The sequence below is a fragment of the Cervus elaphus genome, chromosome 12 (genome assembly GCF_910594005.1).
Source record: "Cervus elaphus chromosome 12, mCerEla1.1, whole genome shotgun sequence".
NCBI classification, from domain to species: domain Eukaryota; kingdom Metazoa; phylum Chordata; class Mammalia; order Artiodactyla; family Cervidae; genus Cervus; species Cervus elaphus.
Window position 1 is genome coordinate 94,695,823 of NC_057826.1, and position 144,179 is coordinate 94,840,001.

The following is a 144,179-nucleotide window of genomic DNA, read 5'->3' on the forward strand; positions in this document are numbered from 1 at the left end:
CATATTGTTCTTTACAGCACTGGACTTTACTTTCACCACCAGACACATCCACAGCTGGGCATTGTTTTCTCTTTGGCTCCATCTTTTTGTTGTTTCTGGAGTTATTTCTCCACTGATCTCCAGTAGCATATTGGGCACCTACTAACCTGAGGAGTTCATCTTTCAGTGTCCTATCTTTTTGCCTTTTCATACTGTTTATGGGGTTCTCAAGGCAAGAATGCAGAAGTGGTTTGCCATTCCCTTATCCAGTGGATCATGTTTTGTCAGAAATCTCCACCGTGACCTGTTCATCTTGGCTGACCCTACACGGTATGACTCAAATAGTTTCATTAAGTTAGACAAGGCTGTGATCCATGTGATCGGTTTAGTTTCCTGTGACTGTGGTTTCCATCCTGCCTGCCCTCTGAGAGATGAGGATAAGAGGCCTGTGGAAGTTTCCTGATGGGAGGGACTAGCTGGGAGTAAAACAGGGTCTTGCTCTGGTTGGCAAGGTAAACACTCCTACCATGGCCCATTTCAAATCAAAGTTTTGCCAATGAATGCATATTTGGGAAGAGATGCATGCAAGCTCTCCTCTCTGGAGCTAGTAGGAGCCAGCTCCAGCACACCACTGTGTCTCCCTGAGGTTAAACAGGGACAATGTCAAAGAACCATTTCAGCTGCAGAGCTTCTTGGGGCCAGCTGAGTGCCTGGTCTGTCTGCATTGCAGTCCACCCTCTCCCTCCAGCTAATCCTGCTTTCTTCCCACCCCATTCTAGGTGCCGAACTCAAGAACCTTTCTTAACCAACTTCTTGCGTGCTAACTGAAGATCAGATGCTACTTCCTGGGGAACCTAAGTTGCAGCAGGGATTCTTTTTTCTTCCAATTTATTTTTTTATTGAAGGATAGGTACACATATATCCCCTCCCTTTTGAACCTCCCTCCCATCTCCCTCCCCACCCCACCGCTCTAGGTTGATACAGAGCCCCTGTTTGAGTTTCCTGAGCCAGACAGCAAATTCCTGTTGGCTGTCTATTTTACGTATGGTAATGTAAGTTTCCATGGTACTCTTTCCATACATCTCGCCCTTGCAGCAGGAATTCTAATTGGACAAATTTCCAAGATTATTATTCAGTGATTACATCAGGTACTTGAAGACAATTCTGATGGTAATGATGATGGTAGTGAAGGTCATGGTGATAGGAAGACAAAGGAAAGGAAAAGTTCTTATCCGAAAGATTCTTGAATTTTATTTGAACAAGGTTCAGGATATTTGTCAGGTGGGACCAAAAAAATAAAAATGATAGCCATACATGAAAACAAAGTATGCTACTATCTAGGAAACCCAGAGGATCTTTCATAACCACGCCAATTTTACTTTCATATTCCCCTTAGCATGTGGCGCATGATGTCTATCACCTTCACCCAATCTGCATTTATCCAGCATCTTCTGTGTGCCAGGCTCTGTGCTAAGGATCTACTATCCAACAAGCACAGTCTTCCTGATAAGGAAGTTACAAACTGATGTAACTAATGTGAGGTCTAATAAAAGAGAACGCAAAGCAAAAAGGTGCCAGAATTGATGTGAGCATGGGCCAGGGTAGATGCTTTGAATACACAACGATAGCCACCACTTATCAAGCTACTCTTATTGGGTTCCCAGCACTGTTTTGAATGCTTGGTGAGCATTGTTTCATTAAAACCAACAACAACCCTGCTGGCAGGTCCGCTCTCACCGATGAGGAAACTCACAATGAGTGGCTTTCTGGCAGTGACTCAGTGAGCTTCAGGTGGAGCCAGGATTTGGACCACACGTGCTAACTCAAGACCTGGGACTCCCAACCTTGGTCCTGGTGAGAGGTGGAGAACGACTGCATCTAACAAGGAGTATGCAAGTGGGCTGAAGACAGAAACTCTGTGATGAAAGAACAATAAAAGGACCACAAAAGAGACTGGGAAAAAATGGAGAGGAAGGAGGGGGAAAGAAACGAGGGCAGAGATGGTTTCAAAAAGCAGACCAGAGCCAGCAGAGTCAAATACAGGTCCCTGGGCTTTAACCACAGTGCGGTTCTTGGGGGTCTTGCCCAGGAAAGTTTTGGCTGACTAGGGGGAAGGCAGAGCTGATAACAGATAGCAGCAGTTGAGAAATGAGTAAATAAATAACCAAGAAATAGCCGAAGCATTGAAGATTATTGTTAGAAGCTCAGTCTTGGCAAAATGGGGAGGGGTAAATAGGATGAAAGAGAGACTTCTCTGTAACAGGTTTTTGCTTTGGTTTTTCTAAGAAGGCAGAGACTTGAGATGGGTAGTGCATAGATGTTGAGTTAACCTGACTCGCTTCCTTTTATCTTTTTTTTGCAACAGCCCTTGGTTTTATCTGAGTCAATCCCCTTCTCCCATTCTATGCTGTTTTGGTGGGGGTGCTACACTGAGTGGGTTCTGACCTACTGTAGGACAGTTCAACACTTTCCCCAGGGATTGACTGACACCAGGACACACAGACACACAGACACACACAAATGCTTAAGAGTTGATTCATCTGCATAGTGATGAGATGTATAGTTCCTGGTTAAAAAACCTATGTGTGACCTTTCAGGCCTGACTATGGGCAATGACTATGGACTGAAGCCATGAAATTAAAAGATGCTTGCTCCTTGGAAGAAAATTTACAACCAACCTAGACAGCATATTAAAAAGAAGAGAAATTACTTTGCCGACAAAGGTCCATCTAGTCAAAGCTATGGTTTTTCCAGTGGACATGTATGGATGTGAGGGTTGGATTATAAAGAAAGCTGAGCGTCGAAGAATTGCTTTTGAACTGTGGTGTTGGAGAAGACTCGAGAGTCCCTTGGCGACAGAGAAGCCTGGCATGCTGCAGTCTATTGGGTCACAAAGAGCTGGACACGACTAAGAAGCTGAACTAAACTGAACTGATGGGCAATTACAAGAGCTCTCCATGGATGCCTCAGGGGAAGGCCTCCCTCCTCGCCTTGGAAGACAGTCAGTTCACTGCAATCTCTGAGGGTGTGGCAGTCAAGGTTTCTCAGGCCCAGTGCTCTGCACACTTGCATTCCTAGCCCCAGGACCTTCTTCAATCCTTATTCTCTTTATCTGAGGCCGTGGGCACTTGTTGTTATTGTTCAGTGCTCAGTCTTGTCCAACTCTTTGCGACCCCATGGACTGCAGCACACCAGGCTTCCCTGTCCTTCACCATCTCCCAGAGCTTGCTCAAACTCATGTCCATTGAGTCGGTGATGTCATCCAACCATCTCATCCTCTGCCGTCCCCTACTCCTCCTGCCCTCAATCTTTTCCAGCATCAGGATCTTTTCCAATGAGTCAGCTCTTCACATCAGGTGGCCAAGGTATTGGAGCTTCAGCTTCAGTATCAGTTCTTCCAATGAATATTCAAGACTGACTTCCTTTAGGATTAACTGGTTGGATCTCCTTGCAGTTCAAGGGACTCTCAAGAATCTTCTCCAACACCACAGTTCAAAAGCATCAGTTCTTCGGTGCTCAGCTTTGTTTATAGTCCAACTCTCACATCCACACATGACTACTGGAAAAACCGTAGCCTTGACTAGATGGACCTTTGCTGGCAAAGTAATGTCTCTGCTTTTTAATATGCTGTCTAGGTTTGTCATAGCTTTCCTTCTAAGGAGCAAGCATCTTTTAATTTCATGGCTGCAGTCACCATCTGCAGTGATTTTGGAGCCCAAGAAAATAGTCTGTCACTATTTCCATTGTTTCCCCATCTATATGCCATGAAGTGATGGGACCAGATGCCATGATCTTAGTTTTCTGAATGTTGAGTTTTAAGCCAGCTTTTTCACTCTCTTCTTTCACCTTCATCAAGAGGTTCTTTAGTTCCACTTTGATTTCTACCATAAGGGTGATGTCATCTGCATATCTGAGGTTATTGATATTTCTCCCGGCAAACCTGATTCCAGCTTGTGCTTCATCCAGCATTTAGGGAATCCTGAAGACACCTTTTGGCTTCTCTTCTTTTCACAGCTATTTGTAAGGCCTCCTCAGACAGCCATTTTGCTTTTTACATTTCTTTTTCTTGGGGGATGGTCTTGATCCCTGTCTCCTGTACAATGTCACAAATATCCGTTCATAGTTCATCAGGCACTCTGTCTATCAGATCTAGTCCTGTAAATCTATTTCTCACTTCCACTGTATAATCAAAAGGGATTTGATTTAGGTCATACCTGAATAATCTAGTGGTTTTCCCTACTTTCTTCAATTTAAGTCTGAATTTGGCAATAAGGAGTTCATGATCTGAGCCACAGTCAGCTCCCAGTCTTGTTTTTGCTGACTGTATAGAGCCTCTCCATCTTTGGCTTCAAAGAATAAAATCAATCTGATTTCAGTGTTGACCATCTGGTGATGTCCACGTGTAGAGTCATCTCTTGTGTTGTTGGAAGAGGGTGTTTGCTATGACCAGTGCGTTCTCTTGGCAGAACTCTATTAGCCTTTGCCCTGCTTCATTCTGTACTCCAAAGCCAAATTTGCCTGTTACTCCAGGTGTTTCTTGACTTCCTACTTCTGCATTCCAGTCCCCTATAATGAAAAGGGCATCTTTTTTGGGTGTTAATTCTAGAAGGTCTTGTAGGTCTTCATAGAACCACTCAACTTCAGCTTCTTCAGCCTTACTGGTCGGGGCATAGACTTGGATTACTGTGATATTGAATGGTTTGCTTTAGAAATGAACAGAGATCAATCTGTCATTTTTGAGATTGCATCCAAGTACTGCATTTTGGACTCTTGTTGACTATGATGGCTACTCCATTTCTTCTAAGGGATTCTTGCCCACAGTAGTCGATCTAATGGTCATCTTAGTTAAATTCACCTTTTCCAGTCCATTTTAGTTCACAGATTCCTAAAATATTGACGTTCACTCTTTTGCCATCTCTTGTTTGATCACTTCTAATTTACCTTGATTCACGGACCTAACATAACTAAAGAGCAATATTGCTCTTTACAGCATCAGACCTTGCTTCCATCACCAGTCACATCCACAACTGGGTGTTATTTTTGCTTTGGCTCCATCCCCTCATTCTTTCTGGAGTTATTTCTCCACTGATCTCCAGTAGCATACTGGGCACCTACTGATCTGGGGAGTTCATCTTTCAGTGTCCTATCTTTTTGCCTTTTCGTACTGTTCATGGGGTTCTCAAGGCAGGAATACTGAAGTGGTTTGCCATTCCCTTCTCCAGTGGACCACATTTTGTCAGAACTCTCCACCATGACCCAAGAAAAATAAATGCAAAAAAGCAAAATGGGTGTCTGAGAAGGCCTTACAAATAGCTGAGAAAAGAAGAGAAGTGAAAGGCAAAGGACAAAAGGAAAAATATTCCCATCTGAATGCAGAGTTACAAAGAATAGCAAGGAGAGATAAGAAAGCCTTCCTCAGTGATCAGTGCAAAAAAAATAGAGGAAAACAATAGAATGGGAAAGACTAGAGATCTCTTCAAGAAAATTAGAGATACAAAGGGAACATTTCATGCAAAAATGGGCTCAATAAAGGACAGAAATGGTAGGGACCTAACAGAAGCAGAAGATATTAAGAAGAGGTGGCAAGAATACACAGAAGAACTGTACAAAAAAGATCTTCATGACCCAGATAATCATGATGTGATCACTCACCTAGAGCCAGACATCCTGGAATGTGAAGACAAGTGGGCCTTAGGAAGTATCACTACAAACAAAGCTAGTGTTTGGAATTCCAATTGAGCTATTTCAAATCCTCAGAGATGATGCTGTGAAAGTGCTGCACTCAATATGCCAGCAAATTTGGAAAACTCAGCAATGGCCACAGGACTGGAAAAGGTCAGTTTTCATTCCAATCCCAAAGAAAGGCAATGCCAAAGAATGCTCAAACTACCCCACAATTGCACTCATCTCACATGCTAGTAAAGTAATGCTCAAAATTCTCCAAGCCAGGCTTCAACAGTATTTGAACCATGAACTTTTAGATGTTCAAGCTGGATTTAGAAAAGGCAGAGGAACCAGAGATCAAATTGCCAACATCCGCTGGATCATAGAAAAAGCAAGAGAGTCCCAGAAAAACATCTGTTTCTGCTTTATTGACTATGCCAAAGCCTTTGACTGTGTGGATCAAAATAAATTGTGGAAAATTCTGAAAGAGATGGGAATACCAGACCACCTGACCTGCCTCTTGAGAAATCTGTATGCAGGTCAGAAAGCAACAGTTAGAACTGGACATGGAGCAACAGACTGGTTCCAAATAGAAAAAAGAGTACGTCAAGGCTGTATATTGTCACACTGCTTATTTAATTTATATGCAGAGTACATCATGAGACACGCTGGGCTGGAGGAAGCACAGGCTGGAATCAAGTTTGCAGGGAGAAATATCAATAACCTTAGATATGCAGATGACACCACCCTTATGGCAGAAAGTGAAGAGGAACTAAAAAGCCTATTGATGAAAGTGAAAGAAGAGAGTGAAAAATTTGGCTAAATGCTCAACATTCAGAAAACTAAGATCATGGCATCCAGTCCCATTACTTCATGGCAAATAGATGGAGAAACAGTGGAAACAGTGGCTGACTTTATTTTGGGGGGCTCCAAAATCACTGCAGGCAGTGACGGCAGCCATGAAATAAAAAGACGCTTACTCCTTGGAAGGAATGTTATGACCAACCTAGACAGCATATTAAGAAGCAGAGAAATTACTTTGCCAGCAAAGGTCCATCTATTCAAGGCTACAGTTTTTCCAGTAGTCATGTATGGATGTGAGAGTTGGACTATAAAGAAACCTGAGTGCCAAAGAATTGATGCTTTTGAACTACACTGTTGGAAAAGGCTCTTGAGAGTCCCTTGGACTGCAAGGAGATCCAACCAGTCCATCCTGAAGGAGATAAGTCCTAGGTGTTCACTGGAAGGACTGATGCTAAAGCAGAAACTCCAATACTTTGGCCACCTGATGGGAAGAGCTGACTCACTGGAAAAGACCCTAATGCTGGGAAAGACTGAAGGCAGGAGAAGGGGATGACGGAGGATGAGATGGCTGGATGGCATCACCGACTCGATGGACATGAGTTTGAGTAAACTCCGGGAGTTGGTGATGGACAGGGAGCCCCAGCATGCTGCAGTCCATGGGTCTGCAAACAATCAGACAGGACTGAGCGACTGAACTGAAGACCTCTCTCCCAACTCTGACTCAGTATCCAGTATTCACCCACTCCTAGTCCTCTCACACCCAATCCCAGGCCTCATAAAACTGCAGGAACCTCGTTCTGGACTTCTGGATGGTAAGATGCCCTCCAATGACTGCCCAGTCCAGCTGACCCTCCACTATGGAGAAAAGAGAACAGGGTACAGGGGGGTGGTGCTTTGCTTGGTTTTAGCCCCTTGCATATTACCATCTCTCTCAGTTAAGTGATTAAAGACTTAACTCTTTCCTTTTTGTCCCCTTAATTGGCTGCTCTAACTCCTGACAACTTAGCTCTTTCTCCCAGCTCAGTAAGCTCCTGACAATTGGTCCTGAGGTCATTGTCCTCTGTGCACTGCTCCCCAGCTCCACAAAGAATCCGCTCTTTCCAAAGTGGGCTCTTATACGTTACCTCACACGTGGTGGATCCTTTTTTGGCTTAAATTAGCCAGACTGTTTGCAGTTCAAAACTGTAACAGATGTAAGCATGTCTATATGCTAATCATGAAAAGCTAACAAAGACTAAGTGTGCAGAGATACAGAAAAGAAAGAGAAATAACAATACAGTGGGGCTCCAGAAGAATCAGGGGAGATGGGATCCAGAGGTCACATCTTTGGCAGGAGAGAAGCTATAGGCATGGAGGCAAGAAAAGAATAGAAATTGCAATGAAGATTTGGGGTAGGGGAGATAGTCAGGATGTCAAAGTTATCTGTGTTGGGAGACCTCTATCCTTTCTAAGAAAGAGAAACATTGCCCAGATGATGCAGAGGTGGTGAGTTTAAATGGCTAAAGCTTAAATGGTTGTCATGGTGAGCAGCTGAGGAGCTTGTTGGACCTGTTCGCGTTGCCATGGGTACATGCAATGGCATCAGTCTGCATAACTGGTACCTTCACCACAGATAGCTTGAGAAAAAGTCAAGATAAACGGAATCACACATTTCTATTTGAAATACTTTCTAAACTTTATGTTTTTGCTAAATGTAGCCTTTGTTTTCAGTTATAACTTTGAAGGAAAAGGTAGCACCAGAATAAAAACGTGGTTACCAAATTGAAAGACTGCCATAGATTTGAAAGCATTAAACTGAAAAATTGCACTAAACTTTGCAGGGTGAAAAACCCAAATCTGTTTCGATAGTGGTGTGTTGGTTTTTGTTCTCTGTGTAAAACTTACAAAGCACATAGGACTGGCCAGCAGAGGGAGCCAAAACCATGCATATAACTTTACAAAGTTTTTTTTAGGAAAGAGGACTATTAAAAACTGCAAAATGCAAATGAACCTCATCTTCCAAGAATATATGCAAAAGTTGTAGAAATCCTATAATTTAATGCTACTCTGATGCCAAGCACATTAGAGAAATTTCAAAGCTAGAAGGATTCTGAATCTCAATTAGTTCAAAAAAGCAGCATCCCTCCCTCCCTCCTATTCCTCCTTTTCTCTCTTCTCTCTCTGGGGCTGGTTTGTAGTAACTCCCCAAAGTTAGGTCATTTGTATTCTATTTCAGTGGAGACATTCTGTGAGCTGTAGCAACACTTTTTTAGCTACTGTTGCAGGGAGCATACTGGTTATAGGTGTGTTGAAAAGAAATAGCAAGAAACAGGTCTGGCTCAGACCTCTTAGCTCAGGCTTCAGATAAAACTTAGGAAAGAGCTGAGAAACGTTTCTGGTGGCAGATTGTGTTTTTAAAAAAACTGCTGCCCCTAAACAGACATGTGTTTCCCTTTTCTGCATCACACCTGCGTGTGTCGGAATACTTATAATCCAACTTTGACATCCTCTGAGCCACCAGGGAAGCCCCTTGACTAACTTAGGAGAATGGAATTGATCGAAAGATACTGGTTTGTACCACCCTTTGAACAGTTTATAACTAAAATTTGGGGAAATATTTATAGTGAAAAATGATGAGTTTATTTTGAACTTATGTTCACAAATATGAAAATTCAGATTTAATGGATAATTCCAAAATTGACATTAGGATAGAATATAACTGTTTTTTTTACAAATGTATGTATTATTAAACACCTTCTTATAAAAACCAACCAACAAACCTCAGATTCAGCGGTTTCACTGGTAAGTTCCAGCAGATATTTAAGGAAACCACAGTCATCTGAAACAAAGTCTCCCAGAGAAGAAAACAGACAGGAATTCACAACTCCTTCCGTGAGATAGGCATTATCTCCACATCACAGACCACAAGGGACTCCCACCTCCAAAAAGATGGGGTGGACAGATATTCTCCCATTTCTCTGAGGAGGCACAGGTGGAAACGTTAAACAAATAAACACAGGATGACTGAAAAATTGAGAGAAAGGCAGACTGGATAGAGACCTTGAATCTGAGGAAGGACACAGTTTAAGTAGCTTGCGTTTTCTACTTCATATGTCTCAGCTTTATGAATTTTTTTCTTACCCACTGTATCCTTAGCACCCAGTAAAGTAGCTGGCAGATAGGAGGTACTCAAATGCACAAATGAATGATCACTAAGTAGTGTATCTATTAAGCATTCAGGGCTATTGAATTCACTATCCAAGGAATAACAATTAAAACCAGTCCCTAATCTCTTTGAATTTATTATATCTGATTTAAGCATCAGCCAACTTTAAAAGAACCATACAAAGCAAGCAGGGAAATTCTGCTGAAACTACAAACCATAAACCCAAAATAAACCACTTGTTAGACATAGATAGTGATGGTAACAGAGTGAAAAAAATTACGGAAAAAGCAAAATTGTAGGAAATGTGTGAATATGAAAAAGAATAATCCAAACCTAGGATTAAAATATAGATTATGAAAAACGAAGTATGAAAACTGGTTTGACCAGATAATGTATTTGGAGTACTGTTCACACTAACCTGAAAACTGTAGTCTGCTGTTAAAAGACACCACACAGAACGAAGGTAAAAGAAACAGTAGCAGGGGGAAAAGCACGATGTAGGGCTATCCTTTTCATTATTTTATACAAGATAAACCCACACATCAAGGGCACCGGCTATAATAGAAGAGCCACTCTGCTGTGCTCCCGGGTGAGTGGTGGCATTATAGTATAGTATAGTATGTATGATAATACAGTATATATAGTACAGTCCCCATGAAAAGCACCGTGTAACAGCCTGCATGGCCAAACACTGCAGTCCTGCCCATGTGTTTACGTTTCCAAGGCATTAGAGAACTACAATCCATGATAGCCACAAAATATCCAAGTTGCATTGTTCACTTTCCACAACAAGTAAATAAATATATAAAGGAGAGCTTCAGTGATTTTTCCGAGAGTTTGCATCCAGGATTCGTATTGCAGGGTAAGGGGAGGTACAGATTCTTTCTCTTACAAATTAACTCAGATAAACTATTATGCAAATTGATGTGATATGCCATTCCACTTGCACTGGAATAAATTTTTGTGTAAAGGAGTACTCAGTGACTTTAAATCCTTCAGTTTATATTTTAAACAACCTATGAAATAGCTTTCCTTACAATTTCTATACATATTCATGAAAACACACCAGTCAACACTGAAAGATCACCAGGAAGAGAAAAAATCCTATTACACTGACAAGACAGTTTCCTTAATCAGATGGTACAGCTCTATTCCTTGTTAATCTGAAATTAGTTCAAATTAACTAAAGAGCTTTGTTCAGCCTGTGATAGAACTAGACACTTACAAAATAAGTTTCTGACAATTCACATCAATTTATTTTTGCAATAATCATTTATTGCAAAAGGCTTTTAAAAAATATATTGTATTGGCATTATATCAAGATGAAATAAACTGCTTTATAAAAAAAGGACTTCATCAAAGATTTTACTAGGCTTCCATAAGAGCAGTATGAGATATCTGTTTAATAAATATGTGCATTTATTTTTTGCTTTACTTGGAAAACCTGCCAACATAATTTGCCAACATGTTTTAAATCAGATTCTCTCATCTAATGTTTAATAGGACAAGAGGAGACAAAAGGGAAAGACAGCTAAATGTCAATTTGCCTGATTATTTTTTAATATGCAAGAGTTTTCACCAGACAAGTTTTCACTGGACAAATTGAACGGGGAGGTTAATATGAACCAGTTCAGTATCTATTTCCCCATTTCAAATCTTTATCATTGAAGAATAGTTTACCCTGTTCATGCTGACTCTAAGTGTTCTAAATTTGAAGTTACCAAATACATGTATATTAATAAAAAGTATTTTTAAAATTATATATATATATATATATAGTAAAGCAATGTTTCTCAGACTCACCTGATCATGAGACCTACTTGGGTAGGTCTACTTGGGTGCTCGTTTTAATGTGTGGATTCCCAAGCCTCCTCCCTGGGGGTCATGATTCCTATATGGTTTGGGGGCACTCAGGAACGCACACTAGTAGAAGCACTGGCGTGAGTTCACTATCAGGCCAATTAGGGACATACGTGATGTCACAGAAACAATGCTGACCTAGTCTTAGGGGGCAAAACACCAAGGTTGCCAGGGCTTCTGTTTGTCCTTAACCGAGTCATTTTAATCTCACTGGGTCTAAATTTCCACAACTGTGGGGAAAAAAACCAGACTGTTTTTAGTCTCTAGACTCCGTGAAGACAGGACCAGCTGAGTTCTATGCACAGCTCCATCCCTGTGCCTCGCACAGAACAGCCTCTTGGTTATAATCTGTTGACAAATCTGTTAGTTAGACAACCTGGAAGATTCCTTTTCGACTTTAAAATTACATTATCCTAAAATAAGTAATGAAACAATTCACTTGGTCAGTCATTTACAAAACAACGATTATTCTCAAAGCAAAACATAATATAAGCCAAAAAAAAGGGGCCCCATTCCTTTTGACTGGTCTCAGGGCTACGTGTTCCTGATGGGCATTTCAAAGGATCTAACTTGGGTGATTTGATTTCTTTCTTCCAGGGCTGTGATGGTTAAAGGCAGTGAAGTGGAAGCATAGAGCACAAAGTTGAGTCTGGAAAACCTAGTAAATTCTGAGAAAGAGAGTCAGTTTTCCTGCTACATGTACAGGAATATTGGCGTCACAGCCTGACTTGCAGGCTTTTTGTTACTTTAGTCCCAAAACGTACTGTTAAGTAACAAGTCCAGAACTATCATGAACCTTCCCCGGCATTGTGCAGTAATAACTACTTTTGAAACTGATTATGCAGGGGAAAAAAACCTCTGAAAACTAACATTTCAGGTCTCCACAGAAGTAGCATCAACCTCACCTGGGGAATGCAAATTCCAGAGCTCTGCCCCAGACCTAGCAAATGCGAAGCTGGGGGTGGGGCAGAAAGCTCTACCCTATACCCAGTCTTCCAGGTGATTCTGATGCACACTGAAGGATGAGAACCACTGAGGCAGTAAACAGGACTCAGAAAAACACATTCAAAGGAAGCTGAGTCCAAGTCTCTATAAACCTCCTACCATGTATCAGAGCTGAAAAAACCCACATCATGTATCTACTCAGTCAGGTATCAACACACTCAATCAGCCAAGATGCTTTCATCAAATAACTCAAGATTTCTCCTTTTGAAAAAATATTCTGAAAATACTGATCCTGAAATGAAAAAACAAGGTAAACTACTGACCTTTAGAATATTCAAGTCCCGCTTCCACGTTACAAGTAAAACACAAATTTTTAACACAAACATTGCCAAGTATTACCAGATTTTGTTTTATTATTATTAAAACAGTAACAACAAAAAATGAGCCTGGGTATGCAGTGTCGCGTCAATCCAAAAAGCAGTGCTATCTAGAACTGGGGATGTGTAAGAGCCTAAGGGTAACTAACGACAGTGAATGTGTGACTCCACGTTGCATGTCAAGACAAGCTCGCAGCTACAGAATTCTGAAAACCCTCACACTCTGTCTCCTAAGGCACCAGCAAAGGGGAAAGGGACTTTTAATCTAGCGCAGAATAGTGATGGAGGTGCTGGTACTCATAACCACCCCGGGGCTCACTCCTGGGTTACCAGGGGAGGAACCGAGATGTCACAGCAGGAAGGTTGGAGAAGGCGGGCCCGTTCCACACAGCTCTGTGGCTTCAGAGAACATGAGTCTTAAGTTACGTTTTTAAACACTGTTTCCCCCAGTCCTAAAATTCACCCAGGAAACACAGGCTGGCTTAACCTTAAGCAAACAAGAGAAAACTGATCACCCCGCAGGGCTGCGTCCTAGTCGGGAATGTCAAACGGCTGCTCGCTGATGACCTCCCCGGCCTCGGTGACGATGGCATCGTAGACCCAGCGGCGGTTGCAGCGGCACTCTGGCCCGCACTTGTTGGAGTTGCACTTGGGGCAGGGGTAGAAGCAGCCCAGGCAGTTCTTCTCCAGACAGTCGCACAGGTCCGCGTCGTTGCAGATGAGCCTGCCGCTTTTGTCATACTTCTTCACGACTCTGCAGAGGCAAAGAATGGCGCTAGCAATCTGCCTAAATGAGCTCCCTTTGTTCTGAAGAAGCAGAACCCTAAAGATGACCCAGGCGCCCTTCAGAACTTTAGAAGGCAGTATGTCCTGGGAAATTCAGCCCATACATTCCCTGACCAATGCAGTCAGGCTGTCACTGAGAGCGATGCGCCATCCTTCCAGCATGCTGGGGGTGTGATAGCCAACCCAAGCCAATTGTGAGGAATAGCTGATTGAAAGCTACTGAAAGATTCCTTCTACAGAATTTCATTTAGAAATATAACCATTCTTAATGGGATTTTTTTCTACTACATTCTTTTTTTTTTTTCTTTCGTAAGAAGCAGCACTCCACATGCCTAAAACTGGCTTCACCTGGTGGCTCAGTGGTGAAGAATCTGCCTGCCAATGCAGGAGACACGGTTCCTTCCCTGATGCGGGAAGATTCCTCGTCATGGAACTAAGATGCTGGCCACTGGTCTTGAGCCTTTGCTCTCGAGCCTGAGAGCTGCAACTACAGAGCCCAAGCACCACAACTAGAGAAAAGCCCACACAGCAACCAAGACCTAATGTAGCCCCAAATAAATAAATACATCAAATAAAAATAGTGGTCAACTGTTAAAAAAAAGGAGGAAGGAACTTCCCTGGTGGTCCAGTAGTTAAGAATCTGCCTGCCGGTGCAGGGGACACAGGTTTGATCCCTGGTCTAGGAACTAAGATCCTACATACTGCGGGGCAACTCAGCCTGCCAGTCACAGCGCCCGAGGCCCGATCACTGCAGCGCCTGCGCTCCCGACGAGAGAAGGCACTGCCCGAGGGGCCCGGCCCTGCGGCGTGCTGTGACGGAGAAAGCCCACGTGCTGCAGCAGAGCCCCGGTGCAGTCGGAGATAAATAGATTTTAGAAAGAGAAAGAACGGAAAAAGCACTGTGTGAGCACAATCACATTTTGAGTGACTCAAACACACGTCAGAACTGCCAGTTACTACACCGACATCACTGAAAGAACAGGCAAACCCAAGCCACCTCTGCTAACCGCCTCCTGAGGCCCCGGCTTCTGTCCCTGTCTCACTGTCTTTCACTCAGTGTGGGGCAGGAAACACGACGAGTGGAGGACACAAGAGATCGACCTCATGCCTCACAGGACCCTTGATGCCTTCAGCCTCTACAGCAAGTCCAGGAAGCAGAAGTCTTCCACCAGAACTCTGCCACCCTCTCAAAACCAAACCGTCTGAAACAAATCCTGCAAACGGAGCTGCTTGAAACCCCGAGAATGACAAAGTCCCCATGTAGGGCCTGCACCCATGATTCCCAGCTGAAGTCAGACAGGCTGTGAAGCTCTGACCTTCCGCACCCAGGGTCCCCAAGCATTACCTCCCCTCCCTGTTAGCGGAGAAGGTGAAGGGGCACTACACATTTGCCTGATCATCTCAATGTAGCAGGACAGCCTTCCAATGAGGACTTACACTGGAAGCATTTCATCTGAGGAATGAGAGCGCCTACACGCAACAGGAAACACAGGTGTCAGTAGCCAAGGAGATGGAAAATCTATTATGGGAACGACAAGGATGGGGAGCCACGCAGCCGGCAGAGCCCAGCTCAGCCTCTGAGCTCCCTGCGCCTTCACCCAAACACTCCCCACCACGACTCAGACGTCAAGACGGGTCTTGGCTTCCTGCCCACTGATGCTATCCGCTCTAAGAGTCTAAGCTATTATATGTACAAAAGATGTACAAGACACATTCATAGATCAATAAAACACACTTTCACGTGCCCACTGCCCAGCTTAATGAAGGGGTGTCACATCTTTGACATCTTCTTTATGCCCCACCTACGGCATCCCTCCACTTAGCTAAAAGGAATCTCATCTCCTTGTTTTACTTTTTGTGATGCCATATGCATCATTCAGATGCAACATTCAGAAAATTAAGATCATGGCATCCGGTCCCATCACTTCATGGCAAATAGATGGGAAACAATGGGAACAGTGAGAGACTTTATTTTTGGGGGGCTCCAAAATCACTGCAGATGGTGACTGCAGCCATGAAATTAAAAGATGCTTGCTCCTTGGAAGAAAAGCTATGACCAACCTAGATGGCATATTAAAAAGTAGAGACACTACTTTGCCAACAAAGGTCCATCTGGTCAAATCTATGGTTTTTCCAGTGGTCATGTATGGATGTGAGAGTTGGACCATAAAGAAAGCTGAGTGCCAAAGAATTGATGCTTTTGAACTGTGGTGTTGGAGAAGACTCTTGAGAGTCCCTGGACTGCAAGGAGATCCAACCAGTCCATCCTAAAGGAGATCAGTCCTGGGTGTTCACTGGAAGGACTGATGCTGAAGCTGAAACTCCAATACTTTGGTCACCTGATGTGAAGAACTGAGTCATTGGAAAAGACCCTGAAGCTGGGAAAGATTGAGGGCAGGAGGAGAAGGGGATGACAGAGGATGAGATGGTTGGATGGCATCACCATCATCAATGGACATGAGCTTGAGCAAGCTCTAGGACTTGGTGATGGACAGGGAGGCCTGGCGTGCTGCGTTCCATGGGCTCGCAAAGGGTCAGACACGACTGAGTGACTGAACTGACTGACTGACTGATGCCATATGTGTATGTATCTCCAAGCACACTGCATTTTCCCTTCTGTAATTTTCTTTTTGAATTCTGTATCATGATTTGAGATTCACCCATGGTAGTGCATGTAGCTATATTCAAATATTTTTACATTTATATGTATTCCACTCTACCAGCTACTTATCTTTTCCATAATGGATAGGCATTTGGATTATTACTGCTTTATTTTCTCTGCTGTTGCAGAGATGAGTTTGTTGAACATGTCTCCTGTTGTACATGTACGGGTTTTTCCAGTATGTACACCCAGGAGTGAAGGTGTTAGGCCATAAGGTGCACAGGCAATGCAAGCTGTTTTCACATAGTGCTTGTCCTATTTTACACTTGTTCATGTCCCATGGCCTCATCAACAGTGATATCAGAAGACGAAACTCTTCACCGATCTGGGCAGTGCAGTACTTCCCACAGAGTACCGATAAGGAAGCTTCAGCATCCTGAGTGTTCACTAGCCTTTGTGTATGTGTGCGTGCCTGTGTGTGTTGCTCGGTCGTGTCTGACTCTCTGTGACCCTATGGGCTGCAGCCCAGCAGTCTCCTCTGGCACGGGAATTCTCCAGGCAAGAACACTGGAGAAGCCTTTCCCTTCTCCAGGGGATCTTCCCAACCCAGGGATCAAACCCAGGTCTCCTGCATCGCAGGCAGATTCTTTACCAGTTGAGCCACCAGGGAAGCCCAAGAATACTGGAGTGGGTAGCCTATCCCTTTTCGAGGGGATCTTCCTGACCCAGGAACCGAACCGGGGTCTCCTGCATTGCAGGCGGATCCTTTACTGGCTGAGCTACCCAGAAAGCCGTTTCTTCTATGAAATAAATACCTATTCACTGGTTCATTTTTCTCTTAGGATGGTTATCTTTTCCTTCAGAAATAACTTCTCCTACCGTGTGATATCTCTCTCGTTATTTTTAGGGTATCTTGCAAAGGGCATTAACTCTTAATTTTAATGTAGTCAAATATATCAACCTTTTTCTTTATGGTCTTCTTAATTTATGCCTCTGATGTGCTAGCAATAATTGAATTTGTGATATTCTGTGCCCTTCTGATACTTGCATTCATTCCTATGGGTATATTATTTCTCCTGATTGAAAGGGACAGATAAAGGGACAAAGCAGGTGATTAAACTGTTAACCTCACTAGAGGACCGTAAGTAAAGAAAGTGTGGAAGACCCCTGTAAGTGAACGATCACTGAATAAAGCAGGCTTGCTTAGCAACACCACCGTCCAACAGCAGCATGAGACATGCCCCCAAGAATGAAACAGGGGCGGCAGGAGGCCCATCCTGCCCAGGGAGCTCGGGAAGTTAACGACCCCTAGGACGTGCCCTCTGGATACATAAAAACAGTCATTGTTGGAAAGAGGACATTTCCAAATGAAAGGCCCTCACTGCACTGAGGCCTGAAATAACTCTTCCATGGTGCCATGACAGTCCTGGCTTGACCAAGTAGGGACAAGAAGACCCCCTGCCCGGCCTGGCGGAGGAGCTGATGAGACAGCTGAGAACGAGGAAGAAGGCGGTCTTTCCCTCCTCCCCACTTTTCCTTTCTGGGCCTGGCACCCTCTCGCCTGCCCACAGCCCTTCCAAGCATCCTGTTCTAATGAATCACTTCTGATCCATCACTTTGCCTCTCACTGAACTCTTCCTGCACTGAGACACAAAGGACCAGAGCTCCCGGGAGCCCCTGAGCGCCACCTAGAGGTTACAGAGCGACACGTGCCCGCTAAGTCCCTTCAGTCACGTCCAGCTCTCTGTAGCCCTGTAGGCTGCAGCCCACCAGGCTCCTCTGTCCACAGGGTTCTCCAGGCGAGAACACTGGACTGGGCTGCCACACCCTCCTCCAGGGGATCTTCCTGACTCAGGGACTGAACCCGTGTCTCTTATGACTCCTGCACTGGCAGGCAGATTCTCTACCAACAGAGCTACCTGGGAAGCCCTTCATAATTATATACCTTTCTTCATTTTAATTATCTTTCATACCACAGCTGATACTCCAGTGCAAGGAATTCTGAAGCATATTTTTAAAAAATTGATCCCTTATTGGGGATTACAATCTATTTCTTGAAATTGCTAACTTCCAGACATATGGGGTGATATTGTACTTTAGAAAATACATTTTTAGTATACGTGCTACTGAAGCAAGCACAGAAAATACATTTTTAAATCATAAAAAAGAGGCAACCTTTAATTACTTTGTCAAGGAGAACTCATGCATTTTATAATCCCACAGATCAAATATAATAAATCTTGATCTTACTTGGAGTTTACAGAAAAATACTCATTCATCTGTGACATTCGTGCTTTCTTTTTTTGCTGCCTTGTTTCAGGATTAAAGTCAGCTACCTGTGGTCCAGGATTTTGAAATGCCAAGCATTTTAACTGCCGCTCTATCTGTTGCTATGAAACAAATAAAATGTGTTAGTAGTAAGAATCTGATAATTTTCTGTTTTACATTGCATCAGGATGAAGTTTCTGTAACTTTTACCACAATGGCATGACGGTTCAGCTCTTTACCTAGAGAAATCAACAGTTTAATCTGATTAGTTTCAAAAGATGATGTAAAATTTTTCATATGAGGTCATTCTTTCTGAATAAACAAATACATAGTGTAAAACTACATATAATTAAAAAATGAAAAACAAGGGGGAACAGAAGAATTTCCTTTAAACCTGGAAAACACCTCTTGGCTTCACAAAACTGGTGGGGATGAAGTAAAAGCCCTTCCCCCAGGCAAAGTATCTCAGAACATAGTGAGGACACAGCACACAGAGCCCTCCACTCCCAAGCTCCAGCACAGGGGTACCCAACCTCTGGGATCTCACACCTGATGATCTGAAGTGAAGCTGATGTAATTAACAATAGGAGCACACAATAAATGTAATGCACTTGAATCATCCTGTAACCATCCCCCCCCTCCCCCCTCAGTCCATGGATAAATTGTCTTCCATGAAATGAGTCCCGAGTCCCGAAAGGGTTGGGGACTGCTGCTCTAGGGATGTCTCCAAGCTCACTGCCCTGGGGGTGTGGACCCCACCAGGGTATCGATGCAGAATACAGCCACCTGAGGGATCCTCTCTCAGTCAAAGCCAGACTGCAGGAAGAAAACTCTTGCTTGAAAGACTTTCTAGCGTGTTAGTGGAAATTTTCAAAATATCTGTTTGGGGATATTTATAATCTGAATTGGAGAAGGAAATGGCAACCCACCCTGGTATTCTTGCCTGGGAAACCCCAAGGACAGAGGAGCCTGGCGGGTTACAGTGCATGGGTCACAACAGTCAGGCACGACTGAGTGACTAACACAGACACGTAATTTGAAACTGAGGCTTCCCTGGTGGGCTCAGCGGGAACAGAATCTGCCTGCAACAAGGAAACGTGGGCTTAGTCCCTGGGTTGGCAAGATCCCCTGGAGAAGGGGACAGATACCTATTCCAGTATTCTTGCCTGCAGAATCCCATGGACAGAGGAGCCTGGTGGGCTACAGTCCATAGATCGAAGTCAGATACGACTTACCGACTAAACAACAACAAACTGGAAAGGCAAGTAATAAAGATGCTTCAGTCAATCCTGAGAACTAATTTTGATCATGCAGCACACATATCAGGAGGGAAGACAATGAATGCTCTTTCAAAAGTTGCTAGAACAAAGTAATCTGAGTTGCCCCAAAAAACTCAGGTTAAGGCATATGTGAAATAGGACATTTCTAACCAAAGGGAAACTTTCAATGTAACAAATTAGTAACAGAACCTCAGGCTTTTTTTATAAACAGTCTAGTCACTCTATTTTTTTTTGTTTGTTTGTTTTTGTTTTTTGTTAGTCACTCTAAAAGAATATGCGTATGTTTCTTTAAATTTCATTCTGGTTGGTGTGTATGGCTCTGTTTTACAGACAACCTGAGGAAGCAATTCTGTATTTAGGTATTGGTGTGCAATAAACACAGCTCAGCATCATCTACTATTCTCTGCAGCGCAGCGAGGGACTAGGTGTCTCTGCTCAAACCCTGGCTCCACCACTCTTGCTGGGGCGCTTTAAGCACATTCCTACTTCTAAGACTCAGTTTCTCCCTTTGCAAAATGGATTAACAGTAGTAACTCGTGTTAAGGGTTAGATGTGTTAACATGGGCCAAGTTTTAGAGCCAGGATTAGTGTATCATGGGGGGAAAACACAATGATTTGTTAAATGAAAATACTTGACCATATTCTTTACAATTATTCTATTCCAAGGGTAGGCCTTTATTGCACAGGACATTGGGAACTGAGAGGCACAGAGCAGACAGGTGAGATGAGACCACCCTGGCAGTGAGCAGGGTGTAGATGAGGGAGCAGAGATCTTTCCCATGGAATCCTGATGCAGCCACCTTCCCACCCAAATCCAAAGCAACTCAGAGACTCCTCAATTGAGAACTCCCCAAATACCACAGAATCATAGTATCCATGTACCATACCAGTTGCTTCTGTCCGATCTGGCCAGTTTTCTCAGGAGAATTTTGACCTGCAGGTCTCTCTTGCATGGAATTGTTTTTTCCTGATTGTTCACTCATTTCTGATCACTAAAGAGAAGTAATTGAAAAAAATAAATACACATTAAATCATACATTCTGAGTAACTTAACCCTGTGACTTTCCTGCTCTCTCCCTACATCTTACTCTTTCAACGCCAGACTTGCTGGAAAAACCATTGCTTTCCTGGCTCTTACTTTTTCTTTACCACTATCCTGCCTCTGACTTCTCCAGAATGCTTTACTGACGTCTTCTCGGCCTGATGTTCAATGAGCAAATCAACTGTACCTGTGACAGTTCTTAGCACTGCAGACCTCTCTGGAGCAGGTAGCCCTGGGGCCATCCACTCCTGCTCAAGAGGACTAGAAACTCTTAGACCTGGGTTCTTCCCCACTTACATTTACTTCCTTGAAAAACAGTAAGACGTGTTAATATACACACATCCTCAATAACTTTGTGAACATCTCTGCTCCCATGGTTTCATTATCACATCTTCCGAAATCATTGCCCAGGTTGCCTCCAAAAGCCCCAACTTCCTCACTCAAGTTTTGTGACAAATTTCTAACACAACTTGTGCTAAATGGAAGCAATCAGTTTTCCATACAACTCAGCTGCTTACATGCCTGTAATTTACTTTGAAATACTTTAATATACATACAAGACGTCTCGGCAGGCACGTGTGTGTGTGTGTGTGCACGCGCTCTTCTTAGGTGAAGCTAACACGCGGTGCCAATGATAAACGCACACTCTGAGCTTCTCTGCAGTGTTCTGCCAGAAAGGACCACGCTCCAGAGACGGTACCGCCGCCCTGCTGGCTGCCGCCTCTCTCATCAACCACCCATGCTGGGAGCCGGGCGCTGTTTCCAACACAGGACCTGAGGGTTACGCTCAGTTATGACCAGTCCATCCGCACCCCCGCTCTGCCTGCCAACCGGAAGCTCCAACCCCACCGCCGCCTCTGCACGCTCCCCTGTCTGGGGCCTCTAGAGTGGGCTGCCCGCTCTTCTGCGCCCTCTCCAGGTCCCCAAGCAGGTCAGAAGTCACGCTGACTTTTCTTTCGTCGCATCCCTGACACTGACTCTTCCTTCCACTCTCTATCAGGTAGTTGGTGTTGCTGTTTAGTCGCCAGTTCGTGTCTGACTCTTTGCAACCCCATGGACTGCAGCATGCCAGGTTTCCCTGTCCCTCACCATCTCCTGGAGTTTGCCCAAGTTCGTGCCCATCAAATCAGTGATGCCATCCAACCATCTCATCCTCTGAGCCCTCTTCTTCCGCCTTCAATTCTTGCCCAGCATCAGGGTGTTTTCCAATGAGTCAGGCAGAACCTACCCCAAAGACAGCAGTAATAGTAGTAATAGCAGTACTGACCCAGATAAGCGTAATGTTCACCTCAGTCTGACTAAACTTCCGCCTTCTCTGACTCTGTGCCTTGACCTCCCTTTTCTTACATCCTTTCTTCAGAAAATGTGTCACTGTGAATTCTTTCTCTGCTCCACTGAGATGTAAATCTCCTCCCAGCCTCCTAAGGCTAGTTTTACAAGCCCAGAAGGTCTTTCTCAAGGACTATGAACTATCCCTTTGAAATGTTATCAGCCAGAAAGACCAGGAACCCATTCGTCAGTCTCTGAGAGAAGGTAGATGCCTAACTCGATCATTGGTGGAGTGGTGAGCGCCTGTTAGTAAACACAGGTGGCCTAATCACAGAAAAGAGTATTTGCAAGCTTTGGAATTACTCAATATGCTCAACACATCCCATGGATCTCCCCCCTAAAATCCTCTAATATTTCACTCCCACCTTTATTTCAGTGGAGTTGAGTTCAGACCGAGTTCTGGCTTTCCTTCTCTATGATAGCATGGTATAAAATCTACTTGGCCTGTTTCATTTGGTCGGGTGCAGTTTTTGCTCTGACACTACCCTATGCAATTTCACATCTCATCAGCCAGACATTCCTCAGGAGCATTTCCCCAGCCATCTGGAGATAAAACCACACGGAACTATTTAAAAATGATCAATTCCTTGTCAGATGCCAGCCCTACTGGGGTGACCACTTGTGGAGGAAAATTGTGATGATCTGCAATAATTAGTAAGTTCCCCAGATGAATCCTTATCCTTAGGAAATTACAGGCGATGTTAGGAGAGGTATAATTTTCTCCACTCAGTTTTGAGTCTTATCCTAAAACGACTGCCCACAATTTCTTCCTACCCTGAATTTACCCAGAACATTGTGGTCATGCTGATATTCTTAAGTCAGAAATGTCTTTAATCTGATTCCTATGAAGACTTCAGTGACTCCCCTCTGCCAATAACATCCCACATCCCTGGCATATCAATGAAGGTCCATCGAAATGAACTCTGGTGACCTATCTAGGCTCACCTCCCCACATTCCTTTCCTTGCACCAAAGCTAGTGAGCTACCCACTCCTGTTACCACCCCTCCCATCTCTTATCTAATTCTAGCCTTCCCCTTTGAACTCTGGTTTATCTCTTTACTCCAAGAAGCCTCCCCATCACTCTCATCCTCAAAGAATCCTTTCTTTCTTGGGCTCAGTTTGAAGCTTCCTCTAGAAAATTGCCCCCAGAGGGATTCTAAACCTTCTAGCTTCTTCATGTAACAAATTTTCTTCTACATGGGAATAGACATGACTTAATGATCATCTTTGCAAGTGAGAACATCTTTTGAAAGAGCATTCATTTAACTGCATTGGGAGAAACAAATATATTATGCAAATCCTCGACCCAACATGCCTTCAAGTCCTTCATGAAATGCAGGTCTCCACAAATAGATTAGCTTAGGGGTAAAACTTACTTCTTCCTACTCTGAATAAAGCAAACGTAATTTTTAGTAGAATTCCACCAGGTCCTAAAACTGTAACTGGATTTTATTAGGAGTCCAAAATATCTGTCCCAGGAAAAATAATAAAATGGTTCAGAACTCCATGTATTCCCCTGCTTGGCATTTCCCATGCAGGGGTTCCTAACCAGAGAAAGAAAGCAGGGGGCCCTTGAACTTGGATGAATAAAGAATACCTATTTATTTTTACTCATCTTTAACTGAAATTCTGATATTTCCTTTTATTATAAGGCAACCAACAAACCACAATAGTGTTAGTCATACTTTTGACAGAAGTTTTTTATTACTCATTATAGTCGAGGATATGTCAAAATGCTATTGAGACTCATCATCTCTTCAAAATGATGGTAGATCTGATTTGATGCATTAATAATAAAACTTATGCATGATAAGTCACCTGAGTCTTGTCCAATTCTTTGCAACCCTATGGACTGTAGCCCACCAGGTTCCTCTGTCCACGGGATTCTCCAGGCAAGAATACTGGAGTGGGTTGCCATGCCCTCCTCCTGGGGATCTTTCCAAACCAGAGATCGAACCTATGTCTCCTGCATTGCCAGGAGGGTTCTTTACCACTAGCACCACCTGGGTAGCCCCAATAGAACATATATTACCAACATAAATTGTTTTTTAACATTTTGGCAAGTGTATTTCAATATAATTGGTTTTCTTTATAACCTTATAGATTTTTTTCTGTATGATTAAAAACATCATTCTGGACAAAAAAAAAAGCAAGAAACAAAAAACATTCTGAGAAATAGTCCATAGATACAACAGCTGGCCAAAGGCATCCACGACACAAATAAGATTAATATTAAGAATACTGGAGTGGGTTGCTATTTTCTTTTTCAGGGGATCTTCCTGACTCAGGGATTGAACCCACGTCTTCTGCATCTTTAATGAAAGGCAGATTCTTTACCACTTAGCCACCTGGGAAGCCCAGTACACAGCTAGCACTCAATAAATATTTCACAAATATCATGCTAATAATGCTAATTATTAGGCTCCTACTATGTGCCAAGCACTTTGTTAACCAGCATTCTACATATATTATTTCATTTAATTCCACTACTGCACTCTGAACTAGATACTGCTATCCCTGTTTTACAGATGAGGAAACTAAGGCCCAGAAAGACCATGTCGGCCACATGGGTTTAACATCCAGGTTTGTCCGACCCCCTAAACTAAGCCCTTTTCAGGAAGTTACACTGCTTCAGGCTTTGTTTTTATGATGACCACAGTGTATCCGTTTAGGGATGGGATATAATCAACCTGAGTCACATGGAGACTTTTCAATGAAAGCTGGACTAGGAACAGGGGAAGATGCATTTAGATCAACTCAAGTCCGCCTCCTCCTCCCTCTCTGTCCCAGCACACACCTCCAAGATGTGCTGGAAAAGGGTTCCCATCTCAGACACATGAGCCATAACTGACCTCAGGATTGGATTCAGAAGTCAGCTGAAAAGAAGAAAGTTACATACAGGCAAGATTACTCTTAAAAATCCTTTCAGAAAATGCTGACTGGGAAGAGCCCCGGACAGACAGGCTTTTCTCCAGTTTCTCAGGTTAGGAATCAGATGAAGTATTAATAGTTGACTTATACACACAGGTGGCACCAGTGGTAAAGAATCTGCCTGCCAATGCAGGAACAACAGACCTGGGTCTGATCCCTGGGTCAGGAAGAACCCCTGAGGAGGAAATGGCAACCCACTCCAGTATTCTTTCCTGGGGAATCCCATGGACAGAGGAGCCTGGTGGGCTACAGTCCATGGGGTCGCAGAGCCGGACACGACTGAGCATACACACACTACTACTACTATACGTACATAGGAGCCAGCATGACAGTTATGTTTACCTTTAAACTCCAGATCCATACACCCTGGCAAGGTCCTCACTCTGGAGGCCTCCAGAACTAGGTCACCCTAGAAACAGCATTGGGCCCTGAGCCCGCATTTCTGCTCACTCTCAGGCAGCCGTCATCGAGGGCAACGCAGTGAAATGACTCACACCACAAGCACTTAACTCTCCCTTTGGGTTGCCCCCAGCACGGTGTGGCTGAAGTCAGCTGATGGTATCTTGCACAAGGTAAAGTGCTTTTAACACTTTTATCCCTGAGTATATTTTCAAATTTTCAAGGGAGGAAAAGTCTTCAGTTTAAGCTCTAGCTCAAAAGTTGGTCTCCACTTTTATTCAGTAGCAAATAAAGGGGTTTATTCAGAGACGCGCTCAGTAGACACCCCTCAGAAAGCATTTAGAAAACACACACACACTTTCATTCAATGCCCTTGAAGAAGAGAGTCAAGTTATCTTAATCTCATTCTGTCTCTAGCCTCAAGTTCCCATTCTTGGTGAAAATGACAGATCTCTGAGATAACTGACAGGTGAACAAATCCCACCAGGGACACATTTGGGAAAAGAAACAACTTCGGTGCTGATGATCCATTCAGGCCATTCCCTTACTGCTCCCTCCTGGCTGAGTCATTGCATTCAAAGCCACAAAATCGCTCGATATCTCCAACAAAATCTCCATCGCCCTTTGTCCATAAGAATTAAAAGTTTTGATCCAAGTTTTTGACAGCGTTTTTAGGTAAACAATGTTAATGCTTTAGAACATCTTTATGTGCAATGTATAAAGATTCCTAGGAACATTTTTATTGCTAGATTTGCCACACACACACATGCAAAATGGCCCAGCATAAACAATGTGAAAACAGCTAACATAAAATAATTTGAAATGCACTCAGAAGAGAATTTGATAAGCTGGGCGACCATACTGTTGCTTTTATTCTGTTTTTTGTTAGTGCCAGGAAGGCTGCATTCTGTGGCCAGTGAATGAAACCAAAGCCCCTGAAGGGCTCACACCTCACTCATTATCTGGATCTCGAGTTATACATTTAAATTCCTCCTTAGATTTTAAGGATTATGGAAAAAAAAGAAAAAAAGACATCTGCCTGATGACTCTGCCCCATCAATGGAAAGCAAAGAAAGAAGAAAACTGGTTTATGAGACCAGTAGCCTGGGCCATTTCAGCCTGATGCTGCTAAATATACATTCAAATGTGTCCTGGTAAATATACTCCAGAACCACTCATCCCAAATTTCAAGTGTGGAGGTCCTTTTCCTAAGGCCCTTGTACACTCATTTCTTAGTTTTCATTTTTGTTTTACGACACTCTGCAACAAAAGCACCCCGATTTTCTTCTGCTCTTACCTACACGACATTGACTATGGGAATATCGATTCAAAACCGACATCCTGTGGCTTGCTTTTGCCTCTCCTCTCTCTGCCAGCCTCAGAGGGACTCAAGAGCATCATTTTAAAGGGAGGGTCTTTCCAGTGATGATTTCCACAATGTTGTGAGTGCCTACTTCTCAATGAGAGTTGCCTTGCCAAGCTGAAGCAGTGGGAAAGAAAAAGCACACATACCTTTATGCCTGGATGATAAAGAAGAGAAGAAGAACAGACAAAGAGAACTGGGCTGCCCTGTCTCCTTTGTTTTGCTGAGAAACCACAGAACCCTCTGGGGGAAAAGTCAGAAGGCCCCTAAGGTACTCCTACAATTTAACGCTTTGTCAGAGTGGCTGAGAGGAGGAGAGGTGGAAAAACGGAACAGGTGGAGGGTGGGTCTAATTGTTACCTATCTCTTCCACCAGGAGTCTATCTAAAATCATGTAAAATCAGGCAATGATCATTTCATTTGCTCATCCATCTTCAATCCGCAATAAGCAATGAATCTAGAATTCACAATTAATAACTCTACTGCTCAATGTTATATCTCGACTTCAGATATTCAACTAATGTTAACAGTAAATTGGTTCCTAGCTATTTTTATATTTCAGTGTAAACAGCCCAATATATATATTATAGATACATATATGTGGTAAAGGCTTCCCTGATGGCTCAGACCATCAAAGAATCTGCCTGCAATGCAGGAGACCCAGGTTCCATTCCTGGGTGGGGAAGATCCCCTGGAGAAGGAAATGGCTACCCACACCAGTATTCTTGCCTGGAGAACTCCATGGACAGGGGAGCCTGGTGGGCTACAGTCCATGGGATTGCAGAGTTGGAGTATGACTGAGTGACTAACACACAACACACACACACAGTAATCTTGCAAAGAACAAAGAAAGGCAACAAAACTGTCAGTTACAAGAGCTTCCAACCCATCTGGCAGGGATACAAGACGTAAAGGTGGTGCCAGAATTAAGTGTATTTGACCTGAAATTTTATATCCATAAGTAACTGAGTATTCTTGAGATTACACAGTAAGTATTGCATATAAACATATATATGTATATATACATGTTTAAGCTAAAAACCATTGAGAAAAAGCTTGTTGTCTCAGAGGAAAACTAAACCACATTTCTAAGCTGTGCCTAAGACATACATTAACCTCTAAATTACAGTCCTCTAATCATTCTGTCACCAGGACTCAGATGTTGTGATTTGAGTCATTAAACCACTTTCCAGAGAGATTAACACCCGCCTCATTCATTTCTGAATTATATGGTAAAAACCATCATTTCACTCCTAATAACTTTTGTCACAAAAACAAGGAAAAAGGAAACAAAATCTTAGTTATAAGAGCTTGCAATCCCTTTGTCAGTGATGTAAAACCTTAGGGAAGTACCAGAATTAAGTATGTTTGACCTGAATTTTATAACCACAAGGCAAAGGCTGTATTTTTGAGATTACATAGTAAATTTTGCCCATAAAAAATACATCATCTTGTCATGTAAGAACTGCCAATTCCATCTTGCCAGTTAAGGATTAACAATCCTCAAATCAGGTAAAAATCGTACCAGATTTTTTCACAGACAATAACACATTACAAAAATGCATCTTTGGCCAATGTTTGGCTTTGTTCTTATATGCATGACAGGAGAATGTACTCTTCAATGATCTGACCACACAAGATGCTACAGAAAAAACAAACATACATCAAGGGCCAGATACAAGGGATTATCCTCTAAATCTGAAGGAAAATCCTCTAAAGGATACGGATTATAATCAACCAAGAAAAGTCCCAACTGAAAATCTTTTTTAAAAATTTAAGTGCTAAGAAATGTATGTCACAAGTTCAAAAGTTACTGCTTTCTCTTATTTCTTCAATTTGAAAAAGAATATAAATTATACAAAATAATTTTCCTGTATTATTTTCAAGGTTCTCAAGCAAAATCTAATGATTTTTTTAATAGCAGAGGGAACTATATATCTTACAATAGCTTATAATGAAAACGAATCTGAAAAAGAATATATATTTATGTGCATAACTGAGTCACTGTGCACTTGAATTAACACTGTAAATTACCCACACCTCAATAAAAAAGGGGGGGGGGGAAGGCCTGCTTAAAAAAATCTAAAGCATTGCAAATTAATCATGTAACTAGCAAAGCTTCACAGGAACTTTACATCATTTTTTAAGAAGATAACAGTATGATTTTTAAAATGGAAGATAGTATTTTGTAAAGTTAATTATACCTTGTTAAAGTTCCTAGTCCTGAATATATTGCACTTTGACATGACTTTGACTAAGAAAATAATTTTCTCTCTTCAGATGTTCTCAGGTTTTTTAGAGCTTCAGTGGAGGTAATTTAAAATTGGCTGCTTTTTTAAAATTAAGAATTCACACTGTAAAACATTCCTCAGTTACCTGTTAATTCCGGGAGTGTAAAATCCTTTATATTCATTTGTCAGTGTGTAGCTATCTGAATACGAACTTGTGACATAAACTGTATAGTTAACCCTTGAACAATATGGGTTTGAACTGCACAGGTCTACTTATACAGGAATTTTTTTTCCAATGCCATAATACTACATGATCCATGGACTTCCCAGGTGACGCTAGTGGTAAAGAACCTGCCTGCCAATGCAGCAGATTTAAGAAATGAGGGTTCAATCCCTAGGTTGGGAAGATCCTCTGAAGAAGGGCACGGCAACCCACTCCAGTATTCTTGCCTGGAGAATCCCATGGACAAAGGAGTCTGATGGGCTTCAGCTCATAGGGTCACAATGAGTCAGACACAACTGAAGTGACTTAGAACACAGGCACACACATGATTCATGGATAGCTAAATCAGCTGAAGGTTGAATCCATGGATTCTGAGAAACCTTGGACACAGAGGAATTCTGGATATGCAAGTCTGGCTACAAGCTTTGATCAGAACTTTGCCATTGTAGAGGGTCAGCAGTTCAACCCCCACATTGTTCAAGAGTTCAACTGTTACTTTAAAAATAACACCACTCATAAACTTATTTACTGTAGTATTTCTTAAGCTGGGAAATATTGGAATGCCCATACATACAGGAGTGGTTGAACAAAGTATGATGTAGCCACACGTACTATAAACATAGATGACTATGCAGCTGTGAAAAATAATGAGGAAGATTTTTATGACATAATTTCCAAAATATTCTATTAATTGAAAATAACATAGCACAAATGAGTATTTACCCTTCATGTAAGAAAGTATACTACCTTCATGTGAGAAAGAAGGGGATATTAAGAAAATTTGTTACTTGCAGCCAATTAATTTTAATAAACCCAATGTGATGTAGCATGTGGCTTATAAAGTAATTAAACAGTCACTGATTTTGAGAGTCAGGAGCATTGAGGAAGGGGCTGCAGTAGGAAACTCTCTCGTTTAACTTCCTAAATGCATTAGAATCCTTCTCAGCAGCTACGGAACAGGCTTTCAGTGGGTTTATCTAAGCCTCTACTAGAAGGATCCCAGTGAGATGAATCCTTACTGTCTGGTACTATTATTGCAGGTTATTGTTTGATTAAGATACTGTTCCGTTGTGAAACTCTTAGGAGTCGTACTTTTGAAAGGACAGACTTCCCAGTGGGAATCACCATGAAGGTTCAGACGTGAATGAAGCTGATAACCTGAACTAGGACCAGTGGCTTGATCACTGGAGGAGCTCACTGGAATCTATTATGACTCCTCTTTGAATCATTCACTTAGCAAGCATTGATTAAATACCTTACTGGCGAGGCACCCTGTGAAAGATAAAAAGACAAATAAGACATGATTCATCTCTTTAAAAGAGTCCTATCTCTGATTTGATCTCTCATTTCAAAGAGGAAAGTTTCCAAACTTTTTTTTTTATTCCATGGAGAAATTTGTTCATGTTTTCTTCTTCTGTATGGTGTATTTGTTCTGCTGTGTATTCTTCACCAGTTATTTGGTTTTTTTCCCAGTGCCTTTGCAGAGGTCCCACTCTAATCATTTCTGATTATCTCTGCTCATAGCATGGAGGCCATTCTTTCTGGCTTCGCATGTGCTCTTGGCTTGCAATTCCTCCGACTTGGAATGTCCCTGGTCCTTTTACTGATCCAGACCAGTAACTGCATGGCTGACTGCCACCCTGTCTCCCCATCCTGCCACTCCAACAGCAACCATCGCTTCCATGCGTCTCCACACTCTGCCCTATCTTCCTGGTCACTCAGGCGCCAAGGACGTACTGGAAGTCTGTGGAAGGGAAGGGCTTCCAGCTTCCCCCAGGGTCTGCTACTTGGTATCGGAAGGCTCTGCATACTGTCAAGGCTCCATGGGTGCTGCGTGCTCAGTCGCTTCAGTCATGTCTGACTTTGTGCTCCTGTGGACTGCAGCCCTCCAGGCTCCTCTGTTCATGGAGTTCTCCAGGCAAGAATACTGGAGTGGGTTGCCATTTCCTTCTCCAGGGGATCTTGCTGACCCAGGGATCGAACCCAGGTCTCCTGCACTGCAGGCGAATTCTTTACTCCTGAGCCACTGGGGAAGCCAGATCCACAGAACCATATATTTGCCCTCATATTTCTTTCACAACTGGGTCCAAAGTTTATTTAGCAGTAATTAGTCACGGGGTGTGATTTTTCACTTTGCTCTGATTCCTAAGTTCATTGAATAAGGCATTCTCATCTCTGTTTCATACTCCACACAGTTACCAGGCCAGCTTGGGGCCCTAGCCTGGTTTTTCTGCCTTCAATCCTTCCTGATATCTCCACACATGACTACCATGGTCATCCTCCTAAAATCGCCTTACACTGTGTCACCTTCCTTCTCCAACACGACGGTGGAATTTTGTGATCCTCAGCCTTTGTTACATGACCTAAGTCTGCTTTCCCAGCCTCACGGTCACTGCATCCTTCCGTTAACCTGTTACTAGATGTCACTGATTCTTTCTGCAGTTCTGTTGCGCAATTAGAGTCAGCACCCTGCTTCTATATTTCCAAGCTTGTGTTGTAGTTACTGTTTGTTGCTAAGTTGAGTTCAACTCTTTGTGACCCCATGGACTACAACTTGCCAGGTTCCTCTGTCCATGGGATTCTCCAGGCAAGAATACTGGAGTGGGTTGCCATCTCCTTAGGGAATCTTCCAGATCCAAGGATAGAACCTGGGTCTTCTGCACTGGCAGGCAGATTCATTATCACTGAGCTACCAAGGAAGCCCTGTGTTATAGTTAGTTGTCTATATACTGGTCTTTGGTACTGGACTTATTTCAAAGCAACAGATTTCTTCATTTATTGTCCTTTTTAACACACTGACAAATTTAATTAAAAAAACCAAACTCTATTGTATCTGCTAGCATAATATTCTAAATTATATATCAAAAAGACTAAAAAAAGAATAAACAAAAATACATGGAAACATTCAAACAAAAAACATAGAGTTGGTAATCTTAATTTCAAACTTCAAGATGAAAAGAATTAGGAAGGACAAGAGAGCATCATTTTTTATATTTATAAAAGATATATAGCCCCAATATAGCTATGATGATAACGGAGCCTTATGTAAATAAATAACATAATACTGACATAACACAAAGGCTGTTGGGAGCGAGGAGAGAAGGAGACGTCTCCAGCTCTGTAGCATGTGTCACAGCCACGCGCACACGGGGCTCAGTGCCTGATCGCTGACAGAAGGGAGGAGGCCCACCCTGGACCAGTAACCCAGGGAGCTGCTTCCCGGGAATCCAAGCAGTAAGACGCTCTCCCCAGGGTCTGACCCACACCCCACCTGGACCGCCTCCCACACTGCCAGGTAAGTTCGAAGGTAAGAAGATCCCTGTGTCGCGTAACTTGCACAGCAAACCTTAAGGTTCACATAAAACAGAACCCAAGAGCACTCCCACCCCGTGAATCTCATATCTGCAAAGTGCCTTCTCCTTTTACTACAGCCGCAACCCAAATGAGCAGAGTATGGATCTCAAACTTAATTTGTTTCTTATTTAAAACAGAAACAGACTCACAGACATAGAAAAACTTATGGTTACCAAAGGGGAAGTGGGAGGGATAATTTGGGAATGTAGGATTAACAGATACATACTACTGTACAGAAAACAAGATGAACACATACCCACTGTAGAACACAGAGAACTATTTCAGAAGCTTGTGATGACCTGTAATGGAAAGGAATCTGAAAAACAATAATATGTGTGTGTATATGTATATGAACTAACAGAGCACTGTAAACCTACTATACTTCAATAAAAACAAAACCCCTGAAAACACAAATCAAACCTAATCATGACATATTCACGTGTTGTGTGTCTTTAGTCGTGTCCAACTCTTTGTGACTCCATGGACTGTAGCCCATCTAAGCTCCTCTGTCCATGGAATTTTCCCGGTAAGAATACTAGAGCTGGAGTGGGTTGCCATTTCCTACTCCAGGAACATATTCTTATGTGTATTAAAAAAAAAAAAAAAAAGCTAGATATTAGTAGTAGTTATCTCTGGATCTTTGTTTTATGCTAGATTATTTCCTACACTTATCCATTTCCTGTAATAAACATGCCTTTTACAATTTTTTAAAGTATTAATAAAGATTTCAAAAAACACTTCTGAGAATAAATGTTCTCTTGTAGCGTGGCAAAATATGTCCAGCAGATGGCGCAAAACCTTAATCCAGAATTAAAAGAGATTAATAAAAAATGATAACCCTACTGCTTCGGGAATGCGCATGTGGAGGGGATGTTTCTTGGTGACCACAAATCAGTCACCGTGCACACTGGCTCTAGAAGTTTTGTGTTCCTCGAATGGAATCTGTTTGACCTCTTCTACAGCCAAAGGTGAGTCATTTCAGAGGAGAGACGACTATAGATGGGGCGTATGGAACTTCCAGAGGCTGCAACACAACATGATTTATAGAGTGTCAATGTGATGTCACACCTGCAAAGGGTTTTGCAGGTTGTAGAGCCCATCAGTTTTCACACATTGTTTTTTAGATTCTTCTCAGAGTAAGGAAATGGCAACCCACTCCAGAATTCTTGCCTGGAAAATCCCATGGACTGAGGGTCCATGGGGTCGCAAAGAGTCGGACACAACTGAGCAACTTCACTTCTCAGAGTAAACCCCAATATATTGAGCCAATAAAACTCCAGCTATTCTAGCTGAAGTGGGGGTTAGGGACAAGAGCCATCCTGAGCCTACTCTTTGTCCAAGTCTCCCCACCCCTGTACCCATAGCTGGCACAATCAAGAATTGGCCATACTAATCAACAGCTATACAGTCCATAAAATACTTCTAAGAAGCCCTAGAGAAACCCCCTAAGAGCAGTGCAATACTTTCACTTTACTACTCTCCTCCTCCTCAGAGGAGAGTTTCCAATTTGAAATGGAAACATGCATAAAAACCAAAAAAAGTCACTCATTGCTTTTAAAAGAAAAAATCAGTAAGGACATTCAAAATGCATCAATAAATTCAATACTCATACATTCCACACATTTGACATCTGCAATTAAAATTTATGTTGAATTAAATTAACTTTGGATTCACTTAAATCCTTTTTATGATTTATGATTTAAAATCCTTTTCAATCCTTTCCATGGTTTATGCAGACTATAGGAAGTCAGCATTTCAGCTATAGCAAGCTTTTGTGAGAAATATAACCATATTCTTGGATAAGCACATTCATTTGTATCAATAAAGTTTACTTGTATCAATATTCTTCAACTGTACTCTCTGTACCATCTATATTGCAAAATGCAATTATAAACCATAATAAATAATGATATAACAGCAAGAAACTAGTTTTTTTTTTTTTTTAGAACTCTTGGAATTCCATAAAAATCTGACTAGATAATGTTTACAAAGTAGAAGTAACAACCTATTTAAATGCATTCTCCTAAAGTTTCAACACAAGTCCAAATTTAGCTTTAAGAAATTATTTTTAGAAAGTTTTCCTTTGTTTTGAACAACGTATCTACCTGAAGCACTGCCTGTTATTTCTAAGAGTTGCCTGGCTGGTTAGCTGGACTTAGTCGCTCAAACTTATCCTCTTTGTGACCCCATAGTCTGTAGTCCACCAGGCTCCTCTCTGTCCATGGGGATTTTCCAGGCAAGAACACTGGAGTGGGTTGTCATTCCCTCCTCCAGGGGATCTTCCCAACCCAGGTCTCCCGCACTGCAGGTGGATTCTTGACCACCTGAGCCAAGCTGTCTGGTTTATGGCAAGATTGTGGATTAGGGCTTCCCAGGTTGCACTAGTGGTCAAGAACTCCCATGCCAATGCAGGAGACATAAGAGGCACAGGTTTGACACCTGGTTAGGGAAGACCCCTTGGAGGGTGGCATGGATTAAAAGGTTTCACCTGTGGCTTCTCAGCATATTAACCATGTTCCAAGCAGACAGTCGGGGGTTTCCCCGATACCTCAGCTGGTTAAGAATCCGCCCACGATGCGGGAGACCTGGGTTCGATCCCTGGGTTGAGAAGATGCCTTGGAGAAGGGAAAGGCTACCCATTCCAGAATTCTGGCCTGGAGAAGTCCATGGACTCGGGTCACAGAGTCGGACACGACTCAGCGACTTTCACTTTCAAGCGGACGGTCAAAACAAAAATACCGAAGTAAACAGGGTTTGGCAGTAAATGAGCTGGTCTTAAATTCTCACTTCTGGGGAGGGCAGCTTCGCTGACAGAAAGGGCAGCCACAGCGTCGGCCAGTCTGGAGTGGTCAGGAAAGAAAGGCCGAGGCTTCCCCTCAGAATCGGCAGATAATGTCAGGGCCAGTTCCGGTGTGGCCCGGGACGCCGGTGGGGCCTTAAAAAAAAAAAAACAAAAAACTAAACCGACTTCTGCTCTCAGTGGCACAGGTGGTAAAGAACCCGCGTTCCCAACGCAGGAGACACGGAAGAGCCGCGAGTTCGATCCCTGGGTCGGGAAGGGAATGACTACCCACTCCAGGGTTCTTGCCTGGAGAGTCCCAGGGACAGAGGGAGCCTGGCGGCCGGCAGTCCATGGGGTCGCAGAGAGTCTAAGACACGACTGAAGAGTTTAGTCTCAGAGTTCAGACTGAAGAGTCTAAGACACGGCTTAGGCGACTGAGCACACACGCCGCCTCTCCCAGCACTGCGCCTTAAGCCTCTGTTTCCCCAGGTGTTAACACCAGAATAGTTAGACTGACCTGAGTGGGGGATTAAGCGGTTATCTCTCAGCTGCAAATCCCGCCTTGTTCCCCTCCGCGGTATGCGGTGTGACATTAGGACCGCTGTTCTGCAGCCCACAGTTTGACTCTGCCGACAGGGGGCGCCGGCGGGCGACAGAAGGCTGGCGGAGAGAGCGCGCATGCGCCTCTGGCTGTTTCCTGTTTCTGCGCAACGCATCCCCCTCACCGCAAGGGCTGTTGGGCTCCCGTTCTCAGGACCCCGCACCCCACCCTCCGCCCCCGAGACCCAGCCTAACGTGTCCCCGCAGAGCTACCAGCACCAGCTGCCCCAAGCCCCGCCCCTGCAACTGACCCCTGAGAAGTGAAGTCAAGTCAAGTCGCTCAGTCGTGTCCGATTCTTTGCGACCCCATGGACTGTAGCCTACCAGGCTCCTCGGTCCATGGGATTTTCCAGGCAAGAGTACTGGAGTGGGTTGCCATTTCCTTCTCCAGGGGACCTTCCCGACCCAGGGATCAAACCTGGGTCTCCCGCACTGTAGGCAGACGCTTTACCGTCTGAGCTATTAAGGGGAAGACCCATGAGAAGGCAGTCCCAACTGCAGGGGTTCTCCCCGAGGCTGAGGAGCCAAACCCCACTCTGGCCTTGTCAGCCAGGGGAAGAGAAGCCCCCGGGAAACGCGTCTTTGAAGGCCAGTGGGGGGCTTACTTTCAGGAGGGCCGGACGGCCGTGGGTCACAGACTCCACTCAAAGGGCACAAACAGAATCTCGCACTCTCGGGGACCCAGGACAGAGACGGTAATGGGAAAGCAGCCTGGGCCAGACCCACTTACTGACCTCGGGAGACGCTCTTGGAGAGGCAGGAGGCAGTTGGGACTCACCCCGGGGACACAGGTACTGTCGGCAGCCACTTGTGGGAGCTCCCCTGCCCCTCACGAGAATGCTGGAGGTGGTAAACACCGTTTCAGAGTCCTGCCTTCCGCTTATATTAGTGTGGGTCCAGGCCCCACCCACCAACCGGTTTGCACTGGATCTGACCGCCTGGGGCCGAGCAGCAGGCTGGGAAGGGACATAGCCCCACCCATTAGCACGCAGGCTAATGGGGGGTCACCGCAAGGTCAGGACAGCCCCGCCCACCACAGGGCTGGCACTAGCCACCGCTACCTCAGGGCACCGCAGCCAGCGGCCCCCACCCGCCAAATGTGTCCATGGGTGGACTGGCCCTGGCCCTGGCCTCTCCCTTTTCTAATTAGTAAAAACGTTAATTAGAAAAGATACATGCTCCCTATGTGTGCTGTGCTTAGCGGCTCAGTCATGTCCGATTCTTTGTGACCCCATGAACTCTTGCCCGCCAGGCTCCTCTGTCCATGGGGGTTCTCCAGGCAAGAATACTGGAGTGGGTTACCATGCCCTCCTCCAGGGGATCTTCCCAACCCAGGGATCGAACTGGGGGTATCCTGAATTGCAGGCGGATTCTTTACCAGCTGAGCTACCCTTATAGCCACATTATTTACAATAGCTAAAATACGGAAGCAACTGCGCAGTGGTAAAGAATCTGCCTGCCAATGCAGGAGATTCAATTCCTGGGTAGGGAAGAGCCCCTGGAGTAGAAAATAGCAACCCAATCTGTTATTCTTGCCTGGAAAATCCCATGGAGGAGCCTCGCAGGCTACAGTTCATGGGGTCACAGAGAGTGGGGCACGACTGAGCGTGCACACACGCGCGTGCACGCACACACACACAAGTGCCCATTATTGAATGAATGGATAAAGAATATGTGGTGTATATACATATAATGGAATATTACTCAGCTACAAAAAATTAAATCTCTCATTTTGCAACAACACAGATGTACCCAGAGGGTATTATGCTAAGAGAAATAAGTCAGAGAAAAATAATGTATGATTTCGCTTAAATTGAGAATCTAAAAAACAAGACAAATGAACCCACGTAAGGAAACAGAAACAAGGTCACTGGTACAGAGAACAAACAGGTCGTCCTTGCCAGAGGGAAGGAAATACTGGAGAGGAGAATAATAGGTAAGGGGGATGAAGAGGTACAAGCTACCAGCTTGTAAATAAATGTCACAGGTAGGAAGTGCACAGCGCGGGGAATATCGTCAATAATTCTATAATATCTTCATATGGTGACATCATAACTGGACTTACTGTAGTGGCCATTTTGTAATATACAGAAATATAAAATCACTGTGTTGTGAACCAGGAACTTTCATAGTGTTATTAGTCAATTATACCTTAAAAACATGAGCTTCCCCTGGTAGCTCAGCTGGTAAAGAATCTCCCTGCATTGCAGGAGACCCTGGTTCGATTCCTGGGGCAGGAAGATCCCCTGGAGCGGGGATAGGCTACCCACCCCAGTATTCATGGGCTTCCCTGGTGGCTCAGATGGTAAAGAATCTGCCCGCAGTGCGGGAGACCTGGATTCTATCCCTGGGTTGGGAAGATCCCCTGGAGGAGGGCATGGCAACCCACTCCAGTATTCTTGCCTGGAGAACCCCCATGGACAGAAGAGCCTGGCGGGCTGCAGTCGTGGGGTCGAAAAGTGTCCGACTCAACTGAGAGAGTAAACTGCCGCTGCTGCTGCTAAGTCGCTTCAGTCGTGTCTGACTCTGTGCGACCCCACAGACGGCAGCCCACCAGGCTTCCCCGTCCCTGGGATTCTCCAGGCAAGAGCACTGGAGTGGGTTGCCATTTCCTTCTCTAATGCGTGCAAGTGAAAAGTGAAAGTGAAGTCACTCAGTCGTGTCCGACTCTTCGCGTCCCCATGGTCTGCAGCCCACCAGGCTCCTCGTCCATGGGATTTTCCAGGCAAGAGTACTGGAGTGGGGTGCCATTGCCTTCTCCAAGCAACTATGCATACACTTCAAAAACAAACTAACCAACTCCCAGAAAAGAGATCAGATTTTTATGATTACCAAAGGTAGGGGTGGGGGGGCGGGTGGCGTGGATGGAGGGGTTACCTGAAGGTATTCAAAAGATAAGATTAAAAGATATATTATCTTGACTTTCAGAGATAATAAATACTAGGGCTGTAATGTATAATATGATAAATATAATTAACACTGCTTTATATGTATTATATATGAAAGTTAAGAGAGTAAATGGAGAATTCTCACCACAAGAAAAAAATTTTTTTTCTCTCTTTAATTTTGTGTCTGTGTGAGATCATGTATGTTTACAACCCCATGGACTGTAGCCTGCCAGGTTCCTCTGTCCATGGAATTCCCCAGGCAAGAATACTGGAGTCGGTTGCCAGGCCCCCCTCCAGGGGATCTTCCCAACCCAGGGATCAAACCTGCATCTCTTATATCTCCTGCATTGGCAGGTGGGTTCTTTACCACTAGCGCCACCTGGGAAGCCATATGTGTAAATCTATCCATTTACTGAGAACTCTGAGAACTGCTAATAATACCTTCAATTTCAATCCAACAACAAAGGGTTCATTCTAGTTTTTCCCTTTGCATATCTGCAACTCCCTTCTCCAGCAGTGAGAAATCTGGATCCTATTGTCATTTTGTAAATTGTCTTATTTGATCCATACCCCAGTGGTAACCATGCTTCCATCTCTGCCTCTCCGCCATCCCATAGAATGCCTTCCTCTTTCTCCTCAGGCACTGGTAACTTATGCTGAACGTCCTCTCCACCCCACGATGGGACTCCCCCACTCTCACCCTGTGTGGGCTCTGACGGTCTGTGTCATAAGCTAGCTCCTTGCCCTGTGTGACTGCTCTACTCACCCTTCAAGCTGCTCCCTGCTGGCTGGACTCCTTCTTCACCTACTCAAGCTGTTACACCCTATTCCAGCTGCCCCTCAATTCGCACTCAGGACTGACCTGTTTATGAAAGGAAGGGGAAAGGAAGAGTCCAAATAACTTTTCAACACATGTGCAGTGAAGAACGTCTTTGCTGAATGTTGTGTAATTGGACAGAAGATCGAGCTGGAGGCAATATATGTGTAGTTTCTAATGCTGCTGACTATGCTACATAATTCGTTCATACAAAGGAGCAGTTATATTTATTTTTAAGCCTCTCTTAAAGCTTGGGATGATCCTGCTAGAATCTGGATGGAAAAAAAGATAGCATTTACTGGAGTAAACAGGAAAAGTAATCAAGCAGAGCTTTTAAAAGCTCATTTTGCTTCTTCCTTCTTCAGAATAAATTGCCGTACAAACTGGCCCCAGAGCTCTAAGTTACAGAGCATCCAGAGTCCTCAAGACTAAGGCATTTGTTCTTTCACTTAAGGTCAACAACGGAAAGTCACCAAATGGGTCTGAGGAGCCAAAAAGGATAAGATTGTAAGGAAAACTTTAATTTCTGGTTGTCAACTTGAAAAAAATCATGAATACATTGTGTATCTTATGAACCTGTTTTAGGATGAACAGTGTAAAGCAAACTGGATGGGTCAAAAAATTGTGTTACAGTTGTGCTAGTAGATAAGCTGGTTGATTGGTCATTAAAGTATTTCTATCATTTAGACATATCTGCCACAGTGTCACTGCCTGACTTAACTGCTATCATAGTAATCAATAATTACTTCTTTTTATACTAAATATAAGGTATGATTTAATAATAAAATGCTTATCTGGAATAACTGGCTTCATCCAAGTACAAGAAAGTGTATATTGTTCAAAACTCTTGTTCATATTTAGAGGAGGGACTATCAGCAAAATATTTGGGCACTGGGTTTGAATAAACACTTTCAGTGCTATATAATGACTACAGAAGCTATGGTATAATAGGACTTGGTCCGCAGATGGTCTGAAGCACCCAGGGTGCTCCTCTGGTAGGATCAGGGCTTGGCATCACCTGCTAACAGGCATCAGCGCCCACTCAAACCCCCAAGCACCAGCGTCCGCCTGGTGGAGTGAGAGCACAGTAGGGGAGGAAGGCCAAGGAGAGGGGCCGTGGACAACCAGGGGGAGGGCGGCCGAGGGGACTGGGAAGGGAGGAGGAGGACAGGGGACCCACGGGGAGAGGGTGGGGGGAGGTGGAGGAAAGGAAGGGAGGAGGAGGACAGGGGACCCAGGGGGAGAGAGGGGGGGAGGTGGAGGAGAGGAAGGGAGGAGGAGAGCAGTGGAGTGGATATGTGACTCAGTGATGGAAAGATGAGACGGATGATTGGAAGAAACACAGGAAATATAGATTGCACATTTTAAAAAGACACAGGGAGATATTGCACAGTAATAATTTGAAGCCATGGAGGCAGTTTATTGCTACATTTTAAATTGCTGAATTTAAGAACACTCTCTTGGACCCACAATCCATGATCAAGTCTGCACAGACGGCTTTGGTTTGTTCTCACGTCCCATAGTTTCCCACTCCCTCCCAGGGAGAATCTTCTTGGAAAGTGAATATGAAAGTGAGCTTTTGTCTTGCACATTAATTTCTGACTGTGTTAACTTAAAGAAGAAACAGGAAAAAAACAACCCTTAGATCACATTGCCTTGAGCTTATATGACATATTTAAAGGCTTTTTTCTAAAGGGCAGCTGCTATATGACTCAAGGAGCTCAGCCCGGTGCTCTGGGATGACCTAGAAGGATGGGATGGGAGGGGTGGGAGGGTGGCTCAAGAGAGATGAGGCATAAGCATACACACAGCGGATTCATGTTGTGGCCCAGCAGAAACTAACACAACATTGTAAAGCAATTATATTCCAATTGTTTTTTAAATTTAAAAAATAGAGGCTTTTCATTGACATAATCCTTAATCTTTACAGCATCACTCTGAGGTAGATAGGAGATCTGTAGTTTTACCCCCATTCTGTAAAAACAAAATCAAAATTAAATGAGAATTAAAACAGTAGACACACAAAGTCTAGAGTAGGGTGATTTGCCTTAGCGGTCCTGATTAAATCAGAGGTAACAAAACTGAGCTAATTCTGTACACTGGGACTGATGACAATGTTTAAAGTTGTCCAGACTACAAACAGGTTCAATTTGGCCAATCAAAACCACATTTCAAACTTAATCCCCATGAGTGCAAAGTTGTAAAGATGATGCTCTGGTTAATCCTTTAGTTCTATTTCTCTTTATTTGACCATTTTCCTTTGCACTAGAGATGAGCCCATAATTGCTATTTGTCTGTTGACATCACTATTTTTGCGGCTGAAAGACAGTCCATCCCACAGGTGAAGTATATAGTCCAGAGCTTCAGCAGAGCCTTGGTCTCCATCTGGTCTCCACAACAGCGATCCTACGGGGACTTCCTGGGTGCTATGATCCCAGTCTCTCTGTGACACCAGGAGGTTCGGTAGCCAGTAAAGTGCGGGACAATGCAGCACACACTGGGGAGAGAGACAGGGGCAGGAGGAGACTTGTTTCTTGCCTCTGGGGCACTTAACGTGGCTCATAAAATTGTTCTTTTTAAAATTTGCATTTCTTTGGCTTTTCTGTCTGCCAGTGAATACTATTTTTCTGGTTTCTGTTTCATTACACTGTTGTGTCATTTGCTTATTACTCTTCTCAGTATTGAACTAAATAAACCCTGGAGTTATTGCAAATTTGTGTTTCCCTCAGAAAAGAATGCCCTCATTTAGCTAATGATGTAATATTCCACTGGCCTTCACAACAGAATAAACGAAATTTTGCAAGGTAAATTTGTTTTTCCAAGGCATTTAAAGTAAATTATGTGGTTTGTAGCCTGACATGAAGCAAAATCTTCCCCAGAAATGCAGCATGGTTGGCCAAATCCCCAACAGTCACTGAGCCACGGGGCCAAATGTGACGACGTGGGAGGAACAGGACTCTGAGCAGCAAATGTGACTGAAATACAAACAACAAAACGTGTGGTTTTCCAGACTCAGAGAATCCTGGAAGACAAAACTGTGAGCACATTATAATATGCAAGTCAAAGGCTGAAAGTCACCACTAAATTATGTGTTTTTCCGTAGCCACGCCACTATCCTGGCACTTCGCTCTTTGTTTTTCAGATTTTCGTTCTTTATTGTCTGTAATTTGGCCTGAACTGTGAGTCTCTGGTGCTCCTCCAACATGTTACTGCAAAACTGCTGCAGCTGAAAGAACAAATAGATGGTCAGTCCATCAGTGTAACTGAACTTCTCACTCAGACACAGTAAGCCACAGTTCATGTTAGGTAGTAGCGTGATCTCGCAAATGGATGAATGGCCGTTGGAATGAGTAGAAATGTGTGTTCCTGAGTAGATTGTGACTGAGAAAATGTGACGAAGAATACACCTGTCCTGAAGAAGCCGATGTAGAGAGGAAGGTCCAGGAAGTAGAAAATCTGTCTGCTCTATATGCTGCTCTATTCCCCCTGCAGCACAGAGTAGGTGTTCAACAAAGATTTCCTGATTCCTGTTGGATATTAGACCAGACTTGGGGACAGAGATACAGGAGACCCTCCCTCTTCTCAAAAATAACATAATTTCCAGAGCTCAAACCCAGCATACAGCATCTGTTTCTTTACAGATGTTATCCTTAAGAGTATTGATAGTAGATCATCCATTGGCTAAACTCCTTCACTGAGTCAGGTCAAGCATTCAGTTATAAGAACATTTGTTCCAATATTACATACAAGCCAGACCCCAAGTGGTGGATAAGATATATTTCAAAAGTCTATTTCTGTGTCACTGGATAAGAACTCAGAACATACATTACCATAAAATGATAGCGTACCCTGTTGTTTCTCCTCCTGGCGGGAGGAGAAGGGGACAGAGGATGAGATGATTGGATGGCATTGCTGACTCAATGGACATGAGTTTGAGCAAGCTCTGGGAGTTGGTGATGGACAGGGAAGCCCGGCGTGCTGCAGTCCACGAGGTCGCACAGAGTCAGACACGACTGAGCGACTGAACTAAATTGCCCCTGTTTTTTAGTCGCTAAGTCTTATTTGACTCTTGCGACCCCATGGACTCAAGTCCATCAGGCTCCTCTGTCCATGGGATTCTCCAGGCAAGAATACTGGAGTGGGTTGCCATTTCCTTCTTCAGGGGATCTTCCTGACCCAGGAATCAAACCCCAGTCTCCTGCATTGGCAGGTAGATTCTTTACCACAGAGCCAACAAACTTCACAAAAGGTCACTTAAACTTTTAATATATTTGAAATTAAGTAACAATAGGGTTGTCATGCCTAACTGCATTGCAGAAGAAAAGTAAGGTTCTAGGAAAAAGTAGATTAAGGGAACAAGAGCAAACCTCTCTCTCTCCACCCCCTACACCTGGGCATTCCTGGCAGGCAGCGGGAGCCGCGTGCCAGCAGCACTGCCCAACACTGGGTGTCTGCAGGGGGCAGGAGGGGAGTGTGGGGCTGTGGACAGTGGACGGGGCTTCATAGGTGCTTGAGAGCATGAGAGAGGCCAGGCTCCAGCAGGGTAGAGTAGAAAGACCAGGTCAAGAGATGTGAGAGTGGATTAAAAACTGCTGGTATGGAGGGAAAAGCACTCATGTGACTTTCATTTTCCTTTTTTAGCAATTATTTTCGATATTACCATGTGAACTGATTCAAACAGGACTGTTGAGTGTTAACCGGTTTTTGATAAGGATATTCATGGGAGCTAACTTACTTGTTTTCAAAATTGCAATAACTGAACCACTACTAAATCCATTTTTGCATTTTGAGAGAAATGGACCATCAGTGATTGTAGAGTTTTAGAACTTTGGGGAGTGCTAAAGTTACACAAACTTCACTCACTCATTCAATAACAACAGCAACACTGGGTTCTGTAGACACAAAGTTGAACTGAGGCACTTTTGAAGAGATCAACACAACTCAGTTTTGCTTCTAGGAGTTGTCATTTCAGCATTTTTGGGTGTGCCCCTCACTCTCTCGTCTGGGGAATCCCTGATAAATTATGTCCTGACAGCTCAGCCTCAGGCAGGCCAAAACTCAAGCAAAGATCATTCCTCCAGGAACTATCAGTTCTTCCTCTCTCACAGTAACAACGACATAGGATGATTTGCGTGCATGAAGGAGAGGGTGTCAATCAGTTAATTAAAAATGTCCTAGAGTTTGTGTTTGGAGCAGGGTCTAAAAGGATGATTAGGAATTATCCAGCCAAAGACAGGCATGAGGAGGCTATGAGACAGAAGGTACAGTGCTTCTGAAATCTAGGAAATGTGCAATGACATGATAATTTAAGAAAATTTCTAAGTGGAACAGTGTAACTAAAGGAAATGTGTGCAGAGGTGCCTATGTTTCTTATTCTCTGAAACGGTTCGTGAAGAGGGCAAAAATTAAGATGGCGAGTAAGGCAGCCAGATTATGAACGGTCTTGTGTGCTAATGAAAAGACTTCTAAATTTTTTGTGAGAACTATGATGAGCTACTGAAGCTTTGTGAGCAGGGCAATGAGCGGCAATACTATGATGGATGGGATGGAGGGAAGATAGGACCAGGGTGCGGAGGCCACAATCTATTGGATTGATGCAGATGAGAAATGGTGAAATCCAACCCTCCATGAATAAGAATGGCCTCTATTTCAGGAGCAAGGCAGAATTAAAATACATTTCCTGCACAGTGATAATAGCATCAATAGAGCACAGAAGGTAATAGTTCAGATAAGCTTATTATTTTTAATTTTAGCAACTCCAAACTACATAAAAATGGCTTCTACATTGTCATAATTCACAATATCTATACTACTTACCTCTAAGATCTGTGAATCTGTACTTATGGTTCTCCCGATTACATATAGTAGGGTAACCAATGATTGCGTTCCATACCTACAGAGCAACAACACGCTAATCAGGAGAGGAAAACGTTTTGTAAGACAAAGCTGTACAGCAGGTAAATGCTGAGCACACAGTCCCTATGAATCCCTGTCTCCCAGATCTAAGCAAAACCATATACAAAGTAGTTTAGCTTCATCTTTTAATAGAAAGTCCATGCTGTAGAAAAGTCTATTACCACAAAGAAGTAATTATAAATACTGATTTATGTAACACATGGTTTTTAAAAGTTTCATTTAAATATAAAAAGCTCTTCTTAAAATCAGTAATAGCAACTGCTTTTCTCTTTTAAAATGAAGGGGTTAGAATAGATGTCACACATCCAAAATTAAGAAAATTTAAAAGAGAACAAGGAAATATTCAAAGTACCTTCCTTAAAAATGTAGTTAATGTAGAATCGGTTTCAGAAGCTCTGACTAAAATGCCCTGAAAGCTTACTGAAGCTTCTGTATTTGTGCTTTTTGGAAAGAGGAGCCGCATCTTCAGAGATTCTGGAAATGCTGGGGCTCCCCGACGGTCAGTGCTCTGGGTCTCCCCGAGCCCCCTCGACAGGCCTGGCCACTGAAACTCCCCTTTTAGTTTAGCGACCCTGAACTCCTGACAAGAACTGCCTGACAAACAGCCACGAAGCACTGCTATGGAAAGACAGTGACACATACCTGCTCGGAGTGCTGCTGTGGTTAAAAAAGTAAAGAAAGACTTTTGGATGCGTTAAAAAAGAAAGAAAATTAAAATAGGTTAATACAATGGAATGGACAAGAAAGGGTTGAATTGCCTTTGTCCTATTCATAGTTGATTCACAAAACTGACTTACTCCCAAAATGTATACTTGAAACTAAAATTTCTGAGAGTTAACACTGGCGTCTGGATGACAAAGGTGGAAGAGAACACTGCTTTCATCCTTTTGCAAGTTCCCAGCTGTAAGGTAAACTAAATCTACTTCAAAAAACAAGAGACAGTCTACATATAATTCAGGCAAGCAAACCTGTTTCTATGGGGAAAGAGGAAATGTTTCTTAGCTCTTCATTTTTGTTGACCAAGTATAAAAAGCCTGTGAAATGACTCAAGAAATTTGACAAAATTTGCAAAGAAACTGAGTTCCAAAAAAAAAAAAAAAAAGGGTAGGAAATAGAAGAAAACTACTTGCATTTCTAAATGTGTCATTTTTCTACCAAATAAAGAGAAAAGCTATGCTAAAAGCTGAGTTGGGTTTGAAGACACCTTGGGACAACTTATAAATTGTCAAAATGTGGAATCACATATAGTTAAAAGCATTGGTGTGAAGATTAAATGCGACGATGTGTGTTGAAGCACCTATCAGGGTACGAGGCACTCTTCATTCCTTCCTATTCTTGAAAGTTTCAAGAGGAGATATTTTTGAGACAGATGATTTCTCACTCCTGTTGAGAGAGTAATCTCTCTGAAATAGAACTCAACAAGAAAATATATGTTACAAATAGTTTATCCTGCCAGTAGTCAAGCGTATTAACATGAAGGCAGGAGCCAGTGTTTGTCAGTATAGCTGCCCCTTCAAAAAACTTAGAACATTCAGTGCTAGCCAGGGTGATGGGGAACGTTAGTCCGTCTCACCTTCCACACCTTCCGCCTCCCTCCTTTCTCGCGTCCGTCCTCCCCTCCCATCCCTTCTCCTGCCACATCTGGCTTCCTGCAACAAGCATGGAGGCACCCAGGCATCTAGCCTCACCCGGTGACAGGCGATGGGAATGGGCCCTCCAGCGCCTCAGCACACCACTCTGATAACATCTTAATTCTCTAGGTTGTTCCAATCTAACCCTTTCAGCTCCATGTTCCCCATCATGAAACACAACAGAGTAAACGGAAAATGAGTGTAAGTTTTTAAGCTTAAGACTTCAGCCAGTATAACATATTTGGAGAGAATTCCCCACTGGTCCAGTGGTTAGGTCTCCACGCTCCCACTGCAAAGGATACAGGTTCGATCCCTGGTGGGGGAACAAAGATCCTGCATGCTGTGTGGCTCAGCCAACATATGTATATAATTTATATTGTTATAATTCATCTATTATTATTATACATATTTATTATATATAATATGTAATGAATAATAAATTTAAAGAAATAAACTGGAGCAATCAAAAAAAGAAAGAGAAAAGTGCTGCCAATTAAAATGGCACAAAAAAATTGAATAAGTAAATAAAATGGCACAAAGTTTTGGGAAGATAGAAAACTTATCTGGAGAAGAAATTAAGCATTTGGGGAAGAAGAGGGTAAGGTTTATTCAGTTTGAAACAGATGATACTTTATATTTTATATTCAAGTAAAACTAGGATTTTCCAATAGGCCACAAAGTCTACATTGTTTTATAAAATTCAAAAGCAAGGTAACAAGGATAATACAAATAACCTCTCTACCGCATCCGATAAAACATCACAAAAAGTCGTGTTGCTTTACGTCTATTTACACATTCTTCCATAGGGTCTATCCACAGCTGCAGGTATATGGTGACTTCTCTGTAACCTGAAAGATGTCTTTATGGTTAATGGAAGCTCCTTCACTGGGATCAGGATCCAAAAGATCGCTCATCTAACAATGAACTAAATGCCCCACGGCTGCCGGAGCAGAGCCCTGAACAGGGGAGTGAGAAGCCAAGAGGAAACCGTTTTACTCAGGCAAATGGTCCTGCATACATTTTCAGATCCGGCTCCCTGGGAAGAGCTTTGGGCTCAGTTGCAAACAGATGTCCCTGGACTGCTACGGGCAGTGTCTCCACTGTTTCGCTTGACCAGCCCTATCTCCTCCTTTCCAGGGCCTGACGCTCCAGCCAGTTATGAGGCCCGTCCCAAGTCAGACTCTCAGCCCTGCCCTCCCGGCATTTACTGGTGTCTTCCCCTCCTCACAGAAGGTGATTTCTTCCAACTCAAGCCCCCTTCTTCTCTCAATCCCCTTTCCATCTGTCCTCGGTAACATTTATCAGACACCATGTCTTCATCACTTTACAACCCCTACAACAGCTTGAGCTAACTGTGCCTGGCATAGAAAAACTAGAACATTTATTACCAGAAAGAACCTTAGAGTAGATCACATACAACATCTTCCATTTTATACAACTTTTAACCAAGGCCTAAAAGTTAACTAGTGGGCCATCAATAAATAAATGTTGGTCTAGTTTCAGTTCCAGATGAGAGGGTTAGAAAATTTACTTTCTCATCTGTCTTTGTTTTGGAACAACTGATCTACTGGCAGAATGACAGGTTATGTTAGCACAGACAGTGCAAAGCAGGATCACAGTGACAAGACCCTGGGCTAGATGCTAGATTTCCTTCTGCCGGGCTTCTCGGAGCTTTATGATGCTAGCATACACTGGGAATTTGAGGGAGTTAAAATAGTTTCCAAACTGATTGGGCTACTGCCTCCCTTGTTTGCAGAAGGCTTGTCAGTATCTTCCATGAACAATGCTCAGTGAAACACTCTGGAGAAACACAAGTTTCAAAGCTAACTCACAAGTGATTAGTCACATTTTAGCAAATTCAGAATAAATCCTTTTCACTTAAATAAGATAAATGCAAAATTTGTCATAGCATTTGTTTACTTGTCTCATGTCATTTTATGAAGACTGGTGACATACAACTATTCATGTCAAATATAACTGTTTAATAAGTGATAAGTAAATATTCTGATATACAAAGAATAAGGTAAGCATCCTGGTGCCATTTCAATGTAGAAAACATTTGACTATTAATTTGAACTTTTATGTCCTCTTACAATCCATATACATTCAAAATCATTTTCAAAATTCAGCAAGACTGGTGACTATATATTGAATCCTAAAAATAAATCTTTTAGATGTAGAAGGCAAATTTACTTGAGTCTCAAAGACGTTTTGTAGCAGAATGGGCAAGAGGAGTGAACTGAGATTAATTTATCATAAATAGAAAAGAAAAACATCTATTTTATGAACATAGCATTTTGTTAAAAGATAAAAAAATTTAAGCCATGGTTAAAAGTGAATGCATTTATAATTCTAAGAACTTCTCAGGGATGATGAAATATCCATTTAGAGTTGTTCTTTTTTTTAAAAAAGGAAGTCCTTCTATACTCGTTATTACAGTTAGATCATTTAAATAAATTACTAGACAATGGACTTTTTAGAGTATTGCAAACATGTTTCTGCTCTCCAAATGCAGAAAAAATTCTTCTGAGGGATAAAAATTAAAACACATTTAAATTAAGAGCAATCTTTCCCATAGGTTGCTCAGAGCCATTTGCAAGAGCATACATTTGCTTTGTATGGTATAGAAAGAGAGGGAAAATGAATCGAGGGGCTGTTTTACCCCATAGAGCAGGGCTGTGCAGTCAAATTCTCTCCAGGATGGAAATGCTCTCTGGTCTGTCTATTTCGGTAGCTACTGGCCACACTGAGCACTTAAAACAAGGCTGGTACAAGTCGGGAACTGAATTTTAAATTTATTTAATTGCAGCTAATTTAAATTTAAATAGCCATATGTTAGCTAGTAGCCAGTGTATTGAGCAATGCAGCCTTAGTTAATTTTTTAATCTGGTGCCAGTCAGTTCCTTGTTAAACTACACCGGGGTCACTCAGGGGATTAATGAAAGCTACAGATTTTGCACCCTATTCCGACAGATTCTGATTTTCAAGGAGTAGGTGGGCTTGGAAGCCTTTAGATGTATCAGCCACTCCAGGTAATTACAAAGCTCTGCCTCCCAGGGGGGTCAGTGGTAAAGAATCTGCCTGCCAATGCAGGAGATACAAGAGACCTGGGTTTGACCTGTGGGTTGGGAAGATCCCCTGGAGGAGGAAACGGCAACCCACTCTAGTGTTCTTGCCTGGAAAATTCCACGGACAGAGGATCCTGGTGGGCTACAGTCCCTGGGGTTGCAAAGAGTCAGAGAAGACTAAGTACAAAATATTAGAAAGTGTCAGGCTCGTGCTTATGCTCACCTGTCTGAGTGTGGATGTGACCCTGGACTGACAGGCACCATGTGAAAAGTCCTCAACACTTACAAATACACACAAGTGCCAGGCACTAGGAAGCACTGAGCCTGGGAAGTAATGTGAAGCTGTGTCTTAATTCTGGGCTTTTAAGAAGGCATGGTTAAGGCTTTCAGTGACTATGAAGCTGGGGAGGTTCCAGCCAGCAGAAGGATGTTGGACCTCATTGTCTCCCTGCCCTTTGACTGTCTGCCGAAGACCATCAGTAAAATAGCTTGATTCCCTCCCCCTCCCAAAAAAGAATGTATGGTTAAGTCATGTTCTAGAAAGAACAATTATTAAAGGTAAGTTATTTGACTTGTGCATTTCAATGTCTATTTTACCTGACAGGCTTATTTAATCTTAAAGGTGAAAGACATAAAACGTTCAATAATATGGAACCCAAATATATAAAGGGAATCTGACAAAAGACACAAGCTCAGCATCCAAGCATATGTAGTAATATGTTGCATATGTTGTTTCTTTAAGATACGGCGATGTACTTCACAAAATGGAAAATGTACACTCATACCAAAAAACAGGACTTAACTCTAATCTGTGTCTCTGAAGACAAGATTCTTAGTGGGCACAATGGGGAAACTGAGGTAGATAGGTATCTCACGCAAAACTACATTCACAAAGAAAGCCAAAATCAAGGATAAGTGACCTTATCTTCCACAAAGCTAGTGTGTGGTAAGACACTAGCAGGAAAAACAACCACTTTTCTAGGCAACGTGAAGGCCTTTAGGGACCTAGCCAGACTAAAGCTGAGCCCCTAGCACCAGACTGATGACCTAAAGAAAAGGGCGGTTTCACATTTCCTCCTCACCTTTCGCTCACAGCTTGCCAATTGTTGATTAAAAAGTCCTTTGCAACATATCGGCCAACTTCAGACGCTGCAACAGCTTCAATGACATTTGTTTCATTAAAAGTGAAAGGAGACACAGTGATGGCATAATCCATATATCTGCAAAAGTGCATTTGGCAGAAAATAAATATGTAAAAATTATTCAACAGAAAGAATACATTTATATAAGTGGAGTTAAAAATCCTGTATGGTTCTAAGTTAGTGGCGCATAAATAATGTTTCATATTAATTCTTACATTAGCTCATGTCTGTTTTTCTCCCTTTAGTTTATTAATTGCATTCCTCCACCAAGAACCTTTTCAAGTTAAGTTACAATAATCACCTGTTAAGTATCCATGGATCTTTACTGCAGCTCATTGCATAAGCAAGTTGAATCCTTTCTTCTTCCTTTGTGTTATTATTGTAGATTTTTAACAAAAAATCCCATTCTTTATCATTTCCCAAGGCAATGCCATAACATAAAATAACGTTTTTAATTGGATTAGGTATTCTGTAAGATATAACATGCAATGATATTTTTCATAGTAGTTAAATTATATGTTAATCTAGGTTGCCACATATTTAGAAGTATAAATCTAGAAAAAATGAAAATCTGTTTTCATTTTCATATTTCATATCTAGAAAATCTCAGATATGAATAGCAAAAGCTGGAATCTAGAAAAGCAACTGTGGAAACTGTCATTCACACTAATATCTTGAGGTCATCAAATTAGTTTAGAAACTAAGGAGATTTGAGGGAGAAACAAATTAGAATAGTACCAACAGTGTATGCTGATAATTCTGTTTGATTTCATATATTATTATCACATTTTCTAAGAGTCCATCTGAGGGCATATATTCACGGTAATATAATAACACCAAAATGACAGAGTATGAGTCTCAGCTGTCAATGAGGCTGAAAACATAGAGATGCGCTGATGCACTTTTATATATATGAATAAATAACCATAAAGAACAACCTAAGTAAGACTTGAAATAAGCACAGGTGCTTATTAGGGGATGCACTGGTAATGAGAGGTCCTGGGTGAGATTTCAGTGTATAAATTCTGATCTATTGTGAATTGTGGTGTTGGAGAAGACTCTTGAGAGTCCCTTGGAGTGCAAGGAGATCCAACCAGTCCATCCTAAAGGAAATCAGTCCTGAATATTCATTGGAAGGACTGATGCTGAAGCTGGAACTCCAATACTTTGGCCACTGATGTGAAGAACTGACTCACTAGAAAAGATCCTGATGCTGGGAAAGATTGAGGGCAGGAGGAGAAGGGGCCGACAGAGGATGAGATGGTTGGATGGCATCACCGACTCGATGGACATAAGTTTGGGTAAACTCCGGGAGTTGGTGATGGACAGGGAGGCCTGGCGTGCTGCGGTCCACAGGGTCGCAAAGAGTCGGACACGACTGAGTGACTGGACTGAACTGATTGTTATGCACAGACCCACATGAGACAATTCTCTGTGTGCGTGTATCTGTTTTTAAAGGATATTTGAAAAAGAATAAAAAGAGAAAGAGATTATGTAAGTAAAAACAAAATGTTCCTTCCCAAAGTAAAGGCATGAAACGTTGAGAGACACTGTTGGTGCTCAAACAGAGCAAAAAGAAGGGCAATTACAATACGACTCTTACTCATTCTCTGGATGGTTCATCCAGTTTCTGAAGAGTTCTCTGGACAGCTGAAGACAGTCCTCAAGACCCAACCAACATGCAGTTCCAAAAACTTTTTCCAGTGATATTCTTGAAGGAAAAGTCAAAGAACATTTATTTTTCATTACTATATTTATTTTTTTCTGCTTCCAAGAATATGTGTTTCATAAAAAGATGGGTATTTTAAAAACATCCTTCCAATAATATCAGGTTTGTTAAAAAACAGCCTTTGTGGATGGCAACTATATTTAAGGCTCAGGGAAATATTTGCTGAGACGCTCTTAGGCACCAAATAAGCTGTCAGGCTGGTAGTTTTTTGAAGGTAAGAAATAAATTACTGCCATCCTTCATCTCCCTCAAACACACACGGGTGTACACATACACCACATCTGTTATCAATTTATTTTTTCTCTCTCATACAACAATTGGCTTACAGATTTAAAAAAAATGACTTTAGAGTATCTGATATAATACACTTAAAAATACGGTTCTTTCTCTACACATGAAAACAGAGGGAATGGTTTATTTCTCTCCTCTGACACTATGCCTTCCCTCACTTCAGCTTCCAGTTTTCTCTCTGCTCCTCCTGGCTATTAATGTCATCCCCAGAAAAGGAACGGAGGTTTCTGTTTTTGTTTTTATAGTTGAGCAGAGGTATGTGTTATGATTGCAAAGAAAGTGGGTTCAAAAGAACACGGAGAGGAACAATGATAAATCCAGATAAGTGTGATGTGTGACTCCTCACACCCTGCAGTTTGGAGCCAGAGGTAAAGGAATTCAGAAGGGTCGGAAGTTTTCCTGAAAATACAAGAGCCAAATCTCCTTTGTCCCACCCTCCCTCCGGTTTGCTCTCTGCCTGGCCTGACCGTCTGATAAGCAGCAGTAGTAAGACCAGGGGTGGAAGCCTTCTGATCACTCACTACACATTCACCCCTCTCTCCACTCTTCCCAAGCTGGCAGCAGCAAGAAGCAATTCTCTGGAAGCACAATCTAACTCCCGAGGTTGGCCCCAGGATGCTACCAAAAACAGGTCGCTTCAGGCCAGTGTAGCAGAGCCAAGGCCACAGCTGGTTAACAAAGGTGCTACCTGGTTGGGCCTTTCTGTTCGCTCAGACAACTTGCCTATCCACTCTCCATTCCAGCTCCTCCCGTGTCTTCCACAACTCTTCACCAATAGTACAACTTACTTGAGATTTCAACCAGTAGCATAATAGTTGAGAATATAAAGCTATAAACAACTGTGTGTACACGTATGTGCTTTGCAGGTAAATTAAGATCCCTAACTACTATTTCCCATTAAGATATATGTAGCTCACCAATCTCAAAGCTACTATTCTCAAATTGCACACAAATCTCTCAGTGAATCGTTAACTATTAGGATCTTATTTTATGAATCTGGAAACCTATCCATTAATATGAATCATTTAATTCAATTGTCATTGTTCAGAAAGTACTTACAGAGCTAAATAGTCCTCCTGCAAGGCTGTCACATTTTCACGAATTATAGTTGAGTAAGTATTCCATATTGAGATAAGTCTCTTCAACAGATACTTCTATAAACAATAAAGAGAATATTAGTTAGTTCTGCTCACAACACTCAATTTGCACTGCTTTTCCCTTTGTCTGAAAAGACATTAACAGAGAGGTGACAGATATTTCTTCAGAAATAAACTTCATTTGTTACTAAATGTTTAACTGATTTTTTTAAACATTTTAGGTTCACTTTCTTCATATGAAAGCAATATGTAGACAATATGATGTGTGTAAGCACAATGCCTGGGACATAGTAGGAGCTTAATCAATATTAGCCACTCTTATCATTTACTATCACCCCAAAATTTCTAGTTGTCTTTAAAATAGAGGGAAAAAAGGGAAAAATATAAGACAAACTTTCTACCTTGAAACTTTCAAACTTTCATGCTTAGTGTATATATATATATGTAATATATGTATAATATATTATACATAATAATATGTATATATTTATATATATATATAAAAATATGAAAACAAGGAACACTGATTTATGCCTTGGACAATGTAAACTCTGGATCCAAAATAAGATTTCTTTAACTGAGCTGCTGGCTGGTAAATAACAGCATTTTAACAGTCATATATTTACCAATACATCCCTCAGAATAGTATTATTCATTGAAATTCTCTAAAAACAAAAGTGAGCTTTTACTTCTTTACTCATGGGCCAAGGATCAGATGTCATCAATGAGCCACCTCAACCCCACAGACATCCAAGCGCCTTCTACTGGTCACTATGCCCACATTCAAGTACGTTCACAACAGCACTTCAGACACTAGATAGAAGAAAGTCTGAAACTCCAAGGTGCTTATGATTTTGCTCTCAGATGGCCCTGGAAACTCACTTGAAATCATCACCTAACACATCTGCTATTTTGTTTGCGGTCCCCAAATCTCCGACAGGCTGCTCCCAAACTTAGGCTTTTCCTATGCCATCTAGCTTATGATCACTGGATCACCATTAAAGACCTAATAATGGAAATTTCCCCTTTTATTGATGCTATTTTCCCCTTTTATAAGGACAAGATGGCACAGTCATTTCTTCATTCATTAACTCTAATTTCTGCATCTCTCTTCCCAACATCAAAAACAGCTTCAAAATATTTACTTTTCTGGAATATAGCTCTCTGGTTTTAAGTGCTGGCCTTATAAATCAGAGTATATAAATTATGGATATAGAACCGTGAAAAGTCACTCTGTTTACCAACAATCTTTTAGGAAAACAGTTGTTAACAGACACTATGCTTTCTTTATAAAAAAAGAGAAGTATACCATTTCCATCCACTTCTGGTTTCTTAAGACACATTGACACCTCAGCAAGAACTCAGCACCTTCTCTCAAATACATCTCCTAGGGCAGTTCTCTGACCAAGGTATTTTCTTCTAAGAATAAGTAACTGTCCCTAAGGAAATGGATATATACAGAACTAACAGTCTCTTATTTTGGGAGAGATGCTATCTAAAATATGGAAGGAAGATGAAACAAAAGAATTATTTGTAAAAACCATCTAACAAAGAAATAATTTACCTTTAACAATGGATATATATCATGGTTGTTCACATCAGAAACAAGATCCCTGGTTACTAGGTTCATCAAAACTGCATGCCACACTATGATTTCATCTTCTTCAGCAAGGTACTTGGTTAAATCAAGTGCTGTTTCAATCTCGATATAATCATTTCTGTTTGGTTTTTAAAAAAACAACAAAGATTCAAAAAAGCCTTTCCTTGCTAAATGATTTGCACACTTTCCATGTTTCCTATATGATTCAGTGTCTGATTTCAAGAAGGTATATGAAATCAAGAAGCTAGAGGACAAACGCCCCATCTCATTGATAAGGTGGAACCCAAGCAATGTTGACAGGCTCTCCATTTCAGCTTGATAGATTAAAGGTCAATGAATACAATAAAGTAGCAAAGAAGAAAAATATAGGCATGTGATGGGAGGGACAGGGAAGGCTTTCTGGAGGAAGAACTTGAAAAAAGAATGAAGGAAGGGTAGGATTGGAATGAGTAGAAAGATAGAGGAAGGCAGTTAGGACAACGCGTGGGTTCATGGCAGACCAAGTTAACCAAGGCAGGGAATTTCTCTCGTGTGTACTGAGAGATGGGGGCCAATAGGTAATCAAAAGTGTGGAGAGGCTTGACTGTCAGGATGAAGAATTTACATTTGGTGGGAAGGTATTTAAACAATCAGGGTAACATCATGAAATTGATGCCTTAAAATTTTGTTTCCATTTGTGCTGCAGAAGACAGGATGGAATTCTAAAGGACTAACAGCTAGAAGCTAATGTGACAGGCCAGACAAAGGGTGACGCAAATTTGACTTAGCAAGGAAGCAATGAAGGTGGTAAGTGAGGTGAGAATCCAAAAGACATTCCCCAGATCCCCAGAATGAATAGATAGGACACAGTGACTTGATGAGAGATGGAGAGAGAGAGGAGAGTCAAGGATATCTCTAAAGTTTCAAGTGGGGGAGATGGGAAGAATGGTAGTAGCTTTGACAAGGAGAGATTGATAGTAGGAGCAATTTAGAGACAGAAATAAAGTTCAGTGAATTTAAATAACCTCAAGATGAGCAGAAGACAGGAGGAGATAAGTAGATACATAGATTTAGAAGTCATCAACATATCCTTTACAAACATTTATTGAATACCTTATATCTGGTGGGCACTGTACATATACATAATAAAATGATCACTGAAACCATAAGAAGGCAAGAATTACTCAGAGGAAAGATAGAAGAAAATAACATAACCATGACTGGTCTTAAAGATGCTCAGGGCAGCTGAAAAAGAAGTCAGATACGGGAGGAGAACCACATTTGCACACTGAAGTCTCAGGAAGTCAAAAAAGAAGTTTGCAGGAGGATGTGGTTAACAATACTAAATTCATGGCAATATCAGAGAAATGTTTCAGTGAAGTAGTGGGTGGGGAAATGTGCTCTACGTCGAGGGGAAAGTAGGAAAAAAGGAGGGATAAAATATGCATTCATTCAAGAAATACAACAGGTGAAGGAAAGAGAGAATACACTGGATAATTTATTATGTGTACTCCTTAGCTTTACTGTCTAAAAATTTAAATTCTGAACATACATTCATTTCCCTGGTTAGAAAATTAGCAGTAGAGTAAATCCACTACCAATGAAATCAATCATTCTGTAATACATTAGAATTTAGGCTCATTAAAAACACATACAGCCATCACTTGTGGGTAACAAAAATTATTTCAAAGTCTTAATTGATAGTCTACTTCTTTCCAGAAACTCTTTATTTTTAATATATCAGTGACTTTATTTCCTTAACTTCCAATATCTTAGAATCATATGAAAATATCTTCCATAATCTTCCTAAATTTATCCATTTGAACATTAACAGTCTTTACAAATGCAAGTCTGAGCTCCATGTATGTTACCTAAGTTTTCACTCTTGATCTAGATTTTAAAATAATGATTCTTATACATTTTGTAATAATCCTATAAATATTTAAACACTATTACCTTTTCCTCCTTACATCGTCTCTACTGCATCCTTCTAAAGATTTTCCTTTAAGGGCTTCCCCCTTTTTCTTTTTTATCATGGAAAGGCGCTTTATTTTATTTTAAATATAGTAGTGTGTACATGTCGATCTCAAACTCCAGTCTATCCTCCCTTCCCCCCAGGACTTCCTTTTAAAACATTAAATTTTCTTCACTGCGCCTTTAAGACCCTTTCAAAATTTCTCCATGATCACTTTAAATCTTATTATACCAAAGTTAATTTAATCAAAAATACATGGGACTTTCATATAATTAACCACCAAATTTTGACTTGACAAAGAACATATATTCCTTCTAGTCAAATTGTTATAAAAAACATTATTTCCTGTGGCTTTCGTTTTTTATTAGTAGTAGATGTTATTGCTCTTTCCTGATGATGACCTTTTCTGAATTGTCTTTTTTTTCTAATTTTTTATTGTTGCAAAATACACAAAACATAAAGTTTGTCTTCCTAACCATTTAAAGTGTACAGTTCCCTGGTATTAATTACATTCATATGTATAAATGGTTTACTTTGCTGCATAGCAGAAACTAACATTGTAAATCAACTGTACTCCAAAAAAATTGTTTTAAAGTAACTTCATAATGTACAACTATCATCACTGGCCATCTAGATAATTCTTTTCATCTTGTGAAACTGAAACTCTGCACCCATTAAACAGTGTCTCCCCATGCCCCTCCCTCCCTCCCGCCCCAGTCCTTGGCAATCACCAATCTTTCTGTCTCCATGATTCTGACTACTCTAAGTAGCTCATATAAGTGGAAACATGCAGTGTTTGTCTTTCTGTGACTGGTTTATTTCACATAACATAATGTCCTCAAGGTTCATCTATGCTGTTGCATATTCCATCAACTTTTTAAAAAGATTTTAAACCTTTTCTTTTGTACTGAGCTATAGCCAGTTAACAACGTTGTAATAGCTCTAAGTGAACAGCAAAGGGACGCTGCCATACACATAACGTGTATCCATTGTCCTCCAAACTCCAGCCCATCCAGGCTGCCACATAGCATTGATCAGAGTTCCATGTGCTATGCAGTAGGACCTTGTTGGTTACCTATTTTAAATATAGCAGTGTGTACGTGTTTGTCCCAAACTCCGTGTCTCTTCCCCTCATCCTTCCCCCGGCAAGCATTAAGTCCTTTCTCTAAGTCGGTGAGTCTCCTTCTGTTTTGTAAGTAAGTTCATTTGTATCATTTCTTTTTAGATTCCACATGTAAGGGATGTAATATGATATTTCTTCTCAGTCTGACTTACTTCACTCAATATTTCACTCTTTAGGTCCATTCATGTTGTCCAGCATCTTTTATATCATAAAATTTCGCAATAACCACAGAATTTCACCCTAATCTTAATAAGTTAGGGCTTGTATAAGCTAAGGAGCCAACTTCATAGGGATGAGGTTATTATTTTTGTAAATTTTTCAAGCTACACTGTTAAATGATGAGAGAAGAAAATATACTCACTTAGACAAGGAAAAGGCATCATCAACCAGCTGAAGTCTATGAATAACAGGAATAGCCTGCAGATGAGATCCAAAAATGCTCAGGAAAAGATGAGAACATTTTTAGTAGAAAAATAACTTTCAAAATAATAACAACATTTCAAGATCATTGCTGCTTACAAAGCACTTTCATGTGCATTATCTCATGTACAGAGAAATGATCATTTCTAAGGATGATTTCCATAATTTATTTATTATACATCTGTTTTTGATAAGCGGTCCCTTTAGACATCAATCATATGGCTTAAATATGGCTGAGAGTTCTGCCAAAATACTATGTGAAAAACAGCATGTTAAAAAATAAAACAGGGAGCCAAGTTTAAAGGGCCTCTCCGAAACAAAAAGTATACATTAATTGTATCACAACGTCCAAATTGTTGTCAGGGTACTTTTTGGCATAGAAAGCCTTAAATAAATATTACTTAGCACTATTTTGGCAATGCTGAGGTCCTCTTTTCAGTGGTATCTCTCTTCTCAAGAGTTTCCCAATTCGACACAGCACCACCAATAGAGCCTTTTGAATCATGAAAAGGAGTCAACGGCCAGCCTAATTTCTCAGGCTTCTGTTTAAGCTCCCCAAGACTGCCAGGCCACAGGACCATCTCAGCTCGTGTCCCAAGGGTCCCAAAGTTTCCGACAGCATTCCTTCAATAGCAATACCCCACCCCCGACCCCCACCAAGCATATTCATATATGTGGTCCCAGAAGATTTATCTTCACAACATCCCTTTGAGCATCTGTACAAGCCAAGCCTAATTCTTTCCTTGGCAGTAGTCACATATCTTTTCTGGCAGTAATAATAGTACTTACATTTTCTAGATTAATATTAATAGTAGAAATGTTTTGTTTGCTCAGCAATTATGTTGTAGGAATAACTGACTTCAGTTTTTCAATAAGTAAAATCTACAAGGGATTCAAGAAATCATTGCTATAATGGCATGACCTAGTGTTTCCATAGCTAAGACTGCCCTTAGAAATGAAAAAAAATTTAGCTACTCTGAAAAAGATTTTTAAATAAAGTAATTACTACAGCTGGTTTTTGTACCTTTATTCAAAAGCCCAGTGATAAATCTTTCAAAATTACTGATCATGTTCTGAATGCCTGAATTGGGTTAGGCTTCTGTTAAACATCATACATACATCATCTTATTTAATCTTCACAAGCTTTTAACATTGGTCCATCATACCCATTATTATACAGGCAAGGAATCCAAGGCATGACTGGCTAAATAAGAGGCCCAAGGTCACGCATCTGGTAAATGATGATCAAAAATACGAACACAAGTTGATCTGACCCAGAACCCAAGCTCTGCCAGTTCTGTGCACTGCCTCTCTTGCCAGAGACTCGCTGGGTGACTCACAGAAATTTTGACGACAGAGACACCTAAGATATCTTTTAGTTCAACACACTAGTTTTACAAACGGAGACTAAATGAACTGCCCCAGATTTCACAGCAGAGCCAACTCTACAGACTTCTAAGCCAGCATCCATCTCCACTAATGGAGATTTGGTTTAATTCAACCAAGTAAAGTCTGACTGATAAGAGCTAGCCAATATTTTAATTTTTATATACTGTATAATAATTTACAGTTATTTGATAACTTTAAAGTGATATTGGATTATCACTGATATCTTGTGAATTAAATTATCTCCTTGGCCAGAAGATTGAAAATACAATTTTTAGAAAATTAACATTTTCTAGCATTTATGTACTGGTACCTATTATGTGTTTAGAAAGGTTTTTGTTTTGACTTTTGCTTTGGCCACACGAGGTAGCATGGGGGAATCTTAATCCCTGACCAGGGATTGAACCTGTGTCTCTTGCATTGGGAGTACAGTGTCTTAACCACTGGACTACTAGGGAAGTCCCTAGACATCTAAAGTATTTGTTGACTTACCTTATCTCTAATTCTCACAAGGAATAAGAAAGATATGGTATTATTCCCATTTTAAAGTGAAGACATTGAAGCAGAACATTTAAGTAACTTGCCTAAGATCACAAAATTAACAGTTAATCAGAAATTATTTTGATTTTTCACTTAGAAAGGTAAAATTATTATGGAAAAGTGAGATTAATGTTCATAAACACAATACATACAACCAAAACCTCTCTTTTCTAAGAAAAAAAATCCAGCATGTCTTGGTATTGAGGGGTGGCAAAGGGGTCAGGTTCCCACCAGTCAGGTTAATAAGGGCTCAGCCTATGAAGTCTAGAGAGTACAGTATTAATGATATTCAGTAAAAGGTATAAAAATAAAACTTACCTTAGGATCTTTTTCAAGCTGTTGATTTAATTTCTTCCAACCTAATTTATCATAGTTAACTCTATAATATCCAGTCACATTCAAATTTAATATCACCCAGTCATGGTCAGAATCTGAAACTTGCATTTCAGGAAATACTTCTACAAAGAAACAAGTGAACAGTTTGAACTGGTACATTTTAAAAATATTTCACTACATGTTTTACTATGCCCTCTTAATTCTAAACAACAAATCCAGCAAAACAAAAAGTAAAGATATTCTAAAATATGTATTGATCTTACCATATAACTATATTTTTTCACATACAATAACTTTTGACTAGAAATGTTTCTTTAAAGCTCTATGTTCAACAAGAATGATCTAATATTTTACTTTTAAATAAGCTATTCAAAAGCTAGACATTTTAACATTTTATTCTCTGCTTTTATATATGTGTGTGTGTATATATATATTTGCATATATATATGAAGGTATTTTAAAAAATTTGTTACTTACTGCTGCTTTTATCTAGCCAGACTAAAGACTGTGTAGTTCCATTTTTTATCCAAAGAATAGGTATAATCCATGTATCACTTTTTGGAAAAAAATGAAAACTTCAGTTATTGTTCACACATAAGAATAAGAGCTTTGAGCCAATATTAAAAAAGATGATAAAAGGACTCAAATTCTTCAGTCATTCCTTGTGGATATACAGGACTTGGTTTTAGAATTATTCACTGTTGTTTCACAAGCCAGGTTTGGCTATTTATTTATTCTCTTGTGCCTCACAGATTTGCTTCTTCTTGCAACTCAGGGTAAGCTTCTAAGGCTCTCCTGTATCTGAAACTTTCAAGGCCTGTTTATATTCAATTATAGCCATCTGGCCTTACTCAGGGGTCATTCAAATGCTGCAGACATACCCAAAGCTATCTGGGCCAAGAAAACTGAATAATCATTTAAGAAGAAAAAGCATGACAAACATTTCAAAATGCTTTTCCACCTCAAGTTTTTTCCCAGTTTGAAAAGTGTTCAACAACAATCAGCCAGATTATTCATATTCGCTGAACGCTGGCCCTCTCCCTGTGCTGGTGGATGTGACCTGGATGAAGTCACTGACCACGAGGAGGACATTAGTCATCTGAAGACACACATTACTCGGAATGTAGACAATATTTCCAATCTTGCTCAAATGCTCGCACGTCTGGCTTCTCAGCCTTTGAACTGAGAGTCTCTGTTCATATGATAGCTAAGGCCACCTCTTCTCAAAAGTCATGAAACATCACAGGGAGAAGGGACCTGCAGGTCCCCTATTTCCCCCCCTGGGGTTTTAGAAAGAGTGGGACAACCTGAAAATGTTGGTGATGGTACATGAAAATAAATTACTCATTCGTGCTTATGCTTAATACAATGTGATCTGAGAATCAAACCCTTTATCAAAAACAGTTGAAAACTAACAAGTTAAGGAAGAAGAGGAAACAGAAGGAGAAGGTGATGACTGCTAAACCACGGTATACTTCCTATCTCATTTCACTTCTACAACAAGCCCCTGCGGTTTGTATCATTACATTTGCTTCACAGATAGGGAAACTGAAACTCAGAGATTTTAAATAAGACTAAGGTTTGAATTTGGGATCTATAACTCTAATATTTTATGTATGGTTACAAAAGCACATACACATGTGTGGGCATACATGCACAGAATTATTCCTCAAGGATATGGTCACCATTCAGCTCCATTTCTAGAGAAGGGAAGATGACCTGGCAACCAGATCCCCTTTTTTCTTAACTAACGTAAGGCCATTCAGATTCAATTTTACTGGCTTTCACACAGAATTCTGAGTAATTCATTACCTCCGTCTGAAGGACAAAAAAGAAATGCCTAACATGCAAAGCTAAGTCCCAGGGGGGGAAGCACCGCAAGAACCCTAAAGGCAGGTCTCCGGCCTCGGTCAGGACCTCAGGGGCTCTGCCCCGCCCGAGCACAGTGTCATCGTGCTCGGAGCACTGTGTCACCATCCCCGTCATCCCATGGAGGGTGTGCATCCAGGGGGAGTTACGCTTCCTCATCCATAGGCTGGTTTCCTTCTGATCAGAGCTCAGCCCCAAGGAAGGTGAAGACAGGAGCAAATCTACCTACTTGTGGCTTAGAAGAGTCTGATTTTTAACCTTGCCAAGATAAAATGGCTCCTGTTTCATGACGCCCGTGGATACATTTAAGGTGATAACTGGAAAACCACTCTGGTGTGTCCAGCTGTCCATGATGCTTTTTACTGTTGCTGGCAAAAGAATTTTACTCTGGTGATCTATGGCCTGTTTTAAAAAAAATCATCACAAAAGCGGTTATTTACCATCCAAGTCTTCTGAGGTAGCCAACTCCTAAAAGGAACCATCAATACGTAGTGATTGTATCTCTCATTTATATAGTAAAACCCAGTGGGGAATTTCTGGATCAAATTTAATTCTGTTCATCTCTGTATATATGAGTGGTTCCTTAGTTCATCCTTTCATTCAATCACTGAACACACTTTTTATGGATCTAATATATGCAGGCTCTATCCTGGGCACTAGAAACACGGTGTGTTAGTAGTCACTCAGCTGTGTTCAAAATGCCATGGGCTGTAGCACCAGGCTCCTCCATCCATGGAATTTTCCAGGCAAGAATACTAGAGTGGATTGCCATTCCCTTCTCCAGGGGACCTTCCCAACCCAGAAATTGAACCCAGGTCTCCTGCACTGCAAGCAGATTCTTTACCGTCTGAGCCACCAGGGAAGCCTGGGAATACAGTGGTGAAGACTAAAGAAGTAACCTCCGACTTAAAACAGTCTCACAGACAAGGGAAGGGGGTTTTCCTGTGGCGTCCGCATACGCACACGGCCCCGAGATCCTACAGCACAACACAGCAAAAACGCGGCAGAGAGTCAGAGAATTACCATTTGAAAATGTCTCCACAGATCATCTTGCTCAGCATTTGAGTAAGAAAAAGTCTCCAAATATGACTGTTAAAATAGAAAAGGTAAGGTTAAAGTGAATAACTTGCCAAAGCAATTCATGTTTACTGTCTTTAGGTAACAACAATTTTGCAAACTCACCTTAAGTGCGCTGATAAATATTTTCTCATTCAAGAAACTAGCTAGCATCCGGGCCAGAGACGCTCCCTAAGACATAAGCAGTTGTCCATTATTTGAATAAAATTCAGTATCTAAATACTGACACATTCCATTTTGGCATACAAGATTTTGGGCTGTGCTCCTCATTGCATTGTATACCTCAACTGAATGTCTGGGTTAACCCAAAATGTGCTAGTAAAATAAACTGTCACTGATTAATAGATAAAAGATGAGAAAATGTCCTACATATAAGAATTCAGGGTACAGAAAACTTTTTAAATTGAGAGACTCACATGACAAGTATAAATAAATAAAGGTTACCTGTCATTCCAGTTCTACAAGGATCAGCAATTAGCTACTGTGGTTGCCTACTGACAATGTCCCGGCGTGGGTGTAGGGGGTGGGCAGGGGAGAATTGAGGATGGAGAAAACTAAGAAGCATTCTTTGTTTTGAATATACTAATCCCAAGATAGTTCAGATACATATCTAAAGAAACTTTTCAATGACCCCAGATTCTTGCATCCTTCCATACACGTGTAAGTATTCATTTGAGATGTCTGTTTCCTGTGACTAGCAGTAGTCTATTTATACCTGACTGGATGTTGTCCCCAGGACCAAAACAAAACCTTCAGCTATACCCTGGCTGCCCCCTTGTCTCTTTGGAAGAGTTTCTCAGAATACTCTGAGAGGCTGTCTCCTGGGCTATAGTCCTCAGTCAGGTTCCTGAACAAAACTTAGCTCACGGCTTTTATGTTGTGTGCCTTTCTTTCAGTGACACAAGAACAAATTTCCACCAGGCAGAAGAGTTCACCTTAAAAGTATCCAGCTGTCTGTCTATATTTAAAAAGGTAGATGGCATTGAGCACCTATTATAGATTAACATTTACTAGATAAGAACTGATTTAACCACGTTTTCTGAGATCCATCTACTGAATAATATTAAGGTCTTTGTACCAAAATTGTGTAGCAGCACATTAGTCTAGAGCCCAAAGAACCCATTTTATGTAGCTTTCTGCAAGACTGCAGCACAAATACAAATGTGGAACTGTTTTACCTTGTTGTAAGTGAATAAGTCAAAGAGCTCATTTATTTCATTGGTTTCTGTGAAACTTTCCACCTTCATGGAGACGGCTCTAGACACCAGGGCGTGATCTTCTCTGAGCACACCATGTAAAATGTTAGAAAAGAAGATCTCATTCTAAAAGGAAAACATTGAGACACACTAACTCCTGAGGCATCACAGAAACAGGAAGCTCAATGCTCCTAAAATATTTTCAGAAACTATCACTGAAGAGGGGAAGAAATCAATAACTGAGAAGTGCTCTTCAGGCTACAATGTGCCAAATAAGTCAGGAGTCCTTGAATAACAAAACTCTGTGATACTTTCCTTCCCATTTGGTCTCCTTTTTTATTTCAATTAAAAAAGTCAATTACAAAAGTTAATATGGTTTCCAAGACAGTCATCTATTGGGTTGGTCAAGAAGTTTGTTTGACTTTTCCATAAGATGGGACAAACTTCTTGGCCAACCCAACACATTCCTTATGTTAGGAGGTCCCTGACCACCCAGACAGGTCCTCCAGGGAACAGCATCTCTAGGTGGTTTTAATCCTCTATAGAGTTTTATTGGCAACTTTATCAGTAATCCCTTAAAATGTATCAGTCTCTTACATGGACATTTATAAGACAAAAACAATGCCAAATTTACAAATTCACAGTGACGATGATGTAGTAATATTAGTTATTAGAAATAAATCAAAACAAACCTACAAACTGTATACTGTAATTTATAGCTCATGCATTAAGAATTTTTTTTACTGTAAAAGTGTTAGTCATTCAGTCATGTCCGACTCTTTGCAACCCCATAGAACTTCAGCCCGCCAGACTCCTCTGTCCATGGAATTCTCCAGGCAAGAATACTGGAGTGGGTAGCCATTCCCTTCTCCAGGGGATCTTCGCTATCCAAGGATCAAACCCCAGTTTCCTGCACTGTAGGCAGATTCTTTACCCTCTGAGCCACCAGAGCAACTGGCAGTTATTGAAACTTTAATAAGGTCTAGAACTCTCCAAAAGATTAGATCTCTCTTAGACATGTGACCAGGGCCATTTCTTTCTGAAGGAAAGCTAGAAGGAAAACCAAAGAAGAGTTAAGAGGTGCATGCAAAGACAGAGCCAAAGAGAGGGCAGGGGCGGCCGAGGCACACTCTGGTGAGCACCTGGAAACCACGGGAAGTCTCAGCTCCCAGGGGACTCTCTCTGCGGTCCCACATTGACTCCCTCACCCCTCAACAGTTGACTCCCTCAACCCCTCCAAACTCTGCCCCAATGCCATTTGCCAGTGTTTCAACCAACCCTCTCTAGTTAGCATATTATGTTCAGATTTATGCATACTTTGGTTAATTTATCATCAAACTCAGCTTTTCTCAAAATGAGAAAGCCTGTCATTTAGAGAAATGCATGTCAAACTTTACTGCCCATAAGGATCCCCTGGGGATCTTGTCAAATTGTATTCTAATTCAGTTAGTCTGTGCTGGGGTTGGGTTGGTTGGTTTGTTTTTCGGCAGTACCTTGAGACATGCAGGATCTTAAGTTCCCCCGACCAGGGGTGGAAACTCGTGCCCCCTCCAGTGGAAGTGTGGAGACTTAACCACTGGGCTACCAGGGAAGTCTGGGGTCTGCATTTCTACTAAACGACCAGGTGATGCTGATGTTGGCATATAGCTCAAGAACCACACTCTGAGTAGCAAAGATTTAGAGGAGGCATCTGCATAAAGTCCCACCTTACTCGTTAAGTATAGGTTTTATTAATTTAACACCTAAGAGCTCTTGAGAATGTGCACTGTCCACCCCGCTGCCATATAAACACAATGAAGAAAATAGCAAAATAAAAAACTCCTGTAAGTCCACATCCTGCAATAACTCCCATTAGAATGTTGTTAATCCAGCTCTTTCTAATCTTTCCCCCTATTTATTTATTCTTACAGTTGTAAAAACTTTTCATCTTGTTCATTTACTTATTATCACATTCATTTAGAAATTTTGCTGTCTTATCTTCATAACTACTCCTAATAATGGCTACTGTATTATAAATGAAACAAACACAAATTGGAAAGAAATAACCCCAAACTTAATCATGATTTTCACAGGGTAGATATAACTTTTGCAAAAGCAAAACACTAAAATAAACAAATGCACAGCTGCATAATACCCTTTCAGGTTGATGGACTATAATTGACTGAATCATTTGCCTAATGGGTAGGCATTTGTTTCCAGTTGTTTTTTTTTTTCTGTTATAGACAATGTATTAATGAATACTTTTGTACACATAACCTTTTCCATATTTTTCTTTCAGAATGGACTGTCTGTCTCTCTTGCGCCTGCCTGGCATAAGGTTTACATAATCTTCTTGGTGTCCTCCCAATCACACAAGAGCTGTGATGAATGAGACGAACACCTCTTACTCAACATTCCTCAGGTTTTTCTACTCTAGGCCTCCCATAAGGTGATGCTTGTCCCAGTCTGTTCTGGTCTTGTGGAAGGGAAACTCTATTGTAAAAAGCAATATCAGGTTTTTAAAAAAAATATTACCTAGCTACTGCATATAATGATTGGATAAAGTGAGTCTCTACACTCCATTTCTTTCTTCATGCAAGCTATGAGATTCCAGAGAACAAACCTATTTCTATCAGATCTATGATTATACTAAGAAATGTAACAGTATTTATTATAAAATTCGTATGGAATATCGCTGTGGTTGAAAGCACAGGGTTTGGAGTCAAGCTACCTGGGTCTGAATCCTACTTCAGCCTCCTAGGGACTGTGTGACTCATAAAAGGCAACTAATTTCATCACTCTGGAAATTCAGTTTCACCTCTGAAAATGGGGTGAACACTGTCCTCACTGGATTATTATCAGGTCTAAATTAATTTACGTAGAATTTTTAGCACTGTGACTGGCAAATAGAATATGCTCAATAAGGGTTAAGCACTACTGCGATTATATCATCATCATTAGTTCTTCAGAAGGGTGGATCAGATATTGTACATAACACACTCTAAGCACATAAGGAATGCTTAGTAAATGATGGTTGTCACAACAGTGCCCACTAAATACTCAATCTACTGAATGACTGCATGAAACTTTCTTACAGATGAGGAAGGAAAGCTCAGAAGTGTTCGACTACTTGCCTCAGCTTACAGTGATCATGGAAACATAGCGAGATCTGACTGACTGCAAGGCCCCTACGTGCCCCTTGCCTCCACGAGAGCTGCTGCTTCCTTAGACCAGTCAGAAGAGGGATGCTGAAAAGTCAGTGAGTACCAATGTTAGAGCTGGAGCTTCGGGGGTCAAGAAACCAACTGGAATGTTCTGAATCCTTGACCATGACCCATTCATCTTGTATGTTAATAGCTTTCAGCTGAAATTAGACTAGAATTAGAAAAAATGGAAATCTGTTTCTGCATATGTTTCTGTGATGCTCTTTACTCACTTTCAATCTAATGACTGATTCAAAGGAAGCTAAAGTTCTGATCTCTTAAAGACCATTCAAACAAAGCCTTAAGCTTTTTAAAAACAAAGCTCATGGCAATTTTTTCAAGCTCCAAGATCTGATACTCTTCTGGCAAGGGTTATGGTTCACTCAGCTCTACAAGTGATTGAGAAATGTACACTCAGAAAACAGTGATTAAGAACCAATGACAAAAAGAAATAAAACTAAATGATATGAGAGGATAATCTTACCATCTTAGCTTCAAAAACATTGGTAACATGTTTTCATCAATGTTTTCCAGATATGATAATATATTAGCCATTGTTGTTGCATTAAAAGGTAACTGAAATTTATAGTATAGTCAATAAAGGACATACAGGTGAATCTAATTATTTTAAGGACTGGAATGTCTTTCCATATTGACTCTCAGCACAGAGGTAATTTGGGGTACAACCAAATGCTTTCAAAAGTAGTTACAGATGACACTAACCATGTGTAGATGCTACTTTATAAAAGAGAGATATAAACAATTTCATAGGTGTAGCATATATGGAAGGACTAAGACTTGCTGTGTATATATATATAGTTCGAATATATGAAGAGAGTCATAATGAACACGCTCACACACCATAAGCCCTTGAGAATGAGAGCACTACCAGCGGTTTTCCTGGGGTTAAAGCACGGGCTTTCAGCTAGAGAAACCTGGAACTGAATCTCATCTCTGACCTTTAACAACTGTGAAATCTTGGACAACTTACCTAATACTTATACCCTCAGTTTCCTCAATAGGAGATAGAAAAAATAACAACTATACTCATAGGATTATCTTGAAGATTGATGAAGATGATATATGTATAAGACTCACACTACCAGGCAGTTAAGTCCCAAGTGCTCAGTGAATGGCATTAAATAATATTTTTGATTATTTATTAATATTTATTATCACCATTATCCTCATCTTCAGCCTAGACCCAGATCACTGGAATGTAATCACAGTTTCACCTCAAGCAGGCAAATGACTTTGGGCAAGTCAATTAACCTTTCAGTACTTCATTCTGCAGATCTATATAATGATGTCTAGCCCAGGGGAGGAAGAGCAGGGGTACTGTAGAGTGCCTGGACTGTGTGCCGGTGGGCATTTTATAAGATGTCCACAAAGGGTAGGAGGAAAATTCTGAAAGAGATGGGAATACCAGACCATCTGACCTGCCTCTTGAGAAACCAGTATGCAGGTCAGGAAGCAACAGTTAGAACTGGACATGGAACAACAGACTGGTTCCAAATAGGAAAAGAAGTATGTCAAGGCTGTATATTGTCACCCTGCTTATGTAACTTATATGCAAAGTACATCATGAGAAATGCTGGGCTGGAGGAAGCACAAGCTGGAATTAAGATTGCCGGGAGAAATATCAATAACCTCAGATATGCAGATGACACCACCCTTATGGCAGAAAGTGAAGAAGAACTAAAGAGCCTCTTGATGAAAGTGAAAGAGGAGAGTGAAAAAGTTGGCTTAAAGCTCAACATTCAGAAAACGAAGATCATAGCATCTGGTCCTTCATGGCAAATAGATGGGGAAACAGTGGAAACAGTGGCTGACTTTATTTTTCTGGGCTCCAAAATCACTGAAGACGGTGATTGCAGCCATGAAATTAAAAGACGCTTACTCCTTGGAAGGAAAGTTATGACCAACTTAGACAGCATATTAAAAAGCAGAGACATCACTTTGTCAGCAAAGGTCTGTCTAGTCAAGGCTAAGGTTTTTCCAGTGGTCACGTATGGATGTGAGAGTTGGACTGTGAAGAAAGCTGAGCGCCAAAAAATTGATGTTTTTGAACTGTGGTGTTGGAGAAGACTCTTGAGAGTCCCTTGGACTGCAAGGAGATCCAACCAGTCCATCCTAAAGGAGATCAGTCCTGGGTGTTCATTGGAAGGACTGATGCTGAAGCTGAAACTCCAGTACTTTTGCCACCTCATGCGAAGAGTTGACTCATTGGAAAAGACCCTGATGTGGGAGGGATTGGGGGCAGGAGGAGAAGGGACGACAGAAGATGAGATGGTTGGATGGCATCACCGACTCAATGGACATGGGTTTGAGTGGACTCTGGGAGTTGGTGATGGACAGGGAGGCCTGGCGTGCTGCGATTCATGGGGCTGCAAAGAGTCGGAGATGACTGAGCGACTGAACTGAACTGAACTTTCAAAGTGGCATGGAACTGGGGCAGTAAAAGACTACTACATCAGTGCTCCTCAGAAGCCACAATTTCACAAACAGGTTAAAAAAAAGATTTTTTTTAAAGTTTCTGTGCGCCCAAGAGAGGTCTGTCAATTTTTTATTCTTTCAACTTTTTAATAAGCAAAAGATAAACATCATCTATCTTCTTCCTTTCATAAAAGAGGGAAAAGTTTACAACCAATATAATATTAATGGGCTTCCCTGGTGGCTCAGACAGTAAAGAATCTGTCTGCGATGAGGGAGACCCGGGTTTGATCCCTGGTTGGGAAGATCCCCTGGAGAAGAGAATGGCAACCTACTCCAGTATTCTTGCCTGGAGAATTCCATGGACAGAGGAGCCTGGCAGGCTATATAGTCCACGGGATCGCAAAGAGTTGGACACGAGTGAGCAACTTTCACTTTCATAATAATAGAAAGAACAATCTTAGATTCTCCTTCAAAGTGAATAAATTTAGCCTGTGAAGATCTGACCAGTGGAAATCAGCATGTCAAACATCAATACACTTTAATGAGCAAGGGCATGGAGAGAAGAAAAAGAGGCCCGAAGTAGAGCCTTGGAAACACTTGGGAGGGGAGAGGACAAAAAGACCCAGAAAGAGGAGCAGAAAGAGCAGCTCAGAGCATCAGAGAGATGACGGGAGGCGGGAACAGAGAGGAAGAAAGAAACCCTGACTTGGTGGGAAGAAATGAGGTCTGTGTCAAAGATCATATTAAATCTAAATATTTAAACACTTAAATCAATATCATGCCATTCTGAAAGCATTACCTAACTACTCTAAATAAAATATTAGAAATATAACTTTCAATTCAGATTTGCATACACATAAATTAATTTTCCATGTTACTATTTACTCAACATAGCAAAAGATTATCAGCTATAATAGATACAATGTCAGCTATGAGTATCATATGCAATATCAGCTATATTATGGGTAATATAACATAGCATATTACTTAATATTAAAGTTGTAGACTACTGATTGCAAGTGCTTTAAAATTCAGTCTAGGTAGAAATAAATGAAAATAACCTAAAATCTAATAGTAGGGAAAATATCTTATAAAGTTATATGATAAAATACTAGGCAACACTTAAAAATCTTATTTTCAAGAATGATCTAATGACCTGTGGAAAAGCTTTTGATATAGTATGAAGTAGACAGGGCATTACACATTTCTGCGTAATTTTCACTTCTAGGAATATTTACAATAATAAAAGCCTGACAAAAGAAAACAAATCAAAAAGATAACATTGAAAAAAAAAAAAAAAGACAACATTGATCATCTCTGATTTTACACACTTTCAACAATGAAAATTAACTACTATTATAATTAGAAGAATAATTATAAATTAATTCAACAGACATACTTACCCTTGGGAGTTTAGGATTGAAGTGGTTAATTATCCCAAATTCAAAATAAGATGCAAAACCTTCATTGAGCCAGATATTATTCCACCAATTCATGGTAACCAAGTTTCCAAACCACTTTTGGAGTTGGGGATAAAAAGAACAATCTTAACTTCAATTTAAGTAATATTTATTGTAATTACATGTTAAATAAATGTAAGGTCAAAGACAAAATTAACTGTAATTTGCTATCAGTGATAAAACTTGAAAACAGGACTCCAAAATCATGTTGTTGTTTTATTAATAACATGAAGTCACTCATGTATTTCTGTAAAATTTCACATCCAATGACTGGAAGCAATTTTTGCTTTAAAACTGTGATGCTCAGAAATAAAGTAAGCTAGAATAGCATTTCTTAAACATCCACAAAAAGTTAAGTTAAAGTAGAAGGCCTGAATGTTCACTTAACACCTACTAATGACAGCATCTCATACTCTAAACAGACTACATCAGGATTTTGCTGTAAGCAGTTGATTATGTTTTAAGGACATGATTTGATCTGTACCATGTAAGAATCACTCAAGTATTCGTTTCTGCAAAGTGGTCCAGTTGTAATTATTTTCTATTTGAGCTTAACAGAAGGAAAGTGTCAAATGATGATGAAGAGAATCAGGAAAGAAAAACAAAATAATTTCCAAAACCAACAAATCCACACCCTGGTTTTTAACCAAATTCTTATAATAGCAGTGATGTATTAATAGTTAGCACCCTATTTTCCAAAACAATGTGTCACTTAGGCTATAATAAAAAATGACACTTTGGGTGATGATCAAGACTTGTGAAAGTATGTGTTGACTGTGTAACAGGGTATAATTTAATCACAGTAAATCACTCTTCTCTAAAACTTCCATATAATAAGAAGATAATTTCACAGTTTAGATGACTGTCACCTCAGTGATACTAGTATATTGACTATAATCCTTTAACTTGTAACTTCTCGCAAAAAAAAAAAAAAAGTTTGTGACAATCTACTGATGAAATGGGATATCTTCTAGTGACTCTATTTTAAGCTGGAATGAAAAGCAGATAATCATAGATCTGCTTGGCTTACTTTTCCTGAAGAGAACTTTGTGGCACGCAATCACTCTTTAAATATACGACCTGCTAATGTTCTGAGATTTCTCATCACTATGATCTATCACCAAAAGTTCAAATCCATCAGGATCTGATTACATAGTTCCTTCCTTGTTTTCACTCATTGGACCACTTTTCAGGTTATTTTTTAAAATTTGGTGTACGGTAGGGCTTGAAAGATTTTTGCTACTTTTGGTACAGAAGCTGGAGAATATTTTCATGTGAAATAAGAAAGAATATTTTACCACATGCCTGATGTCCAATCTCGTGGGAGACAATGTAGAAGATCATGATCTTTTTTTCTGTTAATTTATCATTTGGCTGCAGCAACAATAATGACTCGTCAAATGTCAATAGTCCCCAGTTTTCCATTGCACGGTTGTCAAAAGTAGGCAAAGCAATTATATCTGAGTGGATTTAAATGGAGGGAAAAATGAATCATCTCTTTCTCAAGATTTGAGACTTCCAGATACAAACATCTCAAAATGAAATCATAAAATTACTGGAAAGAAAATGCAAGTGGATATCTATAAGGGGCAGGGGAAAGGCATTAAAGACATAGAGAAGACAGAGTCAGAAAACAAATTGTTTTGACTATATGAAAATTAAATACTTCTGATTAAGGACCTATATCCAAAATATACAAAGAACCCTTGAAACTCAAAAATAAGAGAACAACTTTACAGAATTAGCAAAAGATCTAAAGAGACACTTCACTAGAGACACACAAATAGCAAATGAACAGATGAAGATATGTTCAATATCATATGTCATTAGGAAATAGCAAATTAAAACAATGAGATACCATGACACAGCAGTTCAAAACCAAACATCAATGTTGGAGAAGATGTGGAACAATAAAAACATTCATTCATTGCTGGTGAGAATGCAAAATGATACAGTCACTTCAGAAGCAATTCAGCAGTTTCTTATAAAGCAGAACATGGGTTGGCTATACAGTCTAGCAGTTGAGCTCCTAAGGATTTACCCAAGTGAATTGACAACTGAAGTCAGCAACATGTACATGAATGTTTATAGCAGCTTTAATCATAACTGCCAAAGCATGGAAGCAATCAAGATGTCTTTTAATAGGTGAATGGATAAGTAAACTGTAGTACAGCCCTACAACAGAGTACTATTTAGAGATAAAAAGAAATGAGCTGTTAAGCTATGAAAGGGCATCGAGAAAACTTAAGGGAATGTTGCTAAGTGAAAGAAAAGTGAAATATGCTCAGTCATCTCCGACTCTTTGCGACCTCACAGTCCATGGGGATTCTCCAGGCAAGAACACTGGAGTGAGTTGCCAGGCCCTCTTTCAGGCGATCTTCCCAACCCAGGGGTCAAATTCAGGTCTCCTGCATTGCAGACAGATTCTTTACCAGCTGAGCCATCAGGGAAGCCCAAGAATACTGGAGTGGGTAGCCTATCCCTTCTCCATAAGATCTTCCCAACCCAGGAATCTAATCCAGGTCTCCTGAATTGCAGGTGGATTCTTTACCAGCTGAGCTACCAGGGAATCCCACTAGGTGAAAGAAGCCAATAAGAAAAAGTTACACATGATTCCAGTTAGTACATAACATTATGGAGAAGGCAAGCTTATATAGACAGTACAAAGACCAGTGGCTGTCAGGGAGCGGGGACAGGGAGGATGCAGAGGTGGAGCAGAGGGGATGTTTCTGACAGTGACTCTCTCTACGACACTGTAACGGTGGGTATATGTCATTACTGTATGTGCTCGGTCACTTCAGTCGTGTCCGACTCTGCAACCCGCTGGGCTGTAGCCCACCAGGCTCCTCCGTCCATCGATTCTTCAGGTAAGAACACTGGAGTAGACTGCCGCCCTCCTCCAGAGGAGCTTCCCGACCCAGGGATCAAACAAACCCACGTCCCCTGTGTCTCCTGCTCTGCAAGGGGATTCTTTACTGCTGAGTCACCGGGCAAGCCCTCACTACTGTATGCATTTGTTGAAATTCACAGAACTGTCCAACACAAAGAGTGAACCCTAATGTAAGCTATGGACTTTAGTTATAAAAATGTATCAGTACTGATTCATCAATTGTAATTTGAAAAAATCCACACCAGTGTAAGATGTTAACAAGAGGAGAAACTAGGGGTGGGGGTAAGGGGAGGGAGAGGAGATATATGACGACTCTTGGCACTGTGGGCACACTTTTTTTGCAAACTTAAAACTGTTTAAAAAATTAAGTCTATTTAAAATTAAATATGTTAGTGCACCAAAAAACACCACAAACAAATCTGAAAGGCAAAATACAGACTGGAGCAAATATTTGCAGCCTATATCACAACTAGATAATATTTTTTGAATACTTAAAGAACTTTGGTGAACAAAAAGAAAAAATGTGAACAATTCAATAAAGAAATAATTCAAACACCCAAAAGTCTTATTTAAAATTTTCAGCTTCATTAGCATCAAAAACAAAAATTAAAACAATGATATAACTTAAGCTTTCAAATGTATGAGGTTAATAATTAGTATTGGCTAGAATTTATAATTAGGAATAGGAAAACTGACACATAGCCTATTGGTGAGGGTATGAACTGGTACAGTTTTTCTGAAGCACTCCAGCAAAATGCTTCGTAACTTTTAAAAATGTTCCTAGCCTTTCAATTTTTGGAATTTCTACTAAGGCAAATAGCATGGATATTTGTAAACACTTCCTTATGTTTTCTTTCATGTTTTAAAAGCAGCCCCTCCCCCTCAAGAAAGGAAAAATCAGTCCAAATTTTCAAACACTGAGGATTAAATAAATTATTTTGTCAAATTGATATGTAGGCAGCCTATGAGTTAAAATGACAATAAAAAAGAACAGTTACCTGGATCATATTGCTTTATATTGTTAATTTTTTTTTTAAATCAAAGAATAGTATCAATTCCATGGTGTCATTTTTGTTAAAAACAAAGAAGCAAATGCAGAGAAAGATGGACATTGAGACAAAGACAGACACTGGGAAAATAGACATCAAAATGTTACCCATGGTCATCTTTGCATAGCAGCATTGCAAGAGATTTTGCTTCTCTTTTTTTTTTGCTTTCCCTATCTTTCCAAATTTTTTACAGCGTGATCATTTGTTACTTCTGAAACTAGAACAATACAAGTTTTAAAATTTTCCTTTGCTAGTGAAAGAATATCATTGCTAATAGTCCATGCTACATTTGCCTCATGAATGCTTTAGCTGTGCTATGCTCAGTACTTTAGTTGACTTTACACTTGGTTGAAGCTGACAGTGTACAGTAAGAAATACTCAGATCATTACATAGCCTCAACAGGTAATGCTCCATTATCTTTGAACACACTTAGTTGCCTCAGCCTGGGTTTCCCATTCTACTGGATAGTTTTCCATTGTGTGAATGAGCCATATCCATTCTATCAGTGACCCCTTTGGTTGCTTTTGGTTTGGCACTAGTATGAAACGTGTAGCTACAAACATTCTTGCACATGTCTTCTGGCACGTTATGTGCTCAAATTCCTCTTGAAGATATATCTAGGAATGGAATTTCTGGGTTTTAAGAATTTCTGGAATTTCTGGGAATTTCTGATGATCAACATTGTAAGACAACAAACAGGTTTTTAAGTTGTAACAACTGATACTCCTTTCAACAGTCACTTTCTAACACTTGTATTTGTGAGAATGCCTACTCGTTGACAACTGAATAGGTTGTCACTGTGACCTTGGGTACTCACTTCTCAGACTGCTTAATGAGGTTAAATATTTCTTCATAAGTTTGTTAGCCACATGTGTTTCCTTTTCTGTATAACATCTATTCATATATCTTTTACCTGTTTTTTTCCTATTGTATTTTTCTTATTTATCTGTAGGTGTTCTTTATATATTTGGGCTACTCCCATTACCACTTATTGTCCTCTTTCTTTTTCATTTAACTGTTTCTTTAAAAATTTATTTATTTGTAATTGAAGGACAATCGCTTTCCAGTATTGTGTTGGTGTCTGCCACATAGTCCTCTTTCTCTGGAGACTTCATGCTGACTTCATCAGTCAGTGCTGTCTCCTACTTCGAAGTTTGTTTGCTTCTGTTTTTAACATGTAGATGCTATCGCCCGAACTCAGCTACCTGAACAGAGCCCCTACCACCTACGGCTTCTGCATTCAGAGGGCACCTAGAAAAGTAGTAGGTGATTCTCACTTACTCAGTAGATTCTCACTAATTACAGTAATTACGGCACCACTTTATGATTTATATAGTACGTGAGTTTTATTGCTACCAAAAGACAAACTTTGCTGAGATGTACAATATATATTGTTAGCCTGCTATGGTTACAAGCTAAGAGAAAATTAAAACTTAAAAGGAAATTTGCTATTTTAAAAGTTTGCAAGTCTTAAATACCCATGCTGCTGCTAAGTCACTTCAGTCGTGTCCGACTCTGTGCGACCCCACAGACGGCAGCCCACCGGGCTCCCCCGTCCCTGGGATTCTCCAGGCAAGAACACTGGAGTGGGTTGCCATTTCCTTCTCCAATGCATGAAAGTGAAAAGTGAAAGTAAAGTCACTCAGTCGTGTGTGCCTCTTAGCAACCCCATGGACTGCAGCCTACCAGGCTCCTCCGTCCATGGGATTTTCCAGGCAAGAGTACTGGAGTGGGTTGCCAGTGCCTCCTCCGAACCCATACTTACTCCTAAAAGCATCATGGTGTCACTTTTCTTTTAAAGCTTATAACAACCCAAACAGCCAACTCCTCCAGCAGCTGTAATAGTTTTTTTGTTTTGTTTTTAAATGACTCAACCAAAAGTCAAAGTAATTAGGAGACATCAGTTCATCTTCCTTTTAAACATCCAATAATAGAGAAACTCCATTGTAATCATCTATCCATCAAAAGGCAGTTTTGACTAAGCACCACCTACACGTGCTCATAGAGCAACACTGGCTCAGATGCTATGAAAGATACAGCAGGGAAAAAAACTGCCAACATAAATTTGACTTCCAAGAACTGGTAATCTAGCCAGAATTTACATGGAATTATGGAACTCATTGAACATATCTTTTCCCCCCACACAAAAAAAATGTTTACTGTTTACTACTTTGAGAGAGGGGCTTCCCCTGTGGCTCAGAGGTAAAGAATCTGTCTGCCAATGCAGGAAACATGGGTTTGATCCCTGGGTTGGAAAGATCCCTTGGAGAAAGAAATGGCAACCCACTCCAGCATTCTTGCCTAGAGAATCCCATGGACAGAGAAGCCTGGCAGGCTACAGTCCATGGGGTTGCAAAAGAGTCAGACATCACTTAGCAACTAAACAATTCTGAGAGAAGCAGCGTCATAGGCTCAGAAGATGCTTTAAAAAAGGACAGCCCAGACCCTGACCCTCAACTTGCCCTTGACCTAATGCAGAGATGATTAGGGTCTAGCAGCTCAAGAACTTGAATGCAGGGATGCACAGGATGCTGTGGAAGCTTGGGAGAGAGAGAATCAGGGAAGACTTCCTGGAGGAGGAGGCACTGCGTTGAGAAATATAAGAATCAACAAGTTGGGTAAAAGGAATGGCAGGATGTGCAAACTGAATGTGCAAGAGCCTGACCAAGAAGAGAAGAAGATGAAAGTGTAGAAGAGAACAGAGACGCTGCTAGAGCAGCCCTCCAACTCTGAGAAACTGTCAAAAGCCCCGAGAGGTTGGCAAGAGGTGCTCTATTAAAGACAGGGTGTGAAGTTTGGACTTGATCCCCAGGGCAATGGGAAGCCACAGAAAAGTTTTAAACAGGAGTAACACGATCAGATTTTGCTTTGGAAAGATCCCTCAGGCCTCAGAGTGGAGGATGAATTGGAGGAGAAAAGAGGGACAGTGGTCAAACTAAGCAAGGTCAGTTGTGGTCAAGACTGTAGTGACATGAGCTAGGGAGAATGAGGGGGATGGGGAAGAAGGGGGTGGAGGGGGAGATAATAAGGAGGTGACTAACTGCATGGAGGAGATGCTTTGACAGAAGAGGATATCAAGAATAACTCTGAACTTCTCCTTATCTAAATAAAGATAAAGAGAAATTTTCTTGCCTAGACAAGGGTCATCTTGAGATCTTCCAGCCATAGAAGTGCCAGAAACTTGGTCTCCATGCTCAGATTCCTGTTGCTGCCAACTTTATTTCTTTCCTTCTTTTTCTAGTTTTTTTTTGGCTGTGCTGTGTGGCATGCGGGATCGAGGATCTTAGTTCCCTGGCCAGGGATTGAACCTGTGGCCCCTGCAGTAGAAACTCAAGAGGTTTACCCACTGGCCTGCCACAGTCCCTGCCTCCGACTCTCTAAATGACAGGTGTAACCTCTGGGATCCACGAGCAGGCACGGCTGGCCCCCGTTCCTTCACTCCCCGTCCGTCCTCAGCCGGAAGGCTTGAGTGGCAGAGGCCCCGGCTACACAGCATTCGGGAGCCTGGAGCGCCCTAATTTTTACTCCCCACCTTCTTCCACTGTCTGCCAGTAAAGGCCAAGCATACTTTCCCCCAAGACTCCGACTAAATAACCTGTCAGAGGAACAAGACACACTGACATGATACCCTCAAGCGAGAGAGAAAAAACGTGGAACAACTTTCTGAGCTGAGCAGCTCACATAATTTTAAGGACATTCCATACAGATCTATGCGAAATAAAATGTTTACATATTCCTTCGAGGATCGTATTCTGTTCACACATGATTCCAATTTTATACAACAAAAATTCACTGATGGGACCCCCAAGTCCTAATCCAATGACTCACAGCTAAAGAACATATTTTGAAAAAAACAACAAAACTTTGCTAAAGGGAACTGGAGTAATTCACGCAAGCAGTTAAAAGGATCCAGAACATTGCACTGCATGCTTGCGGTATGAGATGAAAGGACAGAAAGCCAGGGAGAAGGTAAGGTCTGGAGGACGTAAGCCGCCAGCAAGCACCCATGAGGGACCTGAAGCCGGGCACCCTCTGAGCACCAGCCAGTCATACGGCACGAGAGAGAGAGAGCAGGCAGGCCTCTGCGTGTTTAGGAACGTGTAGGACACGAGACGGAAGCCAGCAGGGCTGATTCCAAAACAGCAAAAACAGCAAAACGCCAATGGGTCCTTGGAGGCCCATCTAGGTATCTTTTGATCTCAACCTAGAGCACCTATAATAGGAAATCAAATGCACTGTAAGGGAAGATACCTCACCTGTTTTTGGAAGAGGGTAACTGATATTAAATAAATCCTCCAGAAAAGAGAAGATGGGACCTGTGATGTTCAAAGCAAAGTCTGCGTTTCCATCTGCAATGGCATCTTTCCGGGCCCAGATGCGTATCTAGACAGAAACAATTAAGCAGTGATTACAAAAAGCAATATGTACAGTGGTTCTGGAAAGTGGCAGCCTGCTTGCTCCAATTTCCTGATGCTCTGGAGCCAAAGGTTATCTTTTCAGAAGAAGTTGCGTGATAAAATGTTTAAATGTGACCATGCAATGAGAAGAGCCCTGGAGGCTATTCATTAAGTTGGGAACAGTGATTCTTCAGAAACTGTGTTATTTCAATCTTTTGCAATAACATGTAAAACTTCTATAATTCAAAAATAATGCTGGTTGCAGGGGGTGGGGGTCGGGGCTTTACCACTGGTGGCTCAGTGGTGAAGAGTCAGCCTGCCCATGCAGGTCTGACCCCTGATTCAGGGAGATCCCACAGGCTGCTGAGCAACTAAGCCAGGGCGCCACAACTACTGAGCCTGTGCTAGGGAGCCCGGGAGCCGTAACCACTCAGCCCGCGCGCCACGCTAGAGGCCGTGCTCCGTAATGAGAGAAGCCACTGCAACGAGAAGCCGCACACCACAGCGAGCAGCCCCCGCTGGCAGCAGCTAGAGAGAAGCCTGCAGAGCAACAGAGACCCAGCATGGCCAAACATAAATAAAAGATAAATCAAAAAAATCCTGGGAGTGGTATCACCCCCACAGAAAACATGGACTCTACATCAGAGTAAAAGGGCCCTTAGGATCCTAGCTTCCCTTTTCAGGACATATTTCCAGTGATTCAAAACAGAGTTGTGCAGTTAGTAGGGGTTACAGAGTATAGAACATATGAAACAAATGTGAATCATGCAAATTTAAAATGATTTGTTAATAAAAAACATGAACGCAAGTGTGCTCAGTCGTGTCCAACTCTTTGCAACCTCACGAGCTATAGCCCACCAGGCTCCTCTGTCTATGGGATTTCCCAGGCAAGAATACTGGAGTGGGTTGCCATTTCCCTCTCTGGGGGATCTTCCCAACCCAGGGACTGAACCGGCATCTCCTGCATTGGCAGGTGGATTCTTTACCACTGTGCCACATGGGAAGCCCCCAAAACATGAATAGCCTCATCTTATTTTCAAAATTTGAAATAAGCTTAATTTCTTTAATTTTAAAAGTCTCATGACTTCTACAGTTATTGAAGCAAGCAAATTATATCCTCTGTATATGACACTTTCATGCTAGTAGTAGATGGAAAGAAATCCCTGCCATGTTTTGTTAGTTTAGTGTGACTGTACTGTTGTTTGGGTGCTTCAACTTGTTTGTGTTATTTTGGTGAGTAATTTGATGTTGTTTTACCATCCATTGTCATTTTGTTTTGAAATCATGGTATCCCTTCAACAATACCATCTGAACACTTTTAAATGGAATGGCTAGTGTCAATGCTTACACACACGTATGAAACACCTAACTCTAGAATGAAAGTTAGCGAGGAGGGAATTAAGATAATCATCCTGATTATGAATACAGTTAATTTGGGAATGAGCTCTCTACAAAACACAAGAGACAACGTGAAGAAAACGAAAAGCAGCACAACATTATCTGCAGATTGCTGTCCTCCAACCAAACGTTCACTTGTCTTTGCTTTCATTTCTGTTGGAAAGTTTGTCTTGCGTTTTATGACTTTTAAATGACATGAGGGCTTCGGAATGCTTCCCTTTCACAAAACCCAACCACCTGTTTTAGAAGCCTCCTGCCTGGATCCTCTCCTTTCTTCCAGGCTCCTCCCACCCCAAGGCCTCAGTCCTGCCCCTACACTACCTGTACCTGCCCTGTCCCAAGCTCTCATCTCCAAGGCAAAGTCAGGAGGACATCTAAACCAGAGCCCACACTGCTGAGTGGAGGTAACAGTCACCACGTTCAGGATAATATGTGCATATTAACTGTAGCCTTTTGGGAGGGAAGGCAGTAATAATGTGTGTATAGAAATTTCCAGTTTACAGGCTCCTCCCACAAATGACCACTCTAAGCCACAGTGGAGGCAAATGATGATTTCAAGCTGTGGGGGAGGGGCAGGGCAGTGAGGATCACAAGTATGCGTGGGACATTTTGAAGAAAAAGTTCCTTCAAAATCACAGCTAGCCCACCAGTGTGTCCTTGTGGTCCTGCTTAGACCCAGCAGACCTCAACCTCTAAAGGAGAAATATCTTTACATGTGCACATGTGTGATAAACTCTACTCAAAATATGTTATTTCTGAGAAACAGAATATTTCCCGCTGTATCAGGAAACGAAGGTGTTACAGTTGTCAATGATTGCAGCCCTCCCGTATGAGCCGATGAGCCCTGAGAAAACACAGGAAGGTAAAGAACACCTGGCCGCTAGCAGCCATCAGACTGTAGCCACTCCCCATGGTGAGCAGCCCCAAGGAAGCTCAAGATGTGAAAAACAGGGTACTGGTCCCAGATAGCTGAGGGTTCACATCCCTTCATGGCTGCCATAACTGTCGAATGAAAAAATATATGTACCCTAAAAGTTGAGAGTTATGGCAGAAATTTTTAGGACTTCAAGCCCGGGAGACAGCATCTCAAGCAACCAGAGAGAACTGCTCTGAGGAGGCGAGGGGAGGAGTCAGTTTACACAGAAGTATTGCAACAAAGGGCAGGTAGTCTGAACATCAAAAGATTACTGTTAATTAACGAAAACCCCAGACATCCCAAGTTAAGGAATTTAGCACTTTCTATGTGGGAAGATGCAAGAGTCTGGGCTCACTGAAATCATTCCTTTGATATGTACCTCAGCTATCTGTGGCGGACATCCTGTGTACTTCACATCCTGAGCTTCCTTGGGGCTCACCCTGGGGAGTGGCTGTCATCTAATGGCTGTTAGACGACAGGTATTCTTTTCCTACCTGAGTTCCCTCAGGGCTCACCAGCTCACATTGGAAGGCTGCAATTGCTGATGACTATGACATCCTTCTGGAGAAGGCAATGGCACCCCACTCCAGTACTCTTGCCTGGAAAATCACATGGACGGAGGAGCCTTGTAGGCTGCAGTCCATGGGGTCGCAAAGAATCAGACACGACTGAGCGACTTCACTTTCACTTTTCACTTTCATGCATGGAGAAAGAAATGGCAACCCACTCCAGTGTTCTTGCCTACAGAATCCCAGGGACAGTGGAGCCTGGTGGGCTGCCGTCTATGGGGTCGCACAGAGTCAGACACAACTGAAGTGACTTAGCAATGACATCCTTCTCTATTGATATAGCAGAAAATATTCCATTTCTCATTTCCAACCTTAGTTATGTGTGTCTTATATTTATCCTCATGCCACGCATGAACCACATTTTCAACTTTGCTAAATTTTTTCTCTTATTTAGGGAGTCCTTTTTCCTTTTTGTAGAGTCTGGATGCTATTCCAAGAGTACAGTCTGGTTCCCTGTAGAGTATATGGTGAATTCCTTAGCTTTCCAGAACTGAGTCATAGCCAAACACAACATTCCACTGATAAACTCATCCCAAATTTCAATTTTCTGGCTAAGACCATTACTTTCTTAAGCATGTTCCATTTTCTCTTTGCTTCCATAGCAGCTTTCTTTGCAGGGTGATCTTTCATGAAGAAACAGATATGATCCGTTTATAAGAATTATTCACTGTGCAGCAGCATTGAGAGCAACAGGCCAACAGAGATGAGGATGCTGACAGCCATCCTGGATCGCTCGTGAGCGCTGAGTCACTGCTTCATACCAGGTACAGAGCATAGGTTTCCACACCGAGTCTCCATGGATTTATCAATGTACGTCATGAATGTTTGACTTGGCCCAGGTTATATCTGTGAATATCAAGGATCTACCAGTGATTATTCAATAAGGGAAATCAGGCTGGAGCCAACAGCTGAGGATGATAATGAGCTGTCCTTTGCATCTAATTTAGGATTATTCATTCATCCTTCGGAGGAGGAACTTTGAGCAATTCTCCCCTGGTGATAAGAGCTGGTTCATTCACAACTTCTTTATCTGCACAAGCCAAAGGCTGGAAATTCATGCACCCAGGAGACAGCCTCAGCCTCTTGACTCTACACTCTTGACCCCACACTCTTGACCCCACACTCTAGCATAGGAAGTGAACCAGTCCATAAAGTACTGTTACAATCATCTTGGTATTTTCCCAAAGGACTATTATGTAACAAAGGTATAACTGGGTGAAAACTAAGTGTTCCAGGACAGAGCACCTATTTCCACAACTGTGGGGAAGTGCTCATACCCAGTAGGTCTGCTCCTTCATAGGGACGGTGCTTAACCTGCCCGCATTTCAGCCAGAGCAGCTGCCCCAACTGGCGTCAGCTTGGCATCAGCTTGCCCAGCATGGTACCAGGAGCATGTAGGCAAGGGAGACAACAGGCAACCTGAGCTTCAGCATGCTAGTGCGGCCCCTTCCCCGCTTCTCTCTGTGCTCTGAAAGGTAGCAGGGCCCAGGAAGAAGGGGCTCAGAACCCGCCTGTAGGGGACGTGAGGCGCAGCCTTTCTGTAGACATCCCTCCGCAGAGCCCCAGCGGAAAGGCTGCGCTCCGCTCAGCATTGTGCTCCGAGCAGTGACAGGGCTTGGGGGAAGGAGCAGCAGAGGTCCGTGACCGAGCAGGTGCAGCCCCTGACGCCGAGGAGTGCCTGCAGCCAGCACAAACGTTCCCGCGCCTGGAGCATCTCCCTCACTCACCTCCTTGCCCCTCTCAATCCTGCTGATGTGTTCATAGTCACAAATAACAAAGGCAGCCAAGTAAGTGGGCATGTGGGGCGTGGTGTGAAAGCTGGTAACAGTCCACTTGCTTCCGTTCACATCTTCTTTCTCAGACTGACCTAAAGAAATTGATTTTAGTCCAAATCACTGTAAATAAGCAATAAGGAACACAATTATCTGCCTTTGAAACAATTTGTCAAGTCAACAACCACTCAACTATGGTCTTCCCAACTACTCCCCACGGTATAATAGCTTGGATTTCTCTACCTTCGAGCTATCTATTAGGAAGGCCTAAGGACAGAGTCAGGCTTCGCTCCTAGCTCGGTCAGTAAAGAATCTGCTTGCAATGCAGGAGACCCGGGTTCAATTCCTGGATCAGGAAAATCCCCTGGAGAAGGAAATGGCAATCCATTCCAGTATTCTTGCTTGGAGAATCCCATGGACAGAAGAGCCTGGCAGACTACTGTCCATGGGGTCGCAAGAGTTGGATACAACTTAGCGACTAAACCATCACCACCAAGGACTCGATTCTTGGTTCTGAATTAGCACCATGAATAATGTGGTCTGGGTGAAGGGCAAATCCATGAGCAGCTGCTTTCTCTCTTTCCATCCACTGCTGTTTCCTAGTCCAGCCTGTCTCTCTCAGCACTTAATCAGAGTTTCCCAGACCCGTGGCAGGTCAACAAGGTACAATTCTGCCATTCTCAGGTTTGGGGCAGGTCTCAGTGGAGTCCCACTGGGGTCTCTGAACCTGAAATCACAAACTCAATGCCTGTGAGGGCCAGGTGCTCAGTGTGAATGGGCTGGTGTGCGTAACAGGCAGGGTGGGGACCACAGGCAGGCCGGGTACAGGCTCTGACCACAGGGGACAGCCTCTTCTCACCTGCAACCAAAACGGGCATGTAGGAAGTGCAGGGCCAGTGCTGTTGGTGGTTTGAGTTTCCAAAAAAAACTAAGAATTTTAACTTTTATGAGAAATGTCAGAATTTTTTTAAGTTGCATACTAATTCAACCAAAAGAAAAAAAAAAAGTGCTGTGAGCTAATCGCAAAAAAACCCTGAAATGAACAAAAAAATCCACATCTATGTACCAGATTTAGACTAAGTCCACTAGCTTGCTGTCACTAATGATCAAGAGACTGAAGCCCAAATTAATGGGCAGACAGGATACTGATGTATGAAAACAGGACAATGTTCCCAGCTCCTAATACAAAAGGGATCAGGATTTACCATTGCCAGGATGTGGGTGCTGACACATATCCTAGGTGACAGCCCTATCTGGTTATAATATGCCATAATTAAAATACATTCCCAATACACTGCCAAGAAAATCTACTCTTGTAAAATCTATTACAGAGTCAAATACACACACACACAGATATGGGCACATATAAAAATATATAAGTATACATTTATATAAACATATAATTACACGTAGATACAAGATGATAGGAAACATTACTTACTTAGCTTTGGCATGTTAGAAAGGGCCACATAATGTGGATGATGAATGATTGTAATATTAAAAGTTGCCTTCAGAGCTGGCTCATCAAAACAAGGGAAAACATTCCTGGCAAATGTTGGTTCCATCTGAGATGCTAACAGGGCCCTGAAATACATTTGGGGGACAAATCTACTTATTTTTATCTTAAATCAGTGGAAGCAAATGTGTATATGTGTATATGTATATGTATATATAGAGAGAGAGACAGAGACAGAGACAGAGATGGATTATGGCTTAAACTTATCTGAAGAAAGGAGGTGGAACGTTTTCCCCTCATCTTCCTTATTCCCCTTCCCATAATATACACAAATTCCAGTTCTCACTACCCCTGAGATTTCCTGTAAGACCTAAAATACAAAAGAACTCTTTAATTTTCAACCACAAAATAACATTTACTTCATTACATCATATGCCTTTAAAACCTTTTACAAACAAAATAGGAACAAATATACAATGCCAGGCTTTTGAGAACCAAGGATTTTTTAAACTAGGATTACTTCTTTGGGGATGGTCTGTTGCTTTCATTCCCCACCAAGGTGTAAGTCAGAAGAAGAAAGTCTATATTTTTATCTTTTTCTCACATGTTCCTTCTTTTTCCTGGCTGGAGACTTAAAGAGATTTTAATTTGCCTACCCTTGGTGCTAACCAATATGGACATATCCCAACTGAACAAAATAACTTTCATTTGCATACGGGTGGATTTATCGAATCCCTCATCCTCTGCTACCCTCTTCTTCTGCCTTCAGTCTTTCCTAGTATCAGGGCTTTTTCCAATCAGTCGGCTCTTCACATCAGGCAGCAAAACTACTGGAGTTTCAGCTTCAGCGTCAGTCTCCATCAGACAGAGGATGACACGGTTAGATAGTATCACCAACTCAGTGGACATGAACCTGAGCAAACTCTGGGAGACAGTGAAGGAATGGAAACCTGGCATGCTGTAGTCCATGGGGTAGCAAGAACCAGACACGACTTAGTGACCAAACAGCAACAATGGATCCTTACTGCTCCTTCCTGCATCTTCATGGAAAAATTCCAAAGTGACATTATCCCACAATGGACTGGTGATTTACGGGGAAAAGCTTAGGAACAAGAGTACCCTGAAGAAATGTGGAGGTTGCCAGTTTCACCCTCTGTAAACACTGCTGGAGGCTGACAAGACCATGGGTGCTTCCTCCTCCAAAGAAATCTGCTGCCTCATTAGCCCATTTTCCAAGACTCTGTGACTGGTGATTGCTTTTAGGTGACCATTACGGACGCTAAATTCCTTTTTTTCTCCAAAGGTGCTGAGATTCAATGTCTCATGCTCATGTCAGTCTAGCTTCAGGTCCAGTTCTGTTTTTTGTTTTTTTTTTTAATGTGGACCATTTTTAAAGCCTTTAAGGAATTTGTTACTGTCAACAACAAATTGGCACTTCCCGAGAGCACCTCCCAGTGACTGAACAACAAGCGCGTTTGCCAAATGCCCTGTGTGGCTGCAGCTGCTTGTTGACCTTCAGCAACTGCTGATGGAGTTCAGGGTGGAGTGAGGCACTCTGTGCTCTAGGGAATCTGGTGGGACAGATCTTTCCGTTCAGTTCAATTCAGTCACTCAGTCATGTCCGACTCTTTGCGACCCCATGGACTGCAGCATGCCAGGCGTCCCTGTCCATCATCAACTGCCAGAGCTTGCTCAAAGTCATGTCCATCGAGTCAGTGATGCCATTCAACCATCTCATCCTCTGTCGTCCCCTTCTCTTCCCACCTTCAATCTTTCCCAGCATCAGGATCTTTTCCAGTGAGTCAGTTCTTCATATCACATGGCCAAAGTATTGGAGTTTCAGCTTTAGCATCAGTCCTTCCAATGAATATTCAGAACTGATTTCCTTTAAGATGGACTGATTGGATCTCCTTGCAGTCCAAGGGACTCTCAAGAGTCTTTTCCAACACCGCAGTTTAAAAGCATCAATTTTTCAACACCCAGCTTTCTTTATAGTCCAACTCTCACATCTTTACATGACTACTGGAAAAAACCATAGCTTTGACTAGATGGACTTTTGTTGGCAAAGTAATGTCTCTGCTTTTTAATATGCTAAGTTGGTCATAGCTTTAGTTATGATAGTTTAGATCTTTAGTTAGATATTTTCAGGAACTGATTTCATGATCCCAATCCTTGCATCTCTTCATATCTAGAAAATCACTAAATCCCTTCATGGTGACATCAGCTCCTCATGACTAGCAGAAAGCCTTTTGTAAAGTAAGCACTTGATTGTATTGAACTCCACCTTCACCAAAATATTATACATTGACCTTCCCCCACTGCCTCTTTGGAGAAGTCTCTCAGAGCTCTCTGACGTGCTGGCTCCCGAGCTGCAGTCCTAATTTTGGCCCAATAAAACTTAACTAGAAATTCTCCAGTTGTACATTTTTTAGTTGACATTATGATACTGTTTTTGTGTTTTGGTTTTCAGGGCATTAGGCATGGGGGATCTTAGTTCCCCAACCAGAGATGGAACCCACACTCCCTGCCTTGAAGGGCAAAGTTTCAACCAATGGACCACTGGGGAAGTTCCAGCTCAGTTCTTAGATAAATAAAAGGTGAATTCAACACAGATATCTTGAAAGCACAGTCCACCCATGATCCAGCTCTGTAAATCCCTCCTCCACCATGATAAGGCCCTGTTCACATAAAACTTCACACAGTTTTAAAAACAGTGTGCAGAACAGGGGCATGTTCAGAAGCTTTTCACAGTCAGCTAGTGTGATGGGTTCCTAGCGTCACAGTGACAAAACTTCATTTTCAACAAACCTATTTTGCTTTATTTGCTTTTTCCAACTTTATTATACTGTTACTTTCATGGGCTGAAAGGATTTGAGGCTCTGACGGCAGCCACTTCAGTTCCAAGACTCTGCTCTACATAATGATAACCCTGAACTAATTACGTACCTTTGCCGAGCCTCAGTTTCCCCTTCTAGAAAATAATTCCACTAGCCCTGTTTCATTATTAATTGAGGTTTTATATTATTAGTAACTAAATTTAGCAGTAAATGATCTGTGAATTCTCTTCTATTCCTTCTACTCTCCCAAACTGTTCTTGATGTAGATGAACTATAGAAGAATTCAAGGAGGGATAAATTACAGATTTGGGGTGGAGAGTTGGAAATCACTAATTACAAACGTATCTATTCCTATACAGCAGAAATTAAACACAACATTGTAAATTAAAAAAAAAAAAAAAAAAGGGTTCCAGAGATCATAGGTGGCCATAAGCTGAAAATAAATCATGTTTGTCTCCCCAGTTAATTTTAAACTACCAGAAATTGGGGGTTATATATTTTTCCTTTGTAAGATTTTTTAAAACTTGGCAAAAATATGCGTTCACAGCAACTATTTTCTCAGCCTTGGAGTTACTATAAAGTAAAGGAAGCTTGATATTAATATATACAGGAGAATATGAAATATTTTGGTAGAGTTTGCCACATGCCACATTGGCCTTTATTTACTTTGTAATATTGGTTGGTATCTTTAAAGGGGATGGGATAAACTAGGAAAGATTCAAGTGACGAACAATGCAGTAAAAAGAAAAAATGAGCAGGGGATTCAGCAACCTGAGTCATTAGGACCTGCAGTGTAAGCATAGTGGGGTAATGTTGGAAAAGCTGCTTAAACTCTCTGAACATCCATTTCTATAAAATGCAGGGATGGGACTAGATGAGCCTGTAAGTCCAGTTACAGCTCTAAAACTGATTCCAACAGAGAAAAAGACTCCAACAGGAGAAAAAAAGAGCCCATGAGGTGGCCATGACTGAGCCATTGGGGATGGTGACAACCAGGCCCCTCGGGAGTTTTCACAATGACCTTCAGAAGATCTATGAGCCTTCTGAAATAGCAGGATACTTTGTACAAATGGTGATCTGTCAGCATGAAAAGTGCAAGGTAAAGTGAAAAGGCACATGCAACTATATAATACACACTTACATATTCGGAAAGCCAACACATGCCTGTTGTTTCCGGAATGGAAACTATAGAAAATACAGCTTGGTAACATCTTTTCTGCTGCCATGACTTCCCAAAACATGCAAATCTCAAGGAGGTGGCAAGGTGGGGAGGAGGGAGAAAATCAGACTCTTCAAGGAGGTGGGAAACTTTCATGCTCACTGGAAGGAGCAGGTTCAAAAAGACTAGAGACACAAGCTTGGGGAGTCACTGCATTAACAAATCAAGCATCAGGCGAGTCCTTCCAATTCCGGGATTACAGTCTCCAGAGAAGTGAAATAAAAGAAAGACACTTGGGTTTTACTCAGTTGTTTCCTTCCCTGGTTTTATACAAAGAAACAAAAAGGGGAAAAGCCCTACGACATAGAGCCATTCTGGTTAATTCTTAACGGCAAAGGTCAGTGCCAGCCAGCATCACACACAATCTGGTTATGACACATTGGGACCCAAGGTTGATATTTATTTCCCTTCTTTCTCTGCTTAGGATATCCTGGTCTCAGAAAATAGAACCTCTACCACCCTCTCCTCCCTGCAAACCTCACTGAACCATGTCATTATGGTGCCTGTGAAGTCTGGGTTTAGAGTGGTCAGCTGGGGAGAGAGTTAATTTTGGAGAGTTTGTCTCCCAGTGGCTCAGGATTGCAAAGCCACTCTCCTGACCTCTTGTACAGCCAGAGAATTGTGGACTTACCACGTTCTTGTGCTGGAAAAAGTCTTAGCAGGCAAGATACGCGATGCCCTTGGGGATCCATCTACTATCATAGAAAACACATCCATTCAGTACAGTATTTCACTCCAAATTATTTTATGAACTTTGTCTGCCTACAGCTGTAGTTAAGAAGTGCTAAATAGCATAGCTGGTTAAAGATTAAATGAGATGCTCTGGAGCATTTTCCCCTCCTCTGATTTTTTTTTTTTTTTTTAACACAGTAACAACACTCAGAAACCAAAATGTTTAGTAAAGACAGATGGTACACCACCGGACTGTGGTTCAAGGATTGGTCCATGAATCATGTTTGTTTATTACTTATGTAATACGATCTTAAGACTGAAGGTTCCACCAGACGACAAAACATAATAGACGCAAAATTCCAAAGAAAGGTGCCAAACCATGTTATGAAGATTTTGAAAGTAAATGGCCTCAAGAACCTTCAAGCCACTCTTGGGATTCTCAGCTACGTTGAGGACACAGAAGAAGGGTCAGGGAACACAGATAAGAGTGATCAGAGAAAAGATTCCTTGGTGGGGAGGGACATTGTGTTGCCAAGTCGTCCTGCATTCAGGCAGCTACTCTCTAAGCCTGAGCTAGGCAGAAGAAAGTCCCTCAGAGAGCAGAGAAAGTGCTTCCCAAGGCTGAGAGACTTACAGTGGGTGTTAGTTTGTCAGTCATGTCCAACTCTTTGGGACCCCATGAACTGCAGCCCACCAGGCCCCTCTGTCCATGGAATTCTCCAAGCAAGAATACTGGAGTGGGTTGCTATTCCCTTTTTCAGGGAATGTTCCCAAACCAGGGATTGAACCTGGGTCTCCTGCATTGCAGGCAGATTCTTTACCCATCAGGAAAGCCCTGAGAGACAGACTAATTCACTCTGAGAAATCTGAATTGACACTGGCTGAAGTCGAGCTCCTATCAGGTAGGAATCTATACTGACTGTTTTGGAGGCAAAACCAGGAGAGTGTGATTGTCTTGCCACCCACATCAGCCTCGGGCAAGGGATGTATGAGTGTTCCTGGGAAGAGCTGTGGTCGCTGAGACAGTGAGCCAGTATGAAGACTGTCCGGGTTCTGTCCAACAGAGCCACTTGGAGGAGTTTGGAGATGCGTTACTGTGTGTCTAGGGCCCGAGGAAGGAGTCCCATGTGACCATCAGAACAGAGAAATAAGAGAAGCATCCTGCAGGGACAAGAGAATTGTAAGAGAAAAAGAAACAGTGAGAAAGCTCTGAAGAGTCTGGGAACACGACATCTCAAGGGAAAAAGGCATCTGCTAGACCAGAGTGAGACCAAACAGTGAGAATATGGGATCGAGTCAGAACTGCCCCGTCTGTTGCCTCTCCCTGTCTCCCTCCCAGGACCTGGTAGGGTTGAAACAACAGCTCTCAGGACAGAGGTGGAGGACTCAAAATAGGAGGTGGAGAGAAGGAAGGACTTCTACCCTCTATCTCACTGCAGGCTTCCATCATGAAGTCAGCCCAAGCTCACAGAAGTAAGGTTGGAGAGAGAAAAAGGGATATTTAATAGTAACTGAAGTTCAGAGTTTTGAGTATCATCCAAGACTGGATTTTCTAAGCTTTTTGCATCTGGATAGTGTTTGTAACTTAGTGAGCATAGATCTTCTGTTACTTAAGAATTAGTAGACAATTATGGGTTGCTAGAGCATTCATGCGAGGCTTCCGCAATGGCCCAGTGGGAAAGAATCCACCTGCAAAACAGGAGGCACAAAAGATGTGGGCTCGATCCTGGGCCAGGAAGATCCCCTGGAGAAGGAAATGGCAATCCACTCAAGTATTCTTGCCAGGAAAATTCCATGGACAGAGAAGCCTGGCAGGGCTACAGTCCATGGGGTCACAAAAAGTCAGACATGACAGAAGATACCTGCATTTTCATATACATAAAATTAGAGGATTCAGGCAGGAGATAATACTCCAGAGACAAAACTGCAAAGAGAGAGTGAGAGAAAAATGACTGCATTTTTGCTGAAATATGAGGTATGCTTTTTCAATATGCTAGTTACACTTGTTTTCAAAGATACAAGCTCTAAAACTCTGAAGAGTAAACCATCTCCCAGAGAAAACAACTCAGCCACAGGAAATACATGGGTTCAACACCTCTATAGGATAATGAACTGACCTCTTTTCTCTGTGACACCAACAATATCATGTGCCTGGAACTTGAGTTCACTGACCTTGTTTTGAGACTTTTAAAGTCTTCCCTAATATTATTCAATTTCTCTCCTGTGTGTCATACCCTGAGGACTGTGCCAGATTCTTAGCATAAAAAGCAACTGGAGTCTTTTTCAATTCACTGTTCACTCTTTAATAAGACACCTGCACAAAATGATTGATTTTGATCATGCTATCCTCATCTTAATTTGTCCAAATAATGATCTTAATTTTCTATTGTGACTGCAGCCATGAAATTAAAAGATGCTTGCTCCTTGGAAGAAAAGCAATGACAAAACTAGACAGCATATTAAAAAGTACAGACATTGTTCAGGATGGGGAACACATGTACACCCAAGGCGGATTCATGTCAATGTATGGCAAAACCAATACAATATTGTAAAGTAAAAAAAAAAAGTAGAGACATTACTTTGCCTAAAAGTTCTGTACAGCTATGGTTTTTCCAGCTATATGAATGTGAGAGCTAGACAATAAAAAAGACAGCACCGAAGAATTCATGCCTTCTAACTGTGGTGTTGGAAAAGACTCTTGAGAGTCCTTTGGATAGCAAGGAGATCAAATCGGTTAATTCTAAAGGAAATCAGTCCTGAATATTCATTGGAAGGTCTGATGCTGAAGTTGAAACTCCAATACTTTGGCCACCTGATTTGAAGAACTGACTCATTGGAAAAGACCCTGATGCTGGGAAAGATGCTGGCAGGAGGAGAAGGGGACGGCAGAGAATGAGATGGTTGGATAGCATCACTGACTCAATGGACATGAGTTTGCGCAAACTCTGGGAGATGGTGAAGGACAGGGAGGCCTGGCATGCTGCAGTCCATGGGGTCACGAAGAGTTGGACATGACTAAGCAACTGATCAACAACAAATCTGTAGTTAAAAACCATTCCACAAAGAAGCTCCAGGCCCAGGCGGCTTCATTGACGAAAATCAACCAAGCATTTAACAAAGAAATAATACCAATCCTACATAAATTTTTCTAGAAAATTAAAGAAGGACTACCTCCAAATTTATTATCTGAAGCCAGTGTTACTCTGATGCCAAAACCAGACAAAGACATCGCAAGGAAAAAAGTAAGGCAACATAAAAAACCACAAGTCTACATGTCTCATGAGCAAAGATAAAAAATCAGAAGCAGAATTTTAGTAAACTGCAACAAAACATAAAAAGGATAATACATCAAGACCAAGTGGGATTTATCATGGCAGTGGAAAGTTCATTTAATATTAAAAAGTCAATCAGTCAGTGTAATTTACCATATTAACAAATTTAAATAGAAAAATTATAGGATTATCTCAGTGAGCAAATCTTATACAGAGGAACAAAAATTAAAGTTTCTAGACTTCTCTTCAGAAATTATTTAATTCATAAGTCAATGAAGTAACATCCCTAAACTACTGAAATTAAAAACAAAAACCTGCCAATTTAGAATTCTATACTGAGCAAAACTATCTTTCAAAAATGAAGGAAAAATAAGAAATTTTCAGACAGACACAAACCAAGAGAATTTATCACCAGTACACCTAAACTTGAAGAAGTATTAAAGTCTTCTGGGTGGAAGCAAAATAATACAACATGGAAACTGAAATGTACACAAAGGAATGAAGAGCCCTGGAGATGGTATATATGTAAGTAAATAAAAAGAATTTTTTTCTTTTGTAAAAATTTATCTTAATGCAATTAATTGTTTAAACGAAAAGTAGTAACAGTATATGGTGGGGTTTATAACCTATGTAAAAGTAAAATGTGTAGCAGCTATAGCCCAAAGTAGACGATCAGTAAAATGGAAGGATATGCTTCTAAGACTGATACATAATATGAGAAGTAATTTCATTTGACTTTAGCCTGTGGTAAGTTTGGGACACATATTATAAACCTTAGAGCAATCTTCTTTCCCTACTTCCCACCTCAACCACATACAAAACGACATAACTAATTAGCTGAGTTAATATTAAATGGAATACTAAAAACTACTCAATGCAAAAAAAAAAAGGAGAGAAACAGAATTAAAAAACAATTTAGACAATAAAGAGTAAATAGCAAGATAGTTGATTTAAGTCCAACCAACTCAATAACTATATCAAATGCAAATAGTCTAAACACCCCAATTATAGGGCAGAGATTGTCAGACTTTAAGACCCAGGAGAAGGAAATGGCAACCCATTCCAGGATTCTTGCGTGGAAAAGTCCATGGACAGAGGAGCCCGGCAGGCTGCAGTCCATGGGGTTACATGACTGAGCATGCGTGTGTGAGGGTGGAGGGAGATGGGTTGGCAGCAACAAACTGGTAGAACTAAAAACAAAAAAAAGACCCAATACTATGTCTTGATAATAAATTCATTTTTATTATTAAGATACATATAGGTTAAAAGTAAAACTTTAGAAAAAGATGTATCATGTAAATAGTAAAGAAAGCTGGAACGGGAATATGGGGAGAAGATCACTGGTATACGGCCCATGTAGGGCACATTCTTTCAAAAGTGCCATGAGCAGGTTAGGCTTTTCAAACAAAAGGGGCCATTTCCTTCACAGTAAACTTAAAAGATTTTACTTGTTAAAAACAAGATAACAGGCCCCAAATGGAGTCATTGTCCTATGCCCACATTACCAAACCAAGACTTGAATACTTAATTATAGTTTCAGCCTCCTCCAGGAATGGAATTTTAAACCATTCAACCTGGAATTACCCTAGTTATCACTAGTGAGGTTATGTGTCTGATAGACCCTATCAGACTGTACCGCCTGAAGAAAGATGACCTTGCCATAAACCTTTGCCAGTATAGCTTCTTTGTCCTGCCCACTTCTGCTAGCTCTTTCATTTTTTAGAGCTTAAAAAATATGGGCACTTCTCTATTTGCTAGATGGGATACTGCCTGATTTATGCATCACTGAAGAAAGCCATTAACATCTTTACATTTACTCAGTTGAATTAGGCTTTTTAAACACATTCTAAGTCCTCTCAATCTACTTAGGAGAGCAAATAAGGAGGTGGCTCTTGTGCTGCCATGCTTTTAAGCTGTTTTTCATGGAGTTAGATATTCCAGGCTTCTCATGTCCACCCTATACCTAACATAAATCTTGCACACAGTAAATGAAGAGATGCATATTTAAAAATTCTCATAACCAGTAATGGCAAAATATCACATTAATGAAATTGACTCCAAAGGTGTATATTTATTAATTGGGATTAGTGATTATGAGAAAGCATCTCAGGGAAGGTCAAGTTCATCTTCAAGAGGTATAAGTGGAACATGGTCCCCTAATATTCTCAATACTGCTGTAGCCAATTTTACCCTCAGAAAGATATTTTAGAAAAGACCTATTTACATCTTTAAAACAGCCAAACACAACCTGTTAGCCATTCTGTAGTCCAAGGCCATATGAGTGACTCATACTTACCAGGAACGAAAATAATATGTTTTTTATTTCAATTTTCATAATATGCCTGTCATCAGATGGCTAAGTAAAGCTTCATGAGCTGAGAAACTGGCATTTAGCATAAGTATTCTCTGCAATAGGTTCCAAAGGTCAGAAGAAACTGGTATGAAACATAGTTTTGAGGTACATTGTTTTATGGAGAAGAACTGTTTAGAAAGCTTGGATGAATCCAAATGTTATAAGCTCTACTCATTCATGTTGGAGGAAACATTTATTTTACATGAAGGGAACTAATTGTCAAAATTTACTTACCAAAACTCAGATATGTAAAGCAATCTTGTCCTATGACTGCATACTCTGGAACCCCTGTACTCAAAGTTCGTAGAGGAAAAAAAATGCAAGCTTGCCAATTACAGGTTATTCATTGTTACTGATTTTAAAACAGTCTTTTTTGTGGGATAGTCATTCAAAATCCAAATTACCTTCCAGGGATCTCTCATTTCCTAAGTACATGAGAACTAAGATGCTTTCTCCTACACCTGAATGTCAGCAGAAAAAGAGGAGATCTCTTGAAAGGAGAGGACTTCTTGGATTTACCATACTGGTTTAACCGCATTCTCTTGACTGGTATGACTTGTAAACAATTCCTTCACAACAGTCAAGGCCCAGCAGTTCTCACTGATAACACGGTGATCATCTGGGCTCTTGCTCACAAGGCCAGTCCTCTGAGCCTGGCTGCAGCTCCCTCTGGAACCAGACCTTGCACAACCACTCCATAGCATTCACTGCAACACAGTTACTTTGATCCCTGGCAAGGTGGCCCCTCTTGAGCTCCCTAGTCAATATCCTTATCCCATGTAAAAAATTCTACATCCCCTCAAGATAACTTGCACAATCCAGGGCCATTGGCCTAAGCCATTTCTAGTATATAAATCAGGTGCCACAATGACTGCCAACCATGCTCACCATAAAGGGAAGAAGAAGGGTCTTGCTCTGAGATCTTCCTCAGGCACACTTTTGCTAATTTTGCTGTGTGCTCCATTATCCATTATATTCTATCCTGTGACAGCTAATGATGATATGTGACAAAATCCAACACCCATTCACGATTTAAAAAAAAAAAAAAAGCAACCCAGAAATACTATGACTCAACAGGAACTTTTTCATCTTAATAAAGAGCACATACAAAAAATTCCACCTAAAATCATACTTAATGGTAAAAGGCTAAAAACTTTCTCCCTAACATTAGGGAAAAGAAACTCCACTCTCCACTTTTACTCAACATAGTGCTGGAAATTTCAGCCAGCAAAGTAAGATAAGAATAGAAAAGAAATGTTGTATGTATTGGAATGGTAGAAATAAAACTGCCTCTATATGCAGATGACATGATGATCTACACAGAAAATCCCAAGGAATCTATTAAAAAAAAAAAACAAAAAACTCCTAGATATTTCAAGTGAGATCATCAAGTACTCTGATATATGATAAGTACACAAAACTCAGTACTTCTATGTAGGAGAAACAGATACATGAAAACTAAAATTAAATGTACAATACTGTTTATACTTGTTTGAGTAAAAATAAATACTTAGGCAAAACTCTAACAAAACAGGTATAAGATTTATATGCTGAAAATGATAAAATGCTGATGAAATATATTAAAGATTTAAATAAATGAACTGTTATTTTGTGTTCATAGATTGGAAAATCCAGCATAATAAAGAAAAGCAGAAAAATAGTGGAAGACAAAAATAAGTATAAAGAACAAGGGCAAAAAATAGAAAAAAGTAATAATTGCAGTATATATTCATCCTATAATATCGATACCAATATCAGAAATGAAAGAGACATCACTACAGATCCTATGGGCGTTAAATGGATAATAAGGAATGAACTAATTTATGCCCATAAATTTGATAATCTAGATGAAACAGACCAATTCCTAGAAAGAAACAACCTACCAAAACTCATACAAGAAACAATCTGAGAAAACCTGTATCTATTAAAGAAACTGAATCAATAATTAATAACCTTTCAAAACAGAAATCACCAGGCCCAGATGGACTCACTGGTGAATTCTACCAACATTTAAAGAATATCAATTCTTTCACATTTTCAGAGGATAGAAACAGAAGGAATACTTCTTAGCTCATTCTATGAGGCCAGCATTTCCATAATACCAAAATAAGAACAAAACATTATAAGAAAAGAAAACTGTAGGCCAACGGCTCTCCTGAACACAGATGCAAAACCCCTCAACAAAATGTTATCAAACCAAATCCAACAAAGCATAAAAAGAATTATGCTCCACAATCAAGTGAGATTTATCCCAGGTATGCAAGACTGCTTTCAACATTAAAAAAATCTATTGGTATAATTCATCACATCAACAGACAGAAAAATCACATGATCACCACTTTATAGAGACAAAGAAAGCATTTGCTGAACTTCAACACCCAATTATGACTAATTTCTCAGTAAAGTATGAATAGAAGGGGACTGCCTAATCTTGATAAAGTGAAAGTGTTAGTTACTCAGCTAACAGTACAATTAAAGGTGAGAATTTGAAGCTTTCCACTAAGATCAGGGACAAGACAAGGATGTCTCCTCTTGCCACTTTTCAACACTGTACAGGAAGTCATTACAAATGCAACAAGTCAAGGAAAGGACATAAAAGGTACATTCACTGGGAAGGAAGAAATAAAACACTCTTATTTGCAGATTACATCATAATCTGGGTTTTCTACAAATCCAAAAGAATTGACAAAAACCTCCTGTAACTAATAAGCAATTATAGAAAATTTGCAGGATACAAGGTTAATACACAAAAGTCAATTTATTTCCTATATACCAACAATGAAAAAATGGAATGTGAAATTAAAAACACAATACCATTTACATTGGAAAAGTGAAAGTGTTAAGCATTCAGTCCCTATGGACTGTAGCCCACCAGGCTCCTCTGTCCATGAAATTCTCCAGGCAAGAATACTGGAGTGAGTAGCCATTCCCTTCTCCAAGGGATCTTTCTGACCCAGGGCCTGAACCTGGGTCTCCAGCATTGCAGGCAGATTCTTTACTCTGTGGGTCACCAGGGAAGCCCAGCTATTTATATTAGTGCCCCTAAAAATGAAATGCTTGGGTATAAACCTAACAAAGTACGTACAAGATCTAGGTAGAGAAAAAATGGAAAACTCTGATGTGTGAAATTTTAAAAAAGAACTAAACAAATTAAACACATTCATATTCACGGATTGGAAGACAATATTATCAGAATATCAGTTCTTCCCAACTTGATCTATAGATTCAATGCAATCCCAATTCAAATCCTAGCAAGTTAAGAACAAATGGATTCTAAGGTTTACAGTGAGACACAAAAACAAACAAAACCTCAGAATACGCAACACAATACTGAAGGAAAATAACTAAGTTGTAAAATTTATACTACCTGATATTAAGACTTACTTTAAAGCTACAATAATCAAGACAGTGTGGTACTGATGAAAGAACAGACAAACAGGTCAAGGGCATAAAGTAGCCCAGAAGTAGAAACAGAAATATTTCTAAATATTTTTTGACTTTCTAAAATAGAGAGCCCAGAAATAGATCCACATAAATAGAGTCAACTAATCTTTGGCAAAGGAGCAAAGACAAAACCACGGAGCAAAGAAAACCTCTTACTAGACAACCACACTCAAAAAAACAGAATCTAGACTCAGGCCTTACACCCTTCATAAAAACTGACTCACAGTGTTCATAGATCTAGATGTGAAATGTAAAATTATAAAACTCCTAGAAGAGAACACAGAAGAAAATCTAAATGACCCTGGGTATGGTGCTGGCTTTTAAGATACTACACCAAATACAAGATCCATAAAAGAAATAATTGATAAGCTGGACTTCACTAAAAGTAAAAAAAAAGTCTGTTCTGTAAAAGGAAATATAAAGAGAGTAAGAGGATAGCGACAGACTGGCAGAAAATATTTGCAAAAGACACATCTGATAAAGGACTGTTATCCAAAATATACAAAGAACTCCTGAAATTTCAACAATAATAAAACAAGGGGAACTTCCCAGGTGGTCCAGTGGTTAGGACTCACTGCTTGCACTGACTTGGCCCCGTTCCTGGTTGGGGAACTAAGATCCTGCAAGCTTCTCAGCACAGTTCCTCCCACACTCAAGGAAGAAAAAGAAAACGACTCCATTCTATGTATGTGTAACTGAATCACTTTGCTGTACTGCAGAAATTAATACAACATTGTAAATAAACTATACTTGAATAAAATAAATTTTAGAAAGGAAACAAATAACTCACTTAAAAAATGGGCCAAAGACTTCAACAGATGATTCACCAAGAAACTATACAGAGAAGCATATGAAAGGATGCTTTACCTCATATGTCATCAGGGAAATGTAAATGAAAACAACGAGATACTTATTAGAATATAGACCAAAATCCAGAACATTGGCACATCAAATGCTGACAAGAATATGGGGCCAAAGAAACTCTCACTCACTGCTGTTGGGAATACAGCATGTTACCCCCACTCTGGAAGACAGCTTGGCAGTGTCTTGCAAAATTAAACACATGCTTACCATGTGACCCAGCAATCATGCACCTTGGTATTTACCTAAAGGAGCTGAAAATGTATGTCTACACAAAAACCTGGCCATAGAGTTTATAGGAGCTTTTTTTGTGATTGCCAAACTTGGAAGCAGACAAGATGTCCTTCTGTAAGTCAATGTATAAATAAACTGTGGTACATCCAGACAACAGAATATTATTCAGCACTAAAAAGAAATAAAAAGCATAAAAAGACATGGAGGAACCTTAAATGCATATTGCTAAGTGAAAGAAGCCATGCTGAAAAGGTAATATACTATATGATTCCAACTATGTGACATATGAAAAGGCAAAACCATGAAGGCAATGAAAAGATCTGTGGTTGCTGGGCAGAGTGGACAGTGAGAAAATGAATAGGCAGAGAACAGGATTTTTAGAGCAGTGAAAATACTCTGTATGACAATATAATTATGGATATGTCATACATTAGATCAAACATAGAATGCACAACACCAAAAGTGAACCCTAAGGTAAACTATGTATTTCTATAGATTCATCCTTAGTTTTAAAAAAAAGTGTCATTCTAATGAGTGCCTGATCATGGGGGGAGGTTATGCATGTGTTGGGGTAGGGGATAGATGAAGAATCTCTATACTTCCCTCTAAATTTTGTTCTAAACCTAAAACTTCTCTTTAAAAAAGTCTCTCTCTTAAAAAAAAGAATGCTTAGACATGACACCAAAAGTATGTTCTATTAAACATTTTTGATAAACTGGACTTCTTTCAAATTAAAACTTTTTGCTCTCTGAAAGACCTTACTAAGAAGATTAAGAGACAAGCTACAGACTAGGAAAATGATATTTGTAAGCAATATATCTCACATTGGACTCAGATGTAGAATATATAAAGAAATAACAGAACTCAACAGTAAAGAAACAAAACAATTCAATTAGAAAATGGACAAAAGACACTAAGAGACATTTCACTGAAATGATATAAAGATGGCAAATAAGCATGAAAAATGATTATCTGCAGCGGTTGTTAAAAAATACAAATTTTCAAACCCTCACTCAAAACTCACTGCTCTAGAAATGTTTTGCTTTTGAAATTTTTAAATGGTCAAAAATACACATAAAATTCACCATCTTAACCATTTTAATGTATAACATTGAGTGGTTAAGTACATTCACATTGTTGTACAACCAGTCTCCAGAATTCTCATCTTGCAAAACTAAAATTCTATACTCATCAAACAAAAACTCTCCATGCCACCAGCCCCTAGCAACTACCATTCTTCTTTATCATTCTATAAATCTGACTGTTCTAGGTCCCTTATATAATGTCCTCAGGATTCATCTGTGTAGTAGCATGTGTCAGAATTGCCTTCATTTTTAAGGCTGAAAAATATTTCATTGTGAGTCTATACCACATTTTGTTTCTTCCCTTCATCCATAAATTGATAACTTGGGTTCTTCTATCTTATAGCTCCTGTGAAAACAGTTGCTATGAACATCATCGTACTGGTCTGGCAATTTTGAGGGTGTACCCCTGGAATCTGCATGTTTAACAAGCTCCTCTGGGGCTTCTGATGCACCTTGAAGTGTGAACCACATTGCAATGCAAGATTTCCCAAAGCATAGATGGAGAAAGATTTTTGGTAACCCTCAGACACACTATTACATAAATCAGGCTCACACATGATAAAGTCAGTCCTTTCTCAGTTTTACGAATCATTCTGATTAGGTCAAGAGAAAGCATTGGCTTGGTGTTATTTGTCTTGAACAACTAATTCTAATTTCCCTTTTTAACAAAGAGACAACAGTCTTCCTATTCAAAGCCTTCAGATCCTTCAGCAGGCAATAATAATAGATTGAACATATTAACAATGTTTTGTTTTGTTGTATTTGTGCCATTCCTTTCTATAAATTTCAAGTGCTTTTCCATCTATAACAATGATACAGAGTGGCTTCAATAAATCTACTTAACATTTATGCTTAAATCAAGAAACTTTTTAAGTAAATAATGTGGCCAGAAATGGGCTTTCCTGGTGGCTCAATGGTAAAGAAACTGCCTGCAATGCAGCAGGAGATGCAGGTTGGATCCCTGGGTGGGGAAGATTGGAGGAGGGCATGGCAAACCCACTCCAGTATTCTTGCCTGGGAAATCCATGGATGGAGGAGCCTGGTGGGCTACAGTCCATGGGGTCACAAAGAGTCAGATATGACTGAAATGACTGAGCACACACCGCCAGAGATATGTGAATACAGCAAAATCTGGAAACAGTCACATGCCAGCAAATGAAGCTTGGGAAATACTGCTTAGAGGGACATTAGCGTTTGGATCTTGCTCTCAACCTTCCACACATGGAAGATGTACATGTTCAAGGCATCCAGTAGATGGATCCTATGGCAGAAACGTAAAGTCATCTGTCAAGTAGAGAAAGGCTGAGAATGAGTACAAAGCATCCCCTGCAACTTCTGAAGCTAGAAAATCGTCACATAAACTTTACAAGTCAAACAGTGATGCTCTTTGTATTTCCTGGATTGACTTTCTCTCTTTCCTTGTGTGTGTGTGTGTGTGTGTGTGTGTGTGTGTGTGTGTTCGCTAAGCTGCTTCAGTCGTGTCAGACTCTTTGCAACCCCATGGACTGTAGCCCACCAGGCTCCTCCATTCATGGGATTCTCCAAGCAAGAATACTGGAGTGGGTTGCCATGCCCTCCTCCAGGGGATCTTCCTGACCCAGAGATCCAAGCCACATCTCTCTTCCCTTAGAGTTGAGTAAAATTATTTAAAAACATTAGCCTGTCTGGACTGTGATAAGAGACCATCCAGGAGCAGAAGTAAACATGTCCCAACCACTGTGGCTGGACTTAGAGACACCCAAGAAAAATGTGAAGACAGTAGGCAACTTTTTCACATGGAGAAATAGTCTTAGAATTTTAACTACCAGGAATGTGACAGGTTCCATGCTTAGATAATAGGAGACTGTGCCTAATAATACCCCAGCTAATGATAGTGGCCACCACTACAAGGCTTATATACCAGTCACGATCCCCCTTTTCCCATTCAACTCTCACAACATTCTAAAGGTTGACATTTATTTTGTCTATTCGATGAAAGAGGCAACTCAGAGAGGTGAAGAGACCACCTCAAGTCACACAGTTCAGACTCACGCCTGTTGAGCTCCCAAACTCTGCCCCATCACAAGTCATCGTTTTGTTCAGGTTCTTTGTGACCTTGGCTTCAAGTGTGACTGCAGGTTTCTCTTCTTCCTGGTTTCAGAGGCAGAGACTAGAGAACAACTTCCAGGCAACTGCTCCTCTCAGATGCCACAGTTCCAGAGCTCCACCTAAGTCTATGAACATCTGTAGGACTTCATTAAATTTTCTGCTTATTTGAATTTGAATGCTATCAAAATACAGTTTCTAGTTACCACTAGAGTTGGCAGCACAATAGAAAAATGGAAAGGGACTTTCCTTTCCTGTGTCTGCTAGGGCAGTTGTCTGGGCCATAGCCTCATTAAGGCTCATTAAGACAGGAGGAAGGAAGAGAGTGGTGAACAGATGAAAATTTACTGACAGCAGAAAACACTGTCAGATAGGTGTGCAAAAAGCATCCCCTTTTTCAGTTATTTCAAAAGGTTTCCAGAACCCCGTAAGTACAGTATCGCATGACCCTCATGAGAAACTTTTCAAAACTATTCCCCAAGCATTGATGCATTTTTAAGAGAAAAATCAAGCATGCTGTCCTTAAAAACAAAAGTTACAGATTACACATCCACCTAGGCCAGCTTGTTAAAAACTTATTTTAAATCCCTGAAGTTTTGAAAATAGTTCAGGAGACGATTTAGGGGGTAATTTAGTGGGTTTCTTTCCCTCAGAGAACATCTGAGAACATTTTCTCTAATAATAAAGGGAAAAGTACATGCAGTTGTGTAAACCGCAAATGCTCCAGGAGTACGTGAGTGAAGCAGGGCTCACAACTTTGGGAAAAAACAGTTTCCCCGGCCCTTGGCTGAGGTCAGGGATGTGGTCCCAGAGCGTGGCAAGAGGCAGTTCTTGAGCTGGAAACATTCCGCGTGGGAGACACTATCGCAGAAGAGTGTGGAGAGAACACACGTGTGGGCTTGCAGGCTCAGAGGGGAGGTCCTCTGTCACTGCTTTTACTTCTCTTGAACGCCGGCACACAGCCGGTCAAAGAGCAGGGGATGCCGGCCGCTCACCAGCAAAGCAACACGCGGGGCCGGGCAGGGGTGGGAGGGCAGGAATGAAAGGTGATTCTTAAGTTTTGGGAGAACCTTGGCAAAAAAGAAAAAGCGATGACACAAACAGCCCGGACATGTGTCTCTCTGTTGCAAAAGCAGCAGTTGGGGCGCCTCCAGTTAACAGAGGCACAGCAGGAAAAGAGCAGAAGGACGCTAAGGAGGAAGAGCCTCAAGGGTGCTCCAGCGCTGAGCTTCAACTCTAACGCGGGCGAATCACCCGAGGACCTCCGTTAAAATGCATATTCGGATCCCCCTGGGCGAGGTTGGGCCCAAGCGTCTGTGTTTCTAACAAGCTCCCAGACAGTACACCTATCGCTGGTCCGCGGACCAAACTTTGAGTAGCAAGGGGTTTACTCGTCGCCCTGAGGATAATCTGAATTAGAGAACGTCCTGAATTAGAGGTAAAGGGGTTCTCTGAAGAGGACAAGAAAATTAAAAGGGACAACGATAGGAACAATCTGGATGGGCAGGGATGGAGGCTGAAACCTGGCCGGAAGAAGCACCACAGTCTCCAAAGCCTGTTATTCCGAGCAGTTTCTGGAGGGATGGGAGGAAGGAGGCACTCCTCCTCTGACTCTAGAAGAAAACGTCGCGAGGGCTGGGCTGGCGATCTTTGCGGAGGGCCAAGAGATGCGCCCCGAGGCAGCCAGACCCGCAGCCCGCGCGGGGGCCCTCGGGCGGGGGGTCGACGGGGCCCGGGCCGGTCCGCCCTTACCTGCGCTCACCCTGGTCCGTGTAGAGGTTGAGGAAGAGGCCCTCCCTGGTGTCCTGGCTCACGGCGCCGGAGAAGCCGAGCTGCAGCTCATAGAGGCTCCCGGGCTGCAGGGCGTCGCCGAGCTCCAGCACCAGGTACTGCATGTCCACGGCGAACCACCTCTCCACTACAGATACCCGGCCCGCGGAGTCGTCTCCAGCGTCCGGGGACAGGGGTCCGCGCACCGCGGCGCTCTCACAGTCCAGGAAGAGGCTGTGTAGCAGCAGCCGCGCGGTGGCCGCGGTGCAGCGCACCGTGATGTTCACGCGGCCCGTGAAGCGCAACGCGGACGCCGACAGGTCATCCGGCCGCAGCCGCGGCCACAGCTCCAGCTCGTAGTGCAGCGGCACGAGCCAGGGCGGCAGGCGCAGCTGGTCCCAGGGCCCCGGAGGTCGCCGGTTGCTCCGGGTGGCCGCCACGTCGGGCTCCGCAGTGGGGCCGGGCTGCGCGGTCGGCTCCTGCTGGCCGGGGAGGGAGGGCGCGGCAGCCGGAGCCCCGCGGTCCCGGAGCTCCGACGGCGGGACGCGCGCGCAGTGGCCGTACAGCGAGGCGAGCACGGCCAGCGCCAGCAGGAGCGCGGCGGCCAGCCCCGCCAGCAGCAGGGCCACCGCGCGGCTCACGTAGAAGCCGGAGCTGGCAGGGGGTCCCATGGCCGCGGCCCGGGGTGGGGGAGACGCGGGCGTTCAGACCCCCGGGCCTGAGCGCTCAGGGATGGGACTCCTTCCCCTCCTCTCGAGCACCGTCCCTCCCTCCTCCTGGAGGACACACGAGAGAGTGGTTGGGACCACAGCTTCCCCTCCCAGCTAATCGGATCCAGGTCCTCTGCCCACCCACCCTCCGCCCCCTGCCAGGGCCGGGGGAGGAGGCGGACGCGCGCAAACAAGCGCGCGCGCCTCTTGGAGTCCGCCGCGAAAGAATCGGCGCGGTCGGACCAGACTGGAATCGGGGCATCTCTGACGGGGGTACTTGGATTCATGGGATTTGTTGAGGGTGCCCCGGTGTGGTAGCGAGTGCTGTCGCAAAAGAGACTGTTACAGAGGGCCCTCAGTCCCTGGCCGGCAGTGATGAGCTTGGGGCGCACACCTGCCGCGCCCACCTGGGGATTCTTGCGCTAGGAGCCGAGGTGGCGACAGGACCGGGACTCTGGAGGATATGCTCTGAGATGCTCCTCCAAGAGACAGTCCCTCTGTCTGAACTAACTTCCGGAACTAAATATTTGGCCCTACGTTAGCTTTCTAGATAAGTTCGGGACTCACGCGGTCCAGACACAAGAGCAAGGTTGGAAACAAAGGCAAGGGTGTCAAGGGCCCCAGCTTGGGAAGTGGGGCTGGAAGAGGGGACAACAAACAGGCAAAGCAGTGTGGCGCCTGCGTCTCCAGGTGAAGGCTGCTTTACTTCGGGAAGAGACCAGGCATAAAGCTGTCTCTCGGCTCTGCAACTGCCAGGGATGGGCTTTCAGGACTGGAGCCCGGACTAGCTCCCCACACCCTGCCTGGGGCAAAGGACGCCCTGGTTTCGAAACCCACTGGTTTCAAGTACAGGGAACGGGACAGTCCGGCGGTTAGCCTTTCCACTTGAAAACGGCCGGCTGGAGCTCGTTTCCCAGGCGGTGCCCTGGTCGGTGAGGTCTTTGGCGTCCTGGGCATCTGTTTGCTATTTACCGGATGCTTCCGGGGGAGTTCCGCGCGCTGTGAGCCGGGTTCCCATCTACGTGCCGCGCTCCAGTCAACCGGGAAGACCCAGGAGGCGCTGGGGAAGAGGGAGGAGAGGTGGGTGAAGATTCTGCTCCGGACATACCCCATCTTTACACTCCTTCGGTGTTTTGGTTTTTACAGAATGAAGAGAATTTTTTTTGTCTTCGCAGCCATAAAAAAGTCTTCGCTTTCCTGCTTGGATCCGTATCTTCATTCCAGTGAGGAAGCCCTTTCACCAGAGGTCAGAGACCGGGTAACCCGAAGTGATTCTTCTGGGCCGTGTGATCTTCGCAGTTCCTCGAACTGAAATTAATCACATTAACAAAAAGACCACTAGAACAAGACTTAACACCAAGCTTGTGCAATGGTTATGCTGTGATTACAGGTGGGGTTACTTTCTTCAGAGACGGAATAACCATATTTAAAAATAATTAGGTCATCTGTTTTGCATATAGGGTTATCGTTACCATCTTTCTAAATTCCATATATATGTTTAGCCTCCAACTAATAAAAATAAATTTAAAAAAAAGAAAGAAAGGTAATCAACAAGAAAAAAAATAAAATAGTTAAAAATAATTAGGATCACGTGCACCACTCTCAGAAGATTCTGGGAAGCAGTGAGGGAGGAGAAGCTCCTTTCCTTACCCTGGGCAGGACCTACCAGCAGTCAGGCTGTCAGAATTGTGAGCTCCTGAGCTAGGAAGGCCCTCTGGGTGTAGGTCATTGCCAGATGGGGATTGCCACAGATATGGAGCTAATTAATTATTGGCCTTACCATTCCCTGGACAATTTCTTGAAACATTTTGATGGATTCCAGACTTCCAAGGGAAGGTTAAGAAACAAAAGATAGAAAAGAAAAGAGAAGAAAGGAAATGGAAAAAGTAGAAAGAAAAAGAGTCAGTAACAGAATTACTTCACGTTAGAGCTGTCCCTCCCCTCATTTTTAAATTGAAAACTCTACTGAAAAGTGTATATGTGGATCTAATTATTTAATTCCACTTCTCTAATATCATTGAAGAAGCCGAGATTGGCTGCCACATAAAAAGCTAAAAAGTGATAAAATCATGTCAGGTGGTTGAGCAATTTAAATATCTTATTAAAAGGGAAAATAGTTCTGATAAACCATTAATGTCACTAAAAAGAAGTTGCAAAATAACATACTGGTTGAGTCATGCTTATGTTAATTTTTAAAGGACTGGAAAATACTGTTATATGCAATATTTGACATTTTCATGAAAGAGCAGTTTTGGGACACAGCTCAACTGCCGGGAAAACAGTTACTAGAAAATTAAAAAAAAAAAAAAGTTTTAATGAGTTGCTCAGAAAATCAGCCTAAAGCACTGATTCACACTGGGGGTGCCTTGGTGTCCCCCTCGCCTGGACATTTGGCGATGTTTAGAGACATATTGGTCGTCACAGTGTTTCAGGGGTGGTGTGTTGCGATTGGTCCTAGTGGGTAGAGGCCAGCGATACTGCTAGGCTGCCTGCAAGGCACAGGACAGTCTCCTCCAATGAAGACACTCCACCCCTTCAGAAATCCTAAGCTAAGCAATAATCCAGGCCTTTCCTATGCCACCCAAGTGAAATTTCTCCCTTGTATCTGTGTCTCTTTTACTTTCATTATTTATGTTTATTGTTTGGCATGTCAATTATTTTTCCATTTTTTTTCCTTGGTATTTATTATAGGCCTCCATAATACTTTATTATCCCTCTTGGGCCACATAACCTAGTTTTTATTTTCCCTTTTTCTTCATTTACTTTGAAATTTTAATTTTTTGAATGGGAATATTCATAAGTTTCAAAATCAAAACAACATGAAAATTTGTATCTTGCTTCCATCACTTCCATAGTTAATCATTTAAATAGGTTTTTTGTATTCTTTCAATATTTCGTTACTCAAATCAAGCAAATACAATTATATACCCTTGTATTGCTCCTTTACTACATCAAAAACATAGTATACTAACTATGCAATTCTGAACCTTACATTTTCATTTAACAATATATCCTGGATGTCTTTTCATATCAGTCCACAGATATCTTTCATGTTCCTTTCTGTAGCTGCATGCTATTATACTGTATGTACATACCATTGCTAATATATCCCAGTTTGGCTATTTGAAAGGATTCACCAGCTTTCACAGAGTACTTTCATTCAAGCTTTTATTTAAAGGAAAAATAATATGGTGCAGGAAGAGAAAGAGAAGACAGGCAAGCATTGGAAGTCTGATCGACCTGCCATATGCAAGCTCCTCAAGGGCCCTTATTTGCCTAAGTGGGCCATGCCATGTCACCAACTAAGAACCACTAAGGTCTGTGAAAGGAATCTTGTTTACAGAGGGCTCAAAGGACAAACTCTTAGGGAGGCTCTTGAAATAATCAAGCTAGGTTAGTCAGACCATAAATCCAGTTGTAAACTATCAGTAAAGAAACTGACTCTGAGGGTCTCCTGAGAAAATTTTAGACCTCAATCAACACATCATAAATTTATCAAGAGTCAAAAATCAGATACCCAGAAAGAAGCCAGAGCCAGGATCACTGAAAGTCTTCTCCATGAAACCAACATGAACACTGGAAACATGGTCAGAATTAACTCTTTCAGAGCTCAAGAAAGTAACCAAAAGCTTGCAGCCATTAAGGGAGGGTTTGTTCAAGAAAACAACCAAATTTCAGTTTAAAAAAAAAATCAGTGAGCTTTATGGCATTTCAACTTGCTTTGTCCGCATTTCCCCCTCCTCAGTTCTGCAGTAGACTTAAAAATCAACAACCTGGTACTGTGGTGAAAACCAGCGGTCTGACAACCTGTCAACGAAGCATAAAAGTGTTAAATTCCTTTAAAGCCTCATTCTGAGAGAACTGTCATTATTTGAATTATCTGGTGATTCCCTGGAAGACTTTACTGTCCTGGGTGTCTTTATTGACTTGACTCAGGGCTGATTCAGTACAAACAGCCTTTCCCCAGGGGCAGTGGTTGACAATAAAAATAGGCAATTGTTTAACATTGCAACTGCCTGGGTGGGCAAGCAATTGAGGCAAACTTGAAGCTCAATAGAAAGCCTAAAAGAAAAATTCAGGAATTAGATACCTATGGGGGCTTTGAAAGCTCCAACATATTCCTGAAAATCAAGAGGGCCACATGCATGTATTCAGCTATGCACATGACCATGCTCAGACAGGAAATGAAAAGGCCCTAAACACTCACATCTGGCTAATCTTGAGGCACTGCTAAAGGCTGATGTGCAGGCTATGGCAGAATTGCCAGCTCTCCGCCTGAGTATTAAAAGGATGCCTCGACACATACAGAGAACCGCTTGGCAAAAACTGAGGAATGCACTGATTCTAGGTTTTTAAGGAAACCTTTGTCTAACTGTCAGCTGACCAAAAAGCTTACTGAACATAGACGTCAGTGGATACTATAGCAAAGAATACAGACTTTACTGAATTAGTTTAGAAAAGTGTTTAAGCAAACAAATGACAACAACAACAGCAAACCCTGAAGAAGCAAGAAAATATTTTTTCAGAGTTTTCACATTATGTAAAATATATTTCCATCAGAAAAGTTATGAGAAATCCAAAGAAACAAGAAAATATGCCCATACACAGGGGTGAAAGTAGTCGATAGAAAATGTTCCTAAGGACTTATAAAATTTGGCCTTAAGAGACAAATACTTAAAATTAGCTATTTTAAATATGTTAAAAGAACCAAAGGAAACCATGTTTGAAAAACTAGAGGAAAGTATGGAAATGATATCTCATCAGATAGAGAATGTAAAAAATGAGATAGAAATTCTTTAAAAAACACCAAATAGAAACTTTGAAGTTAGAAGTACAATAACTAAAATAAAAATTTCACTGGAGGAGTTCAAGAGCAGTTTTTAAGCACGAAGGAGACAGAATCAATGAAATTAAAGATAGATAACTAGATTATCCATTCTGAATAAAAAAAGAAGAGAAACAAACAGGGCCCAAGAGCCCTGTGGGATACCATCAAGAAGGCCAGCATACAGATTGTGAAAATACCAAAAAGAAAAGGGGGGGAAAGGGGCAAAGAGATTACTTGAAGAAATAATGTATAAAAACTGCCCCAAATTTTTACAAGAGATATATCTATAAATTTAACATGCTCAACAGAGTCCAAATAGGATAAACTCAAAGAAATTCACACTAAAATGTATTACAATCACACCATCAACAGCCAAGGACAAAGAGAGAATCTTGCAAACTACAAGAAAGAAGTGCTTCGTCACATACAAAGAATTTCCAATAGGACTATCACCTGACTTCTAATCAGAAATATTGGAGACTAGAAAGCAGTAGGTTGACATAGTCAAAGGACTGAAAAAAAAACAAAAAACAGTTTTTTTGGATATAGACAACAAAAACCATCTATATCAACAAAAACTTTTGATATAGACAACAGAAACTGTCTATATCAATAAAAACTGTCCATCAAAATTGAAGAAGAAATTATACATTCCCAGATAAACAAAAGCTAAAGGAGGATGCTACTGTTAGGGGAAGCACACTGACTGAAACCGCCCACCCTGGTCAAGCCCTTGAGTAACCATTTGCATGAGCTGTTTTATGACAGGAGATCCTGGTAAGGAATACAGAACTGATAAGCCACCGCCAACCAGAAGAGTTCAGGAAAGGTCAAAAGGAGACACTGCATGTCTGTCCACTTCCCAGAATCCCTCTCGCTAGCATCCATCTTGGCTGAGCAATGCTGCGCCACCAGGAAAGACTCTGAGCTAGAATGATTGGCCAAAGACTACCAGGAAACTAATCCCATCACCATAAAACCCAAGACTGTGAGCCACGAGGCAGAGCAGTTCTCCTGGGTTCCCTTACCCTCCTGCTCTCCACCCGGGTGCCCTTCCCAATAAAATCTCTTGCTTTGTCAGCACATGTGTCTCCTCGGACAATTCATTTCTGAGTGTTAGACAAGAGCCCAGTTTCAGGCCCTGGAAGGGGTCCCCCTTCCTACAACAAATGGTGACTCAGGTGGGACTCTTCTTTGCTGAGACTGACATCCTGACCACTCAGGGTACTCAGGGGCCAGCTTGCCTGCCAATGGACCAGACCCAGTGGCCGCAACTGGGACCCTTTTGACCCTGGTCTCCTCCTGATGCAGACAACTGGCCAGAGTGCCCTGACCGTTAAGGAACAAGAGACTTGATTGACCTCTCTCCCCTTCTCTCTCTCTTTCCTCTCCTTAACCCTTCCTATCCTCCCCCTTTTTTCTAGTCCCCCGGTCCTGGATGCAGGAATCTGGTTGAAGGGCCTCAGCCTGAGCTGAGGATTGGAGACTGATCACCTCCTCTTGGCAGAGAACTCGAATTCTGGTTCTGATTTCTGGTAGGGCTGAGTTCCAGTCCTCCCTTCTCTGGAAGCCCAGGGAAAAGTCCCATAATGCCTGGGTATCTGCAGGTGGCAGGAGACGTCTGTAAGGCCACCTCTTTTGCCCCCCTCTCCTGCCTCCTCCCCCTTCTTCTTTCAACCTGGCTTCCTTTCCTCCCTTTGAAATCTTTGAAGACCTGAGATATTTTCACTTATCTGAACTTTATATGAGGTTTTCTGAGAAACTGTATTCTTGTATTTAAGGGAGTGTCTGATGAGGACTGCCAGGTCTCTATGTGTGTTTTAACTCTGTGTTCTGTGTTGTGATTTTTGACGGCCATTTTGGTTTGTCTGGCTACCATTTGGTTTAGACCTGCCGCCATTTTGTTAGAACTTGATTTTCTTTCCCTCTGCCTTGAGACCAGGGCTCTCAGGAACACTTATCTAGACCATCTCTAACCCCTGAGACTGAGGGAAAAATAGAAAAAAACCTTTCTTATTTATTCCAACTGTTTTTTTATAAACTAGTAAATTTATATTGTAATATCTAATTCATGACTAAAAACTTAGAAAATGAAGCTAGATCTTGCACTGTGTCTGTCTAAATATGTCTTGGTATGTCTTTGTCTCTGGGTAATATTTTTGAGGTTAATTTGTAAATGAGCTCTACTTAATTGGCTTAAGGAAAGGTAAGCACTTACAAATCAAATAATTCTGAACTAAACAATAAATTTCAGGTTCATGTGAACTGGGAAATATTCAGTATTAAATACCTGATATTAATGTTTGTTTGTTTATCTATCTAATATAGACATGTCTTAGAGTAATTAACATTAAGTAGAATATTTTCATTGTACCTAGGTTTAATATAAGTTAAATATTATCATATCAGTTACAAGTTTGTCAACAAGGACATCGCCTCAAGTGAAGAAACTTCTAAAAAAATGTAAATGAGATATGAGCTTTTAGGTAAGCTCTATTAAGAATAATTATTCTTTAGGAATATCTGTCTAAAATAGTCTCTCCAAATTGGCGTAACTTGAATTTCTAAGGGTTGTGCTAAGTGTGCTAAGTGTTAGAAGTCTATTGAATAGTTAGGTCATTTCCAAATAAAATAAGATTTTGAAACATTTACTACTAAACACTAATTTCCTTTTACGGAGAAACAAAGAGATTTGGGACTATAAGTGAATAATGTTTGGTGCCATCCTAAAATGTTCTAAGAAAGCAAGGGTTTTAGAAATTATCACTGGTATCTATGCTCACCAATCTATAAAATGCTAATATAAAAGTTAGTTCTTGGTTGCTAAAGGAAAGTAGGAAGTGCGTTTTCAGTTAAAAAAAAAAAAAAAAAAGCTATGAAAAATACTAAAAAGAGTTATGCATGATCAGGATTTTCTAAAATTGGATTACAATTAGATAAATGGCTTTTGTTAGGAATGACACAGCCATAAGAAAACTGGTTAGAGCCAATTAGGTCCAAGATGGTGGAGCTGACTTTCAGTAGACCTTGAGCCTTGGTATTTATGCCCATTGTGACATATCAGCAAGCTAAATGATACACACATCAACGTTGACTAAATTTGACCAAATTTTCTAAACCCTTTAATTGATCTTTTTGATAAAACTTCCTAAATTGAATTCTTTTGAAGTACTTTTGACCTCTAGCTAACTTTGGGGTGTTTCAGAGGGCCCCTGAAACATCCCAAAGAGAGATATTAAACTGTGTTTATTTGGTTGGTTAAATTACATGAAAAAGATTATCAAATGAGTAATAAATCTGCTCATGTTATAATGTATGGTAAAATTACTAATACAGATATCCTAGAAATTATATGGAGTTCTTAACTTTCTGATAGGTCCTGGTATTCTAATGGAAAACCTGATGACTTCACAAAAGGTAACAAAAGGACTGAATGAACCAGCAAATATGCTTATAACTTTTATAGTTTCTGTCTGAAAAATTATGGGTTTGAATCTTATGGTTTCTGGGAGTAGGGAAAACCTTCCTCTCAAACTAATTATGACAATACTTTGGTAAAATTATACATTATAAACAAAACAATTGTATTTTCTCTCTGACTCCTCCAGAAATTGGAAACTGTTAGGTTTCCAGTAAGTTTATCAAATGAATTAGGAAGGTTATCTCACTAACAGGTACAAAAATCTCAAGGAATTTTTGAGACCTTAAAAAGGGAAGAATTCACTTAGATTTGTTAGGCAAAATCTGTGATAAGCCTTTGGTGTGAGTTTCCCAGCCCTGTTTTATTTTAAAAGTTCAGTTTGAAACTCTATAAATGTTTCAGAAAAATAAAAAGTCTATGATTAATTTTGGTTATATAAATCATCAGACCAAAATTAGTGAGAACAGACCTATTTTGCAAACAAACTAGCCTTAATTTGGTTATATTTGATAAAAATGAGGGTAACTTTAGGGAGAAAAAGATGTCTCAATAAATGTTAAACCCGAGTTTGTTAATAGAGGTCTGCATGTAGTAAGACTCATTTCTTGGATAGTTCTTTCCTGTTATGTGATATGAATGTAAAATTTAATTGAATTCTTAAAGAACACCCTAAGTTTGTTTCTGAAGCTTATCTCAGTAATCTATCTTTGGATGAAGATCAGAAGCCTCATGACCTGCAACCAAGGACTGGAAAAAGACATAGTTTAAGGGACTGTCTCCAACCTGGATGGAAGGACTTTTTTATCAGGTACTCTTAACTGGCTCATGCACAATGAAACTGAAGGGAAATTAACTCTTAGACTAATTTCCACTTCCAAAGGTCCCTACACTAGATTGGTCTATAGAGAAGACAGCTGACCTGATCTCACCTTAAAATGATGCTCAAACAGGAGAAACTACACTACACCAGGATGAGAAGATGACGACAACAGAGGTAGACAGCTTGCCCAAGATGCTGGACCTGATTCGTATGATCATTTATAATGTTTTCTTGACTTCTTAGACCTTTGAATATAAATCAAATGCTTTTCTATCATAGGCCTGATCCTATGCTAGTTTTAGAAATCAATCCAGTTGTTGGGTTTGTGGCCAATTACCTGTGTCTAGTTCTGGGTTACTTTGGTAAATTTCTCTACTACAAGGCTCTAACTGGTTTGGCCTTGAAAAAATTTACTTAAAAAAAAAATTATAGTCATATTCAGGTCACTGTGATATTACTAAATGAGATCCCCTCACCAGGCCAATTAATAATGCCTGCTCTGACTCTGGCCATAAATTTGAGCTTTTTTCTATTACTCAAGCTCAATCAGAGCAACAAGAAAAGTTTCAACAAAGTAGGAAAACATCTCCCACAATCATGAGGTGGATTTATATGGATAACACCAGGCTATGGTAATTTAGGTTTAAAGCCTCCTCTGTGTTGGAAACAATTAAATCATACTAAGGAAAGAATACCCAGGAGAGATAAGAAAGCCTTCCTCAGAGATCAATGCAAAGAAATAGAAGAAAACAACAGAATGGGAAAGACTAGAGATCTCTTCAAGAAAACTAGAGGTACCAAGGGAACATTCCAGGCAAAGATGGGTTCGATAAAGGACAGAAATGGTATGGACCTAACAGAAGCAGAAGATATTAAGAAGAGGTGGCAAGAATACACAGAAGAACTGTACAAAAAAGATCTTCACGAGCCAGATAATCACAATGGTGTGATCACTCACCTAGAGCCAGACATCCTGGAATGTGAAGTCAACTGGGCCTTAGGAAGCATCACTAGGAACAAAGCTAGTGGAGATGATGGAATTCCAGTTGAGCTATTTCAAATCCTGAAAGATGATGCTGTGAAAGTGCTACACTCAATATGCCAGCAAATGTGGAAAACTCAGCAGTGGCCACAGGACTGGAAAAGTTCCGTTTTCATTCCAATCCCTAAGAAAGGCAACCCCAGAGAATGCTCAAACTACCGCACAATTGCACTCATCTCACACACTAGTAAAGTAATGCTCAAAATTCTCCAAGCCAGGCTTCAGCAATACGTGAACCGAGAACTTCCAGATGTTCAAGCTGGTTTTAGAAATGGCAGAGGAACCAGAGATCAAATTGCCAACATCCACTGGATCATCAAAAAAGCAAGAGAGTTCCAGAAAAACATCTGCTTCTGCTTCATTGACTACACCAAAGCCTTTGACTGTGTAGATCACAATAAACTGTGGAAAGTTCTGAAAGAGATGGGAATACCAGACCACCTGACCTGCCTCTTGAGAAACCTGTATGCAGGTCAGGAAGCAACAGTTAGAACTAGACATGGAACAACAGACTGGTTCCAAATAGGAAAAGGAGTACGTCAAGGCTGTATATTGTCACCCTGCTTATTTAACTTATATGTAGAGTACATCATGAGAAATGCTGGGCTGGAAGAAGCACAAGCTGGAATCAAGATTGCCAGGAGAAATATCAATAACCTCAGAAATGCAGACAACACCACCCTTATGGCAGAAAGTGAAGAAGAACTAAAGGGCCTCTTGATGAAAGTGAAAGAGGAGAGTGAAAAAGCTGGCTTAAAGCTCAACATTCAGAAAACTAAGATCATGGCATCTGGTCCCATCACCTCATGGGAAATAGGTGGGGAGACAGTAGAAACAGTGTCAGACTTTATTTCTTTGGGCTCCAAAATCACTGCAGATGATGACTGCAGCCATGAAATTCAAAGATGCTTACTCCTTGGAAGGAAAGTTATGACTAACCTAGACAGCATATTAAAAAAAAGAGACTACTTTGCCAACAAAGGTCCGTCTGGTCAAGGGTATGGTTTTTCCAGTGGTCATGTATGGATGTGAGAGTTGGACTGTGAAGAAAGCTGAGTGCCGAAAAATTGATGCTTTTGAACTGTGGTGTTGGAGAAGACTCTTGAGAGTCCCTTGGACTGCAAGGAGATCCAACCAGTCCATCCTAAAGGAGATCAGTACTGGGTGTTCATTGGAAGGACTGATGCTGAAGCTGAAACTCCAATACTTTGGCCACCTCATGCGAAGAGTTGACTCATTGGAAAAGACCGTGATGCTGGGAGGGATTAGGGGCAGGAGGAGAAGGGGATGACAGAGGATGAGATGGCTGGATGGCATCACCAACTCGATGGGCATGAGTTTGAGAAAACTCCGGGAGTTGGTGATGGACAGGGAGGCCTGGCGTGCTGCGATTCATGGGGTCGCAGAGAGTCGGACACGACTGTGTGACTGAACTGAACTGAACTGAACTGAAGGACAATCAGTCTAGTAACACTAGAAAACTGGGCTATGTGCCTTATAGATGGTCCAATATATAATTTCCCTGTAAGATAAAGATTCTACAGAGCAGACTAAGTCAGATGACCTGAGATATACTGGGGTACATCTAACGGAAGCTCTTAAGTCTTACTTGTGACTTTACTAATACTGCTGGCTATGTTCTTTGTATTTCCCCTGTTTTACAAAATTGCCATTTCTTACAGTGCCAAATGTGACTGAGGCCTCTGATAGAATAATATATAGTCCCATATGAGATTGATGATGGAAACAGTGTAATTCTAAATATGGGAAGAAGCAACAAGAAGGAATATTTTCCTGGACCAAGGGGCTAGTAAGACAGGTGGTCCAGAGAATTTTGGATACTGTTTTATGGCCTAGTCCAGTAACAGGACATTGAGTGGCCTATCAACAAAATCTTTGCCAAACCTGAGAATGGACATTCTCAGCACCATGGGATAAAATGGTCATGAAATGCCCCCCTCAAAATCATGGTCAAGTTTGAGCAAAAAGGGGCTCTGCCAACTGAAGATTGACACTTGTCATCTACATCTACAGAGATTAAATCATGGCCTGTGCAACTGCTGACTTTCAACACCCCTGAAAGGAGTTCAGGGTGAAAATCAGGAATGAGGCACTCTGTGCTCTGGGAAAAACTGGCAGAACAGGCCTTCAGATAGTTAGATCCTTTCAGGGGCAGATTTTATGAGTTCCAATTCTTGCATCTTCTCATACCTAGAGAAACACTGATGTCATTAATGGTGACATCTGCTTTGGCTATTAAGGAAAATTTTACAGTTAAAAAAACAAAATAGAGTGGCTATGGTTCAGACATCCTGGGAAATAACTAGGTGACACTATGGTGTAATTTCAGATTAGACTTTGTATTGATAACACTTGAGTTTTCTGAGTCGTGGCAGGCTTAGATGCCTCCATTCTCAAAACAATGTCTGCTGGAAGTTAGTAACTGCCACCTTACTTTTTATGAAAACTAGGCAACTGGCTACCTGGCTACAAGTCTCCCCAAAGTGCCAGGTCCAGAGTGGGTTTCAGGCCTATTCTTCTAAAAAGAATTGAGATTTATTTTGTCTATTAAAATTCCAGTTATCCCTCCTCCAGCTACTTCTAATTGGGTCTGGTACAACAAAATGGCAGACCAAGCGATTGAGATTTTAATCATACAAAGGCTCAGATCTAGGACTTGGAACTCAGGAATACTTCCAATTCAGTGTCTCTTCTCCAAGCTGAGGCAGTCCTATGCCCCATTTTGACAGGAAGTTATCACAGTCATAGTTGCCCAGTTCCCTGAATTAAAACTGAGCAGGACTCTGTGGGGCTCTGGAGTATAGATCTGTTCTGTGTTCTCCATTTCTTGTCCATAGGATATAGGTTTCATTCAGCCTCGTGACCTTCCCTGAGTGCCAAAGGGTGGATTCAAACAATTGCTAATCAGGGAAGGGAGGGGATACAGAAACAGAGGAGAAACAATCAAATGCTTGTACAGCCTTGAGACAGGGTCCTGGTTCCTACTCAAAGAAATATGCATAACAGTGTCTTTGAGTTCTTCTACAGAACTGGAGCCCCCACCCAGGTGGAGGATGGTACCTTCAGACTGAACACAAGAGTCCTGGAGCACAGCTCTGTTGCCTCACCACCACCAATCAAAAAGCTTCACAAACCCTGCAGCCCTCACCCCAAATGTTGCCTTCTGTTTCCGGGGACCAGAGATGGCCATCCTGTTAGGTCTCCTGTTTGGCTCCTGTCTATTTCATCTCTGAGAGGAGCCAACAGTTTCAAACTAAATTGTTATTACAAGGGTGAATGCTGGTTTCAGATGTGGAACACCGCAACTTAGATCAGGTATAGAGAGACTTCTGCTCTGCTAGGCAGGCCTACGCCCAGGCACAGCAGGAAGAAGTTACAGAAGAAAGAGACCTCCACCCCAATTCCCAAGAAGTATCTTGAATATGAAGTCTCTCAGAGGGGAGTTGTTAGGGGATGCACACTGACTGAAACCGCCCACCCTGGCCAGGCCCTTTAGTAACCATTCACATGAGTTGTTTTATGACAGGAGATCCTGGTAGGGAATACGGAACTGATAAGCCACCACCAACCGGAAGAGTTCGGGAAAGATCAAAAGGAGACACTGCATGTCCGTCCACTTCCCAGAATCCCTCTCGCTAGCATCCATCTTGGCTGAGCGATGCATGCACCACCAGGAAAGACTCTGAATTAGAATGATTGGCCAAAGACTACCAGGAAACTAATCCCATCACCATAAAACCCAAGACTTCGAGCCACGCGGCAGAGCAGTTCTCCTGGGTTCCCTTATCCTCCTGCTCTCCACCCGGGTGCCCTTCCCAATAAAGTCTCTTGCTTTGTCAGCACATGTGTCTCCTCGGACAATTCATTTCCGAGTGTTAGACAAGAGCCCAGTTTCGGGCCCTGGAAGGGATCCCCCTTCCTGCAACACTACCATTATATGCGCCTGTAAGAAATGCTAACAGGAGCCCAAGTTAAGATGAAAGAACAGCAGGCAGTAACTCAAAGCCATTTGAAGAAATAAAGATCTCTCAAAAAAAGTGAACACATGGGCAATTACAAAAGTTGGTACTTCCACTTTTTATTTCCTATGTGATTATGGCCACACAGTGTATAAAGATGTGACATCAATAACAGAAAGGTAGGGGGAAGAGAATCAAGCTGTATAGGAAGAGAGTCTTTGTATTCTTTTAAAGTTAAGTTGGTATAAATTCAAACTGGATTGCTATAACTTTAGAATGTTAAGCATAACCTCTTTTGAGATTTGTAATCAGGTTTTTTTACTTTAATAAAGTTTTATAGACTTCTGTTTTTAATTATCGCTTCTTCTGTTCCATTTTTTTCCCTTCATCAGATACATCCATAATTCTTGCGTTGAATCTCTATCATTTTTTTTCTTCTTTATCTATTATGCTCTTTCTCTTCATTTTTATCTTAAGTCATTTTTCTCTTAAGTTCTTGGAGAATCTATCAAGTATTTCCTCCCTATGATAAAGATGCACAAAAGGAAAAATTGATGCACTCTTGGGACTTGGACGAGGGGAGTATCCAAGCTGCCAACTGAGTCCTGAGAAAGTCATTTGTCCGAGGATCCTACACACCCATAGATGATGAGAATGGCTCTAACACAGGGATCCACGAGGCCGAAGTGAAGTCTCCACTCTCTGCCTCCCCTACTCCCAGCCCCACCGTCTTCTCCTGCATCTCAGTTCAGGAAACTCTAATGCCCAAAGGCTTTGCTGCCACTTGTCTGTATCCCCACTTGAAAAGCTTTATCTGTGGCAATAATACCACCTCAGGTGCAACAAGTCACTCATTCCCTGCATACCTTCCTCAACTCATTGTTAAATCCAGTGTCATGAAGGCTTTCTCCAGTGTTTTCTTGAGTGAGTTTCACATTTTTATCTCTTCTGTTTATGTCTTTGATGCATTTTGAGGGCTTTTTTTTTAATGTTGTCAGGTAAGAGTCTAATTTTGCTCTTTTTGCACATGGATCTCTAGGCATGGGCAGGGCAGAGGGCTTCCTGTTTATTTCCAGGTAGTGAGAGTTGCCATGTTCCTGACATCATGGCACTAGCAGTCACTAGAAAGTCCTCCCGATGCTATCAGTAGTTGTTACTCCCAGTTTTTGGTGGTGCTATTTTTAACCTTTTTAAAGCTCTCCTGAGAGGCTGGTTTAAAGAAGCCTTAACTCCATCATTCATAGTTTTACATAAGACAAGCACAAATAGCTCTCTTCCCTTCTATATATTAAAGGCCTTTCTCATGGAAACTATGGCCCAAGTGTTAAAGAAACATTTAGTTCAGTACCCTCACAGCACAATATATTCAATAAATGTTTGTGGAATGAACAATGGAATTCAAATGATCAGTTCCCAAGCATTTTATTTCTTCTACTCTGTCATATCAGATACTATATTTTAGTCACTTTCACTAAGCTAATGTGTTTAAAATGAAAATCAACTGTATGTAAACCAACCCTCTTGCCTGAATTAGAAAATACACTTCCTGACTTTGACAATTCACGTAGAATAACTGAGAACAACTAAGAAGAGGAGGACAAAGACGTGTATTTTCTTCTCTGTAGTATCTTGCACACAACGTAATGTGGGAACCATACGTACGGAAAATAGTGATTTTTAAAAAGGAGAGGAAAAAAACACATGAATGAAAAACACACAAATAAGAAAACTGTCCTAGAAATAATACCAAAAAACACACATTAAAATACATGTTCATTTCTGTTTTCAGCTATCCATTTAAGCACATAAAACTAATACAAAACCTGCTTTTAAAATATTGTGTTTGGTCACCTGTTCATTTAGATGGGAAGTTAGGGATTACAGGAGAGTTTCTCAGACAAGTTTGCACAAAACCGTCCATTGTCATATGTGACTTTCGAAAAACCCTGATGTATCATTACTTAAGGTTTAGGGTAAACCGCTAATAACAAGGGAATTAAAAAACGCAGTGGCTGCAGCAAGGCAGAGATTTATGTCTTCCCATGATAGCGCAGTGGGAATGGGAGGCTCCTAGGTGGGCAGGTGGCTCTCTCCCATGGCATCATCCATCCCCTGAGGGGGTCGTCTTTGTCCACTTGCTCACAAGGCCTCACCAGCTTCACAACTGCACTCTGGCCCTGACCATGGAAAAGGCAGAAAGCGGAGGGCAAGTGTTTCTATTTAGGAAAATGGTATAGATGTGCTGCATGTGTATTTTTTGTCCATATTCCAATGGTAAGGAAGTCATGTGGCCATATCTGGCTCTAAGGAAAACTAGATTTGTTTCTAACATGCTATGTGGTGATTTCAAGTACTAAAAGGAAGAAAGAATGGATGTTGGAAGACAATTACTAGTCTTTTCCATTCTTGAAAAAAACAGTTTAGTAGAGTCATTCTTGCCTCAAAATTAAATTAAATAAGAAGGAAGCTAGCACAAAGCTAAACCTCAGGGAGAAAGTTGTGTATTGCCAAACATTAATACTTAAGGATGCACAGAGAGCTCTCTCAAGGTAGTTATCATTTGTCACACCGTTTATGAGCCACAGGAAAGCAATGAAGTTCACCTGAAAACAGACCTCGGACCTGCCAAGAGCACCTTCAGTTTTCCGGGGTTCCCTCTCCAAGTACAACTCTGTTTCCTGCGCCTTGAGGAGGTGGGGGTTTCCCTGAGCACCGCCCTATAACTGGCATCTCGCCCAGCCTGCTCAGAGGCCACAGGCCCCTCACTGGCATCAAGTGAAGCTCAGCCTCTGTGTAAATCACCACACAAAAGGAAAACAGGGGAAGTCTGAAGTTCAGGTAAAGAGCTGAACAGCGGGTAGGAGCTGGAAAATTCCACTTCCTTTCCTCTTTGTACCTCCCTGAGAAGCCTTCCCATGGACTGACAGTATCAAAATAAGATCAGGAATTTCTTTTTAAATTCCCACATCCCGGGAGCATCCCATCAGTCATCATCCTTGTTGTTCGGTCGTTAAGTGGTGTCCCAGGTCGGAGCTCTGTGTCTTTCTAACCCAGGGAGGAGAGCCCGCAGTGGGAGGCACGGCCCCCCTTGGTGACAGCTTTTAAGCAAAGCAACTTGGGCCTGGGCTTACAGGGTGGCCCTGGGACTCCCAACAGCTTCATCAGCCCTTCCGCCAGCCATAGGGCAGTCCAGGAAACCTGTACCCAACTTTCTTTCCCTCTCTCCTTCACTTAAGGTCAAATTTACATTGAGGTCTGATGACTCTCCCATTTTCCCCCATTTTCCCCTCCTATTTTCTTCCCCACAGGCGCTTCCCCTAATAAAACCCTGGCCCATTTCATCTCATCGTGGCATTTGGTGTCTGTTCCTGGAGGATGCAGACTTAGCACAGAGCTGTGACTTTGTTCTGACAGACAGATAACTTACTCTTGAAGTCAATCGGAACATCTGAGGCTTGTTTTTAGGCTTAGGTGGGCCAGGTCTCAAATAGCCTTTTCTTCTCGGGTTAGTTCAGCCCTACGACCAAGGAGTTTCCTCTCTGGGGTTTCTGATTAAATGCCCCCAAATTCAGCAAGGACTCTTCACTCTGACTGGCTGGAACCTGAATATCCTCTAGTCTTTTATGAGCTCTGGAATTAATCCTCTTACAGCTTCCTGTTTTTTGTTTTGTTTTGTTTTCTGGCTAGCTTCATGGCATTTTAGCCTATGCATGTGCAGCTAAGTATGCAGCAGTTGACCCGAGGGAGTCCTGTGCTGAAAGGACAAGCGGAAGTGGTTTTGCTGGCTCAGTGGCAAAGAGTCTGTCTGCCAGTACAGGAGACCCAGGTTCGATCCCTGATCTAGGAAGATACCCTGCAGAAGGAAATGGCAGCCCTCCAGTATTCTTGCCTGGGACATCCCTTGCACAGAGACCCTGCTTCTCCATGAAGGTTCCAGGAACCGCACCTCTGCCATTTCCTATTGGCCTCTCTTTCTGCAGGGAAGCTAAGAGCAAGTAGGTGAATGGGATGTCCTGTAGTTCCTGACCTGGCAGTTCATCTCCAGGCCACAACTGGAACTCATCCCCTCCCTCCTCCACCATTTATGCTGAATTCCCTTCACCCTCAGCAGGTCTAGCGGCTTATCTGATAGTAGGAACCAAACCTTCACTCCCAAGATTGACGGTGTGACGATCACTCGATCACCACACCTTTCTCAGTCTGGGGCTGGTGTGCATGTCCACTCACAGTTACAATGGGGCAAGGAAGTACCTCAAGTGCCCAACTGGACCATGACACTGTTCCTATTGCATAAAAGCATCCTGTCTCTTCCCACCAATCAGGGTCAGCTAGCCCTGCCAGCATGGCAACGCCTCTGTTTGCTGGCTAGCCCCCGAGCACAGTGAGTCCAAAGTACTCTGTAGCCGCCATAGCAATGGTTCAACAGTACCCTTGCTGGGTCCTCTAGGAAGAGTACACCCGCTTAGGGCACTGGGACTTCCAACCACACACAGAACCCAGTTTGCTGAGATGAGAAATACAAATTTCCTCATGAGACCCCAGAAGGAATAGTAGTTAGGGCCATCCTGTTTTTGTTGTTTTCCATACTGAGCCCTTCCAACTGGGGAAACAGCACATTAGAGGTCTCTGATTTAATAAATCAACTGCACTCTGAAGGGTGAGACCCATTCCTTTCAGAGTTTCCTTCAAGGCAGCAGCTGAATTAAACTTTAGAAGACCTTTTTAGCCTCCTATTATAAGGGATATCATATATCCTAATGTAAGGTCAGGATATTATATATTCTAAAATAAGGTCAGCTGTCTCTGGATGTTGCAATATGTGCTACAACCAGTGAATCCCGTAGGCAGAGGCATCTGCCATGATCTTGTTACTGTAAAGTGGGTCCCCACGTTAGATGCTATGCTGTGTGGGATTCTGTGTCTATGGATCAAGGATTCCCACAGCCCCTAGATAATGGTTCTAGCCAAGGCAGCAAAGGCAAACCCATACTTCAAACAGGTTACCTATCCTGTGAGAATGGGCCACTGGCCTTTTCAAAATAATTGTTCATGAACACCATTGGCGCTGCTTGGTCAAATCTGCAGTAGTCTAGTCTCCTCTAGGGTTCATCTGGTTTCTGTAGGAGCCAGACTGGAATTAAATGAAGGTATGATGGGGACCACCATCCCTGCATCTTTCAGGTCTTAGCGGTGGCGTTGCTCCTGCCATCCTCCTTGGGGCACAGGATTGTTCTGATTTACTATCTAACTGGGGAGGGAGGTATGGATTCAGAGGCTCCCATTTGGTCTTTCCCCCATGGTGCTCTTTACTTCATAGAAAAGGGTCTCAATATTAGGGTTATTCCAACTACCAAGCGTAACCATTCCAACTGTGTGCACTCAGGGACTGTGAACCAACTAGACTTTAGCCAGGACTCCATTTGTTAGACTCCATGGCTTAGTCTAACAACCGTCCATGAAGACACTTTAGGTCTCTAGTATTTTGTCAGCTCAGATTCTGTGTCCAGTACCCTTCAAAACTGGCTATTCCCCCTTTCCCAATGTAAAGTCACCCAAGTAAACAGTTGCGAATCTCTTTGCAGAAAAGCAAGAAGCATCCTGTCAGTAGACACTAGCGAACATCATGGTATTCCTTCTACAGTTTCTTCTTCAGTCGATGTATTTCAGATCTAAAACTGGCTTGAGCCTGGAAACAGAACAAGGAATTGTGACTTTTCATTGGGATGACCACCCTAAGCCTCCTGGTCTCCTTTTTAACTTGCTGTTGTCTAATAGACACGAAGGAGCAACCCTACTGGCTGCCAGTGTATTTTGATCCTAGAGGCACTATGCTCTCATAACTGTCTCTAAAACTCCTGGGGGCTTCCCAGGTGGCACCAGTGGGAAAGAACCTGCTTGGTAATGCAGGAGACATAAGAGACACAGGTTCGATCCCTGGGTCTGGAAGATCCCCTGGAGGAGGGTATGGCGACGCTTTTCCAGTATTCTTGCTGGAGAGTCCCATGAACAGAGGAGCCTGGTGGGCTACAGTCCATAGGGTTGCAAAACGTAGCACACAGCTGCAGCGACCGAGCACATGCACGCACACACAGGTCCTGGTGGGTTAGCCCTCATCCACACACAGCGAGTGAGGCCCGAAGGAGACGCAGGTGGGGTCACCAATAGTGAGGTCTGTAGAAGAGCTCTCTTTAGAAGGGCTGAAAGGGCAAGTGGAACTCAGAGGGGTGGTTGCAGGGGCAGCTTCTATGCAGCCAAGCTTTGATCCAAGTTCCAGAAAAACAACCATGAAGTCAAACAAAATTTGAAGGATAGGTAAAAAAGAGAAAAGATATAAAGTTAGTATGGAGTCAACACTTAAGACGTGATTGACTCAAAATTCAGAATAAAAAGAAATTTAAAAGAAAAAGGAGAGAAGATAAAATTCTAACCAAAGAAAAGAATCTTGTCAGTTTAAATTAAGAATAATATTAAAAAATGGAAATTTAAGACAAAAATAAATCATAAGACTCTTAAAGACAAAAATTAGAAAAATAGATGATTTTTCAAAAAAATAAATGATTAGATCATGAAATAAACATTAAAGACTATCATTAGTAAAATAGAAATAAAAATAGATTTAAGAATATAAGAATTTTAACCTATAAAGGAAAATAATCTGAAAAAGAATATATTTTTATATATATATAAAATATATTTATATATTTTATAATATATAATATATATATACTTATAATATAAAATTATATTTGTATGTGTGTACATATTTTCCACAGGACTGGGAAATATAAATATATTTATATATTTATAAATACAAATTTATAAATTAACATATTTATCAATCATATAAATTTATATGTTTATACACCCACACATGGATATGTTTAACTGAAACACTTTGGTTTATACCTGAAACTAACAAAATATTGTAAATCAACTATACTTCAATTAAAAAACTACAAGAGTTTAAATGTAAAGATTAGTATACAAAAAGAAAGGAAAACCAGGCAGAAGCAGGAAGACAAAGATTAAAGTGATAGATATTAAATTAGAAATAAATGGCTCATAAGAACTACCACAAAACCTCCAAAAGCAGCACAGATACAGTCCTCGTTAGTTGCCCTGATAGCAAGTAGCCAGTTATCTCCATAATAAAGCTTTCCTCTGCGTGGCAGCGTCCAAACTGTCCCCCGCTCCCAGAGAATGCAGGAACTTGGGGGGCATTTATCCAGTCAAAGGGTGACTTGGTTAAAAATCGTGTCAAATGACTCTATCTCCAGCCAACTTTTTCTGAAAATTCTCAGTGATGGAAGGTGGGTAGGGAGGTCACACCCCAAGAGGAGAGAGACAAAGGTTTAACTAATCCTACCACTGGCGTTGTTCTCATTGTCATATGAAGTTGCTGTTAAAAATGGCTCCTTGTGTATACACTGCCCATTCTCCCAAGATGTCCTGTTTATTTAGGTCCTTGCACAGGCCACTCTGGTTCTTGGAGAGTGGAGGCGCTCAGTCAGGCCCCATGCTGGGAATCCCAAGACTGAGACTCTTAGGGGTCAGCTCTTTCTCCTCCCACACAAGGCACCCTGAAGCACCCAGTAGCACTGGGTCAAGCACAGCCAGTGGCTCCAGGGAGTCATGCCACACGTCTTCTAAAGAAGACCACTCTGCCCGATTCCAAAATGCCACACGCATCCTTCCAGACGATGGCTGATGTTTGGGCATTTCTTTCTCTGGAGACGAGGTAACTAAAGCATGAGTTGAATCCATATTCAGGTGCCTTGACAGACTATCCATTCCATTAATATAATGGAATATGTTCTAAGATATTGAGACACACAACGCTCACCAGATAAGAATATAACATAATGTAAGCCCTTCAGTTCAGTTCAATTCAGTCACTCAGTTGTGTCTGACTCTTTCTAACCCCATGGACTGCAGCACACCAGGCCTCCCTGTCCATCACCAACTCCTGGAGTTTGCTCAAACTCATGTCCATTGAGTCGGTGATGCCATCCAACCATCTCATCCTCTGTCGTCTCCTTCTCCTCCTGCCTTCAACCTTTCCCAGCATCAGGGTCTTTTCCAATCAGTCAGTTCTTCGAATCAAGTGGCCAAAGTATTGGAGTTTCAACTTCAGCATCAGTCCTTCCAATGAATATTCAGGACTGATTCCCTTTAGGATAGACTGGTTGGATCTTCTTGCAGTCCAAGATTCCAAGAGTCTTCTCCAACACCACAGTTCAAAAGCATCAATTCTTCAGTGCTCAGCTTTCCTTAGATTCCAACTTTCACATTCATACATGAGTACTGGAAATTTTGACTAGACTTTGTCAGCAAAGTAATGTCTCTGCTTTTTAATATGCTGTCTAGATTGGTCATATAGCTTTTCTTCCAAGGAGTCTTTTAATTTCATGGCTGCAGTCACCATCTGCAGTGATTTTGGAGCCCCCCAAAATAAAGTCTGTCACTGTTTCCATTGTTTCCCCATCTATTTGCCATGAAGTAATGGGACTGGATGCCATGGCCTTAATATAATATAAAAGCTGAATAGAAAAATAAAATCTAAAACATAACTAATGAAGCCCAACTGTAAACAGGCCAAGAGTCTCATGTCTTCTGCAGTTCCTACTTTACTACTTCTCCCTATTGTGGGACCTTGACCAGAAAGGAAGAGGCAGAAGAGAAAGCTGTCTTCCCTGGAGCCCATGCTGAGGGACACGGAGTCCCTGCGGCTGGAGTTGTAGGGCTGCATCCCGCCCACACACAACTCAGCATCATTAGATTGGCAGGTCATCACATCACAGAATCCAAACTCAGACAACAAAGCACGTTGTCATTACCTGCTGAGGTGCTGAGCATCACAATCAAATTACTGGAAAATCAGTGTTTTGCACTATGCCTCACAAGGGGGTGCTATTTATTTTCCACTGACTTGGACATACTGAGGAGATTCTGAAGAAACACTAATGAGTCCTTCGTCTCATATATGTACAGAGTAGTAGACTTATTTGGTACCTCCATTATATATTTCAAGAAGACTAAGATGAACTAAGAAAAATAAATGTAACAAAACAAAATGGTTGTCTGAGGAGGCCTTACTTACAAATAGCAGAGAAAAGAAGAGAAGTGAAAGGCAAAGGAGAAAAGGAAAGATATTCCCATTTGAATGCAGAGTTCCAAAGAATAGCAAGGAGAGATAAGAAAGCCTTCTTAAGTGATCAATGCAAAGAAATAGAGGAAAACAACAGAATGGGAAAGACTAGAGATCTCTTCAAGAAAATTAGAGATACCAAGGGAATATTTCATGCAAATATGGGCTCAATAAAGGACAGAAACTGTATGGAACTAAAGAAGCAGAAGATATTAAGAGGTGGCAAGAATACACAGAACTGTACAAAAAAGATCTTCATGACCCAGATAATCACGATGGTGTGATCACTCACCTAGAGCCAGACATCCCGCAATGTGAAGTCAAGTGTGCCTTAGGAAGCATCACTATGAACAAAGCTAGTGGAGGTGATGGAATTCCAGTTGAGGTATTTCAAATCCTGAAAGATGATGCTGTGAAAGTGCTGCACTCAATACGCCAGCAAATTTGGAAAACTCAGCAGTGGCCACAGGGCTGGAAAAGGTCAGTTTTCATTCCAATCCCAAAGAAAGGCAATGCCAAAGAATGTTCAGACTACAGCACAATGGCACTCATCTCACACGCTAGTAAAGTACTAGCGTGTACATAAAGTACTGCACAACTGTGCTCATATCATATGCTAGCAAGGTAACGCTCAAAATCCTTCACGCTAGGCTTCAACAGTACCTGAACCAAGAACTTCCAGATGTACAAGTTGGATTTAGAAAAGGCAGAGGAACCAGAGATCAGATTGTCAAAATCTATTGCATCATTGAAAAAGCGAGAGAGTTCCAGAAAAACATCTACTTCTGCTTTATTGACTATGCCAAAGCCTTTGACTGTGTGGATCACAACAAACTGTGGAAAATTCTTAAAGAGATGGGAATACCAGACCACCTGACTTGCCTCTTGAGAAATCTGTATGCAGGTCAGGAAGCAACAGTTAGAACTGGACATGGAACAACAGACTGGCTCCAAATAGGGAAAGGAGTACATCAAGGCTGTATATTGTCACCCTGCTTATTTAACTTATATGCAGAGTACATCATGAGAAACGCTGGGCTGGAAGAAGCACAAACTGGAATCAAGATTGCCAGGAGAAATATCAATAACCTCAGATATGCAGATGACACTACCCTTATGGCAGAAAGTGAAGAGAACTAAAGACCCTCTTGATGAAAGTGAAAGAGGAGAGTGAAAAAGTTGGCTTAAAACTCAACATTCAGGAAACTAAGATAATGGCATCTGGGCCCATCACTTCATGGCAAATAGATGGGGAAACAGTGGAAACAGTGACAGACTTTATTTTTTGGGCTCCAAAATCACTGCAGATGGTGACTGCAGCCATGAGATTAAAAAACACTTGCTCCTTGGAAGAAAAGTTATGACCAAACTAGACAGCTTATTAAAAAGCAGAGACACTACTTTGCCAACAAAGGTCCGTCTAGTCAAAGCTATGGTTTCTCCAGTAGTCATGTATGGATGTGAGAGTTGGATTATAAGGAAAGCTGAGTGGCAAAGAATTGATGCATTTGAACTGTGGTGTTGGAGAAGACTCTTGAGAGTCCCTTGGACTGCAAGGAGATCCAACCAGTCCATCTTAAAGGAAATCAGTCCTGAATATTCATTGAAAGGACTGATGCTGAGGATGAAACTCCAATACTTTGGCCGCCTAATGCAAAGAACTGACTCATCTGAAAAGACCCTGATGCTGAAAAAGGTTGAAGGTGGGAGGAGAAGGGGACGACAGAGGATGAGATGGTTGAGTGGCATCACCGACTCCATGGACATGAGTTTGAGTAAGCTCCGGGAGTTGGCAATGGACAGGGAGGCCTGGCGTGCTGCAGTCCATGGAGTTGCAAAGAGTCAGACACGACTGAGAGACTGAACTGAACTGATTGAATCATAGAGAAAGCAAGGGAATTCCAGAAAAACGTCTACTTCTTATCCATTGACTACGCTAAAGCCTTTGACTGTGTGGATCACATAAAACTTTGTAAAATTCTGAAAGAGACAGGAATACCAGACCACCTTACCGCCTCCTAAGAAATCTTTATACAGGTCAAGAAGCAACAGTTAGAACCGACATGGAACAATGAACTGGTTTCAACTTGGGAAAGGAGTACGTCAAAGCTGTATATTGTCACCCTGCTTATTTAACTTCTATGCAGAGTACATCACGAGAAACACCAGGCTGGATGAAGCATAAGCTAGAATCAAGATTGTTGGGAGAAATATCAATAAACTCAGATATGCAGATGACACCACCCTTATGGCAGAAAGTGAAGAAGAACTAAAGAGCTTCTTAATGAAATTGAAAGAGGAGAGTTAAAAAGTTGGCTTAAAGCTCAGCATTCAAAAAACTAAAATCATGGCATCCAGTCATGGCAAATAGATGGGGAAACAATGGAAACAGTAGCAGATTTTATTTTCTTGGTCTCAAAAAATCACTGCGGACAGTGACTGTAGCCATGAAATTAAAACATGCTTGCTCCTAGGAAGAAAAGCTATGACAAACCTAGACAGCGTATTATAAAGCAGAGACATTACTTTGCCGACAAAGGTCCATATAGTCAAAGCTATGGTTTTTCCAGTAGTCATGTATGGATGTGAGAGCTGGGCCATGAAGAAGGCTGAGCACCAAAGAACTGATGTTTTCCAACTGTGATGTTTGAGAAGACTCTTGAGAGTCCCTTGGACTACAAGGATATCCAATCATTCAATCCTAAAGGAAATCAATACTGAATATTCATTGGAAGGACTGATGCTGAAGCTGAAGCTCCAATACTCTGGCCAACTGATGCAAAGAACTGATTCATTAGAAAAGACCCTGATGCTGGGAAAGATTGAAGTCAGGAGGAGAAGGGGGTGACAGAGGATAAGATGGTTGGATGGTGTCATTGACGCAATGGACATGAGTTTGAGCAAGCTCTGTGAGATGGTGAAGGACAGGGAAGACTGGTATGCTGCAGTCTCTGGAGTCTCAGAGACTCAGCGACTGAACAGCATTCTCTTTCTTAGGAAGCCTGTGAAAGATGTGCTTCACACACTGAAGAAAGATGATGATGTGGGGCTCATCATCCATCGTCCCTTGGGATGAAAGCCATGTGACAGACCTAGAAAGAATCCAAGAGGGGAAGGGACGTATTATACGTCCATATATAGTGTCCATATATATGTCCACTAGAGGAGGTGTGGGAGTGATGGTGGGATGATCTGAGAAGTTCTGTTTTTTGAGAAACCTTTTTGCCGAAAGTTTGACTGATCATTGGATCCTTTATAGAAAACTGCAATGCATACGTGGAAATAAATGGATACAAATAAGTGAAAAAACAAGACAATTATTAACTCCAAGAAGAAGAAAAAAATTATCTCAGAACAGAAATATATTCACAGCTACATTATTGGTTTAGCAGTGAATGATGTGCATTTCAGTCATTATTGATGTGAATTAAACTGTGACAAAACTATTAGGAGGATAGGAAGAAAGAGATTGAAAGGTGATGCTATAGAAGATGGCTTAATTCCTAATTTTGATTTAAGAGAATGTCAAAAGATACTCTCTAAAAATTACAGTGAGAAATCTCTGTCTGTGCATAGTATTTTGAAATATGGAAGTATAGTCAAGAAGGAAAAATTGAAGCAGTTACAGGGATGTGTGGAGACGGGTGTGGTAATAGATTGCTGATTTTTATTATTGATTTTTTAGCATTGTTTGGTTTTCATTTAAATATGTACATATGACTTTGACAAAAATATGAATTCATTTCAGAAGTAAGTCTCTACTACTTACATCCAAAAAATTGCCAAGTTTTATCAGTTTTGCCTCCAAAACTTGTCTCTAATTTTCTCTCTATACACTTCCAGGCTGACATCACGCTTGACCTGAAGAATTGCAAAAGCTTTTTAGTGGTCACTTGGCATGCAACTGCTTGTTCGAGGTCTGTTGCGTCTATTGGATTGTTTACTCCATACAGGCAAAGATAAGGACTGTCTCATGCACCGCTTTGTTTATAATTCCTATTTTACTGCTTGGCATAGTATAAGCCTAATAAATCTTCTGTAAAAACTAGTGAAGAAATATAAGATTCTTGAATTCCAATCAACTACTATATTACTTTGAGCAAACATCTTTCAACTCAGCCCAAAATCCAAATGTAAGAAAAATATCCTCCCGGCTGTGATAGAAATAGTTGTCACAAATTTAGGTGCTCTGCTCACCAGTAGCCCTAGGATAATATCTTCAAGACCTAGAGACAGAGAGGGGATGGGAATCCATGTGCCTCACCCCCATCACACAGCTGGGTGGTAGAGGAGTAGTAAGCTACTACTTACTAAATACTACTCATTTACTTACTAAGCAGTAAGTAGTAAACTACAACTCCCAGCTTCTGGCCCCCATTCTAGCTTCACACTGCCACAGTCAAGACCTACTAATGCAGCATCACACATAAAAATTAATCTCACTGCCCTTACGTTTACTTATCTAGCTTCCCTTGGAAACCTTGGAATTTGTGTAGGTTATAACCATAGTTCATGAGGAGCAGCCAATTATAAAATGGTAAGAGTGGAAATGGAAGTTCACACCCTGAGAAGTAAGGAGATTACAGAGTCCTCAAACATTGTGCTCACTAATATTCCGGAAGTTACATGCAAACTGTCCAACACTTTCATAATGCATTTGACAAACAGTTAGCTCTTACTGAATACCAGGCATTTTTACAGTTGCTAAGGATATGGCAGTGAACAGAACGGCCAAAGTCCTGCCCTCAAGAAGATAACATTCTAGTCAGGGAAACAGGAAAAAGGAAACAGATCAATAATATTGGGGTGAAATAAATGTTTTAGAGAAATAGGAAGTCAATAAAGGAAGAGAGTCATGGAAGTGGGAGCAACTGCCGTTTTAGACAGAACAGCTAAGATCGCTCAGGAGAATGGACATTTAAACAAGTGGGACAGCAAACCCTGCAAGACCTGGGGAGAAAGCAATCCAGAAGAAGGAGCAGCAAGGATCCTCAGGCAAGCCTGTGCTGAGGTTCAGAAACAGCAAGGGATGTGGCTGGCATGGCGTGAACAGTGAGGGGAGATGAGGCCAGGGCTGGACCATCCAGGGCAAAGTGAGGACTCAGGATTTCCTTCTCTGTGTGATGGGAACCAGTGCAAGGTTGCGAGCAGGGGAGGAATACAACCAGGATCACCCTGCTGCTGATGGAGACCAGTTAGGAGACAGTCTCAAGGCAACACATGATGGTGTCTTGGACTATGATAGTATCAAGCTGAAAGTGTTGAGAAGTGGTTTGACTTTGGTTATATTTTGAAAGTAGAGTCAAAAAGAATCTGCTAATGGGAAACACATGGAATATGAGTGAAAGAGCTGAGCCAAGACTGACTCCAAAGCTTTGACTCCTATGAGAAACAGGATAAATGGAAGTGTCATTTATTATCTAGAATTCTTGGCAAGGAGTAGGCTTGTGTGGAGAATCAAAGTTCTGTTTAAATCATTGATTTTTACATGTCTGTTGGATATGTCTTCAAATGGAGATAATAAGTAAGCTGCCTGGAATCTAGGAGAAACATGAGAACTGTACATGTAAATCTGGGAGTTATCAATAGTTGGGATCTGTTTATGGCTTTGGCCATATAATTATGTGAAGTAATCTAGGAAAGATGCATGCATGAAGAGGAGATTGTACATGCCAATATTTAGATTTCAGTAAAATGAGGAACGTTCAACAAAGGACACAGAAAAGAGGATGCCAGTGAAGGGGAAAACAAGGTGAATGTAAAGTCTTGGAACCCAAGTAATGATATGTTTTGAGGAGGAGAGAGTGATCAGTTGTGTTGAATGTGCTAGAATTAAGGCAGGTGAGGACATGGATTTAGCTATAGCACAAAGCTTTTGAGCAGAATCCCACAGTTGACTTTAGAAGCAAAGGATTTCATTTCTTGAAGAACCTTAGAAACCAATCCCTAATTTTAAATGTGAGAAAATAGAGACCCAGATGAAGTGATTTGTCCAAGTACTAGAATTAGTTATAAATAGATCTCCTGATCCTGTGTTTTTTCTAATAGATCACTGCTCTACTTTCCAGATATTCTAAATGATCACCCTGAGTTACCCATGTCCAAGTCAAAAAATGTTTAGCTATATTCTGTTTACTCTGCTTAAGGAAGCTGAAAATGTAAGACTTCCTTACAGAAATGAAGAGGTTTGTTGTTTTTTTTTTTTAAGTTTTCTTGGTTCTTGCCTACAGAATCTATTTGGATAGAGCAGCTTGTTCTCTGGAAATACCTGATAAATTACAAGTTATCATTTAAAGAAAAAATTGCCAATTTGATGAACAATTTTAAACAGTTCTGCTTTTCCCTCTATGTTCCACTCTATTTCCATGGAAATTACATCCACGAGCACAGAATCAGCATCAAGGATGTTACTACTAAGGATGTTACTACCAGAATAATTTGCAAAAACTAGAAAGCTGGGGAGGATTAAATTATTGCATACAATTTAAACATTCAAATCCAAATTAAACCTGCCTTTCAAGATAAAATCAATGGTCTATGATTTCTGGTGCGTTTTGGCTATGGCTACATAACCAGTTTTCCAACTCTTATCCAGGGCTTTATACTCACATTATACGATTGGCTATTGCAGGCTACTAAAGCTTGTTGGTTTAGATCACAGGGTTCATTTTACCCCATCCCTTTTATTTTCAGCATAATATAAATTCACCATTGCTTCAAACAGTCTTTTGCTTTCTGGGACACAGTTAGCTTTCCTGACTTCAGATAAGCTCGAGTTAGCAAGAATTAAAACTGTTAGAACTGTATTGAGGTCATACTGTACCTATAGTCTGGGCAGTCTCCACTTTACTTGAAGTACTTAGACTGCAATTCTCTTTGAAAGCGGCAGATGCAGCCAATCTTACAAAAGATGCTTCTGCACTGCCATGAACACTCTATTAAAAAAATATGCTGTCTTTTAAAATGTTTTTTGTGATAGAAGCCTTTCTCCCTAATCTTTTAACTTCCTTTACCATCTCTCTTTGCATCAGACATAGTAAATTTGTCTTATTCACTTCACTGATCATGAAAAAGAAGGTTATTGATCAGGTCAACACATTGTGTGGTGGAAGAGCACATATACTGCTTATCATATGTTGAAGTAACCACTATGTGATCAAACAGGAGATGGCAAGAGTGAACGTCGACATTTTAGGAATCAGCGAACTAAAAAGGACTGGAGTGGGTGAATTTAACTCAGATGACCATTATATCTACTACTGTGGGCAAGAATCCCTTAGAAGAAATGGAGTAGCCACCACAGTCAACAAGAGTCCAAAATACAGTACTTGGATGCAATCTCAAAAATGACACAATGATCTCTGTTCATTTCCAAGGCAAGCCATTCAATATCACAGTAATTCAAGGCTATACCCCAACCAGTAAGGCTGAAGAAGCTGAAGGCGAATGGTTCTATGAAGACCTACAAGACCTTTTAGAACTAACACCCCAAAAAGATGTCCTTTTCATCGTAGGGGACTGCAATGCAAAAGTAGGAAGTCAAGAAACATCTGGAGTAACAGGCAAATTTGGCCTTGGAGTACAGAATGAAGCAGGGCAAATGTTAATAGAGTTCTGCCAAGAGACTGCACTGGTCATAGCAAACACCCTCTTCCAACAACACAAGAGAAGACTCCACACATGGACATCACCAGATGGTCAACACTGAAATCAGATTGATTATATTCTTTGCAGCCAAAGATGGAGAGGCTCTATACAGTCAGCAAAAACAAGACTGGGAGCTGACTGTGGCTCAGATCATGAACTCCTTATTACCAAATTCAGACTTAAATTGAAGAAAGTAGGGAAAACCACTAGACCATTCAGGTATGACCTAAATCAAATCCCTTTTGATTATACAGTGGAAGTGAGAAATAGATTTAAGGGACTAGATCTGATGGACAGAGAGCCTGATGAACTATGGACAGAGGTTCATGACATTGTACAGGAGACAGGGAGTAAGACCATCCCCAAGAAAAAGAAATGGAAAAAAGCAAACTGGTTGTCTGAGGAGGCCTTACAAATAGCTGTGAAAAAAAGAGAAGCGAAAAGCAAAGAAGAAAAGGAAAGATATTCCCATTTGAATGCAGAGTTCCAAAGAATAGCAAGGAGAGATAAGAAAGCCTTCCTCAGTGATCAGTGCAAAAAAATAGAGGAAAACAATAGAATGGGAAAGACTAGAGATCTCTTCAAGAAAATTAGAGATACCAAGGGAACATTTCATGTAAAGATGGGCTCAAAAAAAGGACAGAAATGGTATGGACCTAAAGAAGCAGAAGATATTAAGAAGAGGTGGCAAGAATACACAGAAGAACTATACAAAAAAGATCTTCATGATCCAGATAATCACCAGGGTGTGATCACTCACCTAGAGCCAGACATCCTGGAATGTGAAGTCAAGTGGGCCTTAGGAAGCATCGCTATGAACAAAGCTAGTGGATGTGATGGAATTCCAGTTGAACTATTTCAAATTCTAAAAGAAGATGCTGTGAAAATGATGCACTCAATATGCCAGCAAATTTGGAAAACTCAGCAGTGGCCACAGGACTGGAAAAGGTTTTCATTCCAATCCCAAAGAAAGGCAATGCCAAAGAATGCTCAAACTACCACACAATTACACTCATCTCACACGCTAGCAAGGTAATCCTCAAAATTCTTCAAGCCAGGCTTTAAGAATACGTTAACTGTGAACTTCCAGCTGTTCAAGCTGGTTTTAGAAATGGCAGAGGAACCAGAGATCAAATTGCCAACATCCACTGGATCATCAAAAAAGCAAGAGAGTTCCAGAAAAACATCTACTTCTGCTTTATTGACTATGCCAAAGCCTTTGATTGTGTGGATAACAATAAACTGTGGAAAATTCTGAAAGAGATGGGAATACCAGACAACCTGACCTGCTTCTTGAGAAATCTGTATGCAGGTCAGGAAGCAACAGTTAGAACTGGACATGGAACAACAGACTGGTTTCAAATAGGAAAAGGAGTACGTCAAGGCTGTATATTGTCACTGTGCTTATTTAACTCATATGCAGAGTACATCATGAGAAACACTGGGCTGGGTGAAGCACAAGCTGGAATCATGATTGCTGCAAGAAACATTAATAACCTCAGATATGCAGATGACACCACCCTTATGGCAGAAAGTGAAGAACTTAAGAGCCTCTTGATGAAAGTGAAAGAGGAGAGTGAAAAAGTTGGCTTAAAGCTCAACATTCAGAAAACTAAGATCATGGCATCTGGTCCCATCACCTCATGGCAAATAGATGGAGAAACAGTGAAAACAGTGGTAGACTTTATTTTGGGGGGCTCCAAAATCACTGCAGATGGTGGCTGCAGCCATGAAATTAAAAGACACTTACTCTTTGGAAGAAAAGTTATGATCAACCCTGACAGCATATTAAAAATAGAGACATTACTTTGCCAACAAAGGTCCATCTAGTCAAGGCTATGGTTATTCCAGTAGTCATGTATGGATGTGAGAGTTAGACTGTGAAGAAAGCTGAGCACAGAAGAATTGATGCTTTTGAACTGTGGTGTTGGAGAAGACTCTTGAGAGTCCCTTGAACTATAAGGAGATCCAACCTGTCCACCCTAAACGAAATCAGTCTTGAGTGTTCATTGGAAGGACTGATGTTGAAGCTGAAACCAATACTTTGTCCACCTGATGCGAAGAGCTGATTCATTTTAAGAGACCCTGATGCTGGGAAAGATTGAAGGCGGGAGGAGAAGGGGATGACAGAGGATGAGATGGTTGGATGGCATCACCAATTCAATGGATATGAGTTTGAGTAAGCTCCAGGAGTTGGTGATGGACAGGGAGGCCTGGTGTGCTGCAGTCCATGGGGTCGCAAAGAGTTGGACACTACTGAGCAACTGAACTGAACTGAACTGAACTGAGCCACTATGTACCCCTTGCTGTGTTGATGTTGTTTAGTCTCTGAGTCATGTCTGACTCTTAAACTCCATGGATTGTATCCCACCAGGCTCCTCTGTCCATGGGATTTCTCAGGCACAAATACCTTAGTGGGTTACCATCTCCTTCTCAGGAGATCTTCTTGACCCAGGGACTGAAGCTATTGGCAGGTCTCCTGCAGGGGCAGGTGGGTTCCTTACTACTGAGCCACAAGGGAAGCCCCTTCGCTCACTATAGCAAGTACTTTATACACACATATCTCTTTACCCTTTATAATAGCCTGCAGGCAGTTGTTTTATCTGCGCTGTATATATGTGGAGGCTGAGGCCCAGTGAGTGATTGCTCAAGAACACAGAGCTGGGAAGTGGGAGAGCTGGGATTTAAATCCAGGTCTGTGCCCTGAATCCATTGCTTAGCATGCTTCTCTTCAGAACCATTCTGCTTACTTATTAATGTTGTGAAAGAACATTTCAATGAAACAAACAAAATCTTTTCAAGTGTGTAGAATGTATTCACTTTTCAAAATAAAGGTAATTTCTTGCTATTTTCAATTCTTCCATTCTACGTATTGATCTTCTTGAACTCATCTCCCTCTTCCTTGAAGTAACCTGATTGCACGGTCTGTCTCAGGCTTTCTCCTCTGTCTCCAGTCACAGTAACAGCTCCACTTTCCCATATCTGCAGGGGTCTAGTTGGTTTTCTGCCACATAGTTCATCAGAAAGGGGCAGCTTAGAATATTCTATACTACCAAACAGGCCCACAAATGTGTTCAATGGCCCTTGCAAGGGGGACAGTAGTCTTAAACCACTGACCCTTGGACAGTAAATAGTAGTATTTGATGATATTTAAAATAAAAGTTAGATTTTGCATCTTTTCTGTGGAAGCTTCAAAAAATTGCCTCACTAAGGGAACTCATGCAGTTTGTGGAAACATGACAATGTTATTACTGACATCATTGGTGCTGGCCAATCCTGCTTAACTCTACCAGGATCAGTTGGCCAGCCTGGCATCTTTCTGTCTCAGCAAGGCTGCTCCCTCCCTCTGCTCTTACCAACCCCCCTGCCAGCAGTTGCTACTTGAAAAACTGATTCTCTTCCAACTCCTTCCAGGATTTAACATGAAGGTTACAAGGTGAGGGGCAGCTGGTTTAGCTGGGCCATAATGAAAGTCTAGGAGAAGCAAGAGTAAAATAAAGAAAAATTTTGAAAAACTTTAAAGAAAAGAAGGAGAAAATATCTCAGGGGAGAGGCCCTGGTAAAAAGCAGTTTCCTCCACTGGCCAGCAGTACAGCTTGAGAGGAGTTTTGCCACAAGTATTCGTTAATTATTGAATTTAATTAAAGTAACCTTGGTGACCAAAACCACAACTTACTGTTAAAGGTTTGTGTGTAAAGTACTGGAAAGGAGATCAGTATTCTACAATAACATACTTTGTAAAGAGGAAATTATAAATATGGGGACAGGGTAGTTGCTGCCATCTCTACCAGGGTGAGGTTCCCCTACTAACTCTGCTAAAGTGTTTTCCTTCTTTCATTAAATTTGGAAATTTCACTTGATCTTCTTTAGATGCAACTGTACATTCATTTCTCACTTCCACTGTATATTCATAAGGGATTTGATTTAGGTCATACCTGAATGGTCTAGTGGTTATCCCTACTCTCTTCAGTTTAAGTCTGAATTTGGCAATAAGGAGTTCATGATCTGAGCCACAGTCAGCTCCTGGTCTTTTTGCTGACTGTATAGAACTTCTCCATCTTTGGCTGCAAAGAATATAATCAATCTGATTTCAGTGTTGACCATCTGGTGATGTCCATGTGTGGAGTCTTCTCTTGTGTTGTTGGAAGAGGGTGTTTGCTATGACCAGTGCAGTCTCTTTGCAAAACTCTATTAGCCTTTGCCCTGCTTCATTCTGTACTCCAAGGCCAAATTTGCCTGTTACTCCAGGTGTTTCTTGACTTACTACTTTTGCATTCCAGTCCCCTACAGTGAAAAGGACATCTTTTTGGGGTGTTAGTTCTAGAAGATCTTGTAGGTCTTCATAGAACCATTCGCCTTCAGCTTCTTCAGCATTAGTGGTTGAGGCATAGGCTTGGATTACCTTGATATTGAATGGTTTGCCTTGGAAACAAACAGAGATCATTCTGTCATTTTTGAGATTGCATCTAAGTACTGCATTTTGGACTCTTTTGTTGATTATGATGGCTACTCCATTTCTTCTAAGGGATTCCTGCCCACAGTAGTAGATATAATGGTCATCTGAGTTAAATTCACCCATTCCAGTCCATTTCAGTTCCTGATTCCTAGAATGTCGACATTCACTCTTGCCATCTCCTGTTTGACCACTTCCAATTTGCCTTGATTCATGGACCTAACATTCCAGGTTCCTATGCAATATTGCTCTTTACAGCATTGGACCTTGCTTCTATCACCAGTCCCATCCACAACTGGGTATTGTTTTTGCTTTGGCTGCATCCCTTCATTCTTTCTGGAGTTATTTCTCCACTGATCTCCAGTAGCATATTGGGCACCTACTGACCTGGGGAGTTCCTCTTTCAGTATCCTATTATTTTGCCTTCTCAAATCCTTTATGAATATACAGTGGAAGTGAGAAATAGATTTAAGGGACTAGATCTGATAGACAGAGAGCCTGATGAATTATGGACAGAGGTTCGTGACATTGTACAGGAGACAGGGATCAAGACCATCCTCATGGAAAAGAAATGCAAAAAGGCAAACTGGTGGTCTGAGGAGGGCTTACAAATAGTTGTGAAAAGAAGAGAAGCGAAAAGCAAAGGAGAAAAGGAAAGATATTCTCATTTGAATGCAGAGTTCCAAAGAATAGCCAGGAGAGATAAGAAAGCCTTCCTCAGTGATCA

The 144,179-nt window shown here is 41.5% G+C and overlaps 2 protein-coding genes and 1 long non-coding RNA gene across 8 annotated transcripts; all 3 read right to left on the reverse strand.

Moving 5' to 3' along the window:
- Window positions 1-12,782: 12,782 nt before the first annotated feature.
- Window positions 12,783-36,886, reverse strand: ARL14EPL (ADP ribosylation factor like GTPase 14 effector protein like). 5 transcript variants are annotated; one of them, XM_043920386.1, is made up of 5 exons: window positions 36,700-36,885; window positions 32,840-32,899; window positions 20,598-20,702; window positions 18,413-18,552; window positions 12,783-13,528 (listed from the first exon to the last, which is right to left on the reverse strand). In XM_043920386.1, exons 3-5 carry the CDS (start codon window positions 20,691-20,693, stop codon window positions 13,306-13,308), a joined length of 459 nt encoding a protein of 152 aa, XP_043776321.1. In that variant the 5' UTR covers window positions 20,694-20,702; window positions 32,840-32,899; window positions 36,700-36,885; the 3' UTR covers window positions 12,783-13,305. The 5 variants fall into 5 exon arrangements, with proteins under 5 accessions (XP_043776321.1, XP_043776322.1, XP_043776320.1 ...); XM_043920387.1 differs by lacking the exon at window positions 32,840-32,899 and adding an exon at window positions 35,371-35,518; XM_043920385.1 differs by lacking the exon at window positions 32,840-32,899 and having other exon boundaries at window positions 36,744-36,886.
- A 4,544-nt stretch (window positions 36,887-41,430) lies between these two features.
- Window positions 41,431-108,633, reverse strand: LVRN (laeverin). Of its 2 annotated transcripts, XM_043920555.1 has the most exons (21): window positions 107,386-108,633; window positions 87,557-87,699; window positions 86,071-86,210; window positions 81,320-81,446; window positions 74,429-74,583; window positions 73,067-73,180; window positions 66,028-66,171; window positions 64,955-65,020; window positions 64,796-64,861; window positions 64,002-64,174; window positions 62,381-62,457; window positions 61,886-62,025; window positions 59,583-59,638; window positions 56,109-56,262; window positions 54,507-54,601; window positions 53,031-53,138; window positions 51,729-51,896; window positions 51,368-51,505; window positions 45,488-45,563; window positions 42,749-42,896; window positions 41,431-42,645 (listed from the first exon to the last, which is right to left on the reverse strand). In XM_043920555.1, exons 1-20 carry the CDS (start codon window positions 108,072-108,074, stop codon window positions 42,756-42,758), a joined length of 2,970 nt encoding a protein of 989 aa, XP_043776490.1. In that variant the 5' UTR covers window positions 108,075-108,633; the 3' UTR covers window positions 41,431-42,645; window positions 42,749-42,755. The 2 variants fall into 2 exon arrangements, with proteins under 2 accessions (XP_043776490.1, XP_043776489.1); XM_043920554.1 differs by having other exon boundaries at window positions 41,431-42,896; window positions 107,386-108,632.
- Window positions 108,634-118,313: 9,680 nt separating this feature from the next.
- Window positions 118,314-132,076, reverse strand: LOC122705285. The gene is made up of 3 exons (XR_006344074.1): window positions 131,944-132,076; window positions 118,671-118,674; window positions 118,314-118,379 (listed from the first exon to the last, which is right to left on the reverse strand). It is a non-coding gene; the product is annotated as an uncharacterized LOC122705285 (long non-coding RNA).
- Between the last annotated feature and the right edge of the window lie 12,103 nt (window positions 132,077-144,179).

Excerpts from the sequence above, each read along its gene's own strand:
- ARL14EPL (XM_043920385.1), bottom strand. The coding sequence starts at position 20,693 with ATGAGTGAACAATCAGGAAAAAACAATTCCATGCAAGAGAGACCTGCA. Across the intron at positions 18,553-20,597 it reads AGATCGGACAGAAGCAACTG|CAACAGATAGAGCGGCAGTT; the intron begins GTATGGTACATG and ends TTTGTTTCATAG. Across the intron at positions 13,529-18,412 it reads TATTTTTCTGTAAACTCCAA|AGTCGTGAAGAAGTATGACA; the intron begins GTAAGATCAAGA and ends TTGCCTCTGCAG.
- LVRN (XM_043920555.1), bottom strand. The coding sequence starts at position 108,074 with ATGGGACCCCCTGCCAGCTCCGGCTTCTACGTGAGCCGCGCGGTGGCC. Across the intron at positions 64,175-64,795 it reads TGTGGAGACATTTTCAAATG|GCCATAGATCACCAGAGTAA; the intron begins GTAATTCTCTGA and ends TTTTTAAAACAG. Across the intron at positions 59,639-61,885 it reads AGCTTGAAAAAGATCCTAAG|GCTATTCCTGTTATTCATAG; the intron begins GTAAGTTTTATT and ends TCTCATCTGCAG.